This window comes from Rhinatrema bivittatum, chromosome 6, assembly GCF_901001135.1.
Source record: "Rhinatrema bivittatum chromosome 6, aRhiBiv1.1, whole genome shotgun sequence".
Lineage (NCBI taxonomy): Eukaryota > Metazoa > Chordata > Amphibia > Gymnophiona > Rhinatrematidae > Rhinatrema > Rhinatrema bivittatum.
Window position 1 is genome coordinate 267,841,872 of NC_042620.1, and position 108,744 is coordinate 267,950,615.

Below are 108,744 nucleotides of genomic sequence, written 5' to 3' on the forward strand. Positions count from 1 at the left end.
TCCAATAACGTGCGTACCTCTTCTGCATTTGCCAATTGTTTGCCTTCCGCAGTCAGAAATCCCCGTTCTTTGTAAAGGGCTCCATGGACTTGGATTGTGAGGAAGGCGTATTTAGAGTCTGTATAGATATTAACAGTCTTTCCCTCAGTTATCTGCAGTGCTCGGGTGAGGGCGATTAATTCAGCTTTTTGAGCAGATGTCCCCGGAGGTAGAGGTTGGGCTTCGATGATTTCGTCCTCGGATACGATTGCATATCCAGCGGATCGTATCCCATGAGTTATCTGGCTGCTACCGTCGGTGAATAACGTCAGGGCCCCTTGCCAGGGCTGGTCCCTTAAGTCAGGCCTGCTGGAGTGGATGGTAGCCATGACTTCTCCACAGTCATGGATGACAGGTTCAGGTGCCGGCAAGAGTGTGGCCGGGTTCAGATTGCTACTGTCTTGTATCTGAATTTCGGGTGTTTCACAGAGTAAAGCCTGATACTTAACAAGTCGTGAATTAGTCATCCACTTGGGCCCATGGGTTTCAAGCAGTCCCTTGATAGTGTGGGGGGTGGTTACCTGCAAGGACTGACCGAACGTTAATTTGACGGCTTCAGGTATCAGTAAGCATGCGGCAGCAATGCTTCGGAGACAGCCGGGCCATCCCTTGGCAACATTATCCATTCCTTTGGACAGATATGCAACAGGGCGTTCCCATGAGCCGAAGATTTGCGTCAGTACTCCAAGGGCCAGGCCCTTCTTCTCGTCCACGAACAGGTGGAATGATTTCGTAACATCAGGTAGGCCCAAGGCAGGGGGTGAGGACAGGGCCTCCTTGATCTGATCAAGATGCTTTAGTTCTTGTGGTTCCCAGTCAAAAGGCTGGGACTCGGTCTCTGGGCCTCGCAACTTGTCATATAATGGCTGCGCAAGGAGAGCGAAGTTAGCAATCCAGATTCGGCAATACCCCGCAGCTCCTAGAAATGCACGGAGTTCTTTTTTACAGATGGGTACAGGTTGATCTCTTATAGCACTGGTGCGGGAGACTCCGAGTCGGCGAGTGCCTTCCCTGAGACGGAATCCCAGATATTCAACTTCCACTTCACAGATTTGCGCCTTCTTTTTACTCGCACGGTACCCCTTCAGGTAAAGCGTCTTTAGCAGGTGTAGGGTCGATACCGCACATTCATGGTATGTTTCCCTGAAAATCAGAAGGTCATCCACATATTGCACAACGGACCCATGATTGACCTGGTACATCTTCAGATCTCTGGCCAGCTGTTCTCCAAACAGAGTGGGTGAATTCTTGAACCCTTGGGGTAAGCGAGTCCAGGTGTACTGATGTTTTTCTCCGGTCTGGGCATCCTCCCAGGTGAAGGCAAAGATTTTCTGGCATGTCTCCGCTACGGGGACTGAGAAAAAGGCATCTTTGAGATCAATGACACTGTACCACTTGGAGTTAGAGGAAACTTGAGCCAGGATTGAATACGGGTTTGGTACCAGCGCTACCAGATCCGCCACCTGATTATTCACCTTCCTTAAGTCCTGCACTGGCCGATAGTCACTGGTACCGGGCTTTTTGACTGGCAACAGAGGTGTGTTCCAGGCTGACCGGGTCTGTTTGAGAATGCCTAATTTGAGAAGCCTTTTTAGATGGGTCTGTATGGCTTGTCTGGCCAAATATGGAATGGGGTACTGAGGCTGATTGACAATTTGGGCATCAGATTTCATTTCAATCCACAAGGGGACTGCATCAGTGGCCACACCTCCGGGATTATTTTCGGCCCAGACTTGAGGTACACTACTCATCAATTCTCTCCGTTCCTTGTTGCGGGGTGCGTCCTCTACGTACCGGTGATCTACAGGCCCGGCGACGAGTGGGAGGTGGAGTCTCCATTCTTCTTGAATCGGACAGACTAAGGATACAGGCGTATTTGCAAAGGAAGCGGTAACCTTGCCAGAAGGTTCGAATTGCAGAGTGGCCTGCAGTTTACACAGAAGGTCTCTCCCAATTAATGGTACTGGGCATCCTGGAACGTATAGGAATTGGTGGGACACCAGTTGTCCCCCGATGCGGATTTGTCGGTTTTGTAGTATGGGTGCTGCCAATGGTTTTCCTGATGCTCCAACAATAGAGATGCTTCTGGATGTGGGGGTTGTGATGGCTGTAGTCATTACCGATCGTTGTGCTCCAGAATCCAGTAATCCTTTGAATTTTCTGCTTCCCACACAGATTTCCACCAAAGGGTCAGTGGGAAGTGTATTCTCTCGCTCTAGTCATAAATCCCGTCCCACATCATCCCCGGGCATCTCATCCAAATTCAGTTCCCATTCGGTATTCCGTTGCCTATCTTGCCGTGACCTATATTCATCTCCGCCTCGCGGTTGTTTCTCTGGACATTCGGACTTCCAGTGTCCTTCCTTCTTACAGTATGCACATTGGTTCTGCCCCAAGGGGGGCCTGGATCCCCTGGGTGGTCTGCCCCTTCCTCTGGTCCTGCCGGGTGGTTGTCGGTGGTCACGTTGACCAAGTTGTGTACTTTCCAGCGCAGCAGCAAGGAGACTGACGCTTTCCTTCATTCGGCGCCCCGTCTCCCGCTTATCTTCCTTCTTTTCTTCCTCCTCTCGATTCCCGAATACCCTGTCAGCTATTGCTTTCAGTTGACTGATGTTCATTCCCTCGAAGCCTTCTGTTTTCTGGAGTTTCCGGCGGATATCAGGGTATGACTGACTAACAAAGCTCATCACTATCATGGGCTGGTTAGCCTGCACTTCCGGGTCAAAAGGACTGTTTTTCCGGTATGATTCCATAAGGCGTTCAAGGAACTCACCAGGAGTTTCTTGTCTTCTCTGTACCACGTCCTGGATCTTACCCATGTTCACGACTTTACGTTTTCCCCTTTTTAGTGCGTCCAGAAAGGCTCGTTGGTAACGGGCGATGGATGCCCTTCCGTTATCTGTGTTGTGATCCCAGGTAGGGGGTCGCGTTGGCACCTGTTCTTCTAACCAGGTTGTCTCGTCTCGTCCTCGGGGAAGTGTTCCTCGAGCAGCGGCTTCCAGATTCTCCTGTACTTGTCTCCGTTCCTCAGTGGTGAGGAGAAAACCTGCGAGTTGGCGAATATCCGACCAGTTCGGATTATGTGCGAGGAAGATACCTTCCAGGAAGTCAATCATCTGTTCCGGCTTTTCTGAATATTTTGGTCCGTGCGTTTGCCAGTTGACCATGTCAGCTGAGGAGAACGGAATATAAGTGTAACCAATGACTGTGTGGTGTTCACGGTTGTCCCCCTGGGTAGGGACCCTCGGAACCAATGTAGCAGTTTGCCGAATCGGCATCTGGTGAATGGGTGGGATTTCCTTCACCGCATATGCATGGTACGGCTGGCCCTTATATTGGCTGGGTCCAGGCGAGACGTCAGGATACTGAATATGACTGCGGGTGTGCGTAGAAACTGGTGAGGAAAGTAACGGGGTTGCCTCAGAAGAAGTTCGGGATGGTAGTGTCCCGGGGGGCAAATCCTGCTGGCCGATGACTTCTCTATCGGAGCTCGTTGATGGGGTGGATTGAGGTTAAACCACGGGCACTGGCAGGGACAAAGGGGGATACAGAGGGACATATGGAGGTGGTGGGGGTTCTTCCATTTCCCCTTCACAGACCGGTTTCTTGTCGGGAGATAGACAAGGGGCTGTCGGCAGGGCTTGATCACATTCTTTTCCAGTAGTTAAGATGGCCGACTTCCTGCAGTCACGTTCACATTCTTTTCCAGTAGTTAAGATGGCCGACTTCCTGCAGTCACGTTCACATTCTTTTCCAGTAGTTAAGATGGCCGACTTCCTGCAGTCACGTTCACATTCTTTTCCAGTAGTTAAGATGGCCGACTTCCTGCTTCTCTTCCGGTTTGCTGTCTGCTCGTCGACGGCGGCCATGATGGCTGGCTGTTCGCTCCTCATCCGGTTTTCCAACTTCCGGTCTTTTAACTTCCGGTTTTTCGACTTCTTTATGTGAGCCACCATAGTTAGGGCAGCTCCCTCCACCGAGGTTTTAGCCCACGACGGGGGATCGAGAATGACTGCGATCCAGGCATCTATGTAGGGTATATCCTCAGGGCAACCCGGATTCCCTTCGATTATTACAATATTCTGAACTTTAGCAGCGGTCTGGAAGTCGAAAGTTCCCTCTGCTGGCCAGTCCACGGTCTGCCCCAGACCGGGCCATTGATATGCACATCGCTGTATCATGCCTGACTTCGTACATTTATGTTTGTCGAACACTTCGTTAAAGTGTTCCACCATCAGGTCTAACGGAGTGGACTCCTTCCCGCCCATCGTATCTCTCAGGACAGAAGACAGACAGAGAGGGGAAAGGGAAGACGGACAGGTAAGGGGTCCTTGTCCGTCAGACACAGTGGGATCACAGTCGCCCCGACTAAGCGCGGTCGCCCGGCTTAGAACTGCGAGGCCATTCACTCACTTGCATACAACAGGAAACCCGTGCCTCCCAGAGCTGCTATGGGGGTTCGGAACCTCGTTCCTACTTGGCCATGCAGCGGAGCTTGATCAGGGCTCCCTTCGATCCGTTAAGGGATCGGACTAAATTCCCAATACTCGCCTGCAGGCTTCCAGATTCCCAGGTCGTCAGGAAAGTCGTCTTCTCGGACCACCACTCACAAGGGTCTCAGAGGATCTCCGTGGAATGGTCCCCACAGAAACCTGATCACTGAACTCAGCGGTGGCCACTCACCAGGTAAGTCTGGGGGATCACTCCGCCACAAAATCTCCCGGACCGTTTGGGGGGCTAAATATAGCGTTATCCCCAGGGACTCAGCTCCTGGCTGGCTCGCCAACTGTTACCGTATGAACAAAGACCCCAGAAAATAACCGGTCCGTAGAAGATAGACTTTATTAGCTAGCAAGATGCAGTCCTGGCTAGTGCTCAGAAAAACTGCATGCCACTCCCCCTAGGGAGCTGACTTTTATACAGTAATGCTGGTAAAGAGGCGTAGCTTACAGTCAGAGTATATCACACGTCAGAAAGCAGAAATGAAACTAATGTAACAAAAACGAAACTTAAGGCAGGCAGTATACAGCTGCAAGCATCTTATTAATACAGTACATGATTAAAAAGGCCCACTAGATGGCAGTACAGTTCAGTGTTTCTTATTACTACAGTACATGACTAAAAAGGCCCACTAGATGGCAGTACAGTTCAGTGCTGGCTTAGATGGCAGTACAGTTCAGTGCTGGCTCAGGTAAACAGGGATTTCCAGCCAACGCCGCAGCTGGATATCTGGTGCTAGGCAGTGCTGGCTCATATCAGTGCTGGCTCAGGTAAACAGGAATTTCCAGCCGCCAACGCCGCAGCTGGATATCTGGTGCTAGGCAGTGCTCAGAACACCTACAATCAGACACTTCCGAACCATCCAAAAAAGGACAGCAAAGTCCTGGGATTCTTAACCCATTAGGAGCCATAAAATTGTACAGCGTGTCACCTTCTGATCACCCACCAAAAACCCCTCTTCACCTCTGCCTCCCCCCCTTCCCACTATCATCGGAATGCTTTGTATGATTCACTTATATTTTCTGACAAAATGCCATCTTTTGCCTCTTCTACTCTGACCTGAAAGGAGCACCAGCTCCGAAAAGCTTCGCTATGCGATATTTAGTCCGCTAAAAAGGTTTCACCTTTTCTGTTAACCTTTATTTCCGTACCCGGCATAAGACAGAATCCCACAGCCCTCAGGAAAAATGTTCTCCCTTTGCCCTTATAATATATATATATATATATATATATTATATATTTTTTTTAAATTATGCTGTTGGATGCGTATTCTTTGAGTCATAACAATTCTGATCTCGTCTCCTCCTTTTCGCAACCCCCTCTCCAGAGAAAGGGCCTTCTTGCGAACGAGATCCATTAAGTCTTTGAACAGAGAGATGATGTGACCGGCTCTCTGATTGGAGGAGCCTGCAGGAAGCCCGGGCACAGGGCCTTCTCTCAGCCCGTCTCATTGGTCGGTGGGTGGGGGGAAGGATTTCTCTCTCATGAAAGCAGAAGAATGCAGCTACAATAGATGGTCACTGTGGACAGCTCCTTGTCTGCTGCACGGGGTGGGGAGAGGGCTGGGGGCAGCTCCTATTGAGAGGCAATTCTGGGGAGGGGGGCGTGCAGTTGCTTTCCTGCTGCCCGAAGCGTTGTGGGGGCAGGGGGAAGAGAGCGCTCCTTTCCTTCTGCACAGTGCATCGCGATTGGTTTGGGATCTGCTTTTCTTGAGACACTGAGCGCTGCATGGGGGGACGGGACAGCTCCTTCCCTGCGGCACTGTACATTGCAGAAGAGCAGCTCGTTTTCTTATTGCATTCCTTCCCCCCCGCCACCCCGTGCAGTGGGACCACAGCTCAGCGCCCAAATGTTTATGCTGCCGATGCTGAACGACCGGAAAATGTCTGAATCGGATTTTCATCAGGTAAGAAACCGTCATTGGGTCTGGCTGCACGTAACCGGTAAGTGCAAGAGACTGACGACTACTGCTGGGCTATTATAACAATAGAGTTCTGGGAAGTACAGTACAGCCATGTTACAAAGGAATCATCTCTGAATTCCACATAGAGGCTTTCAGAAGGAAATATGGCATATGGAGCTTGCCTCTGACAATGTTCCTTTCACATCTGGGAAGGTTTATCCCCCTTCCAATTCCAAACTACCTCTCTGCTCTCTGTATTTAATGCAGTCTTGCTTTTATTGGCAGGAACCTTCGGGCATACTGTATAGATCCTTGAAATCACTGTGTCTAATCATCTAAAAATACTGCAAGACAATGCAGATATGGTTCAGTGATTATCTTCCGTTTTGAAAACAACACATTTTCACCAGCCAATCAGCTGCGAGTTCCTTTGGGACTTCTCTTACAGGGCAAGCCCACTGGTACTTATAGCAGATGGCAGCAGTTTAAGGAAATGTCTATCTAAAAATATTATTTTTCTAAAGATGATGGTTCCCTGATAGCAGGCTTCACGGGTAGATGGCTGTTAAACTCCTCCTAAAGACCTTGATTTAGCTCAGGACATATAATATATATCTGACAGTAGAGCCTGCTTCCAGGCGTACGGGTAGGATTTTTACTTAAATACTATTGGATTCTCCTAGGTTTGAGATTTTGGATGTCATGTGTTTTCTTAGACTTGGAGGCTTAGGGTTGGGTCAACACTCCTAGGCTTGTGCTTTTGCTTTTTTCCGATTCAGCTTGATTTACTAGGACTTTTTCCCATTTTATTTATGGGAAAGCGCTTAGTAAATCAGGCTGTTAAGCTTGCTGTGTGGAGTTTGATTAGCCCTTTTAGGTCCTCACTTACTAAGCTTTTTTTTTTTACCTCAATGGACACAGAATAGAAGAAAAGCTGTAATAAATCAGACCATCTATGTTTGGTGTGAGCCAGCCTATGGAGGGAGGGGGATTATGTGAATTGGTTCAGATTTACATCATTTGCCTGAAGGAAATTTCTCCTATTGTTTACAGTACTTACTCTTAACCTACAACTTCTGATGGCAGCGTTAGAGGAGTTTGAAATCAGGAGAGAATCCCTCTTATCTGGACTTGTGAATTGGGAAAAAAGTGAGACTCAAGTCAAGTGAGAGTTGGTATGACTGCTGGAAAGTGGCTCATGTACATTTTGCTTGGATTTAATCAGAGATGCCTCAGGACAGTAATAACAGTGGTCTGCATAATCTAAATTGAACTACTCTTGCCTTCTCCTTATTCCAGATCGGAGGTGGTCTGGATTCAATTCAGACTGGATCTTCCATTCCTAATACTTTCTGAGGCAAATTTTCAAAGGCTTAGAAAATAGAGTTAACTGCCTAACTCAGTCATATCCAGCTAAGTGGATTTTTAGCCATCAGAAAGTATGTGTACATTTCTATAACACTAATATATTTAACTGCATAAAAAGGGGCATTCTAGGTGGCATTTCAGAGTCGTGATTGGAAATTACAAGCTACATTTTAGTGAAAAATATGTGCCTAGATAGCTGCATGCTGCTGATATGAAATCTTCACACTTGAAGTAAGTGTAGGCCAGGAGAGTCCCTAAACTTTTTATCTTCTAATCCAAAAACAAACAAAAAAAATGTACAAAATTTATTTGATTTATTTGATTTGTTACACACCTTTTCGTGCAGAAAAGCTCAAAGCGAGGAACAAACATTACAAACTGTTTAAAAATGTAAATATGAACATAATACAATAACAGAACAATTTAAAAATTCTGCTAAACTTAAGAATTAGGGAAAAGTTCCAGAATATGTTTTGCTGAATTTTTCTGTACAGTACATGCTTTCCTTTACAGTTTCCCTGAATTTTTCTGTACAGTTTCCCTGCTAGCAGTTTTCTTGGAAACTATGAGCCCAGCTCAAGAACAGGCCCCAAGCTCTAGCTTGATTTGTCTTCCAGAGAAGAAGATAAACCAAAAAGTGAACGGAATCTGGTCCTTCCATCCACAGATTACTCAAGCCCTAAACTCTCTCCAGGCCAGCCAGCTTGATCCCTGCTCCTTATCTCTCTCCCATCAGTATCCGATCCACTTCCCTGCTTTCCCTACCCTCCACCAATGAGATTAATCCCTGCTTCCTGACATATCCTGGCCAGCTCCATTCCTGTTTTCTTCCCAGGTAGCAGGATACTTTCTCCCTACCTAATCAGTGCCTGTAGATCATGGGACTTGCTAGCATTAGGTAGTTTATATTGCACTAATATAGGGGTTCCCAACCTTTTAGGGTGCATGTGAACCCCTTTTTCAACCTCCAAAACCTTTGCAGATCCTCATGTGTCTCTTTCCTTTTTACATGCAGTTAAATATCATATGGAACACTGATTAATGTAATAACATGCACTTCAGAATCATTTGTAATGTATAAAACTTAATATTAAATAAGGAATGGTGTATGATATAAACTGTGCTCTCCCTCCTACCCTCCCCTTATGGCCCCTTCATAAATGCTACTCCCTTTCCCAAGTGCCTTCTCACCTTCCTTCCTCCCATGCGCCTTTCCTGAGTGCTCTCCCTCCTGTTCTTTCCTTCCCGCGGCCCCCTTCTCTGGTTCAGTCCCTCCAGCCTTCCTCATGTGACCCCCATCCTGAATGCTTACCCTCTGCCCTCTCCGTTCCACAAGTACCTTCCCTGATGCCCTGCTTGCCCCCATCCCATGGCATCTTCCCTTCTCTCCTCCCCTTCCTGTGTGCCCTTCCCTGGTTCTACTCCTCAAGGCCCCTTCCTGAATGTTTTCCTTCTGTGCACCTTCCTCCCTCCTGCCCTTTCTCGATGGCCTCTTTCTGAGTGCTGCACATCCTCCCCCAGTGGGCCCCATCCCTCCCCTATGGCTCCTTCTTGAGAGACCTTTCCCAATCATGGCCCAGGCAGCGTACGGCATTATTAAATATTGAGAAACAATAAGTCCCTGCCTCAAAGAGTTTACAGTCTAGGGGTGAATTTTCAAAGAGTTACATGCGTCAAAAAGGAGCATATCCATGTGAAAGCAGCACGTACTCACGTAATCTCCGTCTTAGAAATATATCAAAAGGGTGCGTGTACTTTCGGTTTTGCATAATCATATGCACGTGGGGGAAAGGGGCGGGGCCAAGAGTTATATGCACGAGTCGCTCTTTTACAAGAAAGGTGCGTACATTTAGCAACCTGCTCACATCATTTTGTGCCTGCTAAGTATTTTGCGGAAGTGACATTAAACGTGTTTATTGTGCACAGTAGGCTGGGTGGGAGGTCTCAGGTGAACTGGGGGGAGTTCAGGCTGAAGAACCAGGAGGGTCTCGGTGACCTGGAGGAGGAGTGGGCGAGCTGCTAGTGGAATTGGAAATCTGGGAATTTCTGTTGTGCCTTAGGCTCATAAATTGGATCCTTACGCAAGCAAATCCTACTTTATATTTAGGTGTAAAATATCTGCACGTATATTTTTAAAATTGGTAGGAAAAGTACGCAGGTTGACTGCACTGCATGTGTTCGTGCGTAAGCATACATACACGTGTATGTTGTAGGGTGCACTTAGCGCATTTTATAATACAGCTGTGTCTGATACGTAAATTATAGATCTGCACACAGCCTTATACAGGTGATTATGCAGCCATGCAGAGTTGTTTGAAAGTTTTTCTCTTAAGGGCCTGATTTTAAAAAGCATTTACTCCAGTAAAACTGGGTTTTACTCAAGTAAGTGGCTTTTGAAAATTGCTACGATAGTAAGTTAGATTTAAGTGTTTAAATCCTTTGAAAATGTCCTCCTATGTGAGTACTTGAGGCAATGAGAGATAAAGGCCAGGATTTGAACTCTGGTACTCCTCCCATTGCTTTAACCACTAGGCCATTCCTTCCCTTCTAAATGGTAGATGCTATTGTAAGAACAGAATTACTGGCCAAGTGGATAAAAACGACTTAATGGGCAACAGCCAGCATGGAATTAGCCAAGGGAGGTTGTGCCTTACTAGTTTATTAGAAATCTTTGAAGATGTAAATAAACCCGTAGATAAGAAAATAGTGATTCTGGATTTTCAACAGGCATTTGAAAAAGTCCCACATAAGAGACTCCTCTGCAAATTAAAAAAATCACGTGATAGGGACTCAGTGTCTTATTGTGAATTGGTAACAGATAGAGAGTAAGACTAAATGATCAGTTTTAATTAATTAATTTATATTGATTATATTCTGCAAGTCTCTAGGATTCTTTGCGGAATACAAGTTGCATACATAATTATACACACAATACATAATAAACAACATACACCTTCATAAACAGTGGCGAGAGGTAAACAGTGGAGTGGCCAAGGGATCTGTTCTGTAACCGGTGCTATTTAACTTGTTCAATAATGATCTAGAAAAGGAAGCAGTGATCAGATTTGCAGATGATAAAAAAAAAATAAATATTCAAATTAGCTAAAACACAAGCTGACTGTAAAGGTCTGCAGGAGTACCTGGCGAGGCTGGGGAACTGGACATCTAAATGGATGAAATTTAATCTGGACATGTGCAATGTAATGCATTTTAGGGAAAAATTATCCTAATGGGCAGGGCCATTTTCAAAATGTTTTAGGCAGGCAAAGAGGATTTTTCCCTGCATAAAAAGCTTGTTTGAAAACTGCTCCCTTCCCCCACAGTGCAGGTAGAAGTTTGCCTGCTGTTCACAGCGCATCTGCTTGTAACTGCGGGCCAGAGGAGATGGGGTTAGGGAGGTGAGTGAAAGCTCGCATGGGGGATTTCATTCTGAAATCCCTGCGCATACTTTCACACTCTTACTTTGCACCTGTTTCAAAAGACACAATACACTTGCATTCCCCCACCAACCTGAATTTTCAAAGCAAACTCCACAGAGAGTTTCCCTTTGAAAATTAGCTTGCAGGCCCACCTAGAAGGGTTTAGGGGAAACAAAAAGTTTGGCCAAGTTTCTGGGGGAAAGATCCATTAGAAATGACTAGCCAGGTAGATTTAGGGAATCTCCATTTTTTTCACATCTGGGAATGAGTGACAAGGAAGGGATTTCCCCCTTAAGAGCTGCTGGGTACCTCTCACTAGTGATGGACTTCCCACTCGGTAGTGTAGGCAACTGGGGGAGGATGGGGGAGGCAGCCACTCTGCCTGTGTAGGGCTGTCAACAGGGTAGGCAAGGGGGGTGCCATGCCCCAGGCTGGTCGTGGTTTTTGAGGGGGAATCCCCCTCCCCCCACAGCCGCAGCTTCAGGGGGATGGGCAGCCAGTGCCCAAATATCTGTGCAGCTCGGAGGTATAAATCTGCCAGGGCTTCCTACTGACCCAGACTGGTCACTGTCAGAGACAGGATGCTGAGCTCAGGGGATCATTGGTCTGCCCCAAACAGGGCAATTCTGATGCTCTTAAAACAGGCTGGACTTGGGCCCACGAAAGAGAGAGAGAGAGGTGAGCTTTACTGGGAGAAGAGAGAAAGGTGGCAAGGCAATGAAAAGCAGCATGAAGGAAATGGAGCCTATAAAAGAGAAACGGAAGAAATAGAGGCTGAAAAATGAGAAAACATTGAAAAGGGAAGAAGGAATGAGGAAATGGTGAACTGAGAGAAGTCCAAGCAAAGAGGGAGCAAAAAAAAAACCATAAGGTAAACAACAAGAGACGGAAAACAAATTAGGAAATACGTCTGTTTTAATTCTGATTCCTGTCCCTCCTCCTCCCAGGTTTCTCAAGCAGCTTGCCTAAGCAATTCACTGACTGAGGACTAGAGGGGATCCTCTCCTCCCAGACTAAATCCCTTCCTTCCTGAAACACGAGCACATCATGTCCGTAACAGGGCAGGCAGACAGGAGACTTGAGACTCCATTCATCCGAGATGCACCTCTTCAGCCATAGCCCGGTTTCAGCCCAAGCTGATTTGTTTCTTTTCTACTCAGGTCCGATTGTAAGAACCAAGCCATAACCCCTTGGGTTGGCTCCTCTATCAAATTAATCTGTCTTATCCGGTTCTATATACGGAAATACCTATAGTACCTGTATGTAATCCGCTTTGATGTACACTTTGAAGTGCCGAAAAGCGGAATATAAAAAGCTAAATAAAGAAATACGTGTACATTGACACATTTCAGCTTCTCGCATGACTGTGCACAGCACTGACAGTGATTGCATTTATAATTCCCAGTGATGGGAACACTGTAATCCCAAAGATGCCTTCATAGGTGACGGTTTGGAAGTTATAACGCAGCGTCTAATGTCTTAACTTGCTGTGAAAACAGGCGACAGATTTTCATCAAACACCTGATTGGTTTTCAAAATCCACCACTGTCCCATGATCAGCTTACAAATCTTACTGTAGAACAGGTATACAGTAATCTGATTGCAGTAGGCTGTGGCTGTCAGTCATTCTGTACAGGAACATGTGTGCCAGATTCAGTTGGGCTGTGCTATATTTGCATATTTTGGCTGCCCCTGTGGGAAACGGCTTGTACTTTCGTAAAAGAGATTTCTCAGATAATTGGTTAGAATGCACAAGTTTGGTTCCTGCAAGCTTATCTCAAAATAATTATAACAATATCAGGTAAAATTATAACAATATCAGGTAAAATTCGGTAAGAAGCTTAGACCATAAAAATGAGTCTGAAACGCTACTCCAAAGCGGTGGGTTTTTAACATTTCTTAAAAATTCTAGCACAAGGAGCTAAATGCAGCTTTTGGGAAGTGAATTCCAAAGGGCAGGTGCCACGCCAGAGGAAGTCGGAGAGGCAAGCATAACGTACCAACAGAACATCAAGGGGGATGCTCCCTTTGCAGAGAGTGTGTGAGTCTGCATGGGAGGAAGAAACCGTGTGCTTTACATTTCTATATTCTCGCTTGATTTGTTTTTTTTTTGGGGGGGGAGGGGGGTGCTAAGTTTCCCATCGTTAGCTTCTTCTGACCTGGTATGTCCTTTCCTTCTTTCTGATCCTAAGGGTTTTCTCAGCATCTTGTGAAGGTGCCGCCTACATTTGCTTAGCTTGAGTTATTCACTTAAAGGCCAATTTTCAAAGTTGCCTCACGTTTGGAGTTAGCCTCTTAAATTGGCCCTTTTTACCAGGGCTGAGTCCCTAAAGATAGGCGCCTAAAGTTGGTGGCTTCAGGGACTGAATTAATGGCGGGGAAAAGAGTTAGGAGCTTAGCACTGACTTTCAACACTAGGCACTTAACTTACAGGCTAATTTTAAAACGAGTTTGCTTGCGCTCATACGTGCAAGTATCGGCGCGTGAGCAGAGATACGCTTGCCATTTTAAATTGTGCGTGCACTTGCGTGCATATGTTTTAAAATACACCTCATGCGCCTATTCTCAAGAGATTGTGTGAGAAGATGTAATTTGCATATCTTTCCTAGAACTATGCCGGCTTTTACATGCACCTGTAGGGAGATTTGAAAACATGCTGGCATGAGGGACAACCCAGTTTTTCCAGTCTTTCTGCCAGTTTGCCCAGTTAATAGCGAGGTCCCCTCTGGTTCTTCATCCTGAACGCCCCACAGTTGACCCAGACCCCTCACCCTGTCCTGTAAGCCATAAAACCCGAGATCTAAAGACTTGCTCCTCATCTGGAGCAGCAGATGAGGAGCATTGGCTTGTTACACGGATAACAAGCCAATGCGAGCCGCGGTCCCCAGTTTTAAAATAAAGAGTTACATGCGTAACTGTTGGCTCCGCCCCAGAATGCCCATGCCCCGCCCATTCCCTGCCCCTTTTCCGCCCTTTTATTTTAGCACGAGAAGAGCTTTTAAAATTGACCTCTTAGGCTCCTAAATCTAGACAAATGTATAGTGCCCCTAACTTTGGGTGAATTTTCAACTGAAAAGTTAGACCCTCCCTTAGTTTGGATGAAAATAGATACCTAAATTTAGGGGTCAGCTTTTTTTGAATATCGGTCTCATTCTGTACTGTGTTTATAGAACTGTGACCAGGCTCTCACCCAGTTTTGGATCTGCAGATACATAATGCAGGCTTAGATGATCAGTCCGCTTTGACCTGATTTGAATTTTGTTAAATTTTTTTAGTTTGATTTATTTTGATTTCTTCAAAGCAGATTACATTCAGGTACCGTAGGTATTTCCTTTCCGCACAGGGCTTACAATCTAACAGGGTAATTTTCAAAGGAAAATGTATATATACATTACTGACCTGGCAATTACAAAGGCCCATTTTATCCACGTTCGTTAAGTGCATTTAACGCACGTAAATCCTATTGACAATTCAATAGCATATATTGTAGCAATTTTTAAAAGCCTTTGAAAATCGTTTAAAGTATGCTGAATTAGCCATGCTCAGTGGGCGACGTCAGCAGGCAGCACGAGACGGAGTTGTCTCTCCAAGCCAGTAGAGCTTTATGGTTCTACTGGACATGTGTGGGATTTCCCGTGCGATCATAGTTTCTAGAATCTCCTCAGTCTCATTGTGTCCACGCTGCACACTGACGCCTGATCCAGTCTTTCAACATGATTTTATCTCCTCTTCAAAAGTTTTCACACTAGTGACCCACATAAACACTGATCAGTGTTACCATGCCTTTCTGGAAGACGCTCCTGTGGGCATATCATGTCCATCACAGATGGGTACAATTATTGTTACTTGCGCCTGGGCCTGACCATGATCATCCCAACTGCCTGGACAGCGGCATGATGTTGCCCCAGGCCCAGAGGCAAAGAGCGAAGAAAATTGCACAGCTCAGGGCTGGAGGTGAGCCATTGCCAACGGGAGTACCCAGGACAGTTTCTTCCAGTAAGTCCTCCCAGGGGCATGAATGGGGATCAGAGATCATCTCACTCTTCCCTGGGGACGAGCAAAAACGCACAAAAGAAAAAGTGCCATGCACTGAGAGCCCTGTAAGAGGCCAGCCGAGCACCACATAAGGATCACAGCACTGTTTCAACCAAGAAATCACAGCTCGACACATGATGCATCAGTGCGCCCGGCACATCAGCGCACCCAGCACACTATACATCCAGTCGTTCGGTGCACAAGAAAGAGCACCACACGACGCAAGTAAATGAATGGTGCATGACATCGAAGAGCGCTGGAAATCCAGCACATCGAAGCAACAGGTGCAAGTCCTGTCCACAACTTCGCATGATGCGAAAAATAAAAAAGGACAGGACGCCTCCAGACGCACTGCTCCAGATGCTCCTTCCTGCACCTTGCAGGCCGAAGCACAGTATATGGTGCACGACGCCTCAAGAGTGACGAGGACACTCATCCTTAGGAATTCAGACACACATTCCCTCCAGTAGTGAGCTCACCACGAGGCACTCGATGCAGGGACCTAAACCAAGAACTCTTTCGGAGTTATCACACAAGGAGCAAAGATAACTACTCTCTACACAACTAGCAAAAACATTCAGATCAGACGAACGCCCCTGGTTCTCCTTCCAGTCTCCCAAATCCATTCTTCCTTGGGATCCGACAAACATTTGACAGCTGGACCACCAATTTATGACCAGACTGGGGCTCAGGACATCTTAAAGATGGCTATACCAACTCACAGATACCCACAGAATATCATAAGTACCTATGAGTACCTCAGCGGGCCCTATGTCATTCCCCATTTAATGAATCTTGCAACAGGGGTTCCGGTTGCAAAACACTGGACACAATATGTTCCCTACTTCCGGTCATTCAGCCGGCTCCTTTGGAACACAAACCAATCTTAGTATTGGCGAAGGATGCACTGCCAATAACACGATGGCAGAGATCTCAGCTGGTGATGGAACAAATAATGGATATTATCAAGAATTTCTTTACTTCTCTCTTTCTGCAAGTGGAAGAGACCCATTTTCCACCAGCTTACTCGATCCTCCCCTCATTTCCAGAGAGTCTAATGCCAAGGGGGCTCAAATACTTCCTTCCTCCTTGTCTTCGGAAAAACTAACATCTTCCATATCAGAGGAATTCCTGCCTAGATCAATCCCTTCACATGAACACCAGTCTGCAGGGCTTGCCGCAGTCCTCCTTGCATTCCTACCATTCTCTAGGGGAGCCCCAGGCAGTATGACTGGGATGCCTTCTGACCCACCTGAACAGACCTCACCAGCAGAAGAACTTACCTGCTCCCAGATCATTCAGAAGATGAAAATAATAGAGATTTGCAAGGATCCACACCAGAGTGGAACCAGGCTGCTGGCGCTAACTTTCAAAAAGGGTGGGCAAAGCAATCTCAAGCCCCTCCTGGGGCCATACGGCAAATTCAACCCCCTCCTGGGGTGGCGAGGCAGGCTCAACCCCCTCCTGGGGTAATGCGACTAATTCAACCCCTTCCTGGGGCGGGCAGAACAGTCTCAAACCCCTCCTGGGGCGGCAGAACAGGCTGAAACCCCTCCTGGGGCACTGCGGCAGGCTGAAACCCCCTTCTGGGGTGGCAAAGCAGTCTCAAACCCCTCCTGGGGCCGTGTGGAAAATTCCACCCCCTCCTGGGGTGGCGAGGCCAGCTCAACCTCCTCCTGGGGCGATGCGGCTGGTTGAAACCCCTCCTGGGGCGATGCGGCAAATTCAACCCCCTCCTGGGGTGGCGAGGCAGGCTCAACCCCCTCCTGGGGTACTGCGGCAGGCTGAAATGGCTGGATATAGAAGCCTGTTATTGACTGGTCATAAGTTGTAGGAGTGGTTATGATAGAGTGGAAGGAGGATAAAGACCGGACTGTAAAGCACTTGGTGGATAGAGACAGACTGCCAGTCCTCTGATCACGGTTCCCTGGTTCTGATGAGTGGGTTTGCAGATTAGTAAAAGCACAGGCAGCTCTGGAACATCTAGCAGCTCGTCAGGCGTGACTGACCAGCAGTTGTGGGAGGCAGAGCTTTGCTAGGCTTAATCAGCTCTCTCTGCTTTAGAGGATCTTGTTTCTGAGGCCCTAGCATGGAAGTCACAGGAGCATTCCTGACCAGGTGAGTTCTAGGGCTTTCTGGGAGATAACCTCACACAAAAAAAATCAAGTTTTCTTCAAGGTTTCATGAGAAGATGTGCTAGGATTCTTTATCCACAAACTGCCGATAGTAACTACATTGTTAGTTTAGCCAGGAGCAGAACACAGGCTAATTGAACAGGCTGATGTTTTTTGTGAAACAGCTGGTCTGGTAGCTGTGCAACGGGGCAAGGTTTGCCTGGGGGTAATAGGCTAGGGATACAGGAGCATTTCCACCATCCTGGTCTAGGAGTGTCACAATCCAAACATTTTTGGAAAACTGAAACATTCTTCCTTTGACAGTTACTGCATGCCCAGTGTTCTTGATCTGAGAGCTGACAGGCTTGACAGTTTTGATAACTTGGATAGTTCAGGGTTTGGCAACAAGCGCAGATAAAAAAATCGTTGAGACTGAGACATGTTGTGGGTAGTGGAAAAAAAAGTTGACTCACCGGATGGGTACAGAGTCCTGTCTCTCTCTGGAGGTGGATGGCTTCAGCATACTGTTACGGTTGGGCAATAGCCAGTGTGGTGAACACCACCTACAGGGGTAACTCAGGCTAGAGAGAACAGGAGTCACAGTAGAGTTTCTGACAATGGCTGGAGAGGAATCTCTGGTGCTGGCTGTGAGGAGTCTCTGATACCAGGTGCTGGCTGAAAGGAGTCTGTGGTGCTGGGAGCTGGCTGGAAGGAGTCTGATGCAGGCTGGAGTCTCTGATACCAAGCGCTGGCTGGAAACAGTCTGTGGTACTGGAAGGAGTCTGGTGGAGCTGGGTGCTGGCTGGAAAGGAGTCTCTGGAACAGAGTGCGTGGGGGTAAGGGTGAGCTTCAGGAAACACTGGAACAGCATGGATATGAGTACAGGTAAGCATGGTCTGAACACTGGAACTGGGTGCAGGTATGGGTGGAATCAGGAGAGCATGCAGGTAAGTGTGAGACTGACTGTAGGTAAGTGTGAACTGGAATGAGAGAACCAGAGAGAACAAGACTGACAATGAATGGACTAGACATACCAAGACAATACTAACACTGAACATAAAACACAAAAGCCCGAAAGCAATAAGCAAGAAGGCAGGACACAAAGCCCGAAGGCAGCAAGGCAAAGATGCAGGACACAAAGCCCGAAGGCAGCAAGGCAAGGAGGCAGGACAAGAAGGGCAGGGCCCCAGGCCACGGAACAAGACAGAGAGCGAAAAGCCCGAAGGCACACAGAAGGAAACAGGAGGCTAGAGCAGGGAGCCCAAGGGAACTCAATGCCAAAGCACTGAGGCATTAGCTAGGCGGGGTTAAGTAGGAAGTCCAGGTCCTGGAGCAGATAGGTAGGACAGACTGGCCCAGCCAAGAAAGCGTGCTCGTGAAGGGCCTCTGGTGGTGAGGAGGCTGCAAGGCAGCCATAGTCGTAACTCATTGTCAAATTAAGTGTAAAACATTGATAAAGCAGGCTAAGAGAGAATTTGAAATGAAGTTGGCCGTAGAGGCAAAAACCCATAAAAACTTTTAAAAATATATCCGAAGCAAGAAACCTGTGAGGGAGTTGGACCATTTAGATGACCGAGGGGTTAAAGGGTCATTATTTGTAATATTTCTTCATCCCCAAGAAGTTTGGAGAACGCCATCCAATCTTGGACCTCAGAAATCTGAACAAACACCTACATCAAGAGAATTTCAAGATGACATCTCTAAGCACAATCCTGCCTTTCATCCAGCTGAAAAATTGGATTTGCTCTCTCGACCTCAAGGATGCTTATGTGAAAATCCCTATACACCCTTCTTGCTGGCAGTACCTTTGCTTCAAAGTGGGGGAGAAGCATTATAAATACAACATATTCCCATTTGCACTCTCATCTGCCCCCTGAGTCCTCATAAAATGCTTGGCAGTAGCTGTGGCACAGTTGCAGTGCACGAGGATACAAATATTCACCTACCTGGATGACTGGTTAATAGTAGTGCTGAAAAAAACTGTGTTTCTCTCCGACGCTACATCGACCATTCATTGCCTGTAATCACTTGGCTTCTTCATCAATTACAAGAAATCTGTACTTCAGCCTGCATAACGCCTACAGTTCCTTCCTCTCGACAGGGCGATAACTCTTTGAATTTTGGCCAGCCACATTTGGCCACTGCCAATGACCGCAGCTTATCACATACTAATATTGTTGGGTCATATAGCAGCAGCGATTCATGTCAAACCCCTCACATGCTTACACATGCAACGTTTTCAGTGGGAACTCAGAAATCAGTGGAACCAATTCTTTCAATCCCTATCCTCCAGAGTTCATATCACAAAAGAGATGGCAGAGGACACAGGCTGGTGGCTACAGTCTGGGGTGTTAGAATCGGATGCTTCACTTCGCCCCACCTCATACCAGTTGATCATGACAACCGATGCCTCCACTAGGGGTTGGGGCACACATCTGAATCAATTCAAAACACAAGGTCTCTGGACAATCAGAGAAAAGACGTTTCACATCAGTTTACTAGAACAGAGAGCAATGCAGTATTCAAACATGTACTTTGAAGGAAGAGCATTATGATTTATACGGAAAACACGTTGCTATGTTCTACATAAACAAACAGGGAGGCACCCATTCCTAGACCCTCTTGCCAGGAGGTGGTTCAAATTTGGGAGCATGAATTCAGTTCGGGACAACCATACAAGCCACGTATTTACCGACAAAGGCAGACAGTAGAATATTTTGTCCCTACGAATGGTCCCAGTCACAGCAGATATCCCAGTCATCCCAGTCACAACATCCCCTATTCCATCAATGGGTTTGACTGTGGATAGACCTTTTTGCTACTGAAAATAACAGAAAGGTGGATCAATTCTGCTCTGTCCGCCACAGTCTCCTGTTTTGGATGTCTTCCTTCTATCATGGACGAGGGGTCTCATATACACATTCCCTCCAATACCATTAATGTCAAGGACTAACCAAAAATTGATACACAACAGAGCCCCCGTAATTTTAATTGTACCCACCTGGCCAAGACTACAGTGGTATACGTATTGGATACACTTTTCAATACAGCGCCTGATTTCACTAGGGAGCAAACCAACCCTCCTAACCCAAGAAGAGAATTTCCTACTTCACCTACTACAGTCATCCCCGAACCTCACTGCTTGGATATTGATCACTCAGTCCTACTGTTATGAACCCTGCCCGCGGAGCTAATCCTCGCGAGCAGGCTCCGCTCACCTTTTGTTGCTGCCTTCTGCCCGACGCGGCACGGACGCCGCCAAAGTCGGGCCTTCCCGCACGGCCAGAGCCGCAGACTCGATTTCCCCCTGTGGCCTGGAGGCCGCCATCAGGTCTCCTCCTCACCGCGGCTAATGCTGCGGACTTTCAGCGTCATCTTCACGGCACGGAGCTGCTGCCGACGTCTTCTTTATCTTCGAGGCCAGAGGCCTCAAGCGGCTGGAGCCACTGCCGTCTTCGGGGCCTGCCTCCAGGCCCAGCCCTGCTTCTACATCATGGACGTCGGTGCAGGACCGCTGTCCACAGTCCTGCACAGCCAGCTTCCTTCCTCCTAGGCGCACGGCCGCGCCTATCTTCAATATTTAAAGGGCCCACGGCCGGATATGCCCTGGGCCCCACCTTTGTGACTATTTCCTGCTCAGCCCTATAAAAGGGCTGGTCTTGCCATTGTTTGTTGCCTTGCATCGGAGTTACTTCACTCTGGAGGCTCCTGCCTGCCAGAGCTCCGTCAGGTCTTCTGTCTTCTTCGTGGAGCTCCTCGTCTCATCTCGTCTTGTCTTCTCGTCATATCTCGTCTTGTCTTCTCGTCATGCCATGTCTTCATTGCCTGAGGTCCCCATCCAGGTGTGCTGGTGTCTCATCTCCTGGTGTATCGTTTCCTGGTGTTCCAGCCCTCCTTGGTGTTCGTTCTTGCTCCGGAGCCTTCTGTTCTGCCGGCCGTGGATCTCCGGGTGACGCAGCTTCGTCATGGGAGATGCCAGCAGCGGACTGGTGTCCTGTGCTCCTGAGCCATCTTGTCCTGCCAGCCTTTGTGGTGCTTCGGATGACATCTGGCTCCGTCATCGAAGTTCTGCCTCGGCTGGATTCTTCCCTGCGCTTGACCCGCTCTCCTCGTGGTCCGTGACCAGCATTCTGGGCTGTGTAGGGCGCGTAGTAGGACAGGGTGGTCTGCGACCAGCCCATTGGGTCCGCCCGTGAAGGTGGGCTGAGTAGGGCGCCCTGAGACACAGTGCCAATGTCTTCCTGCCCAGCTTCTCGTCTCGTCTGGACGTTGTCAAGTTCCTCATCTCGTCTTTGATGCCGTTGCATCAGCCCTGGTGTCATGTCTTCAACAGCCCTGGTGTCATGTCTTCGCTTCAACCTCGTATGTGATGCCGTCGCATCAACCTTGGTGTCATGTCTTCGTGTCAAGGCCTCCGTCTGCCCTCATCCTCAGGCCGGCCTGCTGCTCCATGCCAATCCAAGCGGCAGGTCCGAAAGGGCTCGGAACGGTCTGAGAACCGTTCACCTACCAACATCATCTTGTTGTTTGGTGCTGAGAGCTTGCAGGCCCGGCAGAGGGTAAGACCGTGTCTCTGCCATCCTGGGACACGTCGCCAACCCTCTGTTCGGTCCTGGATTTGTCTGGGGTCGGGCTGAGGCCCAAGGGTACACTAAAACACCCCGATTTGTAACACCAGCTCAATGGGACTTACCAGAACCGATACAAAACACCTTACTGTCTGCCAGGAAACCTTCAACCAGATGCAACTACTCATTGAATTGAAGGTGTTACTCCTACTGGTGCACCACGCATGAGATTGACCCTTTCACCTATGAGCTTCAACAGTTACTGGCCTACCTCCACCATCTTTCACAATTGGATCTAGTGACCACATCATTGCAGGTGCACCTCAGTGCCATCGCAGCCTACCTCCACAGGTTAACCATTCTATCTTCACCCATCTGCTAATATCTAGTTTCATGAAAGGCCTCCTACAGCTTCATCCACCAATGAAAAAGTTTCCAGTCCCCTGGGACATCAACATTCTTTCTAACCTCACTAATAAGGGTCCCATTCGAACCTAAGGAATCCGCATTGTTGAAGATCTTGATATGGAAAGTTCTCTTCTTGGTTGCGGTAACCTCACGCAAGGAGGGTTAGTAAACTACAAGCCTTAGTTCATTACTCTCCTAACCTGCAATTTTTTCCATGACAAGGCAGTACTCTTAACACACCTACTCACTTTTTAGTTCCTCTTTTTTTTTTTATATAATAGTTCCATGTACTTACCTCAATTATGTTCTCGTTCCTGTTACTCTAGTTAATTGCAAATTTCATATCTTAACGTTAAAACCTGTTCCATGTAAATCTCTTTTGTTATAGTTAATACTGTTCCATGTAAACCGATGTGATATGCAATTGAATCTCGGTATAAAAAACCTTTTAAAATAAATAAATAAGCCAATCAATCTCACTTTCAACTTTTTTCCCCAAAGCCCCATAAGCACGAACAGGGAAAAAGTACTCCATACACTGGACTGCAAAAGAGCTTTAGCAAACTATAAGCACAGAACGCAAGGCCATAAGAAAGCATCTCAAATATTTGTCTCATAAACCCCAAGTTTTTTTTAACTTGAATACCTCCTGTATACAGTACTTCTATTCAATGAAATAAATTGATCTCACACACCCGTAAAAGCCCACCAGGTGCAAGCGACAGTTTCCTCTATACACTTCAGAAACGTGTCCTTAGAAGAAATCTGCAAAGCTGCTACTTGGTTATCAGTGCATACCTTCATGTCTCACTACTGCCTTGATGCATTTGTGGCCATGGATAGCTCAGTGGGATGAGCAATATTGCACCATGCAGTACCCACATAGATTACTGTCCATGAAGGAGTCCAAATTACTGATTTCTCAATAATGCTATGCTGCAACACTCATAGAAACATAGAAATGACAGCAGAAGAAGACCAAACGGCCCATCCAGTTTGCCCAGCAAGGCTCATACTTTTTTTTTTTCTCATACTTATCTGTTACTCTTGGCTCTTATTAACCTTTTGGTTCTATTTCCCTTCCACCCCCACCATTAATGTAGAGAGCAGTGTTGGAACTGCATCTAAGTGAAATATCTAGCTTAATTAGTCAGGGGTAGTAACCGCCGCAATAAGTAAGCTACACCCATGCTTGTTTCCCCCACCTATGTTATTCAGTCCTTGTTGGTTGTCTGTATAGATCCACTTTTCTTCATTCCCCTGCCGTTGAAGCAGAGAGCTATACTGGATATGCGTGAAGTATCTGTCTTTCTCCCCTGCCGTTGAAGCAGAGAGCTATGCTGGATATGCGTGAAGTATCGGTCTTTCTCCCCTGCCGTTGAAGCAGAGAGAGTATCAGGCTTATTTGGTTTGGGGTAGTAACCGCCGTAACTAGCAAACTACTCCCTGCTTTTTTGTGAATGCAAATCCTTTTTTCCACATTTCCTCTTGCCGTTGAAGCTTAGAGCAATGTTGTTGTCGCGTTAACCGTGTGTGTGATTATTGAATAAGGGCATTATCTCCAGGTAGTAGCCTTCATTCCCGTGAGCCACCCACTATTCATTCATGTCCTCTAGACTTTATGGATCCACAGAGTTTATCCCACGTCCCTTTGAAGTCCTTCACAGTTCTGGAGGAAGTGGTGAAGACCAGAACTGTGAAGGACTTCAAAGGGGCGTGGGATAAACACTGTGGATCCATAAAGTCTAGAGGACGTGAATGAAGAGTGGGTGGCTCACGAGAATGACTGCTTACTACCTGGAGATCATCTTGGGACTCCCCACTGAGCATGGCTAATTCAGCCTGCTTACCAGAAACAGTATTTTTTGTAGATAGCAAAATTAATTAGCCATGTGAAATCCACCCTCTTCCCTGGACAGCATCAGGTTACTTAAGTTTTGATACAAATTGAGGAGCTTCTGTAAAATACAATTGCACAGGATATCCCGCACATGCCCAGTAAAGCTAAAAAGCTCTATTAGCTTGGAGAGACAACTCCACCTCATGCTGCCTGATGACATCACCCACTGTACATGTTTAATTCATGTAGCTATCTACGGAAAACACCATTTATTGTAAGCAAAAACTTGCTTTTACCTGCATAAAGTGCACTTAATGAACATGGGTAAATGGGCTTTAGAAAATTGCTATGATAGTATGTTATATTTTCTTTTGAAAATTACCCTCTAAGTTTGTACCTGAAGCATAGAGGATAAAGTGATTTGCCCAAGGTCATAAGACATGGTAGTGGAATTTGAACCCCAGTTTCTCTGGTTTATAGTCCACTGCTATGCTATGCCTCCACACTAACAATATTTCAAATTTATGTGAATATTCACAGATTTAAACTCTTTGAAGGTAGTGCAGATCTTAAAAGGTTTTGATTGAGCTGGAATCTTTGAAAGTTTGTGTCTGAACCAGGTGATATGGATCAAAACTGGACAAAAATGGAGATTCTAGTCAAGTTATGTTAAGATCAGATTTATCCTTTTGATTGTGACCTGTTCCTATGCAACTCTGATTTTATCTGAACCAATTCTTCTATCCGTGCCTAACATTAGATGAATGTAGTGCATGTTTTATATCCTGTGTAGTGAATCTCCTTTCATTGTGTATTGTAGGAAGTTAGAAAGAAGATGCTGGAGCCAGACAACAGATCCAACTCCAGGGGCAGTATAATGGATTCAAGATTACTTCTGGAAAACAAAGCTAAAACCAAAGAACCAGGGACAAAGCCAAGATTAGAACTGAAAAGAAGAAATAAGATCAAAGGGGAGAGAATAAAACAAGAATCAGAGGCAGGAAACAGTGACGAGACCCAGAGACAAAGAAAAAAGCCAAGACTGAAAGGAAGCAGAGAGGCGTCCCAGAAGCGAGGATGGGAGCAAAGATCAGAATCAGGAAACGGGTCTGAGGCTAGAAAACAACCAAAATTAGAAGCTCAAAGCATAGATGAGGCAAGAGGACAAGAGTGGAGGCTCCCACCGAAAGACAAAGCTCAGACGGAAGGAAGAGGAAAACAGCAATGGCTAGAGCAAAGAAGCAGATCTAAAACCAGAGAACAAGGCACAGAATGGAAACTGGAGCCAGGAAGCAGAGTTGGAATGAGGGGCCGAAGAAGGAATCCAAGATTAAAGCTGGTAAGTGGTGCTGGGAATGAGAGCCCGCAGTGGGGTAATAACAGGAATCAGAGTGTGATGCTACAAGTGGTTGTGTGGAAGAGTGAGCAGCCCCTTAATCTGGATGTAGAGCTGTAAACAAAAAAAAACCCAAAAAATTGAGGAATGAAATCTTGCTGTGATGCTGCAAGCGAAAAATTTGTTATCAGTCACATTCTCTCCACTCCTTCCGGCATGTCCACTCTGTTGCAGATTTTAGTATCATTCGCAAATAGACAAACCTTACCTTTTATCCCGTCCGCAATGTCGCTCACAAAGATATTGAACAGGACTGGTCCCAACACCGACCCTTGCGGCACTCCACTCATCACTGCTCTCTCTTCCGAATAAGTTAGATTTACCATCACACATTGTCTTCTGTCCTTCAACTAGTTTGCTATCCAGGCCACCACCTTGGCACTCACTCCCAAATTTCTTGTTTTATTCACAAGCCTCCTGTGCGGGACCGTATCAAAAGCTTTGCTAAAATCCAAGTAGGTGATATCGAGCGCTCTTTCTCGATCCAATTCCTTAGTCACCCAATCAAAAAAGTCTATCAGATTTGTCTGACAGGACGTTTCCTTCATGAAACCATGCTGCCTCTGATCCAGCAATTCTGCTGCTTGTAGATAGTTCACTATTCTTTCCTTCAGCAGCAATTCCAATACTTTTCACACCACTGAGGTGAGGCTAACCGGCCTGTGGTTTCCAGCCTCCTCTCTGCTCCCACTCTTGTAAAGAGGGACCACCGCCGTTCTTCTCCAATCACTTGGCACCACTCCCGTTTCCAGGGATCTATTGAACAGGTCACGCAGCGGACCCGCCAGCACACCTCTGAGTTCCCTCAGTATCCTGGGATGTACATCATCAGACCCCATGGCTTTGTCCACTTTCAGTTTTCCTAGCTCTTCCCATACATTCTCTTCCGTAAACAGAGTTTCATCCATTCTACTCCCCTCCAGTTTCTTGTTAACTAGCGACGGTCCTTCTCTGGGGTCTTCTTTAGTGAATACCGAACTGAAGTATTTGTTTAATATTTCTGCCATTTCTTTATCTGTCTCCACCCATTGATCCTTTTCACCTTTCAATTTCACTGTACCACTTTGGACTTTTCTCCTTTCACTGATGTATCTGAAGAATGTTTTGTCTTCTCGCTTTACCTCTTTGGCAATCCTTTCTTCCACAGAAAGCCTGTGAGGGAGTCAGTTGGACCGTTAGATGATCGAGGGGTTAAAGGGGCACTTAGAGAAGATAAGGCCATCGCGGAAAGATTAAATGATTTCTTTGCTTCGGTGTTTACTGAAGAGGATGTTGGGGAGGTACCCGTAATGGAGAAGGTTTTCATGGGTAATGATTCAGATGGACTGAATCAAATCACGGTGAACCTAGAAGATGTGGTAGGCCTGATTGACAAACTGAAGAGTAGTAAATCACCTGAACCGGATGGTATACACCCCAGAGTTCTGAAGGAACTAAAAAATGAAATTTCAGACCTATTAGTAAAAATTTGTAACTTATCATTAAAATCATCCATTGTACCTGAAGACTGGAGGATAGCAAATGTAACCCCAATATTTAAAAAGGGCTCCAGGGGCGATCCGGGAAACTACAGACCAGTTAGCCTGACTTCAGTGCCAGGAAAAATAGTGGAAAGTGTTCTAAACATCAAAATCACAGAACATATAGAAAGACATGGTTTAATGGAACAAAGTCAGCATGGCTTTACCCAGGGCAAGCCTTGCCTCACAAATCTGCTTCACTTTTTTGAAGGAGTTAATAAACATGTGGATAAAGGTGAACCGGTAGATATAGTATACTTGGATTTTCAGAAGGCGTTTGACAAAGTTCCTCATGAGAGGCTTCTAGGAAAAGTAAAAACTCATGGGATAGGTGGCGATGTCCTTTCGTGGATTGCAAACTGGCTAAAAGACAGGAAACAGAGAGTAGGATTAAATGGGCAATTTTCTCAGTGGAAGGGAGTGGACAGTGGAGTGCCTCAGGGATCTGTATTGGGACCCTTACTTTTCAATATATTTATAAATGATCTGGAAAGAAATACGACGAGTGAGATAATCAAATTTGCAGATGACACAAAATTGTTCAGAGTAGTTAAATCACAAGCAGATTGTGATAAATTGCAGGAAGACCTTGTGAGACTGGAAAATTGGGCATCCAAATGGCAGATGAAATTTAATGTGGATAAGTGCAAGGTGATGCATATAGGGAAAAATAACCCATGCTATAATTACACGATGTTGGGTTCCATATTAGGTGCTACAACCCAAGAAAGAGATCTAGGTGTCATAGTGGATAACACATTGAAATCGTCGGTTCAGTGTGCTGCGGCAGTCAAAAAAGCAAACAGAATGTTGGGAATTATTAGAAAAGGAATGATGAATAAAACGGAAAATGTCATAATGCCTCTGTATCGCTCCATGGTGAGACCGCACCTTGAATACTGTGTACAATTCTGGTCGCCGCATCTCAAAAAAGATATAATTACGATGGAGAAGGTACAGAGAAGGGCTACCAAAATGATAAGGGGAATGGAACAACTCCCCTATGAGGAAAGACTAAAGAGGTTAGGACTTTTCAGCTTGGAGAAGAGACGACTGAGGGGGGATATGATAGAGGTGTTTAAAATCATGAGAGGTCTAGAACGGGTAGATGTGAATCGGTTATTTACTCTTTCGGATAGTAGAAAGACTAGGGGACACTCCATGAAGTTAGCATGAGGCACATTTAAAACTAATCGGAGAAAGTTCTTTTTTACTCAACGCACAGTTAAACTCTGGAATTTGTTGCCAGAGAATGTGGTTCGTGCAGTTAGTATAGCTGTGTTTAAAAAAGGATTGGATAAGTTCTTGGAGGAGAAGTCCATTACCTGCTATTAAGTTCACTTAGAGAATAGCCACTGCCATTAGCAATGGTTACATGGAATAGACTTAGTTTTTGGGTACTTGCCAGGTTCTTATGGCCTGGATTGGCCACTGTTGGAAACAGGATGCTGGGCTTGATGGACCCTTGGTCTGACCCAGTATGGCATTTTCTTATGTTCTTATGTTGATTACTTTCGTCATCTCCCTCAGTTTTACCAGATATTCTTCCTTGTGATCCTCTCTTTGGGATCTTTTATATTTCTTAAACACTGTTCTTTTATCTTTTATTTTATCAGCCACCTCCTTTGTGAACCAAATAGGTTTCATTTTTTTCTTGGTTTTCTTTACTTTTCTAACATATATATTAGTTGCTTCAGTAATTGCTCCTTTTAGTTTGGCCCAGTTCTAGAGGACTGCATCTTCAAAAGCATAGAGAGTAGAGCTAGTTTGCAGAAGAGCTACCAAAATGGTGCAGTATGTACTGAAAGCCCTATGAAGCAAGATTAAGGACCTAGATGTGCATGCCATATAGAAGAAGGGAGAATATGATAGAGGTTTAAATAATGCACAAAAATCAATTATTTTTCAGTGAAAATTCTAGAATAAGGGACTATGATATGAAGTCAATCGAGGGTAAACTGAGCAATTACATAAATAAATATTTCCTTAAAGAAAGAGTGATGGATACATGGAGCAGCTTCCAAGCAGTGTTTGTCGAGACAAGCTTGTATCAGATTTAAAGAAAGCATGGATAAGTTTGAAAGATCTTACACTGCAAGCAGAGCTGACTCTGGAGTGAGTGATGCCTTGGGTGTGGGAATCATCGATGGCGTTCCCTGCCTCCTGTCTATGGGCTGAATTAGCAAGGCGGAGGGGTGAACGTGGGCTCTCCTCCCCCTGGATTGCTGTGGGGCATGGGGGGGGGTGACTTTCTATCCCAGGGTGTACGCTGGATCTTTGTATCCCTGGCCTTTTTTTTTTTCCCTCCCTTCTCTCCTCTGCAGCTCCTCACTGGTCATCATCCCAATGGGGAAGTTTTCAGGATTGGGGCAGAGTGGGCCAGTCCTGGCTTCCTTGGGTTCTCACTGAGAGGGCACTCTGGCACACCTTATTTCCTCTCCAGGCGGCGGGCAGGATTTCCTCGCCCAGGGAGGGTCCCCAGCATGTGGGCTCCTGATCTTAGGGCGGGAGAGTGGTTTCCTCTGGGCTCTTCACCATTCTCTAAGCGGAATTTTCAAAGGGGCTCTGTGTGTAAAAATAGCATGTACACGCCTCTGTGTGATCTTGTAACTGTTGAGGCTACGCATGTATTTTCAGGTTCGAGCATGCATTTTACCATTTATCTCTAACTTTTACTATCTTTTTTGTTTTATCTTTTTATTTTTCTTAATGACTTGATTTTTATTATTTAACTTATTTTTAAACAAAGATGGAAAGTAATTATCGCATTTTTATGTGTAGTTATTTGATTTTTATGTATTTTGTCTTATCTTTTATTTTATTTGACTATGTAAACCGCTTTGATCAATTACGCAATTGCTAAAACGGTATAGAAATAATTTAAATAAATAAATAAATACCTGGCAGGATAAGGGGGCGGTCTAGGAGCGCTCCGGGGTGGCGTTCAGAAGTACATATAGTAATTGCTCTTTTATAAGAGGCATACGCGCATAAGTTACTAAACGCCTGCTCACCCACGTAAAATCGGTCTTGCCTGAATGCCCTGTTCAGGTGAATTAATTGATAAACTTGGAAGTGCCCAGCTTTTGCCACCTCACTTGAGTTGTTTGATTTTGTGACCTTGGCTGCTGAATTACTTGGGGCTTCTGTTACATTTTGGTGCCCAGTTGACGGTGTCCTGTGAGCCAGGCTGTGCCGAGTCAAAGCGCCCAGTGTTCTTGCAGTTCCCCGCCCCCTGGTCCGCAGGAGGAGGAAAGAGAGGTTTCAATACTGCTGACTGGTGTCTGACTGTTGATTTGGACCACAGGGGACACTGTAGAGATCTCCAGGGCACCGCACTGCACAGTTCAAACCACGAAACTGGCCCCAGTCAGTAGAAAAGGTTGACAGAGTATGAAGTGATTATTCTTCTGCTAGGTAGAGGGACCAGGGTTGGGGTTGGTGGGAATAGGAGGGAGAGAGGACCAGGGATCAGGCGGGGGGGGGGGGGGGGAGAGGAGATAGCTTGGGGGAAGAGGAGAGGTGGGAAAGGGAGGACAAAAGAGTGGAGAAGTTGTGTGGTGAGGTTGGGGGAAAACAGAGAGGGCGAGAGGGGTGACAGGTTGGATGGATGGTGGGGAAGACAGCAGGACTGATGAGAGGTTGACAGAGACATGAAAGGTGGGGAGTGGAACTGGGAAGTGAAGGGATGAAAGACTGTAGGGAGAAAAATCTTCAGACAGGACAGGGAGGGAAAAACACAATCTGGGTCAGAGGGAGAAAAGAACAATGGAGAGGTGGGGGCAGGCAATAGAAGAGGCTTCTTTTGGAGGAAGAAAAACAGATTGACGTGAGAGAAGGCAGCATGACGAGAAGAAAAGACCAAAGGAATGGGTAAAGGAAAAAGAAAAGAAAATAGTAAAAGGAATGGAAAACCCCCCCCCCCCCATAAAATAAATTATCCAGATACACCAAAAATATTGAGAAATTACTTTAGTTTTAGAATGTAAAATGAGTTTGCATATTAAATAATGTAAATGTTTGATATAATTATATGCAAGTGTATTGTAAAATCTTCCTCAAGGTACCACAGGAAACTGGGTGCTGTGACTATAATGACGTGGTATTTACAATAAAAACTGAAGTAATCAAGTCCAGGTTTTACAGCGTCTAGAAAAAGGCTGAGACAAACAGACCTGTCAGTTGAACCAAAGAAGTGTGTGTTGCCCAAATAGAGAAAAGGTAAGATGGTTATATGAGCAGGAAAAAGAAGGTAAAACCCAGAGGTGTCAAAGGTAAATGCAATATAAGTGAGCTGTTCTTCTAACTATGAAGGAGGTTTAGTCCTTTCTGGTACTGACGGGATACTATCTGCATTTCTTCCCACATCTCCAAGATATTGCTCTTCTTTTAACCGCCCAAAGGAAAGGGAGAGGAATACAGTTAGGTGGACTGCTGAGTGTGACCGCGCCTTCAGAATCCTGACGAATTAGTTGTAGCCTGCCCCCGAACCCACTCGCCTGATTTCTCTCAACCTTTCATAGTGCAAGAGGCTGTCTTGGAGATGGGTGTGAGTGCAAAGCTATTTCAAGAGAAGGATGGTGAGGAGCACAAATCTAGGGACCTACGTTTTTTATTTTTTGCCAGGAATTTTTCAGCGTTTATCACAAAAATCAAAAACCGGATAATCAATGGAAAAAGATGACTTGATTTTTCAAGGTAAATATGATTTTTGTTCTTGTTGTTATAACCACTCATAAATTCCTGGGAAAAATAACATAAAAACTGAGAACAAAGGTCCCTACGTATATCCGTACCTGGGGACTCTCTGGACTTGAGCGGAAACTCAGGGAAGTCTCTAAATGCAGACCCCTCCTGTTCCCTGTAGTCTGCCTGGGAGGGAGAAACATGAGAAGCACAGCTCTCCTTCGCTGTGCCCATGCCAACATAATTCCCTGCCTTCCTGTTCACTGCACTGCAGGAGAGGGAGCAGAGTTGCTCTTCTCTGCCTCGCCCCCTCCAGCCCTCCAGTTTCTTGCATGCTGCCTGGGATGGGCTGCAGTCGGAAGCAGAGGCTGTTCACTGCCGAGTAAGATTGCTGCACAAGCCCTGTGTGTCCATGACTAGGTAGGGAGAGAGTGGGGGGTCAGGGATGGGAGACGGGGGTGGGTGGGAAACCTACTGAGATGAGGAAGTTGGGAGAGTGCTACAGTCAAGAGAGGGGACGGAACGGATAGAGCTGGGGGTGGGATGAAGACAGAGAGAGAGGTCATTTGTGTGTGAGAGAGTGTCAGTGGGCAGGGGGGCATGGAAGAGAGAAACGTTGATGTGCGTTCTCCTTCTCTTCCCGCCATCCCCCTGCTAATCTTTCCCAAATCTCAGGGAGGCCGATATTCAGTGCTACTTTAATCTCTGAATATCCAGCTATGTTCAGCAGTCCCCACTTATCCAGCTAAGTAAATAGCCAGACATCTAAGGGGCGGGCAATGGGTGGATCAGGAAGGAGCTACTTATCCACCTACAGTAGACAGATAAGTTAGACTTGCTTAATAGCAGGCCTCAACTTAGCAGGATATGAGTTACCCAGCTAAGTGGTGATTTCTTTGGGTATATTCAGCAGCATAGCCATGGTGCTGAATATCCTTTGGAAGTGAGCCGTATAATCTTATCCAGATAAGTTCCATAGCCGTTCAGCTTTGAATATTGAGGCCACAGTGACCACATCTCATAAGTTCTCAGGTAATACATATACAAGCTGAAAGCTCTTCCCCCCAAGAACAAAAGGTCCGCTATGGTATAAGAGGACTTCTTAAAGCTAAAATGAGCATTAGAAGCCTGGCCTGAGACATAAGAACATAAGAAATTGCCATGCTGGGTCAGACCAAGGGTCCATCAAGCCCAGCATCCTGTTTCCAACAGAGGCCAAAACCAGGCCACAAGAACCTGGCAAATACCCAAACACTAAGAAGAACCCATGCTACTGATGCAATTAATAGCAGTGGCTATTCCCTAAGTATAATTGATTAATAGCCATTAATGGACTTCTCCTCCAAGAACTTATCCAAACCTTTTTTGAACCCAGCTACACTAATTGCACTAACCACATCCTCTGGCAACAAATTCCAGAGTTTAATTGTGTGTTGAGTGAAAAAGAATTTTCTCCGATTAGTCTTAAATGTGCTACTTGCTAACTTTATGGAATGCCCCCTAGTCCTTCTATTATTCAAAAGTGTAAATAACCGATTCACATCTACCCGTTCTAGACCTCTCATGATTTTAAACACCTCTATCATATCCCCCCTCAGCCGTCTCTTCTCCAAGCTGAACAGCCCTAACCTCTTCAGCCTTTCCTCATAGGGGAGCTGTTCCATCCCCTTTATCATTTTGGTTGCCCTTCTCTGTACCTTCTCCATCACAATTATATCTTTTTTGAGATGCGGCGACCAGAATTGTACACAGTATTCAAGGTGCAGTCTCACCATGGAGCGATACAGAGGCATTTTTGGAAGTTTGTTCAAATAGGTTTCTGATCATCATCCATTGAAACAGCTTAATGTGATGAAGGAATCTCTTCATCCTCGTTTGCTTGCTTCACACCTTACAAGATGCGATTAGACAATACATGCCGGAGACTAATACAGAGGGTTACTGGGTTACATGCGGAAAATACAAATGCAGGGATATGTAACATGAATTAAGCAGGAATACAATGAAAGAGGGAGACGTACTGAGGGAATACGATAGGGAGTAAGCATCCGAAAACGGCAGTAGTCGTGGAGCAATTTTTGCATCTTAAAGTTTTGTATGCAAAAAAAAAGTGAGAGCTAGGTAAGTCACATGGCATCTTACTGATTTGTACAGGACAGTGAGGAGGCTAACTGCAGAGATTTAAGTGATTACTGTTAGATAAAAGTCAGGGAAGAAGGAAGTTTAAGGAATACGTGCAGAGTATTTTGAGGCATGAGTTGTCTGTGTGGGTATCCCCGACCTTTTCGGTGTAAAGCCGTTCACAGACCTGCCCAAAAATGCAGCCCGTTCGTGTTAATAAGGTCCTCGCCCAGGAGAGGGTGTGGAAGGACAAGCATCCTTTCAAGCCTGGGGCATGTGAGGGGCCAGGATAATCCTTTCCCCCTAGAGTTTGTTGAAACTCCTTTTTCTGTATGTAGGTCTTATGCGGCAGAAACGTTTGTGTACTTTCTCAGAGGACTTCAGTTAACTTTTTTTTTTTTTTTTTAGAGAGCAATTTTTAAAGTCATTTGCTAGGGTCAGAGTGAGTTACCTAAGTAAATTGCTTACCTGTCCTCGGTCTGACGGAGAGTGCGTGCAGTATTCCACAGTGCATGCACTTTTAGCCAGACGGTCGGGAGAGGAAATTAATGGGGCATAAGTTTGTATTTTCAAATCTGAATGTATTGTTTTCTATTGAAATTTGGCAAGTTGTTGGGTACTTTGTGTCTGGGAACAAGTTTCAAAGGGAAAGCATGCACATGTCTGTCCTTTGAAAATAAGATGCAAAGTCCGCGGGGAACAGGATACCCATGGACTTTGCACTTAGGTTTGAAAATTGTCCTCACCCCCCAAAGTTTAAACTTCTAGACGTTTGCTGTTATAAAAGTCTCTGACAGTCAGAGACTGAGCCCCTGAAGTGGAAGGGTGAGGGGCTCCACTTAGCACCCAGCGCTGATATTCTTAGATTGATTCCCTGGTGTTTGAATAGAAAGAGGAGGAGAATTGGAGAGGGGCCCTAACCCGCATGAAGCGGGAGTGAGAACATGAGTGCTGCTTTTCTTCTTTTCCTTTGCTGCTCAGTACCTCTGCTACTCTTTTTCTTGCATGCAGGAAAGTGATCCCTCCGCCATTCAGACACATTAGACTGCAGAATTATTGCAGACACAAACGGGGGGAGTCTGTAAAGTCTCCCAACAGTTTCTGGTAGCTATAAAATCAGGTTGGCTATAGGAAGCTGCAGGTTCAACCCCCAAAATAATCAGGATATTATTTGCATGATTAAATCAAATTGTAACTTTTAGGCTTTATTTAGCTTGCTTCAGAAGGAAATACAGTTGAGGAGCCTGGCGCTCTTAGCCAGTAGGGGGCTGCCAAGACACTTGCTTGGTTTTGTTTGTTTTACTTTCTGCTAAAATGAATAAAGTTCACACACATCTTGTATATATGCATGTAGGAAGCCTTGCTAACCCAGAATGTAAAAGAGATTTGTTTTAAGTGGGAGGGGAGGAGGGCGTCTAAAGTTACTAGGTAATGCAGGGCTGGTATGACCCACAGTGCAAGCCCTGCACTTGCACGGAGTGGTGAATTGGAGGGCGCAGTGGCAGCGGCACAACAAGATTGCAAAAAGCCTCGGGGCCACTAGTGGATCCCAACCACTGGTAGTTGAAGATTGCAAGAGGCCCCATGGCTTCCAGTGGACCCCATCCTGCTGGCAGCCAAAAATCACGAAAGGCTCCAGGGCTGCCTGAAGACCCCATGCTGGCAGCAAAAGATCGCAAAAAGGCTCGGAGCCACCGATGGATCCCATCCCGCCAGCAGCCGAAGATTGCAAGAGGCCTCAGAGTTACCGGTGGCATGGCAGAAGAAAAGAGAAAGAGAGGCCCCAGACTGCCAGCAGATCTCATCCCACTGGCGGCCAAAGATCATAAGAGACTCCAGCACAAATAGCAGCAGAAGGAAACAGAGGGACCAGTAGACCTGAATGGGAGCATGCCATGTGTGAGAGAGCAAATGAATTTACTGCGTGTGAGAGGGAACATGACTGTGTGTGTGCAAGAGAGAGAGAGGAACATGTCTGTGTGCGTGTTTATGTGAGTGAGAGGGAGCAAGTATATATTAGAGAGACTGTGTGTATATGAGAGAGAGGAGAAAGTTTGCCTGCCCCTTTTCCCCTTTCTCACTAATCCATGACAATCCAGGATGACTAGAAATCAAAAGTTCCCAGGTATAGAGAGTGGGGTATCTTTTTAAATCTTTGTTAGTTTTAATTATTATTGAGTGTTATTTGATGTGTCTTTTTAAAAATATTTTATTGGTGTTTGGGAAATTTTTTAACATGTTAATATGAGTTTTTAATTATTGGATGCTCTATTTGTCATCTGTTTTGAAATATTTATTCTGTTTATTAGTATGGTTTTACTATTATGATTGATGTTTTATATTTCCTGATTTTATAGTTTGATGTTTTATAAGGAAAGGTGATGTATCTGTTTTCCACGATTGCATTGCATATGAAGGCTGGGTTCTTGTGGTTTCCAGTTCAGTTTTTGTTTGCATGTTTATTTATATTTTATGGTCTCCTTATCCTATATTTGGTGAGGCTCAGTCTTTGTTCTGCATGTGAGGTGAGGTATTCTGCTAGCATGTGCAGGGATCTATAGCAGCCTGGCTCGTTCTGTTTTATTAAACGGAGATGTAGTGGTGTTTCGAGTTTGGTATAATAATTGTAGTGTTGCTTTTTCATAAGTAGAGTTGTTACTGTTTGAGTGCTGGCAGTTAGTGCTATTTTGGTATGAGAGGTTTACTGTATTGACATTCTAATTCAGTTTATTCATAGCTTTCAGAGGACCAAGCTCACACCTAACAAGCATTACAATGGACTTAATACCTTATGGGTTCCAAGTGTATTTTTGTGCTTTTAGTAGGGTTTTTTTTGGTTAGTACCATAGACTATTTTAATTGGTATTTTTCCCTCAGAAGAATGAATGTCCTTTTTCATGTAAAAACTTATTACAAATGCATAATGTTTAGTTGTGTGAAGAGAGAGTCATTTGGGGGGGAGGTGGGGGGGAAGTGGGGGACCAAGGCTGTAAGGCACCTAATACCCTTGTGCTGGCCCTGGTGTACATATCTCTGACCGGGATATGTCTCCCACACAATTTAAATTGGCGAGAAGGTGGTGGTGGGGGGGGGGTGTCACTTATTCTTTCTTGATTTTTTTTTTTTCTTCAGAATTTCTATGTCAGTTCTCTTGTATGTAGGGCATATCCACCAGTCCCGAGGCTTTGCATTGGGGATCAAATATTTGGTGGTTTCAAAATTCAAAGAATGTGCTTTTAGCAATCTTTAGAGAGTGGGTTACTACAATTTCTCATAGGAACTAGCCCACCAGATAGCCACCGTTTCCTGCAAATGAACTTCATGCCCACTGTTGGTACCACAGGGAAGAAGTCTCCCAGATTTGCCCACCGGAAGTCTGGTTGCCTTACTCTTTACCTCACCGCACCTGTAAACCATGTTCCCAACACAAAAAAATAATTGTTAGGAAAGTTCAGAGCTGAGACGACATTGCTCATTGGGAAAGGCTGCTTTACATTTCAAACCTGATTGTAGGCAGTTTGGGGCGGATTTTAAGAGCCCTGCTCGCGTAAATCCGCCCGGATTTACCCAAGCAGGGCCCTGCGCGCCGGTGCGCCTATGTTCAATAGGCCTACCAGTGCGTGCAGAGCCCCGGGACTCGCGTAAGTCCCGGGGTTTTCCGAGGGGGGCGTGTCGGGGGCGTGGCCGAGCGGCACGCCGTTTTTGGGGCGGGACACAGCGTTTCGGGGGCGGGCCCGGGGGCATGGTTTCGGCCCGGGGCGGTCCGGGGGCGTGGCCGCACCCTCCGGAACCGCCCCTGGGTTGCGTCTAGGCGCGCCAGCGGCCCGCTGGCACGCGGGGATTTACTTCTCCCTCTGGGAGGCGTAAATCTCCCAACAAAGGTAGGGGGGGTTTAGACAGGGCCGGGGGGGTGGGTTAGGTAGAGGAAGGGAGGGGAAGGTGAGGGGAGGGCGTTAGCAAATTCCCTCCGAGGCCGCTCCGATTTTGGAGCGGCCTCGGAGGGAATGGAGGCAGGCTGCACGGCTCGGCGTGCGCCGGCTACACGAAATCGGTAGCCTTGCGCGCGCCGATCCAGGATTTTAGCGGATACGCGCGTATCTACTAAAATCCCGCGTACTTTTGTTTGCGCCTGGAGCGCCAACAAAAGTACGCCAACGCGCCGTTTTTTAAAATCTACCCCTTTATTTTTTATAACTATTCTTTTTTTATTTTGTTTTGTTTTACTGTGTTGTTGATGCACATTTTGTGGCTGGCCTGGTGGCTCCATGGCAGTGCTATGCACTGCCATGGCCTGGAGATCCTGCAGAGGTAGTGTTTACAGCCTCTGGAGGGGAGGAAGTCTTGCCTATGGCTCAAAGGCCGAAACCCTGTGGCTAGATCTAGGGTGCAGGTTAGCCTGATTCTGCAGGGGAACTGTGGTTTGTGGCCATTGGCCAAGAGCTGTCATAATGGCTGGGCTGAGTTGAGTGTGGCATATAAAAATACAGCAAAAACTCCAGGTACTTGCAGATGAAGGCTCGTGGAAGCCCAAAGAAGTAATAGGCAAAAGGGACACCTCCTCAACTCTGCCAAAAATGTATTCTGGGATAGATGTAGCATGCACACTAGGTACTTAAACTATTGCAGACTATTCAGAGTATATGCTAAATGGCTTTAGTGCTTAGGCCTTTAAATAAATTTCAAAAGAAAATCAGGCAAGGTTTTGGAATAAAAAGTGCTTAGTGAATATGATAATGAAATTAGATTTTAGAGAAAAGCACCAATCTAGGATTTCATCTAATCGCTGAATTTAAGGTTAGAAAGGGATTTTTTTTTTTTGCTGCTGTATTATTACAGACTTTAGGACTATTTTACAATCAGTGATACATCCTAGTCTGGATTACTGTAATTCATTATATGCAGGCCACCCTCAGTACATAATCAAACCTCTCCAGTTAGTTCAAAATGCAGCTGCCCACCTCTTAATCGGTACCAGATGTCATGAACATATTTCTCCTGCACTTCAGCAACTCCATCCAACAAAGCATTCGACACAAACTTGCTACAATCATAAGAACATAAGATATGCCATACTGGGTCAGACGAAGGGTTGATCAAGCCCAGTATCCTGTCTTCAACAGTGGCCAATCCAAGTCATAAGTACCTGGCAAGTACCCAAACGTTAAACAGATCCCATGCAATACAAGCTGCCTTAACCACATCCTCTGGCAACGAATTCCAGAGCTTAATTGTGTGTTGAGTGAAAAAATAATTTTCTCCGATTTTTGTTTTAAATGTACTACTTGCAAACTTCGTAGAGTGCCCCCTAGTCCTTGTATTATCTGAAAGAGTAAATAACCATTTTGCATTTACCCATTCGAGTCCTTTCATGATTTTGTAGACCTCTATCATTTCCTCTTTCAGCAGTCTCTTATTCAGGCTGAACAGCCTTAACCTCTTTAGTCTTTCCTCATAGGGGAGCTGTTCCATGCCACTTATCATTTTGGTCGCCCTCTGTACTTTCTCCAGTGCAGCTATAACCCTTTTGAGATACGGTGACCAGAATTGTACACAGTATTCAAGGTGCGGTCTCACCATGGAGCGATACAGAGGCATTATGGCATCCTCTGTTTTATTTGCCATTCCCTTCCTAATAATTCCTAACATTGTTTGTTTTTTTAACTGCCACAGCACACTGAGCTGATGATTTCAATGTAATTTGAACTCTGATACCCAGATCTTTTTCCTTTTTCCTGAGTGGTAACTCCTAAAATAGAACCTAACATTGTGTAATCACAGCAAGTGTTATTTTCCTTGTATGTATCACCTTGCACTTGTCCACCTTATATTTCATCTTCCATTGAGGCCCAATCTTCCAGTTTTGCAAGTTCCTCCTGCAGTTTATCACAGTCCGCTTGAGATTTAATTATACTCTGCATACTTTTGTGTCATCTACAAATTTGATCACCTCACTCATCGTACCTCTTTCCAGATCATTTATAAATATATTAAAAAGCATGGGTCACAGTACAGATCCCTGAGGCACTCCACTGTTTACCTTTTTCCACTGCGAAAAGACCATTTAATCCTACTCTCTGTTTCCTGTCTTTTTTTTTTTCCTTCTTTATTTAACATTTTCCTTGAACACATAAACGATGTAAGATTACACCCAACAACCACAAATTAGATCATAAGACTTACTAATACCATGTGGGCATTTTTAACTACCATACATCCGATGTCCCAAATTCAATAATGATAATAATAATAATAATTTCAACTCGCCCCCCCCCCTCCCCTGCCCAAGGGTAAGCAACATAAGCGGCAAGTTCTCTTTGTACGGGAACCTCCAGTGCTCTGGGGGTTAGAGATGTTATGTACTCCCGCCAGATATCCATGAACACAGCATATCGCTTCGAAGATGATCTACGTGCTGACAGGTATTCGAAGACCATCGTTTGGTGCAGTTGTATCCTCCAATATGTGAGAGATGGTGCCCTGGTGTCCAACCAATGTGCCAGTATAGACTTCTTAGCCAGAAACATATCTTTATAGTCCGACCTAACCCTTGTTTGTTATGGTCCCGGTCACGTGTGCTGTGACCAGGCCCTTACCTCCATGTTCCTGGTCCCGCTCCCGGTTCAGCTGGCGGAGTTTGAGGCCTGTGTGGCAGCGTCCCCGCGGGGGCGACGCTGGTGGGAGACCTTCGGTGGACGCCCTGTCCCTAGGCGCGCGTGCAAGGACGCTTTTGTAGGCCTGTTCCTGCCATTCAAAACTCCGCCCGCTTCCTGATGTAAGCCGGCCGCAGAACCTTAGTCTTTGCCTTGCAACGGGGTTACCTTGTGGTTCCCAGTTGCTCTGTGCCCTGGAGTGTGTTACTACTTGCCGGTAGTTGCTCCGTTCCAGCCTGGTTCCTGCTTCAGACTTTGCTTACGTTCCAGCCTGGTTCCCGGGTGGGCAGGGTCTTCTTGCCTCGCGCGCGGGCTCTCATGTTGATCAGCCAGTTTCAGAGTTGGACCTTGCTGCCTTCTCCGACGGCTTGTGACTACCTGCAGGTCTCGGGCTCCTTGGCTTCTACCATCGACCTAGTCCCTTGGGCTTTTCTCATATGCAACCATTCCAGAAAGCTTTTCTGTCCCGTTGGCAGCCAGTGGCGGAAGTTTCACACAGACCTCCCGTTTTTGGGCTCTACCATCGCCCACTTGTAGTGGTGGTTTTCCCTTCCTCATTTGCTACAGGGAATGCCTCTCCAAGTCTCTCAGTGAACGATAGTAACCTCGAACGCCAGTCTCTCAGGCTGGGGCGCTGTCTGCCTCTCCCAGTATGCCCAGGGGATCTGGCCAGCAGCTCAGTCTCCCTGGCACGTCATTTGATTGGAGGCTCGGGCGGTGTTCCTAGCTCTTCTGGAGTTTCTCTCCCTCATCCGCGGCAAGGCGATACGGGTCTTGTCCGTCAACTCCACCACCGTGGCTTACATCAGTCGCCAAGGAGGCGCCCGCAATCCGCTGGTGGCTCTGGAAACCAGCCGTCTCTTCACCTGGGCAGAGTGACATCTACAGTGCCCGGCGGCCTCCCACATCGTGGGCAAGGGGAATGTTCAGGCCGATTTTCTCAGTCGTCAGTCGCTCGATCCCGGGGAGTGGGAACTCTCCGCAGCCATGAATCTCATCGTCAACAGGTGGTCCCCCCCCCCCCCCACCTGAGCCTCATGGCAACCCTTCGCAATGCCAAGGCAAATTGGTTCTTCCGCTGCTGGGGGGAACATGGCTCGGAGGGCATAGATGCTCTGGCTCTCCCTTGGCCGGCGGACGTCCTTCTGTACGTGTTCCCCCCCGTGGCCCCTGGTCAGGAAAGTTCTCAGAAGAATAGAACTCCACCGGGGTCCCGTGGTTCTGGTAGCACCAGAGTGGCCGTGCAGGCCGCAGTTTGCGGATTTTCTCAACCTAGCAACGGACGGACCTCTGCGGCTACGCCATCTTCCTCGGCTCCTTCGTCAAGGACCTGTATTTTTCGACCAGGCCGATCGCTCCTGTCTAGCGGCCTGACTTTTGAACGGCGGTGCCTAAGGCGCAAGGGCTACTAGGAGGAGGTCATCTCCACCTTGCTGCGGGCCCGGAAACAGTCGACTTCCCTGGCGTACGTGCGTATCTGGAACGTGTTTGAATCTGTTTGTGCGGAGTCGGTTATTTCATCGCACTCCGCCCCGATCCGTTAGTCCTCTCCTCCAAGAAGGTCTTCTCCTCTCTCGGCTCTCTCCTGGGTCAGGTAGAAGGTCATCACTGAGCGGGCCACCCAGATGTGATTTGGTGCTTGAAGTGCATCAAGCATCTACGTCCACCTTCTCGACCGCTTGCCCTTCGTGGAGTTTTAATCTGGTCTTTCGGGCCCTCTGTGCGGCTCTGTTTGAACCTCTCCGTCTCGCTACCTTGAACGCTCTTATGCTTAAGACTGTCTTTCTGGTCTCTATCTCTTCTGCTCGTCGGATCTCTGAGATCCAAGCGCTGTCCTGTCGGGAACCTTTTTGCGATTTTCTGATTCCGGGGTATCCCTCGTGACTGGCCCTTCCTTCTTAGTGAAGGTTCTTCTAACCTCCATGTCAACCAGTCGGCAGAACTCCCTGAGTTTTTCCCTGCGACTGGGGACGATCTCCATAAACTTGATGCCATACAAGTTCTACTTCGCTATCTCCAGGTTACCAGTGGCTTTCGGTTCTCGGTCCATCCTTTGTCCTCTGGAGTGGGCCCAATCGGGGTAAGCCGGCTTCTAAGACCACTATAGCGCGGTGGTTGAAGGAAGCGATCTCCTTGGCCTATCTTTGTCAAGGTCGGGCGGTTCCCGAGGGCCTAACGGCTCATTCACTGCATTCTCAAGCTACTTCCTGGGCGGACAGTCAATCGGTCCCTCCGCAGGAGATTTGCAGTGCCGCCACTTGGACGTCCTTGCATACTTTTGCTCGACACTACCGCCTGGATGTGCAAGCTCCGCTTCTTGGTTCTTTTGGGCTACATGTGTTTCGAGCGGGACTGTCTCGGTCCTACCCAGTTTAGGGAAGCTTTCGTACATCCCACAGTCTGGACTGATCCGGTTACGTACAGGGAAAGGAAAATTAGTTCTTACCTGTTAATTTTCATTCCTCTAGTCCCACGGATCAGTCCAGACACCCTTCCCTGTTTGTCTTTCTTCTGTCCTCTCGAAGCTTGTTTTTCTTGCAGATTCGTAGATTTCCACACATCTTTTTGTGCCTGAATACTGAGCAAATACACCAGAAGCCTTGGCTGATCAAGCACCAAGTATGTGCAAGAGCAGTTAGTCATACCATATTTCTTACATTGTTTTACATCTGCTCCATTGAGCTTTCTGGTTACTTGCTTGATCCTATTCTGGTTTTGTTGTTTTCTGCTTTGACAATGGTTATACTGAAGGGTTACAGGATAGGCTCTGTCCTCATATAGGATATCCTTTCAGTTTTAGTCTGTCTCCACCTGCTGGAAAGGAGGCTCAACCCACAGTCTGGACTGATCCGTGGTACTACAGGAACGAAAATTAATAGGTAAGAACTAATTTTCCTATTTTAGTATTGTCCCAAAGTTTGAGGGTTTTTTGAAGATCTTTCATTATGAAATGCCGAACTTGTAAATAGGCAAAGCACTCAGTTCTCGGAAGCATATATATGGTTTGTAAGTCCTGAAAGCTACATACTTGCCCAGTATCAGTTTGTATAAACTGATACACACGTGTTAAGCCCTTTTTTTTCCCATTGACTATACAGCCCCATAGTGATACCTGGGGGAAAACCTGGGTTCCCCCAGACCGTAAACACTGGCGTCCCGGTCCAGGGCCCCCGTAGCTTTGCACAAAGGAATTTCCATGCCTGTCTGCACGCATCCACCATGGGGTTACTTTGAAGCTCTTTGGGAAGGGAGCGGACTGGTACCTGCAGAACGTTTCCCAGCTGTACCGGAGCGCTCCAGGCCTGCAAAAAGGAGCAGGGGAAAAAAGTTCTGCATCCCATACCCAATCATAAACGTGGCATAGCAAATAGGCTATATTATACCGCTGCAAATCGGGGCGGCTCATGCCGCCTGCTATGTAGGACATTTATAGTTTCGGTAATGCCAGTCTCGCCCGTTTGTTTCTCCACAAGAAAATGGGTAGTGCTCTGTCCAGTTCTAACAAATGCATTCTCTTTGGTCTAATGGGTACCATTTGAAAGATGTATAACCATCTTGGTAATTCTATCATTCTGAATAATTGTATCCGCCCTCCCAGTGACAGAGGCAATCCTTGCCATTTCTGTATTCTCTCCCTGTAAAAGTACCTTCTAGGTACACCTGGCCAGAACCTACATCACTAAACATTTGTATGTATTTTTATGATTTAATGTAACCGAAACTTAATGGCACCTGTTAGAATGTATTATAGTACGCTTACTCCAAACTTACTTATATGCCTACTTGTAAACCGTTGTGATGGTATATAACTTAGCGACGGTATAGAAAAGACTTTAAATAAATAAATAAATACATACATACATACATACATACATACATACATAAAAAATGCTAGCTGTGTCCCATTAAATCATATCTACCTGTATGTCCTTCAATTTTAAACTTAATAATAGTTTCCAAGATTTTTCCCGGCACTGAAGTCAGGCTCACCAGTCTATAGTTTCCGGAATCACCACTGGAGCTCTTTTTATATATCGGGGTTACATTGGACACCTTCCAGTCTTCAGGTACAATGGATGATTTTAATGATATGTTACAAATTCTTGTAATAGATCTGAAATTTCATTTTTTAGTTCCTTCAGAAACCTGGGATACATACCATCCGGTATGTACCCCAGGTGATTTGCTACTCTTCAGTTTGTCAATCAGGTGTACCACATCTGGTTCATAGTGATTTGGTTCATTTCATCTGACTCTTCACCCTTGAAAACTATCTCCGGAACAGGTATCTCCCCAACATCTTCATTAGTAAACACAGAAGCAAAGAATTAATTTAGTCTTTCTGCAAGAGCCTTATCTTCCCTAAGAGCCCCTTTAACCCCTCGTCATCTAACGGTCCAACCGACTCCCTCACAGGTTTCCTGCTTCAGATATATTTTAAAGTTTTTATTAGCATATTTTGCTTCTATGGCCAACTTCTTTTCAAATTCTCTCTTAGCCTGTCTTATCAATGTCATACATTTAACTTGCCAATGCTTATGCTTTTTCCTATTTTCTTAAGATGGATCCTTCTTCCAATTTTTGAAGGATTTCTTTTGGCTAAAATAGCCTCATTCACCTCACCTTTTAACCATGCCGGTAATCGTTTTGCCTTCCTTCCAACTTTCTTAATGCATGGAATACATCTGGACTGCAATTCTAAGATGGTATTTTTAAACTATGTCCATACCTGTTGTATACTCTTACGGGCGGATTTTAAAAGCCTTGCTCGCGTAAATCCGCCCGGATTTACGCAAGCAGGGCCTTGCACACCGGCGCGCCTATTTTCCATAGGCCGCCGGCGCGCGCAGTGCCCCGGGACGCGTGTAGGTCCCGGGGTTTTTGGAAGGGGGCGTGTCGGGGGCGGGACTCGATGACGCTACGTTTTGGGGGCGGGACCGGGGCGTGGCATCGGCCCGGGGGCGTGGTCCAGGCCTCCGAACCAGCCCCCGGGTCGGAGGATGGCGCGCCAGCAGTCTGCTGGCGCGCGTAGATTTACGTCTGCTTCTCGCAGGCGTAAATCTACGGACAAAGGTAAGGGGGGGGTTTAGATAGGGCCAGGGGGGTGGGTTAGGTAGGTGAGGGGAGGGCGAAAGAGAGTTCCCTCCGAGGCCGCTCCGATTTCGGAGCGGCCTCGGAGGGAACGGAGGCAGGCTGCGCGGCTCGGCGTGCGCCGGCTGCCCAAAATCGGCAGCCTTGCGCGCGCCGATCCAGGATTTTAGAGGATACGCGCGGCTATGCGCGTATCTTATAAAATCCAGCGTACTTTTGTTTGCGCCTGCTGCGCAAACAAAAGTACGCGATCGTGCTGTTTTTAAAAATCTACCCCTTAACCTTTGCAGCTGCACCTATTAGTTTTTTTCTATTTTTCTCATTTTATCAAAGTTTCCCTTTTGAAAATTTTGTGATACAGCCACAGATTTACTTATTGTCCCTCTTCCAGTCATTAATTCAAATTTGATCATGTTAGGATTACTATAGCCAAGGGGCCCCAGCACAGTTACCTCTCTCACCAAATCCTGTACTCCACCTAGAATTAAATATAAAATAGCTCCCTCTCTCATCAGTTCCTAAACCAATTTCTCTATAAAGCTGTCATTTATTCTGTTCAGGAACTTTATTTCACTCGTGTGTCCTGATGTTACATTTACTCAGTCAGTATTGGGGTAATTAAAATCTCCTATCATTACTGCACTACCAATTTGGTTAGGTTCCCTAATTTTTCTTAGCCTTTCATACACAACTTGATTAATAGTATCTCCTTGCCATGGATTAATTCCATTCTGAAGATTCATACTCAATCCAGAACAGTAGGGTCCACAACTCAACTTTTACTTTTCGTTCCCTCTGTGTGGTTAGCCCAGTTGTCTGTAACTCAGGAAAGGGCCTTTTCCATTGCAGGCCTTAACCTGTAGAACTTCCTACCATTGACCTCATGCAGCATTACAATTCTTAAGGATTTAAAAAAAACAAACTTAAAAACCCACTTCTTTAAGATGGTATTCAAAGGGATAATTAAGATCCCTTCCCATTTTCTTTCTTACTTCTGTAAGATGTCCTTCACGAGTCCAATATGCCCCTGCTATGCATGCTGATTTGCAGGCATTGTTTAAGTTTTATTTGTAATTTTCTTATATGGGGTTATTTATTTTATTATGCTGACTATTTGTTTTAGTATGTGTGGTTTTTTTGTAACCTACCCCAAGCTGTGGCGGGTGTGGGATATAAGTACTTTTAAATAAATCAATAAAAATACTGTGTACAGAAAAGCTAACGATTGCAGAATTTCTGGTCTTCTTCTAAGCTGACTCTATAACTAAGATTATTTATCACACAGCTATAGTTGTACCTGACTTATACAGAAACAGACTATTGTAATTGCATAATAACGTTGAAGGGAAAAGTGCAAATTGTTATGTGAAATCTCTTTTTTTTTTTCCCCCAGAAGCCAGTTACATTCCATGATGTTGCTGTCTATTTCTCTGAAGAGGAGTGGCACCTGTTAGGAAAACAACAGAAGGAGCTGTACAGGAATGTGATGAAGGAGAATTATGAAAATTTAACTTCACTGGGTAAAATCAAGCTGCATTTCCCTCTTTTAGCAGTGACTTTGTGATCTCTGGAATGGTCTTGTTTGTCAAAGCAAAAGCAACAAGCAGATGGCCCTTCCGTATAATCCAAATATAAAGAAAAAAAAAAGGAGCACAAAACAAAAAATGTTTTTTATATGGGTATTCAAAAACAGGCATTTTTAGAAAATTTTTGGAATGAACCCAGCATCAGAAAAAAATAGGTGTAACTGGTTCTACATCCACTGCCTGACGCCTCGACATGGGCCACAAGCAGTCTCCGTGATGAACAGCAACAATATCTTTCATTTGCCAAGTTCAAAACCGTCTCTGTAAAGGTGCTCCTATTTTTATTAAATCCCCAGCTTTCTGCGATGGGATGCACTTTTTCCTGTAAAGATAATTACTTAGTGATTTTTCACTAATATTTCCCAGGTGGTGGGGGGATGTGTTATTTAGGTTTTTAAATTGGATATTAACAGTCAGTTTTGGGGATTTAATAAAGATAGGAGCACCTTTAAAGAGATGGTTTTGAACTTGGCAAATGAGTGATATTGTTGGTGTTTATCATGGAGACAGCTTGTGGCCTTTGTCGAGGTGTGATGCAGTGGATGTAGAAGCAGTTATACATCTGTTTTTTGCTGATGCTGGGTTCATTCTAAAAATTTCTAAAAATACCTGTTTTTGAATACACACATAAAAAAACATTTTTTGTTTTGATGGTCTTGTTTGTTTCCGTGCAGGAGCATTGGCTGTGACTGAAACTGTCACGGCCTGTGCCATGGAGGCTCTGGAACTGGTCACAATAATAGTCAGGATCTTGATCTAGGAAGACATCAAAATAATGCCTATTAGCTTTCCATTGCAAAAATGGCATCTAAGAATATAAGATATTTGGTGAAAGCTTCATCAAGAGAATGTTATGTATCTCCTACCAATGTTCCCTCTAATTTTCTGTGGACTGTGCGCACAAAAGAAGTTCTTGTATGCAACATAGGGGCCGATGCAATACAGTGTGCTTAGCCTAGCACACTGTATAACCCACAGTTTGACACTGGTTGTAGAGGCGCTAACTAATCCCCTTATGCAATAAGGGGATTAGTGCCCCTACAACGTACGTCCAACGCGGAGTGAAACTAATAGCGCTCATCACATGCAAATGCATGTGAATGAGGCTATTGGCTATTCACTCCCTATGCAAAAAAGAAATGTGCATCTAGGACGCACATTTTAGCGAACAGAAATTAACGCCTGCCTGGAGCAGGCGTTAATTGCTGAGTGGTACTAAAACTATTTATTTATTTTATTTATTTAACAATTTTATATACCGACCTTCATAGTAGATTACCATATCGGATCGGTTTACAGTTTAACAGAGGGAAAAAACTAGAGTAACAAATTCACGTAAACGAAAGATAACCAAAGCAGGAATAAGTCAAAGTTACAATCAACAGGGGGCGGGAACTTGGAAGCTTGCAACAAGCTGGAAAGAAGAAAAGGCCAGTAAAGTAATTTTACCGTAGAGTACAAGTTACAAACTTAAGAACGGTGCTTTAATCTGAAGTCTAACTAGTACAGAAAAGCAGAAAAAACTGCTTTTCTGTACTGCCTCCTACTTAATATCATTGGGATATTAAGTAGGAGGAACAACTCTTTAAAAATAATAATAATTAAAAAAAAAAAGTTAAAAAAAAGCGCTGGCAGGGGTTAGGAAAATGGACGCTGATAAATTCACTCTTTCCACTTATTGCCCATTGCTCCTTTTCACTAACATTTGTCAGAGAAAGGACCAATCCCCTTTCAGGACAGCCTTCTGAAAGGAGATTGGTCCTTTCACTGGCATGTGACAGTAAAGGGACCAATCTGCAATAAGTGAAGGAGTGAATAAATTAATATTAAGTGCCCGACACTTTAATATTGATTTATTAACTCCTGCTGCTGCCCCTAGACAGGTTCGGAGAATGTACGCTGATAAATTCAGCGTCGGTTTTCTTAACCGGCGGACAGCCACCGACAGCGGACCTCTCTCCCGCTCGCGCTGTCAAGGAGGCGCTAGGAGTGCGCAATTGCCCCAGTGCCTCCTAGACAGCGCGAGCCTAATTTAAATATTGCATCGCGCCCCCAGGAGAGGTGCCTGGGGGCGCGTTAGGAAAGCGGGCGCTGAATACACAGCGCCTGCTTTCAGCACAACTCTTTTGCATTGGCCCCATAATGTACAAATGTGTGCACAGTATTCTATTTTCCTCTTCCTGTGTGTGTTTGTTTTCATGAGCTGTGTGTGCGCGTACATGCACACAGCTTACGGGGAAACATTGGTTCAAATGGAAAAAAGTCAGGAACTGCAGAGTAATGGGCCTTTCACCCATAACTCTGCGCCCCTTTTGCTTTGTCATTCAGTAGAAATCCTGTTAAAGAAATAGTTGTATCTGAACTCCAATATAATATTTTTAAAAAAGAGTAAAGCTATTGTGATATTCAGTATTCACAAGATACCACAGTCACATGTGCCGTGCGTTGTATCTAGTCCCTAAACAGAAACATAGATTTTGATGGCAGATCATGATCATTAGACCCCTCTAGTCTGCATAGTTTCAATCCTGGTGCAGTGCCTCAGACTTCAGGTGATCTCTGGCATTCCCCTCATTTCTTCACAGCCAGGGATCTGCTGGGTTTTTTCCATGTGGTCTTGAAATCTGTTACTGGTTTTTGTCTCTACCACTTCCACTAGGTTGTCATTCTATCCATCCACACCCTTTTCTCATGTTGCTCCCGAGTCTACCCTTCTGGAGTCTCAAACTGCAACTTTTGTTCTAGAAAATTATTTCTTCTGAAAAAGGCTTGCTTCCTGTGCTTGATGTATAGCTTTCAGGTATATGAATGTCTTTTATCATATCCCCATTCCCTTCTAGGGTATACATCTTTAGGTCCTGAAGTCTCACCTCATTCACTTTTGGTGTAGAATCTGTACCTTTTTGGTAGCCTCTCTCTGAATTACCTCGAGCCTGCCCATAACCTTTACAGAAGTACGGACTCCAGAACTGGACAGAATATTCTAGGTGATGTCTCACCAATGACCTGTGCAGGGACATTATTGCCTTCCTTGTTTTTGACTGGTAATGGCCTTCCCTCTGCAACCTAGCAACCCTCTGGCTTTGGTCACCACTTTTATCACATTGTTTTGCCACCTTGAGATCATCAGACACTATCAACCCAGGGTCTCTTTCCTGGTCGATGCACATCAGCTTCTCACCGAAATGCTGCAATTTCTGCATCCCAAATGCATGACTCTGCACTTTTTTTTTTTCATTGAATCTTTACTGCCAAGCATTTGACCACTCCTCAGTTTTCTTAATTGTTTCTCATTTTATCTGCTCTCTGTTGCAGATCTTAGTCATCTATAAAAAGGCAAACTTTGCATTCTAACCTGTCCCCGCTGTCACTCGCAAAGATATTGCACACAGCCGGCCCTAGAACTAATCCCTAAGTCACTCCATTAATCCCCCTTCTTCCCGCAGAATGAATTCCATTTTCCGTCACCCTCTGTTGTCAGTTATTCAGTTAGCTTATAAAATTCAGTCCACTAAGCTGCTCGGTTTATTTATCAGTCTCCTATGTGAGACAATATCAATTGTACTTCAGACTCATCCACATTAAAAATTGTGGTGGTGAATTTTCAAATTGGTAATACAGTAGAGCACTTTTTTTAAAATCTGGAATGGTTAGAGCCAAGGCCATTCTGGGGAATGGATTTTTCAGGATAATGGGAATTCCTCCGTGTGTTCAAAGAAGCAGAACAACGAAGGCTGCGGAGAGAAAAACTGAGGACAAAACAGTAAAATAACAAAAGGCAACAAACTGCATGTGGCATGCCTAAACATCTCTGTGCCCCTTTTCTGCCAGGCCTACTGCTGCCACCTCTTCCAGAAACACAGGAAACAGGAGCAGGCCCAGCGCTACCCGGGCGTGCATAATACCGTGCATTTACGGTGGGAGAAGAGGCCGCAGGGCTGCCGGCAGCCGAAGATGGAGAGAGGCTGCAAGCCACCGTCGGAGAGGTCCATTCTGTGTGTGCGCACACACAGCTTCCACTCTCCCCTCCTCCCCCCAGTCAGGAAGGCCTGAGGGGCCGTGATGGACAGGGCCGGTGAAAGTCTGCCTTCCCTTCCAGCCTCGGGCTCCCAATAATGATGATGCTGCTGCTGCTGCGGGGGGAGAGGCCTGAGAGGTGTTTGAACACCTGGGATACTGAGGCTGGAATGGAAGGCAGGAAATCCTTGAGTGCGCACGCGACGGAGAAGCTCGTGCTGTCTGCTGCGTGCACACTCGAGGAGGAACGGAGCAGGAGCAAGAATGGGTACATGGGAAGGAGGGGAGGGGGAGAAGGACTGAGGGATTAAGTGGGAGTGTGGAGATTTGCAGATTGAAGGGATAGCAGGGACTCAGATTGGGTGGGGGAGGGGAATTGAGGAAAAGAGCAGATGGGAGGGAGAGAGAGTGGCCCCAGGTGGGAGAGAAACCTGGGTATGGGAGAACAGGTATTTGGATTGGGGGATTGAGTGGGAGAGCAGTAACGTAGGGAATGGAGAGAAGGGAAGAGCGAGGACTGGGTGATAAGATGGGGTGAGGATGGCTGTGGAGGAAAGAGCAAAGAATCTGGGAATGAGTTGGGGGGGGGGGGGGGGGGGCGGGGGCACATGGCTGAAATTTGCCTAGGGCACCTAATACCCTTGTACCGGCCCTGGTGATGGAGCTTACCCCACCACAGCCCGAAGATAATAGGAGGTCATGTGTGTGTGAGTGACTTGAGAGCAAATGTGTGACTGAGAGCCTGTGTGTTTGTGCATGTGTGTGTGTCTGTGTGAGAGGCTATGTGTGTGTATCTGTGTGAGAGCCTGTGTGCCTGCGAATGTGTCTTTGTGAGCGCCTGTGTGTATGTTTGTGTGCCTGTGTGAACCCATGTGTCACACATAGGCTGTCATAGGCACACACACACACACACACACACAATGTATCTGTGAGGGAGAGGGAGCCTGCGTATGTTAGAGAAAGGGAGTGTGAGAGAATGAATGTGTTATTGTGCATGTGTTGTTGGGCATCTCTACCTCCCCCAATCCATGACAATCTCGGGGTGCCTGGAAATCAAAAGATGACAGGTATGGAGAGCAGGAGATTATTTTTTTTTTAATCCTTATTAGTTTTAATTATTGGGTGTAATTTGATAATTCTACTCTTTTGAAATATTTAATTTTGGGGGGAATAGAACATTTTTAAATTATTGGGTTTTTTTATTCATCAGATATTTTGAAATATTTTATTGGTGTTTGGGAAATTGTGTATGTTCTATTAATTAACTGAAATATTTATTCTTTTTATGAATATGATTTTATTATTATGATTGTTTTCTATTTCTTTCTATTTAATGTTTTATGAAGAATGGTAATGTTTCCATTTTTCCATTGTTACTCTGCATATATAGGCTGGCTTGTTGAGGGTTCCAGTTCGGTTCTTCTCAGCACGTTTCTATTTATACTTTCTGATCTCTTTATTCTGTATTTGGTCAGGGTCTCTCTGTGTTCTGCATATGTGACCGAGGTGAGGTATTTTGCTGACATGTAATTTCTGTGAAGGGATCTACAGCAGCCTGGTTTCCTAATAAGAGTTTTATTGGTCTTCTAGGGCAAGGTGTAATATGTACAGTGTTGCCTTTTCATAGATAAGGTTGTTAGGGTTGTTTTGGCATGGGAGGTTTACCATATTGTAATGGTAATTCTGTTAGTTAATGGCTTTCTGAGTGCCAAGCTCACATCCAATACGCATTACAAAAAAGTCTTAATTCCATAGGAGGTCCAAGTGACTTTTTTGCAGACTTTCCTGGTTGGCACCACAGGCGTGCATGTAAATATAATATGCATGTTGTGTTATTCTTACCTCAGCAGACTACTTTTGAATGTTCTTTTTCATGTAAAATTTATTATAAATGCATAATTTAATTGTGTGTGTCCGTAAAGGATGCCGGGGGGGGGGGGGGGGGGGGGGGGGGGGGGTGGCGTGAGTGCAAGGCTGTAAGGTTTGCCTAGGGTACCTAATACCCTTCCCTATGTCAGTTTTTAAAAATATAGACTGCAGGACAGAGCTGGGCTTTATTTGATGGGCCTGGGACAGACAGGGAATGAATCAGGGGGGGTGGCAGCACAGTAATTCTTCTCACAGGGCGGCAAAAAAGCTAGCACCGGCCCTGAACAGGAGAGCAGCAATGTTGCTGATCTGTCATGGCTGCCTTGGCCTTGTGAGCAGGGCAGGAATGCAGACCCACCGAGTCCACCCACCACCGTCAGTGGGAGGGAGGCTCCCGTACTCCGGCTGGGGCAGCCTAAGCTTCCTCCCAGTGGTTTAGGAAGGGAGCAGCTGGAAGGCTTTTAAAAAAGTTCTCTGCGGCCGCTGGATTGGGGCTTTTGTTTTCTCCTTGCCCAGGAGAGAGGAATGCGGGGGAGGGGGGGTGCAGCCAGAGCAGGAAGTGAAGAAAAGGGTAGCGTCGTCGACAGAGACTGTCCGGCTAGGAAGGCAAGGCACACGCGGCACTGCCGGTCTCAGAAGAGAGACAAAGAGCGTTCCAGATGTGCCCGCTGCCCTGTAAGACGCGAGCTTCTGAGAAGCCTGCAGCCCTATAAGGTTTGGGGAGGGGAGTCTGTGCTGGCCATTTGTTTGTAGTAGGGAGTACTCAGGGGAAGAAGAAATATGCTGGTGGTTTGTCTACAGTGTTCTTTAAATGGGGGAGGGGGAGGGGGGTTGCATGCTGGTGAATTCTGTGCAGCTTATGGTAACCCTAAAGCAGGGAAATACTGAATATATGGGCGATTCCTTTGCACTTTCAAAAAGTACAAAAGTCTAAACTAAATAAAAGTCAGCCTTTCATTCATTTTCTGCTTGGACCAATAGAAAGAAAGTGCTGTGCAGGGTGATTCTGTTCTCCATGCAGGCTCCTGTGAGGAAATGTTTTCAGTGTTCCTGAGGCCATCCAGGATGCCTCCTTTCCCTATTGAGATTCAGATTTCCTAATGCGCGCCTTTCAGGAGCGCAGAACCAATATGCCCGGCTCTTCTTATTGGTTTGCGGGCATAAAGCCAGTGAATGGAAGGTTAACTTTTACGCTTGACACAATTTCTTGTATTTGCCTATTCCTTCCTTCTATCCTCTGCCAAGAAAGGGGGCGGGGGAATTTGGGTTCTTTCCTGCTTGGGACCCACGTTTTGTTCAAGGAGATTGATTACATGGCCCTTCGCACTGCTAGGGAACGATTTCCGGTGATACGAGTACATTTTCACAAATGGCATCTTTACTTGAAAAGATGCTAAACAGAAGTAGTTGTTATAGAAGGCCAAACGTTTACAGATTATATACAATCCAGCCCTTTCCCTTGCTCCATATACAATCTTATCCTGATCATTTAAAAGCATGCTTGTTGGACTCAGTGTGTTTCATTGTTGCCGACCTCAGTCCAGGTCGGCCTGCGGGAGAGTGGGTATACAAATGATTGGATTGCTAATATGGTCTCTGGGGGGGACGGGGTTGGGAAGGGGGAAGGGTGGCCCGGTATGAATGTAGTGTGAATGGGTTGGGTGGGGGGTATGTGGGTGGGTGGAAGGGGGAGGGGGTGAGGTGGTATATTTAGACTTAAGAAAAGGCCAGGGCGCATCTACTGGCCTGGACGGCTACTGTGCTTACGGTTTGCCTTGCTTCTTTGCTGTATTTCCCTCCTTGTGAGGGGTTGATTGTTACTACCTTATGGTTTTCCTTGGCTGGTTGGTTGTGTTTTGCCAATAAAAATTATTCTGACAAAAAAAAAAAGCATGTTCTGCTGCAGTTAGGGACCCAAGGTCAAAATCTCTCATATCCCACGCCATAATCTGTTTCTTGGGGTGGAAATGGCAATGGGCGGTGGGCTAGGGGTAGAGTTGGGGCAGGGGGGTGGTGTATACTGAAAATCTAATGATCAAAATTTGTTACCCCTTGGTAGGTCTGGGAAATGAAGCTGAGGCAAGGCGTGTGGTGTCTGTGGTGCACAAATTCTGGATAATAGATTTTTTTTTCCCAGATAATGAAGCTTCAGGTAAAAGGTGCTCTACTGTAGCAGCTTCTGTTACTTTTATCAAATAGTGTTAATCCTAGCAGAACGCTGCAAAAATGTGCAGCCCCTTCTCACTCTCCCCTCAACCCCCATCAGATAATGTCTGGTGTTGCTGTTTATTCACCCAGGTGACCCTGAAGGGATATCTGCTTTGACTCGACAAGATAGAGCAGCTGTTTGGCTCGAAGAAGTCCAAGCAATTGGCATTGAAGGACCAAGCAGCTGCACCAGTGGACACCAAGCCATCGACATTGGCAGGACCGTCTGTTCCCTCGTTGCCAGAGGAGTTGGAGGACTGGGCCGAGCATCAAGGGAAGCTAAAGAAGCATCGGCACTGGGTCCCCTTTGATGCACGGTGCCAGGCATAGGGATTCACCAGCTTTTGCCGCGATGCCCCTGAAGCGACCCCGAAGCGAGAAGTGCCAATCCTTCATCGGTGCTAGGGGTTGGCAATGGTCTCCACTGGTCCTGCTGCCAGTCACCGATCCACCTTGAGGGTCCGAAGAGTATCTGGCCACCCCTCCTTCCTCCCAGTCGGTGTTGGCATCAGCAAAGTTTGAAAAGGAGCTGGAGCGTCGAGTCCAGCTAGCGGTGGAACATGCGCTGCAGGGCTTCGGTCCTGTGGCACCAACAGCACCAGACCATCCATGTCACTCCCTTGGCACATTTACACATGCGCAGAGCCCAATGGACCCTGAGGTCACAGTGGCGCCATGCCAGTCAGAGCCTTCAGGATTGCATCTGAGTCACCTCGTCTCTCCGGGACTCATTGTCTTGGTGGCAGGTACTTCCAGATCTGGAATGGGGGATCTCTTTTTGAAATCCCCCTACCCAAATTGGCCTAAACACAGATGAATTCACCCTGGGATGGGGAGCTAATGTAGATGGGCTTAGCACCCAGAGTCTTTGATCCACTCAGGAACGCTCTTGTCAAATCAACTTCCTGGAGCTTTGGGCAATCAGGTACACGCTATGGGCTTTCAAAGATCAGCTGTCCAACAAAGTTGTCCTGATCCAAACAGACAACTGGGTAGGCATGTGGTATGTCAACAAGCAGGGAGGCATGGGATTGTACCTCCTGTGTCGGGAAGTGGTCCAGATCTGGTCATGGGCCCTGTCGCACGGAATCGTGCTCAGGGCCAGGTACCTGGCCGGGTTGGGGAATGTGGTAGTGGACAGGCTAATTCAAGCCTTCAGACCCCATGAGTAGACCCTGGACCAGGGGGTAGCAAATTGGATATTCCGCCTCTGGGGGAGCTCGGACGTAGATCTGTTCACGTCCCCTTGCAACAAGAAGGCCCCTCTGTCTACTCCCTGTACAGGATAGATGGCCAATCAGCCTTGGACGCCCTTGCCCGTAATTGGGGCAAGGGTCTTCTGTACACTTATCCTCTGATTCCCTTAGTGGTGAAGACTCTCTTGAAGCTTCACAAGGACAGGAGGACTATGATCCTTACAGGCCCCTCATTGGCCGAGACAGGTCTGGTTTCCACTCATACGGGAGTTGTCCATCTGGAGACCAATCAACGCAGGCTGTGGCATCCCAACCTCCAAGTCCTGTCGCTCACAGCCTAGATATTGAGAGGTTAGTCTTGCAGCCGCTTGATCTTTCAGAGGAAGTGTCTCAGGGCCTGGTGGCTTTTAGAAAGCCTTCCACTAGAAAGTCCTATAGACTGAAGTGGAGATGGTTTTCCGTGTGGTGTGAGCAGAAGACCCTAGATCTGTTTTCCTGCCCCACACAAAAACTGCTTGATTACCTTCTACACCTATCGGAAGCTGGCTTAAAGACCAACTCCATTAGAGTTCATCTCAGTGCAGTTGGCGCATACCATCAAGGTGTAGATGGTATGCCCATCTCTGTACAGTCCAAAGTTGTATGGTTCATGCGGGGCCTGTTTCAGTTGAGGCCTCCCACTGTGTCTTGGGACCTCAACATCCCAAGACATTAGCTCAGCTGATGAAAGCTCCTTTTGAGCCACTGCGCACCTGGAAGGTCATATTTTTGGTGGCGGTCACCTCAGCGTGCAGGGTCAGCGAGCTTCAGGCCTTAATGACTTATCCATCTTATACATGACAGGGTGATCTTGCATACACACCCTAAATTCCTACCTAAGGGGGAGCCGGACTTCCATCTTAACCAATCCATTGTCTTGCCAACATTCTTTCCCAAGCCCAATTCGCACCAAGGCGAACGAGCACTGCACAGTTTGGACTGCAAGCGAGCCTTAGTCTTCTACCTGGAGCAGATAGAAGCCCATAGACAGTCCATCCAACTTTTTATTTCTTTTGATAGGAATAGGTTAGGCGTTGCCGTTGCCACTAGACACTATCCAATTGGATAGCAGATTGCATCTTGTATTATGCAGACGGGACTGCATCTTGGGGAGCATGCCAAGACTCATTCTGTCAGAGCCAATGCAGCAGTTTCCTTGTGAAGAGATCTGAAAAGCTGCGACATGGAGTTCTCTCCACACAGTCACATCTCACTATTGTCTGGATAGGGATGGCCGACAGTAGGTTCAGCCAGTCTGTCTTTCGGAACCTGTTTGAGGTGTAGAACCCAACTCTCCCCACCTAGGACCCGTTATTTGAGAACAGGTTGTCTCCCCCCTCTGTTACCCAACAGCACTGTTGTTGTGGTGCTCATTGGCTCCTGGTTGGGTGTCTGTTGGTCCCTTTTTGCGTGGGAGCAGCCTGTAGCTAGGGATTCAAATATGTGTGAGGGCTACCATCCTTCTTGTCCTCGGAGAAAGCAGAGTTGCTTACCTGTAACAGGTGTTTTCCCGAGGGCAGCAGGATTTTAGTCCTTATGAAACCTGGTCACCACCCTGTAGAGTTGGGTTTCTCTTATTTTTTATTTTAATTATAATTCTATGTTACAAGTCTGGAGAGGGATCCCGTGTAGACAGGTAATATAGGGCATGCTGGTCATGCTCAGTGTGCCTGGTCAAAGTTCTAGAAACTTTGACATAAGTTTTTCTCATCGGGCTCCATCTGATGATGTCATCCATGTGTGAGGACTAACTTCCTGCTGTCCTCTGAGAACACCTGTTACAGGTAAGCAATTCTGCTTTCTCTGTCTCCATCAGATTGGGGGGACATGTGCTGGTCTGATGCAGCAGGATATTTTGCTGCCGTACTGGTAGAGTAAGTCCTGGTTCCACTCCCAGAGCAGCAGTGTTTGAGCTATCTCCCCTAGTAGAGTAGGTCTCTTCAGCTCCTAAGACAATAATTCCTTTTTCTTATTCTCCTAGTTGAGCTCCCCCAGATCAGGCTTCCAGGGTTGCGAGTCAATGTTTGGTAGAGCAGGGTCCAATTACTTATTTATCTATTTAAAATTATATGTCCGCTGCACACTCCTAAGATTGTGGCAATTTACAATAGGTTAACCATACTTAAAAATAGATGATGAATCTTAAACATACATAAAAATCACATAAAACATGCTTATAAAAAAGAAAAACATAAAAACAACTAACTCCAGGTCACAAGAATTCAGTAGGTGACTCCCAGGGTTCCCTTGGGACCCGGTTGTGCCGGAAGGCAGAAGTAGGGTCAGGAGAGAACCTCTTGGCCATGTCTCCCCTTCTCCCTGATACCCTCCCCTCTTGCTCCCTTGCTTCTGGCCTCTCTTCTCTTGGAGCAATGCAGCGTAAAGCTGCCATGTTGTAAACAAATAAAAACTGAAAGAGGTTTGGAAAGCAAAGGGAAGGCAGCCATTGTGACTAAGCAGCTGCAGTAGCCACGTAGCTTTGTGGGCTACAGGGGAAGCTTTCAGTCATCATGGCAAGCTTTGGGTGACGTCCGGCAGTGGCACTGACTACAGAGAGATCTGCAGATGCCATAGCAGGTTACAGTTTGTCTTCTGACTGGAGGGGGTCCCTTCGGGCCGTCCATTGGATCGGTCCGGCAGTATTTTACTGGCTGGGGTGGTGGTAGGGCAGTTATTTATTTATTTTTCTATACCGATGTTGGTATATACCTTCACACAGGTTTACAAAAACTCCTTAAAATAAAATAAAAATACATAAAGTTCATAAAAACAAAATTTAAAATACAAAAAGTTTCATACAAAAACACAATAGTTTAACCAAGCATACGGAGTAAAAGTTACAATCATATAAATAAATCAAAAAAATTATCTAACGAATTAAAGTAATCAAATTAAGACAATATTGAACTTAAAATACTACAATAATATAAAAGGTTCCTAACTGGCTTCAATTTGAAAAGCTTGAGCATACAACCAGGTTTTCAATGCTTTCTTAAAAATTTTTAAATTACTTTGGAGCCTTAATTCGGTAGGTAGTGAATTCCAAAGGCTTGGACCAGCCAGTGATACAGCCCTTTCTCTGACGGAAGTGAGTCTAGTCGTCGCATTTCGGAACGGGGAAGTCTGTGCGGGAGGCTGGTGCGTATGCACTGTAGCCAGTTCCTGCTGTCCTGTCCACCAGCGTAGCAGACCATGTGCTGGCAGGATCGACCATCATTCTGAGTTTTACATATGGTTCCTCTTTGGGCTCACTCTCAAATGAAAGCCCTAGACCTCTGCTGCTGACCCCTGAGGAAAAGGGGTCCCAAGTCAGTCTTTAGGTCTTGACGCCCTCCTCCCAAGGTCAGTTTTTGGAGGAACTGGTTTTAATTATGCACCAGACCTTCTGCTTTATGCAGAACCCTGGTAGGGAGGAGTCCTAGAAGCTCCTTGGCCTGGGTCTCTGTTCACGTGGGAGCTTAGCAACGCAGCACCCCAGTCTTATCTAGAGAAAGTTGGACCTGTCGGTGGATTCTGCATCCTGAATGCCCCACTGGGGTTTTCAGGACAGAGGAGCATACATTGCTTGTTTCCTGAGTGACTTTTTCATTTCAGATGTCAGACTCGGAGGTTGAACATGCAACCTCGAAGGGGTCAGAAAGCCGCGTAAGGCTTTTCCCTCCCATAAGGCAATTTGACGTTTGGTCTTGTCGCAATGGGACACTCTATTCAGGTATAGGTACCAGCTCTGTAGGTGCTTGAGCACCCCCAGTATTGAGTGAACTCTTCACTCTGTCTAAGAAAGTGTCATTTGTGTTAAGTTTAGCAGTGCCAATCATTTTGAAAGTTGGTTCCTGTGCTGTTGGGAGACTCAAAGGTGGGAAAACCATGGTTAGGCCACATCCTCTTCCAAGGATTTTCACTAGCTCAAACAGTGTGCATGCTATACTATGTGCCACAAGATGCCCGTGTAATAAACTATGGGGATTGTTATCATAAAGGTGTGAAGGCCGCAGGTGCTTTTTCTCCATGGACGTTTGCACTGGTTTCCTAAACACGTTTACACCTGCTAATGTATATAGGTATCTTTCTCAAGGAAATGTAAATGCATACTTTTTGAAATTTAAAACTACGCATGGAAATGTTAAGCCTGCCTAAACCCAGACCCCTAGATGGCTGCTTTTATATGTGGGTGAAAATATTTATTTATTTTATATACTGATATTTGATCTGAGATATCACATTGGTTTACATTCGGGTACTGTAGGTACTTCCCTATCCCCAGAGGGCTTACAATCTAAGTTTTGTACCTGAGGCAATAGAGGGTAAAGTGCCCAAGGTCACAAGAAGTGACAGTGGGACTCGAACCCTGGTCTTCTGGTTCGTAGCCCACTGCTCTAACCACTAGACTATTCCCCCTCCCTTTTTTGCCTATGTTTCAACTGGGCAGTTTACAGGGGGCCATTTATATGGGTAAACTAAAGCATCATTTTACCTGCATACTGGAACTGCTTTTTAAAATTACCTTCCCTGTGAGCAAAACTTTGAGACCTTTCTAAACTTTTGTAATACAGGACATAGGAATTGTGTCAGGAAGAATGTCAGAGGCACCTTCAGTTCAACATTTCTCTGTCACTGGATGTCCCTCTGCTGAAATATCTTTCTGAGTCCTTGGATTAATAGGGGGAGAGTGTGATGTAGACTCTCTTTCAATTGAAAGAGTACCTTTCTGTGTATCTCAGGTTTAAACACAGAGAGATTTTTTGACAAATTATTGGCTAGTTCATCTAAATCTATATATGATTGACGAGCTCTGCAGGTTTTTGGTTTTTCATATTTTCACCAAGTAAATATTTTAGTACATGTATTACATCCAAGCAGCACGTTTGTGTCTGTTTCCCCACTGCTTTTTTCTAGTTATGCTCTAGAAGCAGTGTATGTAAAAAAAAACCAAAAAACCTATTTTCTTAATTTTTTCAATTGCTCCAACTTTGAGAACATATCTTGAAGCAGCGTCTCTGCTCCATATGAAAATTCTGCGTGTATCTTTCATATTGTAGAAGTCAGTAAAAAGCAACCAGCTGGGTTTTATTGTTGCTATCAGAAATGTGAAAGCATGTGTGTACGGGATAGGGCCCAGGTGACCCAGGGTGTGCGCTGTCTATTTTCAAGCAGCCTAACCTGGGGCTTGATGTTACCGTGACAGCTTGACTTGTGTGGCCGGTGACATGGCGGTGTCTCCGTATGCAGCTGCTCTTACAGAAGTGTGGGTCTGGAATTATGATATCGGCAATCAACCTTCATTGCTATATCACAGCGAAACCTACGGCCCAGCTAGACCACCCAAATAAACTCCTCTGTCTGCGCCTGACTAGGAAGCTTCTCATGCGGGCAGCCTGGCCGGGAGCGGGAAGGACAGACTGTCACCATCTCGGGATTTCCAAATCTGTCTGCAGGGCGGCTCTGCTTCTAACTTCCCTTGGTCGCTGCTGCTCTGCTCCCTTGTTGTTACTTTGCTGCTGATGGCGCAGGGTTTGCTAGTTTCTTATTCTTTATAGTCCTTGAGCACAGACGGACGGAATTCCATACGTGATCTCGGTTTTGAGTTTTCCCTTTTTCAATTATTTTTGCAGTTATCAGCAGAAAGCCCTTTGTTCTATTGGCTGGCGTCCCCCCAGACCATGGGGGCTACCCATCTCTGCCTGAGACATGTTCCGAAGTCATGATTGATGGTCGGCTTGGAATGTGTCCATCCTGATGAGGAGTTCCTGCCCGCGGCTGTAAGATCTCCACACTCCATAAGTTTCTTGAAGGCGCTGGGCATAATTCCTCCCAGAAGGAAATTGACTGTTCATGATGTGATCAGGTTTAGAGGCACAGGCCAGGCCTGACTTAGGCCTAGCTATTCTTGTTATGTTAAGCTATAGTATCCACCCCGAGTATTTATACTAACACTATTAGCAGAACAGTTATACTGGTATTTTTGTCCTGCATTTCTGGTGAACTCTTGGTGCATTTTTTCCTTTCCTTTCTTGTTTTATTCAGACTTGCATATGGAAGTGCTGCAAATATTGAAAGGTTACTCCGGTGAGGTTCGAATACACTCTTTTTGACTTTAGGTCAGTTAATGATTATACTGCACATGTTGGCAGATAAGGATCATTAGGTCCATCCAGTCTGCCCAGTTGCCCCTGCTTATGCCGCTGTAGGTAAGGGTGTCTCCCAGCTGTCAGCCACACAAGCCTAACTGCCTCTCTGCTCTTAGGGGCCAATGCAGTATCGTGCGCTCAGGCTAGCGCATAGGTTAGCCCATCATTGGGCGCGGTAGGCTAACACCCGATGCAAAAAGGGGATTAGTGCGTCCAAAATGCGTGTCCAAACACGCTTTTAGCTCATAGTGCTAATCACCTGTAAATGCCATGTAGATGAGGCTTTTAGCTATTGCCCCCGATGCAAAAAATCACTTTGTGCCCAACGCACACGTTTTTCCATGCAAGAATTAAAGCCAGCCCCGGAGCTGGCGTTGTCATGACGCGCGTCAGGGGCTCAATGGTGGTCAGGGGAGGAAAACGGATGCTCGATTTACGAGCGTCTGTTGTTCTAACCGGCACGCAGCCACATCGCTTGGGCATCCAATGCCGTGGACTCGCTAGGGACGGTCAGTTTATCCATAGCTCGTTTGCCTGTTGCGTCGGGTGCCCAGCAGAGGGGGATGTGTGCGCGTTGAAGAAACGAGCGCCCGGTTTGGATGCACGTTTTTTGGCATTTGATATTTCATCGGCCCCTTAGTCTGGTCCTTACTCCTATTTGCTCTTCTCAACACCCACTGTGCTAAGGATATCTTCCAGTGCCAGCTATAGAGGCTTAACTCGCTGCAGATGATTACTTCTTATCCTTTTTGCCATTAGCTGGAGAACATAGCCAATTCAGCCTGCTGTCCATGCTAGGCAACCTGCCATCTCGTCCCAGTAACACCTGAAATTATTCTGAGGTTCCTTCCTTTGCCCCTGTTGGTTGGCCCTGGGTGCTCAAAGTGGCCATAGCTCTGTTGAATGAAAGGTGCTATCTGTTCCCAGTATGCCTGCAGTACATTCTGTCATGGTTTTCCTTGCTATGAGCTCGCATAGGCTATTCCAAGTATCTACCCCACTCTCTGTAAAGAAGACTTTTCTCGGAGCGTCTCTCCCTTCAATTCATATCATGACCCTTCATCCTTGAATTTTGTTTTCCTGTGGGAATATACCACCATCTTGTATTTTATTGATGCTTGTTAAATAAATATATATCTTTTTTTTTTTTCCCCCCACACTGGATCAGACCAAGGGTCCATCAAGCCCAGCATCCTGTTTCCAACAGTGGCTAATCCAGGCCATAAGAACCTGGCAAGTACCCAAAAACTAAGTCTATTCCATGCTGCTGTTTCTAGTAATAGCAGTGGCTATTTTCTAAGTCAATTTAATTAATAGCAGGTAATGGACTTCTCCAAGAACTTATCCAATCCTTTCTTAAACACAGCTACACTAACTGCACTAACCACATCCTCTGGCAACAAATTCCAGAGTTTAATTGTGCGTTGAGTGAAAAAGAACTTTCTCCAATTAGTTTTAAATGTGCCCCATGCTAACTTCATGGTGTGACTCCTAGTCTTTCTATTATCCGAAAGAGTAAATAACCGATTCACATTAACCCGTTCTATACCTCTCATGATTTTAAACACCTATTTCATATCCCCCCCTCAGCTGTCTCTTCTCCAAGCTGAAAACTCCTAACCTCTTTAGTCTTTCCTCATAGGGGAGCTGTTCTATTCCCTTTATCATTTTGGTTGCCCTTCTCTGTACCTTCTCCATCGCAATTATATCTTTCTTGAGATGCAGCGACCAGAATTGTTCACAGCATTCAAGGTGCGGTCTCACCATGGAGCGATATAGAGGAATATGATATTTTCCGTTTTATTCACCATTCCCTTTCTAATAATTCCCAACATTCTGTTTGCTTTTTTGACTGCCGCAGCACACTGAACCGAAGATTTCAATGTGTTATCCACTATGATGCCTAGATCTCTTTCTTGGGTGGTAGCCCCTAATATGAAACCTAACATTGTGTAACTATAGCATGGGTTATTTTTCCCTATATGCATCACCTTGCACTTATCCACATTAAATTTCATCTGCCATTTGGATGCCCAATTTTCCAGTCTCAGAAGGTCTTCCTGCAATTTATCACAATCTGCTTGTGATTTAACTACTCTGAACAATTTTGTGTCATCTGCAAATTTGATTACCTCACTTGTCGTATTTCTTTCCAGATCATTTATAAATATATTGAAAAGTAAGGGTCCCAATACAGATCCCTGAGGCACTCTACTGCCCACTCCCTTCCACTAAGAAAATTGTCCATTTAATACTTCTCTCTGTTTCCTGTCTTTTAGCCTGTTTGCAATCCACGAAAGGGCATCACCACCTATCCCATGACTTTTTACTTTTCCTAGAAGCCTCTCATGAGGAACTTTGTCAAACACCTTCTGAAAATCCAAATATACTACATCTACCGGTTCACCTTTATCCACGTGTTTATTAATTCCTTAAAAAAGTGAAGCAGATTTTGAGGCAAGACTTGCCTTGGGTAAAGCCATGCTGATTTTGTGACTTTGTGTTTGTATGCTCTGTGATTTTGATATTTAGAACACTTTCCACTATTTTTCCTGGCACTGAAGTCAGGCTAACTGGTCTGTAGTTTCCCGGATCGCGCTTGGAGTCCTTTTTAAATATCGGGGTTACATTAGCTACCCTCCTGTCTTCAGGTACAATGGATGATTTTAATGATAGGTTACAAATTTTTACTAATAGGTCTGGAATTTCATTTTTTAGCTCCTTCAGAACACTGGGGTGTATACCATCCGGTCCAGGTGATTTACTACTCTTCAGTTTGTCAATCAGGCCTACCACATCTTCTAGGTTCACCGTGATTTGATTCAGTCCATCTGACTCATTACCCATGAAAACCTTCTCCAGTATGGGTACCTCCCCAACATCCTCTTCAGTAAACACTGAAGCAAAAAAAATCATTTGATCTTTCCATGATGGCCTTATCTTCTCTACTTGCCCCTTTAACCCCTCGATCATCTAACGGTCCAACTGACTCCCTCACAGACTTTTTGCTTCGGATATATTTTTTAAAGTTTTTACTGTGAGTTTTTGCCTCTACGGCCAACTTCTTTTCAAATTCTCTCTTAGCCTGTCTTATCAGTTTGAATGTTTTTATCACATCACCCTTTGCCTGTTTATCCCCAGCAAGTACATGTTTTAGAGCAATTTTCAAAAGAAATTTATGTGGGTGAATTGGCTTTCGCCCTCAGTCCACCTAAAAGTGAGCACGTTGCACGTTTGAGTGCATTTGGGGAAAGGTGTTCCCCCCCCAGATGCGTTTTTAGTGGGGTTGGAAAATAATACGTGTGGATTGCAGTTTAAAATCTATGCGCGGTTTTATGACCTGCCTGCCAAAAAAAACCAGTTGTAAAGATTGGCAGGTACTTTGCACCTTCAACAAGTTTCACGGCGGAAAATATGTGCCTACTGTCCCTTTGAAGTGTGGTGCACGGTCCATGGGTAAAGAGTGCAGCAATGCAGCCAGCTTGAAAATTGCCCCTGGAGAGTTCGTTTTTGGCAGACCCTCTACCATTTTGGTAGCCCCGCTCTGAAATGCTTTAATTCTCTCAATATCCGTACAGAGTCGCAGGCCTTCAGCACCAGACACGGTACAGGGAGTCTTACTCGGAGGACCCTGCCAAGTCTCCCACAATTGGCGGGAGGCTCGCATTTTCACAGGTCATCTCCGGCATTCTCGCCCAAGCATCCCCAGCCAGCGGGGCCTGGGGTGGCTTCCCTGATCCTCTCTTTCATTCTCGCCCCCTTTCCCTCTCCCCAACCCCGCGGGCATCAGGGCGAGAGGCAAGAATCCTCTCCTGCCTTTGTTGCTTGTGCTTCTGCATTTGTGCCGGCACCATGTGTGTGTTCAAACCTTGCAAGGCCAGCAGCAGGAAGTGCCGGCCTCCGGCGCAGATGCAGGAGCGTGCCGAAGGGATTCTCGCCGCTCGTTCAAGGTTCGCTGAAGGAGGAGCAGGGGGAATGAGTGCTAGAGGCAGGAGGGAAACAGAGGGAGGATGGATGCTGTGGGGGAGTGGGGGGGAAGCATGTGGGATGGATACTCTGGAGGGAGATGGGGAGATACAAGTGATGAGTGAGAAAAAAAAGAGTGGGGAAAAGGGAGGGGGGACGAACAGGAGGTGCTGGATGCTGGGGAATGGGAAAAGAAGCAGGAATTCAAGGATTGGGTAGCGGGTATGAGTGGGAGGGGGTGTTAGATGGACTAGAAGTGTGAGCTGGCTTCAGAAAGCTGCAGGAAGGGGTGGGGGAGGAGAGACACAGGACGGGATGGATGGGGACAGGGAGACGGATAAAGAGAAAGGGAGAGGGGACTCGGTATAAAAGGAAGGATGGAAGAAGAAGGTGAGAGGACTGTGGGTCAGAGGGAAAGAGAGAAAAGAGCTGAGATGGTGGAGCGCGGGAAGGGAAGGAGCAGAGATTGGGAGGAGGAGGAAAGGGATGAGGAATGGGGAAAGGAAAGCATGGAAGAACAGGAAGAGGAGAGAGAATAAAAACAGAGAGCAAAAAGAGGGAAGGTAGATGAAGTGTTAAAAAAAAAAATCCAATCTGAAAGAAAGAAACAAGAATCAGAAAAGAGAGAGCGAGAAGAACATCCTAAAAACTGTGCAAGCAGAGAGAGAGAGAGGACGGAAATCGAACTAAATAGATGCAGGGTAGGAAATGTGTTGATGTTAATGCTGGCAAGGATTTCCTGCCACTTTTCCTGTGCTAGACAGCCGCCGGTGGTAGGGGAAATGGCTGGGTCCTCATTCATCCCTGCTGTCACCGCTGTAAATAATTGCCTGATTGTTGTACAGGGCCTTGAGGAAAAGGCATTTGAAAATCTAAATAAAAAAATCAAGCAGATTCGGGCGGTGGGGGGGGAGTTGCACTGCACAGTAAAAATCTACCTCTTTTAAAAACTGCGCACCCCTTTGTACCTCTGTACTGTTTGAGGGCAGGCTTATTTCCATTTTTCTCCTTATGCAGACCGGCAAAGCTTTCCCAGCGGCTTTAGTCAGGCTGACTGGCAACCTCGAGGCCGTCCCTGATAATTACTCCCAGATCCCCTTCCTGTTTGGCAATTGCCAGTTTTGCTCTCCTGATTGATACGTGGCCAATGGCTTTTTGAAACCCAGAGGTCTTCGTGCTGCTCGTGGAGATGAGGGGATGGGATCCAGAAGTGGATCGGAGACCCTTTTTCTCTTCTAGCGAGGAGGGGGGTGCACTTCAGGCCCAGATGTTGTTCTTGGCTTCCAGCCATTCCTTGTGTGTCCCACCTCATGACAGAAAGTTAACTGTACATCAGGGGATGTACTGAATTTTCCAGTGTGAGATGGATCTCGTTAAGCCTTGCAGGTATTAACGCTGGATAATACATCCAAAGTTAATACCTAATGAGGTCATTTAAATATCTTTTTTTGGGGGGTGGTGGTGGGAGGGATACACATACTGTTTGGGGATTTGGTGCTGCCGTTGAGAACTCCAGCGGAAATGCTGGCGCCTGTGCAGATTACACGCGATAACGTTGTTTATACATGTTAGCTAGCGCGCATTAAACATGGGCATGAAGACCAGCGCCCATCAGGACACAGAGTCTGATGAGTGCATGCAGGGCATGGGAGTAAGCACGTTCCAGGTAGGTTAAAAGTGAGGGTGCACTGCTGGGTGAGAATGAATATCTGTCTGTTTGGCTGGCTGGGAGGCAGTATTTTTCTCTGTCTGGGGGGAGGAGTTTGGGAGCGTGTCAGAATGTGTGGAAGGAGACCGTGTGCTCTGGAAAAAGTTCCGTGCCTGTGTGTATTTCTGTGGAAGGTTCTGTGGGACTGAATCTTAAGTGGCAGGCACATCCGCTGAAATCTATAGGGAAAACCTTTTCCCCTGAAATTGAGGGAAATCGGGCCTTAGTAGTAAAAGGAAGAAACAGGACTCCAGGGAAAGGTAATCCGAGTACTTTGAAAGCACAGTGATGTTGTGAAGGGTTCCCTGGGGGAATCGTAGGCAGAGAGGGTGGAGCAGGAGTGCACACGATCCAAAGTCAGTTGGTTTCAATTATTGAAGTTGCCATAAAAGAAGCAGATCAACCTAGAAATCTCTATTTCTGCATCTGTTCCTGTGAGGCAGCCTGTGGCACAGAGCTGCACCAGGATCCATGGCTCGCAGGCCAGGGAAGGCCTGAAGAAAGAAAAACCCTGCTATTTAAGATACTAATAAGATTGCTACTTGGCCTGGGTGGCTAGAGTTATGATGTAAAGGTCAGTTTAAACCCAGAGTGAGTTAAGCTTTCATTTGCCACTAAACTGTAAGTGCTATTTCATTTTTTTTTTACATTTTCATCTGTAACTGTTCTAAACTGAACTTAGAAAAATACATTAATTCAAGAAATAGGCTTTAACTAGAACCAACATGTTCTCTGCTAACTGGGATATAGAAACATAGAAATGACGGCAGAAGAAAACCAAATGGCCCATCCAGTCTGCCCAGCAAACTTTCGCACTTATTTTTTTCATACTTAGCTGTTACTCATGGCCCTTATAAGTAACTTTTTGGTTCTATTTCCCTTCCACCCCCGCCATCAATATAGATAGCGGTGCTGGAGCTGCATCTAAGTGAAGTATCTTGCTAATTGTTTAAGGGTAGTAACCACCGTAATAAGCAAGCTACTCCCACGCTTGTTTACCCAGCCTGTGCAATTCAATCCTTATTGGTTGTTGTCTGAATATAAATCCTCTTTTCTTTATTCTTGCATAAGAGCCGTGAACCCATGAGTATGTCACAGGAGGACTTTGAATGTCTGTGTGGTTTTGTATGTGATGGTGTGTATGTGTGGGGGGCAGTTTGCTTGGAAGAAGTGCGTCTATGTGTCAGGAATGTTTGTGGAGGCAGTACGGGAGCCATGTGTTGTGGGGATGTGTCGGGGGCAGGTGTGGTCAATGTGTGTGTGTGTGTGTATTGGGGGGGGGGTGTGGTTATGTGTGAAAGCATTTGGAGAAAATGTGTGAAGACTGAATATGAGGACTTTGTGTATGGGATGGGTTTGTGGGGGGCGAGGAAGTGCGTAAGTGAGCATGGGAGAAGTAGGTTTGTAGTTGTATGTCCTGAAAGAAAATAGGACAGTGCAGTCAATCCATAAGTACATGTGCGCACATGACACGCGAGATACAGGAGTGTGCGATGGAGTTCATATCCCCCACATTAGAGAGGAGAGAACTAATCCTGAAATCACAAGCTGGTAGTGTCGGACATGCACTGATCTAGCCCCAGGGAGGAGCAGGTGGATCTGCCTAGCTGAGAGGGTTTCAACACTGAAGCCGCAGAGTCCTTGGGGGGTAGAGTTCTGGAAAGAAGGCAGGCCAGAACTTCTTGGTTCCAGCTGATCCAAAATTAGGGAAACTTTCCAAAAAGCAGCATCTTCACTTTCAGGTGAATTTTCAAAGGAGTCACGCATGTAAATGTTTCATACTGTCATAGCAATTTTTAAAAGCTATTTACCCGCATTAAGTGCATCTAACGTGGGTAAAACCTATGAGCAATTCAATGGTATGTGTTGTAGCAAGTTTCAAAAGCCCACTTCCACGGTAAAGTGCATTTACACGTGGAAAATCCAGTTTTAAGCGTGTAAATGCTTTTGAAAATCAGGCCCTTAGAGTGTGACTGGGATTGTGGCAGCCAGCAACAGAAGGGAAACACTAGATGCATTTCAGAGAATGGATCATTTCAAGTATCCATCCTCAGGACGGTGACCAGGAACCAGAGGTACCAGCTGGAGCTTATCTACTGTGGATTCCTCAGCCCTTGGTGGGATACGCAGCAATACCCCTACCAGTCAAAGGACTGAGCTGGGTTTGCTTAAAGAGGGCTTCTCCCTGGCCAGGAACCAAAGTTGTATTGATTAAGTAACTTACCACAAGCCCAGAAGCTGGACCCCATACTTATTTAAAGGGGCAGTTTTGTGACGATGATCCAGAGCTGATAATCTGTTTCTTAAAGGGTCAGTAAATTCTGCTTTGCCAAAAAAAAAGGAGACTTAATAAAACCGCTAAACGTAATTGTTGGTTTGTGACATCCTGCTCAGGCATTACCATGGTCAGGGAGCCAATGCCACCTGGTCATAAGAGGTGGGGGCGAAGCCATTTCATGAGTTATCTCATCCTGGGATTTTTGTCTCAGATACAGGTTCAACCCATGTACAATATCAGCTGTTTATACCTTCCAGTTAGCATGTGGCGCTCCTCATTTAACTTCCTTATATAATGATTTTGGAAAACTGATTTCAAACCATTTTTAAACTACAAAAAAACCCAAAACAAAAAACTCCAAACCTTTCTTCAACCATTAAGTCATGCTTTTAAAGCTAAGGATAGACAAACCTGTTTTTTTTTTCAAATTCAGAAACCTTTAGAACAAGGATATTCACAACGGTCATTTGAGGCCACATCCGGAATGACCAAAATTCAGGAAATCAGTCTGATCTGCGGACCAAACTATGCAGATATATACTGCATGGGATATTCTGAAAGCCAAACAGGTTTACATCCCTTGTGGACTGGAAGTGCACTTCTCTGCTCCAGATCGTTAGGAATGTGAATTTTACCCCAACACATTTTAACATTTGAGTTTTGCTGGGTTTCATTTCCCTCTGGTTGATGCTGACAAAACCAGGAACATGTACATTCAGTGGAAGAGCGCTCCCAGCTAATCCTTCCCACAGCTATTCATCAGGAAAAGGTTCATGTTCACAATAATGCCTTACTGTTTGACATAATCAGCTTCTCCTGGAGCCTTCAGATGATGATGATGATGATGATGATGATGGCAGCAGCTGTTCTGAAAAACACGTCAGATAGACATCTATCTGGACAGCTGTCAGTAAGGAAGATCGTGCTTTTGCAATCCAAAAATGCTCTTAGCCTCATGAATAAAACTGGCTTGAATAAAATACACTGATGACTAGTCTCCTTGGATCTGTATTTAAATGGTTTTTCTTATTCAGCCATAAATCTGTCCTTTTTAATTTCTGGAATAAATATAGATCTAATTTCACAACTTATTTCACCCCATCTGTTCTGAAGGCCACAGCCACATTAAGATATATAGGCCATGTACCGAGCTGGAAGTAAATTTTGCTATAGCTGCTGCTTGAGGTTTGTGGTCACCTGTAACAGCTCTTAACAGTGCAGCTTCTTGAGGGGACTGTAAGACAGACCAAGGCAGGCCTGCTGCCTTTCCAGCACTACATCTCCCTTGGAGAAAAGGGTCAGAACAAACGTGTGGGTCCTGTTTTTGAGAAAAGTTCCTTCCAGCCCTCAGGCTGCCAGTGGTTCCTGGGTTGCTCAGACAATGCCCTCTGTAGGTTTGCCACCCGACACAGGTCAGCTCGGACGGGTTGCTCCAGTTCGTCTGTTGCTTCACCCCATCCCCGGTCTTTCTGTAGAAATAAACTAGAAATTCATAGATGCAAGGGGACAGAATCGGAGCTGATGTGGGTCAGGTGGCAATCCTAGCTGTCTGGCTTAAAATTCTTGAGGGGGAAATTTGGGGAGCGTAAAAAAATAAAAAATCCCCCAGGTCCCATGCATTTCATGAATATTCTGTCAGACCATGTATTTCTCTTTCCCTGTGCACAGGCTTCACTACTACAAAACCTGATATCTTAAGAAAGATGGAGCAGGGGCAGCCACCATGTGTCTCAACCAGAAGAAAAATTATTAAACGTTTCTTCAGAGGTGAGAAAAAAAATTACTGAGCAGGACACAGACCCCTAGGACAGCATCTCCTGAAAGGTTTTTAGTATTTATTTACTACTGCTTATCGTTTCTGAAGCGCTATTAGATAAACACGGCGCTGTATACATACACAGACACAGTGCTTTCTCTGGAGCTTACGCTCAAGACACAGGTAAGATAAATACGAGGCTATTTCCTACAGTAAACGTGGTTAAAATTGAGAAGGCTGTGACCAGGAAAAGCCAGAGTTTTTAAGATTTTAAAAGCAACATTAAACTGGCATGATTTTCGGTAGAACTTGAATATAGCCAATGAAGGGGCATGACACACCAACTCACGGGAGTTTGTTCCAGGTACATGGTGCAGCAGGGTGGACAGTGTGGGGCCGGAAGTTTGTGATGGAGGAGAAGGGCACAGAAAAGAGCAGCTTAACCCGATGAGTGGAGGTTACAAGGAAGTTACTGGGGAAGATAGAGAGGAGAAGTACTGAGTTGCGGAGTGAAGGCACTTGTAGGTGATTGAGAGAAACTCAGACCGTTTGCATTCGTGGATAGGAAGCCAGTGTAGTGACTTGAGAGGAGGGGGTTATACCGTCCGCAGCAGCACTGCGAGGTAAATATGTTGGGCAGCTGAATTTTGAATACGCTGTAGTGGAGATAGTTGGTTCAGCGGGACAATTGTGAAGAACAGGTTAGAATAGTCTAAATGGGATGCGATGAGAGAGTGATTTTTGGTAAGGAAGGCACAGATTTTAGGGATGTTAAAAAGAAATGACACATTTTAGCAGTGTTTTGAATATATGCAGAGGGGTCCAAGATGACCTCTTTCCCCTCCCCCCACCCCCCACAAGATTGCAGGCCGAGGTGACTGGGAGTAGGAAAGTGTTATCCACTGAGACAGAGGGGAAATGAGGGAAGTTTGTTTGGGAGGGGAAAAATAAGTTCTGTCTTGGCTAAATTATGTTGAAGGTGATGGTAGGACATCCAGGTGGCAATGTTAGACAAGTAGGCTGAGATTTGGGACGGAATTCTGGGTGAAAGTTGGGGTGCACAGAGGTAGATCTGGAAGCTATCGGATTAAAGATTGCACTGAAAGCCCCAGTAGAAAATCAGAGCACAAGGTAATAAATATAGAAAGAGAAGTGGAAAAAGACCCAGGACAGAGTCCTTAGGATCACCGACGGGTGGTGAGATAGTGGTGGTGAAGAATCCACGCGAGGATAGACTATAAAAGGGACATTTTCAAAGCTATTTCCAGGGGTAAAACAGCATTTTACCCTTGGAAAGGGGCTTTTTAAAAATTGCCCACCCTCTGTGCGGGTAAGAGTACAGGTATTATAGTAGAGGTATTCCTGGGATTGGATTAGGTCATGGGGGCAAAAAACAGACACATATAGGGTCATTCATCAAAATGCATTATGGCTTTAACGCATGCGATAGTTATGTAACCGCATGGTATGAATGCAAATTTATTGAAGATGTGGGATTGGGGAGGGGTTTGGGCAGGATTAATGAAAATGAGGGGCAAGAGAGAGAAAGGGTGAGCCTCTGGGGAGGCCTTCACAGTATTCAACTATTTATATCTCTATAGCAGGGCCAGCTAATAACTCGAGGTGAGGTTTTGGTGGTGATTTAGGGCAGTGGTCCCCAACCCTGTCCTGGGGACCCACCAGTCAGTTGGGTTTTCAGGATATCCACAATGAATATGCATGAGAGAAACTTTGCATGTTATGGAGGCAGTGCATGCAAATTTTCTCTCATGCATATTCATTGTGGATATCTTGAAAACCCGACTGGCTGGTGGGCCCCCAGGACAGGGTTGGGGACCACTGATTTAGGGAACTGGGGCCACTTTTACATGCAGAGTGAGACGTACAAACAGCACAGTACAGCTCAGTGAAGATTTGACGTCATTTGGAGTGAGGAAAGTCACACAAAGATGAGATTTCTACAATGTTCTCTCGCACTAGCTTGATAGTACCCTGTTAAAGAGTCCATTAAGCTAGGGCGAGAGAACATTGTAGAAATCTCATCTTTGTGAGACTTTCCTCACTCCAAATGACGTCAAATCTTAATCGAGGTCTACTGTGCTGTTCGTACGTCTCACTCTGCATGCCAAACTGGCCCCAGTTCCCTAAATCACCACCAGCACCTCACCTCGAGTTATTAGCTGGCCCTGCTGTCGTGATATAAATAGTTGAATACTGTGAAGGCCTCCCCAGAGTGTGTGTGTGTCTCTCTCCCTCTTTTTCCTGGGGCAAATTTCAAAGTAAAAAGCACGTACTTCTTCCTTTGAAACTCAGTGCAAAGACAGTGGGCAGAAAGAATTTGCGGACTTTACAGTTATGCTGCTGGTATGAAAATCTCCCTTAAGAGTTTAATTTGTGAACGGACTTCTACGGATAAAATGGTGCCTTACCTGTCAAAATTCACTTTCAGAAAACAGCGTAGCCGATGTGTGCATAAAATTTCCTGCTTGCACACTTTATGCATGAACTTTTAACGCACATAGGGGAGAGAAGTTTCAGAGGCGTAGACTCTGGGCGGGGTAGGAAGTTGCCTGCGTACTTTTTTTGTTTAAAAAAAAAAAAAAAAAAGTAGGTGAATAAATTCTTTCAGCAAAGGTCTGTGCGCCAAATTGCATGTGTAACTGTATGTGCATAGTTATGCCAGGGTAATTTTAAAGCAGGACTTATGCTCATACGTCTGTTTTGAAAATCTGTGTCGTTTATTTGACTATTTGCTGGCTAATTTATGCGCCAGCAAATACTCCTAAAAGGCCAATGCAAGAGGTAGGAGGAGAACCAAGAAATGATGGAATCCCAAAATCCAAGCGAGGACGAGGAGTCCGTTTTCAAAGATCCACTGAGTAGATAAGATAACTGGTTAATTTTTTTTTTTTTAACTGGCTAGGTCAATTCAGTGGGAAAAAAATCACCAAAATCTAGTTGGTGAGAATTTGACCGGCTAGATTTACAAATTTACCTGGTTAGCTTTGAAAATCAGCCTGTTAAGTACAAAGTGACCTACCTCCTCTTGCATTAAGAATAAAAAGGAAAAGGGGGGGGGAGGGGGAAGAGGTAAGCATCCCAAATCCAACATCTCGTTCCTCCTCCCTGCATTAACATAAAGTGGCCGACATCCCTAACCCGATTCTCGATCCCCTTACTTTGTGTCCAGATACCTTCCCTCCCTTCATCTCGGCTCACCTCCCCAAACAACACAGAATGCTCCAGTTGGAGGAGGGAAGTCTGTCCTCCTGCCAGGCCTCGGAAGACATTCTGGGGTTGAGTGGAGGAAATGGGAGACATGTTTTGTTTTTTTTAAAGCAGGGAACAGGATGGGATGCTAGAGATTTGGGGGGGGGGGGGTTAACATCTGTAGGGAGGATGGCCAGACAAATGTAGTCCTGCTATTGTGGCACCTAGATTTGGCTGGCCAAGCAAGGCGGTTATTACTAAAAAGCAGTGCCAGCCATCTAATTTTCTCTCCCCCTGTCCCATCTTCACCCCTGGACCGGTCCGGAATCTGAGTGGCTAAGATTCAGCTGCTCAGCTTGCTCATTTTTGAAAGGCTTTGATTTAGTCGGCGCTAGCTCCCTTTTGAAAACTGTCAAGCGGTAGGTGGTGATCAACAGTGTCGAAAACTGCAGATAGGCCAAAGAGGATGAAGACTGAGTAAAGGCCGTGAGGAGACTTTAGCAAGGAAGCATCTCTGTGAAATATAGAGGGTGGAAGCCAGATTGGAATGAACCCAGCGTGGCTTGAGATGTACAAAAGTCAAAGCGGTGGAAATAAATGGCACACTTGGATAGTTTTGATGTGAAAGGAAGGGAGGTAAAGGCGAGATGGGGTGATAGCAGGGCACACAAGATCCAGTGAAGGTTTCTTGAGGTGTGGTGTGCGATCGCAGCTTGTTGGCGGGAGAGCGGGAACAGTTGCATGAGAGAGAGAAAGATTAAGGAAGTGAGAGATTTGCAGGGGCAATAGAATGGAGGACCTAGGCGACAGTGGGGTCAGAGGAGCAAGTAGTATGTTTGGAAGAAGAGAGAATATGGATAGTTTTGTCTGTGATTTAAAGAAAGGAAGATAAGGTGGTAGGGATTAAGGGAATAAAAAAGGAATGACATGGGAGGGGACCTGGTGAAGAACTCAAGATGAGTCTGGTGAACCTTATGGAAAACCTCAGACATTGTGAAGGAAGAGTGATGCGGTGGTGGTGGTGGTGTTTGTGGTGCAGAGAGAACATAAGGAAAAGGCAGAATGAGGATGAGACTGAGGGTTCGAGGCACAGGTATCAGAGGGTCATAAAAGGGTACATTTTGACTAGGACCCCTAACTATCGGTGGACGTGTGTATATTTCCATCCACATAGACCCACTCAGTTTTCAGGACAAGTGCCTGCCTACATTGTGTTGGAATAGTGGTGTGTTATGCAGCTTATAGTGTGAGTGTGTGCCTTTAAATGGTTCTAAATGATATTACAAAACATGCATGTTAGCAGATTGCCTACTAAATGCATATATTTTTAAAACTAAAATGTATGCCTGCGGTTTCCAACCATGCCTCTGAGACGCCTGGTGATGCACCTTCTTAAAGGGGCTGTATTGCCTATATAAGCCCCTTCCCCATCCCCTATTCCAAAATCCCTGATGGTCTGGGGGCAACCACCCCAACCTCCCTCCTACTGTTCTATCTGAGCCATAAAATAAAAATAAGTGCCTTTTAAGTATCTCCTCCTGTCCTGAATATCAGCCCCCCCCCCCCCTTCCTTTCCCCATGAAGCCAAAAATGTCCCCTGGAACTTCCTTAGGCTTAGTCTGCTGGGGGCAGGAGCCTGTTCCACCGGCACCATTTTTTCACCCTGACAATCAGCTGGCTCCAGGCATTTCTTTGCCCCTCTCTAATGCAGAGCAGAGGAGAGTCGGGAGCCATCTGAGGCAATTTTTCAAAATGGTGCTGGTGGAGCAGGAACGAGCTGGGACTGCTCCTGCCCTCACCAGACCACCAGAGATTTGACGGTAAACCTGGAGAGGGTCTATAGGGGAATAGTTTTTTGGAAAAGGCACTTTGTAAAATTTATACAAAATTTCTGAATCTCACACAAGGATACTTTGTTAACAGAAAATCATTTGAATCTCCTTACAAAAAGCCCATAAATGGGTGAGTGGGCTTTCAGAGCAGGACTTAAGAGAGGATTACGTTTATATTTTATGGCCCGAGTGCAGGGGGAGGTAGAAGGGGGTTGCTCACAGATCACCGGGGATTTTTGAAGAGGGGCTGGAGGGGGCATTTACAGGGCCTTGCGGCCCCATGATGGGAGGCTGCCATGACTCATTGCCGCAGCCGGGAGCACAAGTAAAAAACTTGGATTTATTAAACTGTGGCACTCAGCGTCTGCAGCCTCGTAAATCTTGCAAAGATTTTCCCCTGTGGTAAAATGGGTTCTTCAGCACCATTTTCACATCATTTAGTCCAGGCCAGGAACCCTGAAAACAGGTTCTCAATGCCAGCCTTAGGCCATGACCAAGATTTTCTCCTCCTCCCTCCAGCCCTGGACAACTCTGGGAGTGGAAGACCCAAACCAGGGATGAAAGCAGGGGAAGCTGCACAGGGCAGTGCACAGCACTTGCCAAATGAGCCACCAGTCCATCGCCATCTCTCCCCTCAAGCTTTCCTTCCCTTCCTGTACCTCTGACCTCTAGTGGATCTTGCCCCCAGCTTTTTCCTGCTGCTTCTTGCTTTTCTCTGCCTCTTTCCTTGTATCCCTATTTTAATTCTTCAGGTACATCAGCCTCATGCCCGTTTCCCTTATTTCTACAGCCATCTGTCTCCTTTTCTCATTCTGCAACTGTATCACTGCCTCAGCAGGGAGCACATTTCACATTTTCCTGTCCTCAGGGTGCATCTCTCCCTGTATTGTACATAACAACATAGTAGATGATGGCCACATTGCTCAGGATATAGCCTGGTTGCTAGTCTCAGAAGCTTGACCACTTTTTTAGGATATCTTTCCTTATCCAAGCCAATTTGTCTTCCTCCTTGATCTCCTACCATCCTAAGACAAGTATCCATACTTAATCCAACACACAGTTCCCCCCACCATTTTTTACCACCAAGCTTTGTTTTTTTGTTTGACTCGGCAGTATTTTATTATGCCTTTGTACTTCCAGCTACTACTACTACTAACGTATAGCACTACAAGGTGTATGCAGAGCTGTACAGATACACATAAGAAATAGTCCTTGCTATATGGACCTTACAGTCTTCCCAATGTATCTAGTCTGGTAATTGTAGCATTGGTCCTGGGTTGGCAGATGTGCACCAGGGCTCCTTCTAGAATCCTGCAGTCATGTGCCCTGAATCCAGCCCTTGACTGTGATTCCCTCCCCGTGGGGATTGTGAACACTGCCTCCACCAAATATCCAGCCCCAGCTGACTTGGGGAGTGGAAGACTCAATTCAGGGATTAAACCAGGACCTTTAGCCTGGCAGTGCTGAGTCACTAGGCTGGGTACCATCAAGCTTTGTAAGAATCTAAAATCGGCCACCAAAACTAGTGCCTAGGTCCCCAGGGCCTTGCTAGATGGTACATGGCCACCATCAACTTGCCAGCATTGACCTAGTTGGTTTCTGGGGTGTTCTAGCCTTTTGGTTCCAGCTCAGCTGGCCCAAGGCCTGCAACGTGTTGCTAGATCATGCTTCCTTTATTTGCACTCTTTTTATCACCTTGTTGGATGGTGCCCAGCCACTACTAATCTGCCGGTATTGGCCTGGTATTAGTTGACTAGACAGAATAAGGGCAACCATGTTTGAGATACTTAGCAAGTGAGAAGTATCTGAAGTGACAGACAGGACACAGTGACAGGTAGCAGAATCAAGTTCAGACTGAGTTCAGAATTTGAGATGTCAAACTGAAGTGTAGTTGTGCAGGCTGAAGAACAGAATCAAGTCCAGGTGAAGATCTAAGACAGAAGATCATGCCAAGGAACAGTCAAGCATACCAGAAGCAGGAACATACACAGGAACAAGGTGAACATCCATGAAGGCAGGAACAAATCACAGGACCAAGGCTAGAGCAAGAACCAGCAGCGAGCCAGTGCTACAGAGAGGTTTAAACATGGTAGCTTATCAGGACCAGCCCCCGCTGTGCCAATGATAAGCTGATTCAAGATTGATTGGGCCTGACAGTATCCCCCTCCTCTCTCTGAAGGTGACTCTTGGAGCTGTTTTTTTAGGGTACACAGCATTAAAAATGATTTACCAGTTTAGGGGCATGCATGTGTTGGGCTGATTCCTAAGTATGCTACTCCACCCAGTCCACCAAATAATGGAGATGGTCCTTGATCTTCTTGGAATCTCCAGATCTTCTTAGAATCCAAGATTTGCTTTACTCTGAATTCATCTTGGACATCAACCATCAAGGGAGGTGGGAGGAGAAACTGACAGCCTGGGAATGGATTCTTATGATATGATTTGATCAGTGCCACGCGAAATACTGGGAAGATTCGAAGAGATGTGGGCAGTTGAAACACATATGTAACTAGATTGACACGTTTTATGATTGGAAATGGACCTGTGAAAGTTTGATTTAACTTGAGCACAGCATGAAAGAATGGAGTTATCTTAGTTGAGGAATATTTATAAATATATTTTTCCAGCATGGGCAGTGGAAGGAGATTTTTGCTTATTTGACCATAGCTTTAATCCCACCTTTTTCTGGCAGTCTTCAGCGAGGTATAAAACCCCCTGGAGCATGCTCAGAATTTAAAGGGAAGGAGAGAAACGGAGGGGAAGGTTGGAGAGAATGGAAGAGGGGGATCTTTACTGATGGTCATAACCTCACCCCTTGGATATTTTGGATCAGAAGGAAGAGAAGGAGTTGCTAAGGATTGCTACAGTGTTGTGAATTTTGACCAGTCTGGAAGGGGGAGCTCCCCTCCAGTATCCAGAAGGGCTGAGTCATCTATCTTTTTGCCCAAGCTGCAAGTCAAAGGCAAGCGTAAAGAGAAATTTAGGAGACTGATAGTTTTGGACTTACTCTAGAGTTTTCTTAGACCAGTGGGTTGTTAAGCATGGATGGAGGAGATCAACTAGAAGGAACAAATGAACAAGGAGACTGATTTTCTTGACACACACTTTTGATGATATTTCTTATGTTCACTACTGTCGCTTGGATCCTTATTTTTAAACTCAAGTAAACTTTTTTTTGGTTGTTGAACACCAACTGGACTCTTGCTGTTTTATTTTTCCTCCTTGTTACCAGTAGTGGAGTGATGTTTGCTAGCAATTGATTTTTTTTGTGGGTTTTTTTGCTGTGGGTTTTGTGGTCTCTCCTGGCACCCCAGAGTTCAGTGGCTTAGAGAAGCAGAATTTTCCTTTAGGGCCCTGGAAGTGTATCTTCTCCCCCCTGCCGGATGAACCCTAGCAACCTTAGCTCCCTGGATGAAGTTTCCAACCCAAACGGGTTGATGTGTCCCATTGCTCATCAAAACAGTGTTTCGCTTTCTGCTTGGCTATTATATCCTGCGGACAAATGTAGCAGTACTACTAGGAGTCTTAATACTTCATGTCAAAACATTACTGTGAATTTTATTTAATTTTTTTATATTTAGCTTATGCCTTTTGGATGGTAGCGCAAGGTGAATTACATGCTGGGACTATAAGTATTTCCCTTATCCCAGAGGACTTAAAATCCAAGACCGTGATTTACTAAGGCTTTTCTCCCATTCTGTGCCAATGAGAAAAATGTGTAAGTAAATGAGGCCCAAAGTATATACCTTAGGCAATGGACAATGAAGTGACTTGCCCAAGATCATAAGGAGCTTCCCTTTTTCTCAGGCTGCCGCTCTATCCACTAGGCTGTTCGTCCAATTAAGAATTAGAATCCCTGATCCAAAATGACCTCCCAAGACAATCCGTTTATTCTTAGCGTAATTTTTCATTGAGGAAATACTATCTTCCTTGATGAGGGGCGTACCAGGTCTGGAATTAAATGCGTCATTTTGGTCAGTAAGTCCACAACCAGTAGTATTGTGGAGTGTCCCTGCGATGGTGGTAGTTCAGCAGTGAAATCTATGAACAACAACTCCTGGGGTGCGTTGAGATTGACAAAAGCACCGGTAGTCCCTGACATCTTGCTTGTGCCACCTTGCACTGGATTCACACTTTTTCAGGATAATACATCTGCCTTTACATCCTTGTTCATTTCTAGCCCCCAGAAGCTGCGATTTGTCAGGTTCATCGTCTTCTGAATATGGGAAGCGACCTGCCAGCAGGGTGTCCTGGCAGAGATGGAGGATTTCTAATCTCAGATGCTTTTCTGGGATTTACAGTTGAGGCTCGACATTCAGCAGCTGCAATGCAGCCAAAGATAACCGTGTGACTTTATCCAGTTGTTTTATCTGAATATCTGGATAAATCTGACTGCAGAAAATTTGTATCATCAGATTTAGGACAACCATTTGTTGGACTTACACTTAGCTGGATAAACTTAGCCAGCTCGTACTTAATATTGCATTAAGTAGATAAATTCAAAAACCCAGCCTGGGCTACCCTTTTTTGCCCAGATAAATCCGTGCACACAGCTGTTTTATACACACAAATTTTAGCTGAATTACAGAGGAGATTTATAACCAGTGAAATGTGGGTGTTTAAAGGATTTTAACTGCATATGTCTTTTGAATATCGGCTCCTGGGTTTTTAAGGTATAGACAGTTCCCTTGCCATGATGCTAGTTTAAGGTATAGACAGTTCCCTTGCCATGATGGCTAGTTTCCTTTGTTGTACCTTTTGCCTGAGAAAAAGAGCCATACTTGATGTTTTCTTAATTCTTGTAATTATATCTTATTCCGTGGTATGCAGAGTGAAATTTTCAAGTCTTAGGATCAGCAGGGTTGTCTTGGTCCTTACTGACAGGGTATCCGCTTTCCTTTTTCTGTGGGTTGGGTGGACAGTCGAAGAGAAATTAAAGCAGATGACGAGCAAGAGCCACCTGAGCGGTCTAGGACCGATATGCCATGCAGTTTTTTTAAGGATTCCAGGTTCTTATGGTCTGCAAGGATTTGTGCTGGAAAAAATGCCCTTTCCATTTCTCAAATGCCGTTTGGATTGCTAATGACTTCTTATCCCAAAATATGGTTGCATTCTGCCAGGTCTAGTCTTCTAGAATAAAATGCACAAAGGTTAAGGAGATTCCTTGAGATAAATGGCTCCTACTGTGATGCTGGATGTGTCTATTTCAACTATGAATGATTGTGTTAATATTGTCACCCAAAGCAATGTCCAGCATAGAATAAAAACTGTGTTCTTGGGCATAAGTGATGTCCATGAAGTTAACTGAAGCTCTTGAATCTAGCTTGACATCTTGCTGACATTCTCCGTCTAGCTATGAGAACTGGATACAGATCACTAGATATATACCCAGTAGCAGATGAGGTTCAGAAGGGATTTTGTTTGTCCTTACCAAGCCCTAGCCCTTACCAGGGATTGGGACAAATCTTTTCCTGGTATGCTTGGTCTGACAGGACAGGAGATCTGCTTGCCTGCAGCATGAACATTCCTTTGTGACAGCACTTTTTCCACTACTGATACATAGCTTCAAGCTCCATCAGTTATCATAGGCTCAGGATGAGTTCCTGCTAGCAGTGGAGTAAGAGTAGTCTCCAAATTACTTGGTAATTCGTGTCATTTTTTTTCATGCTGGCATTGGGTAAGATGTCTACCAGTTCTGAGACTATGGGATAACAAGCAGCTACATCTTCTGGGGCAGCGAATCAGGCTAATTTGTCTTTGACGTTACTAGATAAAGCCCTCATGAAGTGGGCACAGAATGTCAGCTCAGTCCAAGAGAGCTCTACAGTTTGCCTTTGAAATTCTTACGTATTATCTGCTACAGTATGCTGTCCATAATTCAGGATTCACGATTCCAATTTTGGCCAGTTGCACTGTAAGGTCACCTAAAAGGACATGGATGCCAAAAATTGTTCCAGGTGCATCAGCAGGGAACATTTTTACTTCAAGGGCATGGTCCATACTAAAGCATTCCAAACAAGACTTATCACGAGGCCTAGATTAACAGTCTGCAATAGATATGAGGTTTCAAGCAGAACAGTAAGCAACAATTTTTTAAAATTCTCTTAATTCTTTTCTGTTATATTTATTTTATATTACATGTTATTTTTCTATATTGCCTTCCTTCAAAAGAGAACTCAGAACAGTGCACAACATAATAATCAAATACAGTGAAATATTTAAAAAATACCAACAAATGCAAAATATCTCTATCATATCCTCCTAACCCCAGTCCCTTCTCACACTAAGTGGCAGAGGTAATCATCCACTATCAATTCCCACCCCAACCAAAAGCAATAGGAACAACACCCCTGACACTTGTGATCACTCATGAAAGAGGCAGCCTTGTTGAACATAAGGTATGCCATACTGGGTCAGACCACGGGTCCATAAAGCCCAGTATCCTCTTTCCAGCTGTGACCAATCCAAGTCACACGTACATGGCAAGTTTCCAAACATTAGATAAATCACAAGCTACTATTGCTTATTAATTACCATAATAGCAGTTTATGGATTTTTCCTCTAGGAATTTATCCAAACCTTTTTTAAACCCAGTTACAATAACTGCTGTAACCAGATCCTCTGGCAATGAATTCCAGAGCTTAACTATGCGCTGAGAGAAAAAGAATTTTCTTCAATTTGTTTTAAATGAGCTACTTGCTAACTTCATGGAGTGCCCCCTGGTCCTTCTGTTATCAGAGATAGTAAATAACCAATTTATATGAACTTGTTCAAGTCCTTTCAAGATTTTGTAGACTTCTATCATATCCCCCCTCAGTCGTCTCTTCTCCAAACTGAACAGCCCTAACTTCTTTAACCTTTCCTCATAGGGCAGCCATTCCATGCCCCTTATCATTTTGGTCGCCTTTCTCTGCATTTTCTTCAGTGCAGCTATATCCTTTTTGAGATGCGGCGACCAGAATTGCATATAGTATTCAAAGTGCGGTCTCACCATGGAGTGAAACAGAGGCATTATGACATCCTCCGATTTATTTGCCATTTCCTTTCTAATAATTCCTAACATTCTGTTTGCTTTTTTTGATCGCCACAGCACACTGAGCTGATGATTTCAATGTATTATCCACTATGTCGCCTAGATCTCTTTCCTGGGTGGTAACTCCTAAGATATAATCTAACATTGTGCAACTACAGCAAGGGTTATTTTTCCATAAATGCATCACTTTGCAGTTTGCCCATGTTAAATTTCATCTGCCATTTGGAAGCCCAGTCTTCCAGTCTCACAAGGGCCTCCTAGAAATTCATCACAATCTACTTGAGATTTAACTACTCTACATGTTTTTGTATCATCCGCACATTTGATCACCTCACTCATTGTAACCCTTTCCAGATCATTTATAAATATATTGGAAAGCACCATTCCAAGGACAGATCCCTGAGGCACTCCACCGTTTACCTTTTTCCCTGTGAAAACTGATCATTTAATCTCTGTTTCCTGTCTTTTAACCAGCTTGCAATCCATAAGAGCACATCGCCTCCTATCCCATGACTTTTTAATTTTCTTAGAAGCCTCTCATGTGGGACATTGTTGAATGCCTTCTGAAAATCTAAATGCACCGCATCTATTGGTTCACCTTTGTCGATATGTGTATTCATCCCTTCCAAAAAATGTAGATTTGTGAGGCAAGACTTCCCTTGGGTAAATCCATGTTGGCTGCGTCCCATCAAACTATGTCTATCTAAATGTTTGTGATTTTATTCTTTATAACAGTTTCCTCGATTGTTCCCAGCTCTGAAGTCAGGCTCACCTGTCTATAGTTTCCTGGATCATCCCTGGATCCCTTTTTAAATATCGGGGTTACATTGGCCATCTTCCAATCTTCAGGTACATCGGATGATTTTAATGATAGGTTACAAATTAATTGAAATAGGTCTGAAATTTCATTTTTGAGTTCTTTCGGAACCCTGGAGTGTATACCATCTGGTGCAGGTGATTTACTACTCTTCAGTTTGTCAATCAGGCCTAACAAATCTTCCAGGTTCACCATGATTTGGTTCAGTTGATCTAAATCATCATCCATGAAAACCTTCTCCGGACTGGTATCTCTCCAACATCCTCTTCAGTAAATACCGAAGCACAGAAATCGTTTAATCTTTCTGCGATGGCCTTATCTTCTCTAAGTGCCCTTTTAAACTCTTGTTCATCCAACGGTCCAATTGACTCTCTCACTGGCTTTTTGCTTTGGATATATTTTAAAACGTTTTTATTGTGAGTTTTTGCCTCTGTGGCCAACTTCTTTTCAAATTCTCTCTTAGCCTCAGCTTCTCTTATGCTTTATCCTATTTTCTTCTGAAGAATCCTTCTTCCGATTTTTGAATGAAGATCTTTTGGCTAAAATAGCCTCTTTCACCTCACCTTTTAACCATGCCGGTAATCATTTTGTCTTCCTTCCATCTTTCTTAATGCGTGGAATACATTTCCAGTGCAGGTTATGATGAAGCTATATATGATTTTTAGGGTTCAGGAGGGTAGGGGTAGGGTCCAGAAGTGTGGCACGGTCCATTGAGATGTGGGGGTTGGGAGGGCCCAATGGTAGTATTTGCAATTATAAGAGATCTGGGGAAGGGGTGAACAAGTTATTCAGCTAACTTGTCAACTAACTGGCTTACTGAATATTGGCCTCATATTGCTCATCACTTTTCAGTTATCACATAGACTTCCATTTTTTTTTGTTTCCCCCTGCAAACACACCATGCAAGCAACTTCCACATCACACTCACTTCTCATTCATTCAGCTCTACAACTGAACAATTACGTTTTTCACCAGTTCAATTAATTTACTCACCACTGAGGTCAGACTAACTGGCCTGTAGTTCTCAGACTCCTCCTTCTTTTGTGAAGAGGAATCACACCTGGCTCTCTCCAGTCCTTTGGAACTGCTCCCAACTCTAAAGAAGCATTAAAAATGTTAGATAGCAGAGCTGCCAGAATGTAATACCTTCAGATGTGTCCTGTCCAGCCTTATTGCTTTATCTACTTTCTCAGTCTTCTGAAAATTGATTTAGGTCTACCTCCCTTCCAGTCGTATTTGTGACGGTTATCTGTGGTTCTATTCTAAGCCTCTCCTCAGTGAAAACTGAACAGAAATATTTGTTAAACAATTCCACTTTCTCCTGGTCAGCCTCTGCATATTCCTTCTCTTCTGTACTTTATCGAAGTCTTACAATCTCTTTTTATACTTCCTACTTTCACTGATATATCTAAAAAAAAAAAAAAGTCTTATTGCCTTTTTTTTTAACATTAGCTATTTTTTCTTTCATTTGTACCTTGCTTTCCTGACTACTTTCTCACTTTTCTTAGCTTCTCCAGATATTTTTGCCTGTCTTCCTCTTTCTGTGATCTCTTGTAGTTTATGAACGCTAATGTTTTTTCTCTTACTTTTTCTGCCACTCCTTTAGAAAATCAGTGACCTCTTCTTCCTGAATCCCAGGCGGTTCTCCATTATGACATCAGAAACACTCTTCCCATTTGCAAGCAGCAAGTCCAGTGTTGCCCCTTCCCATGTCGGTTCTGTCACCAGCCGGCAGAACTTCTGCATACAGTCCAGGGATCTCCCTGCTTCTGCCCCAATCATCATGCGGCAGATTGAAATCACCCAGCAATAGCACCTCCCCTTTAATAGCAATTTTGTGACCGTCTTCCACTAAAGATCTATCCATTTCTTCTGCCTGCGAAGGAGAGCTGTATATTGCACCGATATTAATGGATATTCCATTCTCTCTTGCCAGATTAAACAACAGTTCCTCCTCCTTTCCTCGTAAACCCTACAGTTCTGTTTTAACATTATTTCTTATATATAATGCCAACTCCTCCTCTTGTTCTTCCTAAACTATCCTTCCAGAATAGATTACAGGCTTATATAACTATATTCCAGTCATGGTTCTCCATATATCAATGTCTCTATGACTGCCTCTATATCCAGATCATCCTCTTCCATGATTGCCTCTAAAAGCTTTGCCATACTGGGTCAGATCAAGGGTCTGTCTGGTCTAGCATCCTATTTCCAATATTGGCCAATTCAGGTCACCAATACCTGAAGATCCCAAAGGATAGATCTGTTCCTTGTTGCTCACTCCCAGGAATAGGCAGTGGCTTTTTCAAGTCTGCCAGGCTAATAATAGTTTATGGACTTTTCCTTCAGGAACTTGTCCAAACCCCTTTTCAACCCAGCTATTCTAGATGCCTTGACCACATCCTCCGGCAACATATTCCACAGCTTGATTGCATATTGAGTGAAAAACACCCTCACATTTGTTTTAAATCTGCTACCTGTTAGTTTCATGGAGTGTTCCCTAGTCATAATACTATTAGAAAAGGTAAATAATGATCCCCAGTTTACCTGTTTCACCTCATTTATAATTTTATAAACCTCTATCAGATTCCCTCTATTATCTCTTTTCCAAGCTGAAATGCCCTAACCTCTTTACCCTTTCTTCATAAGGGAGCCGTTCTGTCCCCGATATCATCATTGTTGCCCTTCACGGCACCTTATTGTTTGCAACCCTTCCCCTCCCACTGTCCTTGATATTTGTCACAAGCACGCTTTGACGCTTCTACAAAGAATTCATCTGTCTCTCTCTCGGCACTGATTTCCACCACTTCTATAGTAGGATATACCAGACATCTACCATCCTCTCAGAGAAGCATTTTTCATGTTTCCTCTGAATGCTCCTCCCTTCAACTCCATATCATGACTCCTTGTTCTTCAAACTCCTTTAAAAGGGGAAATTTCATCTTTCTGTACTTTATCGAAATCTGTGAAATATCTGCATGTTTCTTTCATAGCTTCACTTTCCGTTCATCCCTCCACCAAGAACATTTTCAGTCTCTTCAGCCTCTCTTTCTAGGGACGGTGTTGAAGGCCCTGTTTCATTTGAGCAGGCCTTCTCTGAACCTCTTCCATCCTCTCAATATCCTTACACAGGTAACTAAACACATTCTTCCAAGTGGATAGTCGCTCGTGACCTAGGCAAGGACAGTATTGCCCTCTTTTTCCTGCTGATACCTCTGGGTATGCACCCAAGCATTTTGTTATCATAGATGCGTTTCTCTTTTAAACCTTTCTGCCTCCCTTTCCTTCCTAAAAACTACAGTGGCGAGTTATAACTTTCTCCATGTAATCCTATAGTGCAGAGCTTTGGTAGCCATCCTAGGTCCTAGTGACAGTGTATTCTGTGCAGGTTGCGATAATCTTTGCGCTGATCTAGTAAAAAGCATCAAGGCTTGTTGTGCATGAGCTCTGTAGACCACATCGATCACTTCGTCACCTTTATCATTTCATAATAGCCCTGAAAACTCTGGGGTCGATTTTAAAAGAAGCGTGCGTACGTCCATGTGCGCGCAGTTCCCGGCGCACGCAGATGGACACAGCTGTTTTATAACATGCACACGTCAGCATGGTACTGGATTTTAATATCCATGAGCGCAGGTGTCCTCTAACGTCCGCAATGGGGGGGGGAAGGGGGAATTTTCCAAAGAAATGCGTGGCGATGCAACAGGGCCTTCCCCAGTTCCTTCCTAGTCCGCTCCAATTAAGGAATGGACTGGGAGAGAAGTTTCCTATACCCCTTACTACCCTTCCTCCTTTTTCCCATCTCCTCTCTGACCCCTAAACTAACCCTAGCTATCCCCAAATTTTTTTGTTTTCTACTTACTGCTCAATCGGAGCAGAAGTAACTTTTGCGTGCTGGCCGGCTGCTGGTGCCCGCTTCCCCAGGACAGGTTCTAATGGCCTCGGTCCCGGCCCGCCCCTTTATGATGGCCCGGCACTTCTGCGCGTATCAGGGGGTTACGCACGTGGCCGGGCCCTTTCTAAAATACTCTGTGTGCGCATGGCCCCTGGATTTTACACACACAGACCATTGAAAATTCGGTCGAATATGCACAAGGGGAGAGCAATTTTCAAAGCTATTTACCCAAGTCAAATGGCCAGATGGAAAATTGCTGTCCTCAGATGTGGTTAGAGTAAGTGCAGATTCCATAGTGTGGTTATTTTTAGCCACTTTTGAGGCATTTTCCCATGGAAAACAATGTGTATTACCTCTGATTTGCAATGTTGCTCCTTCCCCCTTGCATCTGCCACCCGCCCGGATAGCAGATGCAAAGTAACATGGAAGCTTTTGCCATGTGTGTTTTGCACTTTCTCATTTTCAAAGCAAAACAACGTGGCATGATTTTTTTTCGAAAATGTGTGTGAAGCACTGCATGTTAAAATCACCACGTTACAGCTGAGAGAGTGATCTGAAATTCCCCCGCCCCATATTGGACACATCCCACCTGATACGCACATACTTATGAAGGACGGAATACAATTTAAAAAAAGGAGCAGTAATGCAAAGGTTTTGCAGTAAGTTATGATGAATTAAACTGGGGTAATGGATTTCTTTTAGCTAAAACTGATTCATTGATTGAAATGAAACAATTAGTTTATTCAGTTACCGAGGACCTTAAGAAAATGAGTAATCAATTATCCCTCTTTTTCCTCTAAATTGGAAATAAATGATATATAGATCAGTGAATACAATATGTATGACAGTGAAGTGTCTTTGATCAATATTTGAGTATTTATAAATGTTAAACAGATATGTATAAATGTTATCTTAAATAGCATGTGGTGATACTGGGCCATGTTCCCTTTTGAGGAAGTACAATCATACTGTACAAAAGACGTCAGGAATAGATTTGTCTATTTAACTCCCACTAAACAATGGAGCAGTCTGTCCCACCTTTTAATAATCCAGGTTTATTAGGACTTTTATTTTGTCTCGGTTTGCTCTAGGGGTGAGTGCCTCCTTCAGTATTTTATTTTTCAATAACATTTCCTTGCCCGTCAGCACTCGCCAAAGATTCCTGTTATAGCAGTAATATTTATTACATTAACCCTCATTCAGGACTCACATTATTGAGGTAACATCTCTTTATAATAACACTCATTCCAGATTCTTGTTACTGCAGTAACAGCTACTTATAGGACTGCTCGGCCAGGATTCCTGCTACTGCAGTAATGTTTGCACACAGGATTTCCGCGGTAGCTTCCCTCTAAACACCAGTGTGGAAGTAGTAGTTAAAGCTGTAAATAACCTCTTTGGATTCATTTTCACTCAACTGTTTTTTTTATTTTTCCACAGACGGGGAATTCATGAACACAGAGAAGATATCAGATCAGCAAGGATTTACAGTAAACCTGCAAAGACTGGAGGCATCGGAGAAAGTCAGTAAGACCATCGTGCCAGGTGCAATGTTCTGCAACGCCCCTGAATGGAAGCCAAAAGCAGAGAATCTTCAAAGAAGCCCATACGGAGAAAGCATAGAGAAACCTCCCGATTTTCTAATTGGCTCCCTTAAGCTAGAAGATACCACTGACCTGCAATGCCTGCAAATACCCATAAAATCTGAAGCATATGATGTAATTATCGGCAACAAGAGTCAGCACGGAAGAGGGAGACCATATAAATGTTCTGAATGTGAGAAAGCCTTCAAACAGATATCAACTCTTATTAACCATCAGAGAACCCACAAAGAAAAAAGAAAGTACAGGAAGCGCTTAATAAAGAGCACCACACAGCTTATTGTCCATAAAAGACGACGCATATTAGAGAGACCATTTAAATGTACAGACTGTGAGAAAAACTTCTGCCATAAATCCAGTCTGGCTACCCACCAGAGGGTCCACACAGGGGAGAAGCCATATGAATGTACTGACTGCGGGAAATGCTTTAGTAACCTGTCAAGTCTCATTAAACACATACGGATCCACACGGGAGAGAAACCGTACAGTTGCAACGTGTGTGGCAAAAGTTTCAACGTGAGTTCAAGTCTCATTAAACATACGCGAATACACACCGGAGAGAAACCATATAAGTGTCCGGTCTGTGAGAAATGCTTTAATGATAGCTCACATCTCACTCTGCACATAAGAATCCACACAGGGGAGAGACCCTACAAATGTACAGAATGTGGGAAATGCTTCATTAGAAGTTCCAAACTTGTGGAGCATATGAGAACCCACACAGGAGAGAGACCCTACAAATGCACAGAATGTGAAAAGTGCTTCTCTGACAGCTCATCCCTCAAAAAGCACAAGAGAATACACACCGGAGAGAGACCGTATACATGTGCAGACTGTGACAAAAGATTCACCAAAAGCTCCCATCTGATTGTGCACAAGAGGACCCACACGGAGGAGAAACCGTATAGATGCCCAGAGTGCGGCAAACGCTTCAGTGATAGTTCGAGTTTTGGGAGGCACAAGAGAATCCACACAGGAGAGAGGCCATACAGGTGTGCGTACTGTGAGAAAAGCTTCACTGATCTTTCAACCGTCATCAAGCACCAGAGAACCCACACAGGCGAGAGACCGTACAAGTGCACAGTATGTGAGCGGTGCTTCAGTCAGAGTTCTGGTCTTATTAAGCACCAACAGACCCACCTTGGACTGGAAGCGCAAAGTAGTGTCATGGCCTTTATACTACAGAACCTGAAAACAGAGTAACGTCCCGCTACTAGGCACACACTAGCACCAGGTGGGGCTACGCAGCGTAAACAGTTGGGAGGACGAGGGGAGGGGGGAGAAAGAGGTCTGTGGGGCAGAGAATAACTGAAGAAAGTAAATTACAATGCCAAGTCTTGCTGAGTACCTTCATGTGGAGACCTCATTGTACAATATCTATACCAAATCTCAGCAAGGCGACTACTATTTAAGTACGAAAAGAAGCAAAAAGATAAGTCCATACTGGCGGCACATTGCCCAGGCTAAAAAGGTGCCCACCCTTAGCCTCAGCACCAAGGCTAAAGATGGTGATAAGTGCATAAGTCTAATATCCCTGCTACAGTGTTGGGGGTACGGTAAACCTGTTCACGGACCCACTGCAACAGGAAACGCACCACAGCAATTAATGAATATGCTAAGAGGATTGAATAAATTCGAATGGTCCCCTGAAGTTAAAAAGGAGATAATCTACTGCTACTTCTGTACTATAAATCTAGTTTCAATCTAGAAGGTAGACAAATACAGCCCACCAGAAACTGAAGGAGAGAGCAATGGTATCAGAGGAAAAGCTGAAAAGAAAATTGATCTTAATTGAACAAATAAAAAAAACCCATAGAAGTTTGGAAATGATACTGTCTTAAAATAGTTAAGTTTTGCTAGAGAAATAGAGGCGGCCTGGAGAGGAGCTGGCACAACTAGAGAAGGTAACTGAGGCTGTGATCAGAAATAGCAAGACACCAGTGGATGAGAAGGATACAACACAAGAGATGGAGAGAGATGTAAGGCAGGCCGACGGGAAGAGTCAAGAAGCAAGGCAAATAAAGCCACAGAAGTTAGAACGGTAGATGAGCTCCTAAATCAGCAAATAATACTGCAGGAGACAAACTAATGTTGGGAAAAAAAAAAAAGTGCTTCAACAGCAAAGAACAAAATACAAGTCAGCAATCCCCTTGTACAGGTCCTTGGTGAGGCCTCACCTGGAGTACTGTGTTCAGTTCTGGAGACCGTATCTACAAAGAGACAAGGACAAGTTGGAGGCGGTACAGAGAAGGGCGACCAGGAAGGTGGAGGGTCTTCATCGGTTGACATACGAGGAGAGATTGAAGAATCTAAATATGTACACCCTGGAGGAAAGGAGGAGCAGGGGTGATATGATTCAAACTTTCAGATACTTGAAAAACTTTAACGATCCAAAGACAATGACAAACCTTTTCCAACAGAAAAAAATCAGCAGAACCAGAGGTCACGAGCTGAGGCTCCAAGGAGGAAGACTAAGAACCAATGTCAGGAAGAATTTCTTCACGGAGAGAGTGGTGGATGCCTGGAATGCCCTTCCGGAGGAAGTGGTGAAGTCCAAAACTGTGAAGCACTTCAAAGGGGCATGGGATAAATATTGTGGATCCATCAGGTCCAGAGGACGCATATAAAGAGCAGGTAGTAAAATACTGCACGGAGCGGCAGTAGCCACAGAGGCATTCACGGAGCGGGATGCCAGTGGCCAGTGGTAGGTGTCCACCTTCATGGAGCGGAAGGATGTAGGGCTGTCATCTCCCAATTAAATAAAAAACAAAAACAAAAAACAAAACAGGGATGGGATCCATCAGGTCTAGAGGACACATATAAAGAGCAGGTAGTAAAATACTGCACGGAGCGGCAGTAGCCACAGAGGCATTCACGGAGCGGGATGCCAGTGGCCAGTGGTAGGTGTCCATATAAAGAGCAGGTAGTAAAATACTGCACAGAGCGGCAGTAGCCACAGAGGCATTCACGGAGCGGGATGCCAGTGGCCAGTGGTAGGTGTCCACCTTCACGGAGCGGAAGGATGGAGGGCTGTCATCTCCCAATTAAATAAATAATAAAAAAAACCCAGGGATGGGATCCATCAGTTCTAGAGGACGCATATAAAGAGCAGGTAGTAAAACACTGCATGGAGCGGCAGTAGCCACAGAGGCATTAACGGAGCGGGATGCCAGTGGCCGGTGGTAGGTGTCCACCTTCACAGAGTAGAAGGATGAAGGGCATCCATCTCCCAATTAAAAAAAGAAAAGAAAAAAAGAAAAAAAAACAGGGATGGGTTCATGGGCTTATAGGTATTACCAATTATTAGGCTTTTCAATATTTGATGATAGTTAATGTGACTTTCAAGGCATTCTTCACTTTCGGTGCATGTCCGGCATGACTCCTTGCTTCAATGACAGGGGAAAAGAAAAACTGATACTTCACACATTTCCAGCATTGCCCTCTGCTTCATGGCAGAGAGCTATGCTGCCGCTTACCCAACTAATCAAACTTAATATTTCACTTGGAAGCAGCTCCAGCACTGCTCTCTACATTAATGGTGGGGGTGAAAAGGGAATTAGAACATAAGGTTACTAAGAGCCAAGAGAAACAGTTAAGTATGAGAACAAATGTGTGAAGCTTGCTGGGCAGACTGGATGGACCGGTTGGTCTTCTTCTGCCGTCATTTCTATGTTTCTATGTTTCTATAACTTGTCTTTCATGTACAGTCATTCAACTCTGGCATCATAGATTGGCTCCAGAAAGACCTCAGCTGACGTAAAAACAAGAAAACTCCTCCATACATGCCAGCATGGAATCAGCGCACACGGAGACGGTACAATCCAATAGCTGAAGGAGGCATGGGCCTTTACAGAAATGGATTGCAGAAGAGAACGCTGCCCTAGAGGACTGCAACCACACTTAATGCCATCAACATCCTGAAAAAGTGCTAACGTATGAAAATATGTGACCATACTTTCCATCATCAGACTTGGACAAGTGTTGTGAAGAATAGAAGAAATGAATAAGAACCGACCAGCACATGTGGAAGGAGAAGCAACAGAATTTGCAAAAGAACAGAATAAGAAAACCTCCAAAAAAAAAAAAACCCAACCCACCGCATATAGTTCAAAACTGACACAGGAATAGCTAAAGAGAGATTGATGAGAGGTTGTTGACTGTAGCAAAAGAGAGTGGACCCACGCAGCACAGGATGGCTCACAGCAAACAGGGGAAACTGGAAAAACAGACAAATGCAAATTGTATAGCACAGAGCTGGAGTTGTTTTTCTCATTTCATGGTTGGCTGATATGTGCTGATATGCAAAGTTCTCTGTACAGAAAAGCACAATAAGGTAACACAGTCTATCCCCCAGAAACTATAAACACTCTAAACATTGCAGTACCAGAGAAACACTGGGAGCACCACCCAGATGAAATTGCAGAGAACGAAGAAGTCGTGATCACATTGGGCAGCCCCCGACTGACACAAAGCTTAATGCTAGAAAACCAGATGATGTGGTGCTAAAGGAGAAAAAAAAAAACCCCACAAGAACATTGCAAATAGAAATATTACTGCCAAGTGACCACTCTCTACTATGTGTGGAAAGACAAGACCATCAAGTACCAAGAGATGCAAGCAGAGAACAGGGCAACGTGGGAAGACCGATTTACAGAAATCGTCCTAATTATCTTGAGTGCCACTGGGGCTGATTAAAAAGAACCAGCGCACCCGCTAACCTGCGGCGGGGACCTCTGCCTGCCTTTTAAGCAGCTGCTGCTGCTGCTCCTCCGGCCACCTCGTGGTTTGAAGCGTGCGGAGCCAGCAGGTCCTTTGCAAGAGGAGGAGCTCTGCACAAACTGGCTGGAGCGGCACCAGGGGAGGGGCGGCAGAAGGCAGCCCGAGGCCTCCTGTTAAATTACCCACGCATGCTGAAGGAAAGCTCCCTTTGGTGCAATCCAGTATTAATTTGCGACTGAAATTGTACCCAGCGCACCCTGGTTTCTGACAGCGGTTCATTGTTGCCATGGTATACAGAAAACAAACTTAGCTGGAAGGCACTTAGCTGACGGAGAGACTATACACGTTCACAGTCCGTGAGCTTCAGTCAGAGCTTGGGAGGGAAATAAAACTCACCTTGGACAGGAAGGAAAACCCAGGGCCATGACCTAGCTTATCCACTGCAAACTCTGAAAACAGCATAACCTCCCACTGACGCCAGGTGGGGCTGCACAGAACAAGAAAGCTGGGAAAGTACGAGGTCCTGAAAAGAGCTAAAGAAGGTTTGCTAATGGCTGATCTCTCTTCAAAGACTGAACTACGCAACTTATCCTTGAGATGCTAAGTGGGCTGGTAGCAGTGGCAGCAAATTGTGAACGTTGTGAAGAACAGCGAAGTGAATTTTATGGGGGGGGGGCACTGTGACCCCCACCCCTTACCCCCATCTTATGAAGGTGTGCCGGAAATGATCTCCTGCCTCCCTGGCCTGTGTCTGCGGTTTCTCGCTCTCCCTCTGTGTTTAAAGTAACTACTGCAGAGAGAGGTTAATCTCTTGGGCTGCTGAAGAGTATTTAGGTAAAAAGGCATTCCTGTTCCCGTTCAGGCCAGCCTCCTTAAAGGGACAGGGGGATCATAGACTGGCAGTGCCTCCTGACCCACTGACTCAGATGGGACATGACCCTGCTGCTAGGGGTGAGGGCCTGAGCCAAAAGTGAGAGGGCACCAGCCCCTGAGGCCCCCACTCCCTGGCTATGTCTCTGGTTAGGATTTTAAAGTACGACGTGGAACCCTGCAGACTTTTTCTTAATCGTATTCTAGAAACTAGAAAACTCTATGTAGCATTCTCAGATTACATTTATAATGGTCTATATTGTAGAGTGTAGATAGATCTCCCATCCTGCAAAACAGGATTTTAGCTTGAAGAGAAACCAGAAGAATGGCATCAGAACGTTTTAAAATAGGTCATGTATGCTGCTTTGGGACACAGGTTCTAGGGGCTCCAGGGGGGAAACGGTTTCCATGTAAAACTAGGATTTCCTAAACACAGTTCCCATCTCTAGTATGTAAATGACTGCATTACGTAAGGACATGCTCCGTCACAGTCTGATCATGATACAAATGTGCTGCTGTCGTAGCACCTGCAGATTTGTAGCCTCAGAGTGCAGGGCAAGCTACAGACTGCATCTAGATGCAAATTGTAGAAAGTTATAATAGACTTTTCATTGTTGCATGGAGCATGTTTTTGTTGAACAAGTTGTATTAGGATTACTGAAGAAGAAAACCTTCAAAAGTCGCTTACTCCTTTCCATTTAAGGAGCATTTTCAGAATTTCGGCTTAAGCTTGTAAATGTTTTACTTCATTCTGCTGTGGGAACCTTGAGTGTGCTGAAGAGTCATGTTCGGATAGAGGTGTTCTGCAGCTCAAATTTCATCTCACAAAATGCCTCCGCACACACCCAACTTGTGGACGAGGTCAATCCGCAAACACGTGACGGGGTTAATTCAGTGCAAGGCGCCTGCCTACCTGCAAAGCTTATTCCTTTCCTTGAAAGCCTTCACAGAACCAGGCAGTTTCACAAAAACACAGTAACCCCCTAAACTGAGTTTGGAAATCGGGTTGTTATGCAGGTAAATCTACAGGCCTACGGTTAGGGAAAGTAAGTCAGGGTGTACATGGTAAGTGCGTTAGCAGCATGCAATCTACACACACACACCTTTTGAAATTCTAAGGTTGTGTTTATACATCTGTTACACACCCATGACGCGCTGTCCAGAATGCCTCTATTATGTGAATAAAGTGTGTGTGTGCGTTATGAAACTTATGTATATACTTTCAGATGGCTGAAACTTCACTTACCCGCATATGGCTGAGTTAGACGAGTTAACTTTTTATTTATATTTCTTCTGTTATGTTTTCTTTTATTGTATTCTGCCTTGATGCTTTCAGCAAAAGGCAGAAAATCCAATCCAAATAAATGTGCCTGTTTAAGAGGCAAAGAAGGGGCCTATACACTAAAACTCAGTATGCACACTAAGACCATTTAGCGCACACAAAAAAAAATAAAATTGTATGCTATTCATGAAGGACCTACCATGCATTTTAAACCAGTCTGAAAAAGGTTAGTAGACCTAGTGGCAACACAAGTGTGAAAGGCCGGTGGTCCTAGTAGTCACACAGGCATTCATATGGCTGGGTTGTCTGGCAGGTTATGATGGTAGAATCAACTGGCAGCTGGGTCTATCTGCCAGGCTGAAAGTTCTGCAAATAACTAGAAGCTGTAGCAGAAACACAGGCACTCACGTAACCAGAACTGTCTGGAAGGCCACACGAGGGATCTGGAAGGCTCCCTAGTAATGATAGCTATTTAGATCTTATTGGGATGATAGACACAAAGTGGCAGCCAGGTCTATCTGGCAGGCTGTGCAGGGGACATGGAGGCCGATGTGGCTGGCTGTTCAGATCATCACAGAGACCTGTGTTTAGGAATGGAAGGTTGGGATTCTGGAGGGACGTGAGGATCTTATATACCCTTCTACCAAAGATGGTGGATTATAAAGAAAGAAGACAGACAGACTGTGCTGCATAAGAAATCTTGCAGTTGGTCACATTCTGTGGCTGGGCAGCGGAGATGTATTCTTAGCAATGAGAACAGAATAAGTGGTCAGGCTGGATTGTCTTTTTCTGCTGTTATTTACTTTGTAACTGTGTTGCTAATGTTGGCATGTACATGCATATAAATGAAGAAACATCGTATACAAATGAGGCTTTAGCAGGCCTATGCTAAACAGTGTGGCAATACTCTTCCATGACGTATTTAGAGCATACTAGCTATAAGGCCTAAAATTTAACACCTGCCTCGGATCAGCTATTAACGTTTTAGCATGCATGCTGTTTCAAGGGCTCAAATAATATGCATAAGAGGTTATCGATGGGAGGAGATGTGGCCGTTAAGAGCAGGAGTTGTTGTGGAAGGTGTGAAGAAGAGGACAGGAAAAAGGCGGAGAGAGGGAGAGCGAGGAAACACACCAGCACCCACTTGAGCTCTTAAAAAAATTGCATATTCATGTAGACAAGAAAATGTATTCTCAAAGATTCACCGATGACAACTGATTTTCAAACACTGCTCTACAACAATGCTCTACATGGCACTGTATATAAAGCAAATTGTTGTGTCCATGGCAAATAAAGTCCCATCCCACAAGTTCCAGTTGAAGGTCATGATTGGCTGAACCAGTGCCCTGTAGTGTTTTTTGCTCTGCATGATAGCAGATGACATGCACACTCTGAAAGACAGGTATTGAAGCAGAGACGATTGCAGCAGTTGAGCTGTAAGGCCCTCGGGGCATCAAGTGAGAATGAGGAGGGAAGCTCATGCGACAACTTCTTGCTGCTCAGAGTTGGAAATCCCTCTCCAGCTGTTCACCTCTGTATTCCATAGATGGGAGTCCGTTCCATGGAAGGTGGAGAATTGTTTCAGGGAATGAAGTACACAGCGATGACGGTCGCCCAAGCTTGCTTTGTTGGTATACGATGATGGCCACTGCTCTCCTTGCTGGGGGTTAATCTGTCCAAGGACACCTTCAGGTGTTCTGAGGCTTTAGCATAAACAGCTGTCAAAGTGCTGTTACTGCTGCATCCGTACAGGATGGTTGGAGAGGTGGGCATGCTCAGATTTTGGTGTCCTGACTCCAGGTTGTCAGATTTCCCTCCCTGGTATCAATGAATTGGGTGTCCCTGGGCTGGCTGAGGTATCTTCTCATGCTGATCAAGCCTGGCAGATATCTGAGGTTTATGCTTTTGGCCCTTCTGGAGTTCAGATGCTTTCCCGCTTTTGCCCTCCGCACTGAAAACCAGACCCATAGGCCAGGCATTCTCTTATACAAGTTTACAGCAAGGGGGTTGAGCCATATGGAAAAGAGGGCCACACACGCTCAGTTTAACTTATATGTATTTATTTTTGTAGCAACCTCAGTGTTTAGCATATGGATGCTATCAGTGCAGAAATACTACAATTTTATAAATTGTTAAAGCACACTGTGATTGCTCTGAATAAATGTTTTTTGTGAGCATGAGCTAAAATGTACTGTATATGCCATTAAGTGGCATTTTAGCACGTATGCTAAATTTGTTGGCTCGTGCATGCAGTTATTTTAGTGCAAGTTTTAGTGCATAGATCCCCAAGTCGATCAGTTTGAAAGAAAAACTGATTTTAACTTTCCGTGAATGAATTCTTAAAACTAAAAATAATTTTTGCTTATTGGAAATGAATTTTATGTAAATCTATGAATATGAATCAATAAATGCTGTTATCAATGCTTGCAAAACTGTATAATACATTATAATAACTGTTTCTATAAAGCATGGTCACTGGATTTTCTTTGGCATTACACATTTGTTGCCACTGATATTAAACTTCCACTGTTTCTGACATGACTGCACATTTCAGACTGATGATCTCATGGTATGGCAACATAGGCTATACAGGCAGTTTTATTCAATAGCTGTGCTACTAACATTTTGTATTCCATTGTTTTTCCTATCCTCACCCAAAATGAAGCACCCCTTTCTGGGTGCTTCATTTTGGGTGATCATGACCAACCAGGGTGCCTGTAAGCTTTTCTTGGCAAACCACAGTAAACGTTTGCAGTTGCTTGCTGTAGCCCGCAGCACCTGGTCTTCTTCCTTGGTGGTCCTGCATCCAAATATGAGACAGGATTTACCCTGCTTAGCTTCTGAAATCTAACAAGGTCAGACTGTACCAGACCAGTGTGAGTGGGGCTATATTTATTGTAATTCTAATAGATCGTACAAATATCATTGAGTAATGAGACTGTGTAACAAACGTGTTATAGGACCAGAAATCCATGTATCTGATATTTGTAAGTCATTTAAAAATAAATTTTCAGTAAACTGACAAAGTAGGCGCATACTTTTCAGCCTGCACAAACCTACCTGATCTTTAAACACACAGAATGTGTTTGAAGACAGAGGGGTGATGTAGATACAAAGTATGTGGGTGCTTTAAGTTATCTGTAATGGGAGTGTAAAGCAAGCAAGTAGACTATGCATGTAAATTTATGAAACTTCATTAAGCCCATGTAGTTTTCTTCCCCAGCCCACAACTGCCTCTTTCCATGGTTAAAAGTACACATATTGTGAAATTATGTGCAAACATTGTTGTGCACGTGGACCCTTGGACCGGCTAGCGTGTACAGAAGATTCACTGAAGGGAGGCCTGCAGTGATGTGCGTAGCCAGGAGGCATTACAGAGCCAGGAGACCAGACGGAACCTTCACCTATACCAGCCCACGTTCCCCGCAGGTTGAGCCCTTGGGTGCCGGGGCCAGCAGGACTTAGGCAAGGGTCTCCTGGCGAAGAGGAATCCTGAAGGACAGTCCAAGTTGAGGCAGGCTGAAGACTGGAGTGGTCGGAGACGAGCCAGGGGTCTAGGCAGGCAGCTGAGGTGCGAGACGAGATGGCAGGCCAGTAATCAGGGCAGGCGGAAGACAGACGAAGCGAGAAGACAAACCAGGGATCAAGACAAGCAGCAAACGAGGATTACCAGAAGCCAGGCTGAGGTCAAACCGGAGGTTCAAGCAAACAGGAACCGGAACAAGGAAGCAGGAGCGGAACTGGAACAGGCAGGCAGCCAGGAACACAGGAACGGAGCTGGAACAGGCAGACAGGAACAGCAGGTTCCCTATATGTATCCGGATCAGTCCAGACTCCTGGGTTTTGCCTCCCCTCCAGCAGATGGAGATAGAGAAGTTAAAACTGACTCCATGCTATACCCCTGAGGTGCCACCTAGAGTCTGTCAGTATTTCTCTGTCTCCAGCAGATGGTGGAGGTGCAAAACCCTGAGTCTGGTTAGGTGTTTGTTAGATTGGGTTTAATTTAATTAAAAAAAAAAAAAAAGGACAAGCAAAAGAAAGGAAGAAGCATATTTTTCTTTTGGCTGGGAACAGTTTTCTGAGGAAGATACCTTTAGCCTCCCAGGGGATTGGCAGGTCCTAGTGGGATCATCCACCCTGGTAGAAGAGGCAAGAAAGCAGAGGGTTGAGAACCCTGTACCTGCCTGTGCCTGGGGGTGACACGGGGGAGCCCGGGTCACTCACCCCCAGAGTGAAGCCGCTCACGCGGCTCTCCAGGGCTCAAACTAAAAATAGCAGCAGTGGGGCTCAGATGCGCAGGGAACCTGGCAGAGAGCCTGGAAGGCTCGAGCAGCAGCGCCAGGCCCCTGATCCGTTCCTTTTGAGTGCGGGAACAGAGGCCCTTCTAGGGATCTTCAGGCAGCAGGAAATGGACGCTCTGGGGGCAGGGAGTGGACCCCCCCTCTCACTGGGACCTCCGGGGGGGGGGCAACATTCAGGCTGGGCAGGAGCAGTCTTCAGAGGAGAACTCCAGGGAGGCCTCGGACGGGTCTTCTTCCTCGTCCTTCTTGGATTTAGTTTGGTTGCTGCATAAGGTCCTCAAGGCACGCAAAATAGGAAAGCGTGTCAGCGGCAAACGTTCTCGTGCGGCACCAGGATTCGCGGGAGTAGACAAGGGAGTTTCCGCATCCCGGAAATGTGCCCAGGCACTTTTGGACCCTGTGAAGGCCAAGCGTCCTCTCCAGTCCCTGGCCTGTCCGGAGGACAGTTCTTCGGACCACTCGGATGGGGGGGGGGGTTTCCCCTCCACTGGATCAGGGGCAAGACGCGGATCTGGATAGTCAGCCCCAGCAGACAAAGCATGGGGGTGCACCTGTAATTGAGAGTGATGACCCAAAAGTGGTCCGCTTGTTTCGTAAGGAGGAATTGTGACCCCTTATCCCGGCGATTCTGAAGGAATTAGGGATTGAAGTTCCTCCTGAGGACTCTCGATTGGGCGCTGTTGATCCGGTGATGATGGGCCTTAGGGGACCGGCTAGGTCCTTCCTGTTCCATATGTCGGTCACGGACCTCTTGTTTCGCGAGTGGGATACGCCTGACCTGGGCTTAAAGATCGGGCGAGCTGTTGATAAGTTATACCCACTCCCAGAGGATGCTCTTGACCTGCTTAAAGTGCCCAAGTTCGATGCTGCAGTTTCAGCAGTGCGAGCTATTCTGAAAGATCTGACGTTGAAGGTTGTTTTTCTCGTGGCTGTCTCCTCCGCAAGGCATGGAGCTGCAGGCCGTGTCATGCAGAGAGCCTTTTCTACGTATTTCTGATTCCAGTGTTTCTTTACGGACTGTTCCCTCTTTTCTCCCGAAAGTGGTGTCTTCTTTCCATTTAAATCAGTTGGTGGAGCTTCCTTCCTTTGCGGGTATGGATGTTTCTGCTCCAGAGTATAAGGAATTAAGGAGGTTGGATGCAAAGAGGGCATTGTTATGTTACCTGGAGGTCACGAATAGTTTCCATCTATCGGACCATCTGTTCGTCCTGTGGAGTGGACACAGAAAGGGTCATAAGGCTTCAAAGGCCACTATTGCTCGCTGGTTAAAGGAAGCTATTGTTTCGGCATACCTGGTCCAGGATTGTCCGATCCCGGTTGGTCTTAGGGCGCATTCTACTCGTGGGCTGAATGTCAGCAGGTGTCGCCGCAAGAAATTTGTAGGGCAGCGACCTGAAGTCTGCCCGCACTTTTTGCTAGGCATTATCGGCTGGACGTCCGGGCCCCTGAGCCCGGATCCTTTGGAGCTAGTGTGCTCTGAGCGGGACTCTCTGTCCCACCCTGTTTAGGGAAGCTTTGGTACATCCCAGGAGTATGGCCTGATCCGGGTTCGTATAGGGAAAGGAAAATTGGTTCATACCTGCTAATTTTCGTTCCTGTAGTACCACGGATCAGTCCAGAGTCCTGCCCATTTCAGGTCTGCTCAGCTGGTTGTTATGTGTATTCTGCAGAATGTTTTGGATGTTTTTACCTTGCATTACAGGCTTTTCATTCCCTCTGCTTTTGGGGGAGGTTCATTTATAGTGAGAGTTATGGTTAGCTTTTGTTATTGCTTGGGTACAGTGTAATACTGACAGACTCTAGGTGGCACCACAGGGGTATAAGACTGAGTCCGTTTGAACTTCTCTGTCTCCATCTGCTGGAGGGGAGGCAAAACTCAGGAGTCTGGACTGATCCGTGGTACTACAGGAACGAAAATTAGCAGTTAAGAACCAATTTTCCTATCAGCAACTAGCTCTCGAAGAGTTGACCTGTTGCCAAGACAAGGCAGGAAGGTCAGGAGGAGCCTTAAATAGACCCTAGATCAGAGCTTTCCAAAGTGTGTGTCATGACACTTTAGTGTGTCGCCTGCAGTGTGCTGGTGTATCGTACAAGCCCGGTGCACGTGACGGGGCGGAGCACATGGGAGCCAATGCAGCCGCCGGTGGATCTCATCCCACTGGTGGCTGAGTAGTAAAGTATCGCTGTGCCGAGACACACTCACCCCACACAAAAGGAGAACCTTAACTATTAATCTCATATATAATTTTAAAAAACATTTATTAAGAATAATACATCCTAATACAAACCCCTAAATACATACAATATAATCAGCCACACATTAAAACATCACATACTGAATAGCATATAGGCAGTGAACAAATAAGATATAATCATCAATTTGTTTAACACATCACATTCACATTATTTCTAACACCATATCATAATGTTTTACATTGACTCCTATATAAACATCATGTACTCAATAAGATCTCATCTCAGTCATCACATGTAGTTCATTAAAGTGCTTTTCAATGCAGATTCCCGTAGTTTTCAACTCCACGGCTTTCCTCCATTAATCACTGCCACAATGTGATTCAATAAGTACTGCTCAGTACTAATCCCCGACGAAGATCTTCGTTTCACCTGTCAAGCAGGCTTCCTCAGGGGAAAAACTTCTAATATCCCTATAACAACCAAAAACAAAACAATTTACCAATTCCCACACAAAAACCACTCACTACATATAAATTCTAATTATAAATCCTTACTATGTGAGTTCAACAACAGAACATCACAAATGTTTGTTTCCAAACCACGAATTTCTTAAAGAATTTAAATTCACTTCATCTTCAACAATTCTTATAGCGATTCCTCAAACGGTCACGAAACTGCAACCACAAATGGTATTCTCAATCATTAAATAAACTCTTGAAAAAAGAAGAAAGAGTAAGCACACATATTTTACTTGAACAAACACTACCACCACATACCTTCACAAACCAGAAGTGACATCCCCACTTCCTTTCAGCAGGATTCCCTTCTACAAAACTTAAGCCACTACCCACTCTTTATATATCCACCAGCCACATCAATCTCCAATTAAACAACCAATACCAATGTAATAGTCAACAATTATTTATTTATACAAACAATCATAGTTACCCACGGGATCACCACCCAAACAATCATCCTAATCCGCTCTAAAAAACTCAAAAAAGGCTAACAAATGGTTTAACAAAAGCTGACAACTCCATCACTGAGACAAAAAGTCATTTAATGAAAGCACCCCATTCAATTGGACCATTGAGTCCATGAGGGCTCACAGTGTTCCAATTAAAGATATAACGTTGTTCAACTCGTCTCAAAATTGCTGATAAATCACCCCCAAACTCAAGCTTAATCTTTTTAATCACAAAGAATTTTAGTTCTTCTATCGAATGACATTTATCCAACCAATGTTTGACTAGCGGAGCATTCTCAACACACAACCTGATTCTACTTCTATGTTCACCAATACGCAATTTAATGGCTCTAGCAGTTTGTCCAATGTAAATAAGCTGGCATGGACAAATGATTACATAAACTACACCACTAGCGGCACAAGTGAACAATTCTGGAATCACATAAGGGTGTCTTAAATTGGAATGAGAAAACACTTTCAAAGGTAAAACATGATCACAACCAGAACATGATCCACAAGCCAATTGTCCCCGTTCAGAATTTGCTACCCTACATAGATCTCTACTTTGTTTCAAATTATCCCACAAATTCTTCCGTTTTTTCAAAGAAAAAATTGGTTCATCAACAAAGATCTTCAGGGGGGATAGCACATGCCAATACTTTTTAACAATATCTTTAATTTGGAAAGCCTTTGTGGAATAAGGAATGGCACAAACCATTCTAGAAAGTGGCTCTCTTTGAGATTTGATCAACAAATTATCAAATCTTCACCAAATAAAAATTTTCCCAAACTTTCTATTTGTAGTTTGATTCTACAGTGCCATCTATCTCCACTTGCATTTTGCTTTCTCTTAGTTTCCTCTCTGCTTCCTCATACCTTTTCTTGGTCTTCTTATTTCTTTATCATTTGTTATTTTTCCTTCAACAGCTGTCTCTCTGTAGGCCATTATCTTCTTTCACCTCCTAGTCTCTCTCCTTCTTGCCACATCTATCCTTCTCATCAACCCTTCATGCCAGCTCTTCTTATCACAGACCATGACCTTGTTGCGGGCCGGCCCGCGGAGGTCCGTGATTGGTCCCCTCATTCACCCCTAGGCCATTCTGGGGATTGCGGTGCTCCGTCTGGGCCTCGCTAGGCCCTTCCCACGGCCTTCCTCATTGAGACGCCGCCGATGCTCGGCAGCTGGCCCCGCCCCACTAGGCGCACGCGCAGGGGCTCTGTAATTTAAAGGGACCAGCGCGGGAAAAGGACAGCTCCACCTCTATGATGATGTCAGATGCTGCGTGTATTTAAACCTGCCTGGCTGTCTTCTTCCTTGCCTTGCAACGAGGTTCCACTCTCCTGAGTTGCTTAGTTGCTGTCCTGTCTTCGTTCCTGCATCTTCCTGGCTTTTGACCCTGGCTTGTCTCCTGACTTTGTCTTCGGATTGTCTTCCTGGCTTCTGACCTCGGCTTGTCTCCTGACTGTCTTCGGATCGTCTTCCTGGCTTCTGACCCCAGCTTGTCTTCTGACTTTGATTTCAAGATCGAATTCCTGGTTCCAGACTTCGACTCATCCTTGGCTTCTGCTGTCCGCTGCCTGCCCTGCCCTTTGGCCTGGCCTTGCTTCTGGCAGCTCTGCAGCCTGCCTTGATTTGGAGTACTTCTCTCTCTTCATCCTTTGGAGACCGCTCCTAAGTCCAAGTGGCTCGGGTTCTCACGGGCTCCTCCCAGGGGGACCATAGGCTTCCAGTGGTGAACTTCCTGTTGGTCTCCCGGCTCCAACTTCTTCTTCGTGCCTAAGTCCAAGCCTTGATTTGGAGTACTTCTCGCTCTTCATCCTTTGGAGACCGCTCCTAAGTCCAAGCGGTTCGGGTCCTCATGGGCTCCTCCCAGGAGGATCGCGGACTTCCAGTGGTGAAGACTCCCTCAGATTTTTGCTTCAACTCTCGTATCTCTTCTGCAAGTCCACCTCCCGGCTACGACTATGCTGTGAGATTCTCCCAGCGCTTCATCATCACCTTCTATCCGGCCCAAGGGTCCACGATCGTAACAGTTTGCAAGGCCATGGACCTTGCTGGCCTCCAGGCCATTCCTGGTATCACTCAGTGGCTACAACAGCAGCAACATTGCTTAGATGTCCTGACAGCCACAGTAAAGAGACTAACAACCTGTCTGGACCCTATGCCCCTATAACACCGCCTGCTCCTGTTCAGATGCCAAGCCTCGGACCTGCGACCTCCACGCAGCTGCCAGCCACGACCAGGTATTCGGGGTAGGCCAAACAGTGCCGTGGTTTCCTCAACCAATGCTTCGTACGCTTCACCCTGCTTCCATCACAGTTCCCATCAGATCTGGTTAAGACAAGCTATATCATTTCCCTGTTGGAGGGCAGGGCCCTAGCCTGGGCCTTGCCGTTATGGGAACGTAAGGAACCCATCCTGGGAGACTTGGAACAATTTGTGTCTACCTTTAGACAGATTTTTGACAAGCCCGCTCACAAGTCTACAGTGGTTATGGAATTACTACGGTTGTGCCAGGGTGCCCGTTCGCTAGCCGAATACATGGTTGAATTCCGCGCTTTGGCCACCGAGCTAGACTGGACGGAGGACAGTCTTCACGGGGTTTTCTTGGAAGGTCTGTCTCCACGCCTCAGAGATGAGCTACTGGCAAAAGACCTTCCCGACGACTTAGATGGAATGATTTGACCTGGCAGGAAGGATCGACCGTTGACTCCAACTACGCCCCCATGAGGGGAGATCTACCCGAAGACCGGCTAACTTAGCACCCGCATTCTCCTCTGAAGCCTTCAGGTAACCAAGGGCTGGAACCTATGCAGTTGGGGCAAGGTCCCCTCTCTCAGGAGGAAAGAAGATGCCGGCGTTCCCTAGGCCTCTGTTTATATTGCAGCAACAAGGGGCACTTTTTGGTTCAATGTGGCGAACGGCCGGGAAACGCCAAGTCCTAGGTCTCATCGGGGAGCTGACCCTAGGAAACACGAATATCGCTCCCCAATGCACCATACCAGTGACTAGATTACCCTGGCGGTTCCTTTGCTACGTTAGCATTTGTGGATTCCGGAGCTGGAGAGAACTTTATTCTTTATGATCTTGCCTAGCAATTACAGCTAGCAGTACAGCCACTTCACCTGCCATTCCGTGTTTCTTCTATCCAGGGAACCCCTCTCCCGGGGATTATTTCCACCACCACCAAGCCCTTAACTCTCCGCACGGGCCTCCTGCACACGGAAGAAATTTTGTTTCTCATTTTGGAAAGAGCCATTCATCCGATCATTTTTAGGTCTGCCCTGGCTTCAGAAGCATTCCCCAGTTATCCACTGGGATACTCTTCAAATTGCATCGTGGAGTCCTTCCTGTTTTAACTCCTGCCTGGCCACAGTCTCACGGCCCTGTGTTCCGCTTTTGACCACCTAAGTGTCTATACCCCAACCCTACCGGGACTACATCGATGTCTTTTCTAAGGAAAAAGCTGAGCTCCTCCCGGAACACCGGCCCTTCGATTGCACCATAGACCTGATGCCAGGTACCACGCCCCCCAGGGGGCACGTATACCCTTTATCACTTCTGGAGACCCGGGCTATGTCTAGCTACATTCAAGAAAACTTAGATCGTGG

The 108,744-nt window shown here is 45.5% G+C and overlaps 1 protein-coding gene across 5 annotated transcripts; it reads left to right on the forward strand.

Annotated features, from left to right (window-relative positions):
- Positions 1-4,325: 4,325 nt before the first annotated feature.
- On the forward strand, positions 4,326-92,943 carry LOC115094264 (zinc finger protein 436-like). 5 transcript variants are annotated; one of them, XM_029607134.1, is made up of 6 exons: positions 6,146-6,445; positions 7,496-7,617; positions 25,015-25,533; positions 47,052-47,178; positions 72,322-72,420; positions 90,637-92,943. In XM_029607134.1, the coding sequence occupies exons 3-6, from the start codon at positions 25,030-25,032 to the stop codon at positions 91,998-92,000; spliced, it is 2,094 nt and encodes a 697-aa protein (XP_029462994.1). In that variant the 5' UTR covers positions 6,146-6,445; positions 7,496-7,617; positions 25,015-25,029; the 3' UTR covers positions 92,001-92,943. The 5 variants fall into 5 exon arrangements, with proteins under 5 accessions (XP_029462996.1, XP_029462997.1, XP_029462994.1 ...); XM_029607135.1 differs by having other exon boundaries at positions 7,496-7,591; XM_029607136.1 differs by lacking the exons at positions 6,146-6,445; positions 7,496-7,617 and adding an exon at positions 4,326-4,725.
- The last annotated feature ends 15,801 nt before the right edge of the window (positions 92,944-108,744 follow it).

Coding starts and splice junctions, on each gene's coding strand:
- LOC115094264 (XM_029607133.1), top strand. CDS start 6,389: ATGTTTATGCTGCCGATGCTGAACGACCGGAAAATGTCTGAATCGGAT. Junction 6,446..25,014: donor CTGAATCGGATTTTCATCAG/GTAAGAAACCGT, acceptor TGTGTATTGTAG/GAAGTTAGAAAGAAGATGCT. Junction 25,534..47,051: donor GGAATCCAAGATTAAAGCTG/GTAAGTGGTGCT, acceptor TTTTTCCCCCAG/AAGCCAGTTACATTCCATGA.